General features: G+C 38.6%; 2 protein-coding genes across 4 annotated transcripts; both read right to left on the bottom strand.

Moving 5' to 3' along the window:
- Positions 1-28,667: 28,667 nt before the first annotated feature.
- Positions 28,668-106,994, bottom strand: TMEM245 (transmembrane protein 245). Of its 3 annotated transcripts, XM_027643856.1 has the most exons (19): positions 105,909-106,994; positions 96,213-96,330; positions 94,880-94,981; positions 93,891-93,998; positions 90,426-90,512; positions 88,894-89,106; positions 84,976-85,145; positions 80,020-80,043; positions 73,984-74,088; positions 72,596-72,678; positions 70,388-70,478; positions 69,472-69,570; positions 68,286-68,417; positions 61,158-61,280; positions 57,226-57,371; positions 41,142-41,242; positions 39,667-39,841; positions 36,719-36,913; positions 28,668-35,703 (listed from the first exon to the last, which is right to left on the bottom strand). In XM_027643856.1, exons 1-19 carry the CDS (start codon positions 106,557-106,559, stop codon positions 35,658-35,660), a joined length of 2,769 nt encoding a protein of 922 aa, XP_027499657.1. In that variant the 5' UTR covers positions 106,560-106,994; the 3' UTR covers positions 28,668-35,657. The 3 variants fall into 3 exon arrangements, with proteins under 3 accessions (XP_027499657.1, XP_027499654.1, XP_027499655.1); XM_027643853.1 differs by lacking the exon at positions 90,426-90,512 and having other exon boundaries at positions 105,909-106,992; XM_027643854.1 differs by lacking the exons at positions 80,020-80,043; positions 90,426-90,512 and having other exon boundaries at positions 105,909-106,991.
- Positions 106,995-110,908: 3,914 nt separating this feature from the next.
- Positions 110,909-125,838, bottom strand: FRRS1L (ferric chelate reductase 1 like). The gene is made up of 5 exons (XM_027644034.1): positions 125,607-125,838; positions 123,844-123,928; positions 123,227-123,365; positions 119,781-120,027; positions 110,909-119,306 (listed from the first exon to the last, which is right to left on the bottom strand). Exons 1-5 carry the CDS (start codon positions 125,812-125,814, stop codon positions 119,134-119,136), a joined length of 852 nt encoding a protein of 283 aa, XP_027499835.1. The 5' UTR covers positions 125,815-125,838; the 3' UTR covers positions 110,909-119,133.
- Between the last annotated feature and the right edge of the window lie 18,341 nt (positions 125,839-144,179).

Below are 144,179 nucleotides of genomic sequence, written 5' to 3'. Positions count from 1 at the left end.
GGCTCCTCCCAAACTTTTCATCATCATGCACACAACCTAGCACATTTTGAACTACATTGAAAAATATAATTCTAAAATATATTCTAAATACATTCTAAAATATTTTAAAATATAATTCCCCCAAATTCTAAACATCCAAAGCAAACTCCACACAAACACCTCGTTTGCGTTTGTGAAAAAGACTGAAAAAGCCTGCTGGACACCTGCAGTCTGCATCATTCAAGACCTCCAAAAACATCAGTGCTCAGGGTATACCCTAAAATGCAGACAGGATGAAGAACGGAGCAGTTCTGGAGAGTGCATTTCCAGTAGTTGGGGTAGTTACTCTGTGGTCACAACACTGGTGGGTTAACCAGCTGTTGCTGGGAAGATGGTGAACGTCTGCAGAACAGGTCTGATGGAGAAACCTCCAGGTAACCAGTAAAAGCACTCCTATCAGTTTATATTATTAACAACAAAAGTAGAACCAAGGTTGTTGCAGTTTTAATATTTGCAGTTTCTTAGCTTAAACCAAAAATCTGCAAATGAACTCTGGGTACCCCTTCTTGAGCCCTTACCTTTTTTTTTAAAAACAGCACAATAAAGTCACTGACACATTATTAAAAGCACAAGTGAATCAGAGGAAGATTATTCTCAAAATCATAAAACTACAGGGCTCGTGTGACTAATTCTTTTGTTTATTACACTCTCAGGTCATGTTTTGATATTGAAAGAAAGAAAGTGCCCATAATCTAAAATGAAAACACTGTTTGCCCTTCAGAGTCCTAGTCTTGAGACACTAAAAGGATGCCCTTTCTTCAAATTCAAAGCCATGTTTTGACTTGTGATTATTTTTTTGCTTGGTTTTGTTTATCATGAGAAATCTAATTTGCAAGAAAGAAAAAATTACAGCAAAAATATCAACGAAAGCAACTCTACATGCTGGAAACCCAGGTATTTCTGAGTAATATCACATTTAGATTTTGACAACTACCTTTATACCCAAAAGTAAATTCTTTTTACTATATATGTAAATTAAATCAAGAAAATTTGCATGTCTGCTCTGTACTGTGTATTTTGGGAAAAATTTTAAATATTGTAGAAGTATAATCCACTCATATAGCTCAGTATTTGCTATTTTAAAATAACTGCATGCATACATATGGATGAAGGGACCTGTTATGTGCACAGAACTCTGTTTTAAAATCAGAAATGACTACTAGACCATTTACTTCAATCTGCTATACAAAAAAAGCCTGTCAATCCTGCTTCAATGTGACAATTTATATTTTGCTACAGTACATCTTGCAACAAGGCATCACGTTCTTTTTTGAAATCTTCAAGAGTTTGTCAGTTTATCCCAGCAGTTAACCACTACCCCTGTTAAAAACAAATGCATTGTTCCCCAAAATCACCTGTTTATCTTTTAAGCAGAGTTTGCCTGGCTTTAACTCCCAGCCCTTGCTTCTTGTTATGTTTCTCTCTGGAAGATAAAAGGTCTTTTTAAGAACTCAGCATTTTCTTATAAAAGTACTTGTGAAATTCACTCATCTGGTCTGTGCAATAAAGCTAAACAAATGGAGTTCTGTAAGTCCTTCACTGGAAGATGTATCTTACTAGTTTTCCAGTCATGCTTTACAACCCTATCTCCACTTTTTCAATGTCATTCTTGGAGTATATGCAAGAAAGCCAAGCATGCTGTAACAATTATCTGAGTATGAAGCCCTTATAATCCTCAATATGTCAATAAACTCCGACCTATTTTAAAATTCCAAAACAGAGGCGGCAAAAAGGATTGGTTCAACTCTTGGAAGAGCAAGTATTAGAAACAGGATAGAAGTACAAGAATAATCTGCTCACAGACCCCATTTTTCATGCCTTTACTGCAGAAGCTCCTGGGTAACCTGGTACAGTTTTTCTTTCCTATATGAAGTTTAACAAGGGTAAGTGCTGGATTCTGCACATGGGATGGAGGGACCCTCATTGTGTGTATAGACCGGGGAGCAGGAGGTTGGAGAGCAGCGCTACACAAAGGGACCTGGGGGTCCTGGTCAATGGCAAGTTGAATCTGAGTCAGCAGTGCCCTGGCAGCCAGGAGTGCCAACCATGTCCTGGGGGGGCACCAAGCAAAGTGTCACCAGCCGGTCAAGGGAGGGGATTCTCTCCCTCTGCTCTGCACTGAGATGGTCTCACCTCGAATATTGTGTGCAGTTTTGGGCACCACAGTATGAAAAAGGTAATAAACTATTAGAGGGCATCCAAAGGAGGGCCATGAGGATGGTGAAGGGTCTGGAGGGGAAGCCGTTTGAGGAGTGGCTGAGGTCACGTGCTTTGTTCAGCCTGAAGAAGAGGAGACTGAGGGGAGACTTCGTTGTGATCTGCAACTTCCTCGTGAGGGGAAACAGAGGGGCAAGTACCAATCTCTTTACTCTCATGACCAGTGACAGGACTCGAGGAAATAGAATGAAGCTGAGTCAAGGGAAGTTTAGGTTAGGTTTTCACCCAGAAGGTGGTTGCGTGCTGGAACAGGCTGCCCAGGGAAGTGGTCACAACACCAAGCCTGCCTGAGTTCAAGAAGCATTTGGACAATGCTCTCAGACACACAGTGTGACTCTTGGGGATGTCCTCTACAGGGCCAGGAGTTGGACTCGATGATCCTGATGGGTCCCTTCCATCTCAAGACATTATATGACTTGATGAGCTGTATTATAGACAGTGGTAGAACTATGTTACAGAACTAGAGTGAAGGACTTTCCCTCCTCCTTGCTACGCTGCCCAAGAAGTGGGAGACTAGGTACATTGGGCTGGAGTTCATGAGCAGTTAAGACAGCTGGTTGATAATAGCAGCCCATTCCAGACTCCAGTAGGTGCCAGCCCCCAGCCTTCCTCCTCTTGTGCACTTCTGAGGAGATCCTTAGCACCTTCACCTTCATGCATCACAAAGCAGCATGAGACACACCAATCTGCCTCATTTACCTTCATGCCTAGACCCCACCAGATTCAGTTATCTATATCTAATCAAGATGCAACCTCAAAATGCAAGAACAGTATAATCTTCTGATTTTTGTACTGTTTTACACACAGAGCTGCACATTAGCTGGCAGCCAAATTACTCCAGGAGTATTATTTTGGGGCTTGCAGTTAAATAGAGGTTCCCGAGAGTTCTAGAGGTCTCCCCAAGCAGCTTCAGAGAAGTTTTGATGAAATCTGATCAGCCAGAACCAAAAAAGAGAGGCCATAAGAGGATACAACGCTCAGAAAATACATCACCTAGTAAAGATACATGCTGGTGTTACAGGCTCACCTTACCTGTAAAATTACTGTTTTTAAAAAAAACAACAGAAAACTGCCTCACCCACATCAAGTGCTGTTTCCTCCATAAGATCAACATAAGACAGGTCACAGCATTGCAAATATATTCATCTTTCTTTCCAGAAAGTTAGATGTAATGGAAAAAGAATCCAGAAACAAAAAAAAACCCCAAACCAAAAACACAAACAAAAACAAACCATGAAAACCTGTAGATTGTAAAGAAAATTTCTAAGAACTGCCACATTTTAACCTAATTTATTTTTATGGACCCTAACCATAAATTAGACTATTGGCCATCCCACCAGTGATCTTTATTCAGCCTGAAATACTCCAAAGCCTTCAGAAACACATGGTAGTCCTTTTTTATTTAGTTTTTAATCTATCATTTAAGCTGCAAGGTGGCTGCGAAAACAGAGAAGTTACATTTCTTACAGGTAAAAAATTGCTTAAATATGTCACAACACTTCCAGTACCTTCATAACTGCTCTCAGGTAGATCTCATTTAGAGATGAAGTTCATTCTCTCATTTCCCTTCAACCAAAAGTAAGTATGTGGGACAAATTAATGTCTCTCAGTGGATGATTGGTGAGTGGTTTGCTAAGGATTGTTGTAGTTGAATTGCAAAAGCTTAGACTTAAATTTACACACGATAATTGAGAAAGTAAACAATATTGATTTTAGCTCAAGTATCTTCTTTCCATCAAAGGCCAGAGAGAAGCAACACTTGAAATGTTCTGACCAAATCAATGTAATGCAATTATCCTTGAAACATGACTTCGCCATCATGATTGTGTCATGATAATGGGAAAATAAGACTGTCAACCCAAGGCATATTATAGAAGAAGTTTATCATGCAATACAGATCATCATCACAACTAGTTACAAAGCTTATGGATGCACTTTTTAACGACCACAGTTATCTCATCAACCCCTCAATCCTCACCAGAAGGATGTCACAAATAACTTTAAAAATAGTAAAAGCCGATCTACAGAGAGCATTTCTGGAAGTTGGTGGCTCACCTGTCAAATTTGCCAACCCTCAGAAACAGATACATTTTTTACACCTCTTTAAATATGTATAATAAGACAATAATCTATGTCCCTCATTCTGATCTTGGGAGGAAGCCAATAGTGTCACAGAGCATTATTTTCATGGCAATTAAGCCTTACATAAGTGTAAGTACAAGCAACTTTCTTGTGAAGAAAGTTTTTTCTTTTTCTTTTTTATTTTAAGGGAAAAAAACCAGAGCATTTAAGCCAAACTTGTCAGAGAAAGCCAAAACAAAATCTTCCCTGATCATGCCAAATTTTTTGTCTAAATAAAATACTACCCAAATCTAAATCAAGTGTGAGGAAATGAATAACCATCTTCTGAGTTATCCACCATGTAACAAAATATACAAGAGTGATGTTTCTGAAGGTAACTTTGAGGCAAATTTATCTGGAATTTCCAAAAACTTTTGACAATGATCCTCACAGAAGCTTTATTTGGAAAAGTCAGCCAGTCAAACCTCTTGTCATTAGCTCACAGTATGGGGAAAAAGACAGGAGACTGACAGAAACCAACCAATCAAAATTGAACCTGAGCAAAATCATAGCAAGGCACACCAGGATGGTTGCAGAGACAAGAGGTAGTTCATATGACGACTCACAAAGAACACCAAAATAAATTTTTGGATGACATCAATGTTTTCTAGTCGTTAAACAAAAGTTTTGGAAAAAACCCCCACATTATATTAAAGTGAGCAGCAAAAGGGCAGAAAAACTGCTTTTTTATACATTTATAGTAAATAGAGTTCTGACAAAAAATAGGCATTCTCCTCACACATGTTGACATGCTTGGAATCCTCTGATAATCTTCAAGACATGGCTGCGATAGCAGTGGTCAAGAAGAACATTTCAGTGATAACCATGGACAGCTTTGCAGCAGCAGATGAATACAACTTTAGCCTGAAAGCAACTGGGATCTTTAGGTTGGATAAGTGCACAATCAATGCAGAATCAGAAACAGTGACCAGAGCAATGAAACAGTTGTCACAAAACGTGTTTCAGAGGGCTTGTCACAGTGAGCTAACCCTCACTAGAAGAGTGAGATAAAACATGTGAATAAATTGAAAAGGTGAACAAGTACTGTTCCAACATTTATAGACTTACTGAATTAGAACAGGTTCATACCTAGATGGTACATATAATGGAGGGGCAAAGAATAGTCTGAGGAAGTCTGTCAGGAGAAAATAAAGCCTCTGAGCACCATAAATTCTGAACAGTAAGAATGATGCTTGCATTGGGAGCTGCTGGCACTTTGTTCACCAGGAAATAAGAATGTACTGTGAGAAACACATTAGGGTACTACAAGCATTCAAGACAAAATAAACAAGCAAGAGAAAAGCAAACCACTATAATTTGGAATCCCAAGAGCTGCCACCAAGCCAGGTAAGCAATACTGTGCACAACTTGCAGAGAAAACAGCAGTTATTTAAAAAAAAAAACACCAAAAAAAAAAACCAAAAAAAAAAAACACCAGTCAACTAGAGCACCCTGTGAAGTTATCATCAAAAAGGGTATGTCTGGAGAATCAGGTGACAACCCAAGAAGAAAACTAGACTCTAAAAAGTCTCAAACAAGCAACAGCCTGATCTTGTGAGCTTGTAATCAAAGAGAAGCAAGGAAAAAGCACACAAGCCATGTACAGATTGCAATATGATGATTAATTTAAGGACTGCTCAATAAAATACCTGATTTTATTAATTTCAGTGTTGTTTGTGAATTCTTATTATTATCATTTTCAAACATACTTTCAAAACTTTTTGTTATTTTCTTTTCAGATGATGTTAAAAAACAAAAAGTGACATAGCAATCACAAGAACAGGTAATGATGCCAGCCTTAGGAATGGAAGAAGTGCAATTGGTTGGTTTGCATCTTTCTTTATTGACTTTTTTTTTAACCTCCTATCTGTTACATTCTACTTCCATGACTATCTTTATTTCTGTCTATGACAAGCTCTATTACAGAGCTTTTGTACATAACAGATTTTTTTTATTATAAGGTCACAGAATCAATCTGCTTGTGTGATATCAAAGAACAGTGTCACAAATGCTCACAGGTCTCACCCATCCCAAGCTAGTTCTGCCACCTTTGAAAAGGTGTATAAAATGTTATCTCACAGCATTCCTCAAGGCATCCAAGTCCTGTGCAAAAATGGAAGACTGAGGCACTGATCACTCTCTATTGCAAATAGAATCCTGCAGGCAAGGACTAACCCAAAATCATACCACCTCTCTTTCTCCTTCTCCCATCAGCATCTTTTGTATATTCCAAGTTGGATAGAGTAGTTGCTAATGGATCTACAATACCTTCTCTCTCCTTTTTTTTCCCAGCAATGACAGCTTCATCCAGTCCTCTCTGCTTATTGAAATACACTCAAATATTGTATTTGGTACTATAAGAGGAAAAGGTACCACAATTGATGAGAATTTTTGTCATATAAAACAGAGAATTGCAAAAGGCAAGTTCTTCTTAGCAAGGTGCTTTCTACTAATGGTCAACTTATGCTGTCGACAAAGATATGAGGCAGCTGCTTTCCTAATAAGATTGACATATACCTCTACCCTAGATGCAGCCTGTAAACTATTCATGTTTAACTCCTATTTGAAGGTTGACATTTCTTCTTTCTTTCCCTCTTTAAAACACATTAAATTTAAGTGATTTGAAACGTATGGTCAGTATTGCGCTTTTCTCCACAGTCCTCCTAAAAAATTCAGGAAGCTGGAAGCTGAGACATTCACCATACATATATCTTTAAAAAGTGAAATATTCTATTCCGAAGGATATAAAATATCCCACAGACTTTGCCTCAGTTCTTCAATTCTAAAGGTAACTCAGAAATGGTCTGGAATTACAAAATCCATTCATTTTCCATTTTTCCACTCCTAAATTCTGTATTTGTCTCTCTCTCTGTATCTGTTTCCTCTTTTCCAGTCTCCACACCTGTTCCATTTCTCTCTCATCTGGCTGACATGCTGAAAATAATCACATATTGTCCCCTGCCGTTGCTGCCACATCACTTTATCCCTTAACTCCATTATCATACTACTTTTGCAATATGCCAGGCCTTAACTACTCATTCAAGGCTCTCCGGTTACACCAGTAATGTACCAAAACTCACGTTTCAGAATTTTTCTTACACTCCACTGCATTCCCATTTTACTTACCCCTTTCAGTCACAGTTCCGTGGGGTTTTCCCAGCTGGGCCCTTGGGCAGTGCTCCCACCAAGCTCCAGTTTCCTCACATTCTACATACTCAGACTCTTTTAAGTCACCTTGATCTGAACAGGGGCCCTCACAGCACCTGGCCCATCAGTAGGTTTGGAATGCAAAGCAAAAGGGAGGAGTGTGGAATTAAATAAAAGAGCCCATGTTCAGGTGACAGTAATAGCAAATGAATACTGAAAGAAGGTGAATTAAAGGAATGCTTCCACTCGAGTTTGGCTCTATCTCTGCCTTCAACGACACTGTCCTTACCCTCCTCGGATACATCATCTCCTTATTCCAGCTGCATGAAGCTGACTGCAGAGGCCTCAGGGGTAGTGATCATCTTGCATCTGAAAAATACCAAGCAGATCTGGACTGCAATAAAACGTGAGAGGGGATAGAAAAAAAGATGTTCTTTTATTTAGCTCTAAGTCAAGTATCTTAAGACCAAACTAGCACAGAAGTCCAAATAAACATGCTTGACATCCTGAGAAGTCACTCTTCTTCATAAGAAAGTCTGTCACTGATCACCTGTCTTCCCTTTCACTTGCTAATACCTCTCCTCAGCACACATTTAAAACATGCTTGTTATCCCACCATACAAGCATAAATGCAGCATGCAAAGAACCTGATCCTGATGGTTGATGTGGCACAAGCTGGGGTGCTGAACAAGGCAGCCTAAACTTGAGACAAGCTCTGTCCATAAAGATTCCTAATTTTTACCACACATCTTCAGAACAGTGGCAGGCTGAACCTTTAGACTTGAAGGTCTGGGGGTGCTATAAGAACCTGACACAGAGTTCCTACCATTGGGCATGTTACTCTCTTGCAGAGCTGTTCTCTGACTCCATGCACTCACAGCCCCCATGCACAGAGGCAGAGCCATTATAGCCCTGAGTTTACACACAGACTAACATGCTCTTCTTGCTCTCCCAGATGAGCTCATGAAGCTGAATTTGCGCTCACACGTCAACAGCAGCAGCCTTTCTCCTGACAAGGGGAGAATCACCCTGAGAGCAGCAGTGCTTGCAGACTCCAGGGGCGGAAATCAAACACTTCAGATGCTACAGCACAAAATATTAGAAACACAGCTGAGAACAGAGATTGTTGTTTGGTTAAATATTCTCTTTCTCCTCATTCACTGCAGCACAAAATCACTTCCCCTTGCCTTAAGTTCTTTTATCAAGTGTTTCCCTAAGGAAATATTTCTTATTATCCAAATCAATGTCCACTGAAGTGGATTTAAGAACTTTAAAGGCCTTCATGCTTGCTATTAACATCAACTTGGATAGCTACTCTGTTAAACACATGCTTTCAGTGGTGATTCATTTGCAAGACTCTGTGTGCCATGGGAAGTGAATTTATTTCTTGTCAGAATATTCTCTACTAGCTTCTAAAAGGCATCACTGGATTGCCACTGCTTCTGGCAGAGATTGTTTTATTAGAAACTAAAGTATTTGCCTGAAAACATTAGGCTTCTTCCATCTATCCTGTACCATCGTCCTCAGACTCCTACTTACTTTTGAGATGTTGCCAAGAGCAAATCATTTGCAGTGCTTATTGGATCATCATGAAGCATTCAGAATAGTGAAGAAAGTCACAAATGTTTACATAAGGTAAATACCACATTTCTTCATATTTCAAAGAAATACCTCATAGTTTTATGAAAATGTACAGTTGTTTTCTTTGTAAGCTTTTGTTCACCCAGCAAACTGGATTTGTGCCTGCATTTTCTCAAAGATTAAACAAGGTTTCATATGAAGTTATAGTGCCTCAGCTCCTGCAATTAGAATGTCTGTTAACTATGCACACTTATGTTAATAATGCCCAATATGACACATACCTTAACTCTTAAATAGCTTTGCATTGTATGCATACTGCTTCGTCCCATTTGTGCATCTTTCTTCATCGGTGAGAAGACGCAGCCAGAGAGGGCTTGACCTCCTGAAAGGAGGAAAATGCTCCTGGCTGCTATAGATTGCTCAGAGCTGCAGGTGCTTAACATTTCCCAGAACTGAGATCCTAAATCTAACAGCTTGGATTGATTTCAAGGAAAATATTATTAAAATCGAATCTTATTTTTACCATCATATATACCTCCTCCTTCAGAATGCGTAGGAAATCAAGGCAGTAAGACAGTATAAATGCAATTAACCTCATTTCACCTATTTATTCTGGGAAACTGAAGTGGTCTGTTGAGCTGAACATATTTAAATCGGTGGACTCCTCTCTGGGTTTAATCTTTTAAAATTTGCTAAGTTGTTCTTAAATGGTAGATGAATCATTTACTTTGATCTTTATACAAATTCCTGTCTGACAAGTAGATGTATAGAAGAAACTGAAGTTTTAAAGTTAAGGAATCTGATAATCCATCTCATATGAAACATTCCAGTTGCAGAATGTGTTCACCATGTATCATACATGCGGCCACAACAGAGTTTCTAACTCGGTTAAAATTTGTAGAATTTCACATCCTTATGTTTTATGGTGGGGGTTTTGGTAGCTTTTTGTTTCTTTGGGGGATTTTTTTTTTTTCATTATTACTTACATTACTTGAATCTTGCAAACTCTTATTGAATGTTTCCTTATTTAAATTTTACTGAACGTTTTAAAATCAAATATGAAATAGTAATCACGTTGTATCTAATTAGGGAAAATACATCAAATTCTTTTACACTAAGAGAAAAAATGTCTTTAAATAAAAAAACTAGTGTATTTACTTAGCCTTGACTATACTTCGCACTTGTATAAAAAACCAATTTCTGAATGAAGTTTAACTCTTCATGACAGACATATTGAACAGTAATTTGGTTTTCTTCCACACAACCTTGTAGAAAATCCATTCAGTCTGTTCACAAAAGTGTGGCACAAAATGTTTTGGGATACTCTTTTTTCTTTGTTAGGTTAGTTTGGTTTTGGTTTTTGTACTGGAGTACTGCTTTTGCACGGTTTTTCAGCCTGAAGTACCTTCTAGTTGACATTTCATCAGGCAGTATGTGACTCAGTATTAGTTCCACAATAGCCAATGGCATGCCTATGCTCTAAAAATCTCAGCTCTTCATGACACTGACTCAGAGGGATGATTACGAAAAACCAGTGGGAGGCACTAGCTGCGTTCAACCAAAATGGAAAAATTTGCAGATGTTTGATAAACACACAGATGTAATTTTCACTTAAGATTTTTCAGCTAAAGCTGAATAAATTCTTTACTCTTTCTGCAATGCAGGTACAAATACAGAATGGTTATGATATTCCTTGGACTCTGCTCTCCAGCTACTTGCGCATCCAATATAGAAAATTGCTCTAACTATTATTTTGGATAAACATATGTAATATTTATAAAATATTTTCATATTTATGTCACTGCTAAGAATGCAAAAAACCCCCATCTCATCACTGTTGTCCTTAGATCTCTTGTAGCAGGAGAGGCAAGGGGAAACCAAGACAAATTAACATGTAATTCAGTTGGGCTCCCCTTTCTCCTGGACTTCAGAACATCCCTTTGCTGAAGTACAGGCTGCATTTCATCTTTTCTGAAAACATTACTGAGACCTCAAGACTATCATACACAAAGGATATATGTTAGCAGCTCCAAGTCAGCTCTCACAGGGCATATCACATAGTTTCGAAATAACAGCATTTAGCCTTCACGGGGTATATTGCAAACAGTATTTAGACAAGTCAGACATTTGAAACTTCTACACTTTTAAAACCTAACTATTACAAAGGAAATCCAGTAATTTCTTAACTTTTCACCATTATTCCTGTTAAAATAGAAATTAAAATGTCAAGTTTTAGCATAATACATTTATATTTCTGTGCTTTGCTACACATGTAAGATTTATTTTTTCCCCTATCTTTTCCAGAGGTGACACTTGAACATGCAACCGAGTTACCATGGGTCCTAAAAGCACTAAAAATAGCTGATGGGCATGTTCTCATACCAGGGAAAAGGCAAGGTAAGGCAACTGTAGTGGTTTGAACCTTGTTTTCTCCCCCAGAGGCTAAGAAAAGTGGTAACCCCCAGGGGTGGAAACCCCTGGAAGTTTTGAAGTTCTGTCCAATGGGCACTCCTGCAGAAATGTAAACATATCACAAGCACTGGAAGAGAAGAGTTGTAGTTTGGTTAGTAGAAGAAGTAGCCATGTTGTTGTAGTAGCCACGAGGAAAGGGGCCCGGAGCCCCTCGGGGCCTCTGGGGCCCCCCAGCCCCAGTTGGGGGCTACAGAGACTTGGAACAGTGTTAAGCTGGACTATGTGTCTGTAGCTGTGAGCTGGGAGATGTTTTCTCCAAGCTGGGCAGCGGCCGGAGAAAAGCAGCAGCCGAGCTGGCACTGACCGGAGAAGCGGTGGTAGAGAGCCAGAAGAGATAAGACGGAGCAACAGAGACATGCAGCTGAGAAGCTCGGAGTGTCCTGAGAAGCTGGACCGCGATGGAGAGGAATGCAGAGGGGGTGACCTTGGCTCCCCCCTCGCACTGCTGCCAAGGTGGCAGCCTGAGGCAGGGCACAGAGGCCCTGCAAGGAGCTTGAATCTCCTGGAGATACCAGACCGTCACGAAGACCCCCTGCATCTTCGTGATATGACGTGGTGGAACGGCCTTGTCTGGGGTAACGAAGCCCACAGAAGACCCCTCGGTTGATTGGCGATGGGGCCGAGGGAGCTTGGATACCTCCCTCGTGAGTGCTGGCAGAGATCCAGCAACAGCTGCATGCATGAGAGAGAGAGATAGACCGCTTTCTGCTACTCTGAAGAAGCTTCTGCCCTGAGAGACTGGAAGGGATCTGTCCTTCTTTCCCTCCTGGACTTTTATTTGCAGGGAAGAGGAGATCTGATCCATTGTAAATACTATATATCATGGTAGAGATAGTTGTGATCGTGTGTATAATGTGTTACAGTATTTATTTGTACAGTCATTGTAATATATTCCCTTTTCCCCATTCTGAGTCTGGTTGTGTTTTGTCTGGAAAAACCCATCTCACATTAGGTTGAGATGTGGGAGGGGGAATGGAGCTGGGGCTCCATTGGGAATTGGATTTTGGGGCTATCTCAAACCATGACATAAACTCTGCTGAGACACACTTTATTAAATCAACTTCCCTTGCATTTGCCCTGGGCTAAGACAACACACAGAAGCAGGTAGAACTGTTGTATCTCAGTCCCAAGCCTGAATGCTTGGCCTTGACAGTGTGACTGTGACTATCAGACATCTCCATGTTAACTGGAGTGAGAGACTGAGGGAAAAGGCAAATATCTCTGTCCCTGCACTCTCCACCTAAAACCCTGCCATTAAACAGACTAAGGCCTCTGCAGCTACAGTATTTCTCTGCAGCCTAAATTGATAGAGACAAAAGCAGAAACCTGTAGCCTGTAACTAAAGCAAAGAGCTGCACTACCCACCTGCACAAGAACTTCTCCCCTACTGATGGACTCCAGCATAGGCCAGAGCTCTGCTCAAGGTTAGGAAATGCGGTGGTTGAAGACCACTGTTGTCTCAAGTGGATCTTTCTTCAAGGATACAAATGAACATGCAGTCAATGTTATCTTTGTATTTTCATTTTATAGATCCAACTAAATCACATTTGGACACATACAATCATGCTCTGACTCACTGATAGCCTATGGATTCCTCACTTGTCTTCCTTAGGATGTAGCTAAGCTCTCCAAAGGTAACTAGGTAGTACACTACTCAAAATGAAACTTTCCTATACCATTTCAAAAACACCTACCAAGCAGTTTGAGTGTCTGCTCTCCTTTGTAGCTTTTCCTTTCCTTTGGCCAAAGACAAGACAGACAATATAAAACAGAACAGCAAAATGTTACAGCAACACCTGAAAATCCAATGGAAACTTCAACATCTAAGTATACCCTTTCTTTGGCAGACTTCAGAATGAAACTGGCAGCAGTGTCATATTTTCTATGAAAAAATGTACACTTGAGGTAGAAATGTTCAGCTGTATAAGAATAGACTGAATAGGTGCAGCTACATTATGTACTTGAAAGCCATAGTTTCGATTTTTAAAATATTTTTCTTAAGAAAAGAAATAAAAAATTATTTAAATGCATGCCATCATTATCTGTTTAATGCTAAAGCTTTCAAATTACCTTTGCTTTCAGATGTTAATTATGCATCAGACAACACAGACTTCCAAGCTCCAGCTAAGAGAAAGCCAATCGATAGATACTTTACCCAAGAAATAACAGCCTTACTTTACAACAGTGAAGTCTGTTGACAGCATTGCATACTAAATTCTGAAATAATCCACTGGAAGTAGCAGTTTCTCCAGTACTGTTGGTTTAAGTGTTAGCCAGTATTGCACCTCATAGTAAGCTGTTCCCAGGATGAAACTATTTGCTGACTCTGAAGATCATGAGATTATTATTTATCAAGTGTCAATGAGATAAAACTGTAATATATGCAAATAGAACATCTCTCCCAAGGTACATACAGTACACATTAGAAAGATAATACAATTTATCACACCACAGCGGGTAATTAGATAAATGCACTGCAAATCAGGATCTTTTCCCTGGGAGTCACCGTTTGTTTTAACGATGCAAATAGACCAGTTTTGCAAACCACACTTCTCCTGAACCAAAGGAATTACTTTTATTTTCTAAGGTCACTACTGAGATCCTGTTTTACAAAAGCTTTTGGATTAAAGAAGTATATCAAATATATAGTAGACTTGCAAAATCCTAATTTGGTAAACTACTACTACAAACAGTACATTCTAATTTTGTTTGGGTTTTTTTAAATTATCTATTTCTAAGCTAAGGATAGGATCAGTAACAGTGTCTTTATGCAAATACACTTCCATTCAAAAAGTTCAAGTCCTATTTGTTGCTTGCTGATCTAGTATGTTTTCCCTTACAAGATGATGTTGTTCTCCCCAGAAGCACTGTTCTTTTAAGAAGAAAAATATACCACAGTTGCAAACTAATTTGCTTAACATTATCAGAAAGTGGCAATATTGACTGGCAGTAAGGACTGTGCATGTTAAACAAGCCTTAAGAGAATTCTTATGATATCACTTGTACCTGTTTTTATTTATTGAAGTCTGTGCCTATTTCTCAAATACACATTTCTATAATCAATCATATTACACTCTTTCATATCAACCATGGCACTCATCATCTGCTGTGCTTACAAGTAACTCCATGTAACACACATAACTATTCATATTTAATTTCTATTATTTTTTAGTAGTTAACTTAAATACTTATTTAAGCTGCTGTTCCAGGCTGTTCTGAAAAGGAAGGTATTCTTGAATGAATTTGTGGGTTCATAATAGATAGGTGTTCCTCCCTACTGCTCACCACATTCTTTACCAGCATACTTTAACTCTCTCCTGACCACACAATCTTAGTCCGGGTCAAAATTATCAGGTTGGAGTAAAGAAAGCATAGAGTCTTGAAACTTCATTCTTCAGAGTCTGACTTAGACTGTCCTCTAAGTATGAAGCTGCATACAGAGCATCTCTCCCATGGTCACCACCCACTATAGCAATAAAGATATAAGTAAAGTTGCTTGGGGCTGGTATTGTGTCTACAGGAACTTTCCCCTAATGGAGTCATCATAAGAACATACAAATTACCCTGAAGGTCAATGGACCCAGCACAATCCCTAGGATCTTCCTTATCAGAAAGGACTTTTCAGAGCACAGTCAATGAGAGTTTTCACTTTCTGCTTCATGAAATGTGAAATGAGAAGCCTACTAAGAAAACATTCTTCCACATCTTTTATCTGTTGTTGAAGATAAGATGAAATTTATATTTTAATCCGGTGTGTCCCATAACTTGCCAGCAGTAAATTTTTCTCTGCTGGACTTCTTTGGTTATTCTCACGTACCCTATGAACCTGGGACAACCAAAAATTTTCCATAAGTAATCCTTCTCTCTGAAGTTGTTAATGGATTTTTTTTCCCCTACAGGAACGTGACAATTCCCAGCAAACGTTTCAGATAACTGATGAGGAATATTCAAGGGATAAATATGGATTCAATGCAAATATTGCTCAATATTGGGAAACAATTTTCTTGAAACTTGGTCAGTGACAGGTGAAAGCAACTCTAGTTTTCAGGAAAACTATATTTTTAATTTACCATGTCAGGTGGGGAATGTTTGCATTTTCATTTTATGCTATTTTTCTATGGTTTCACTTCCCATTTTAATTAAAACTTCATTCTGAAACATCAAAACTCTTTGCAAAATGATAATTTTTCTAAAGAACTGCAGCTCTTAGAAATAGCATGATCATCAGCACAGCAGCAAACAGCAACATCAGAACCTGCTAAGCACAAAGACCTTGACAAGTTTCTATAATGTAAGAAGCTGCCAAGTAGATCTTAATTTTTAACTGTGTCCTCTCACCCTGCTGTAAGATGGTTTACTCTTCCATGAAAATGGTGTATATTACACAGCCAATACTATGATGCCTTCGCTTTTTGGAGAAATGGTTATAATTCAAACAGCAGTGCCTGCATTTCATGAAGTTCTAACCTATTCAGGAACCTACTAAGTAGATGTTCTGGAAATGACAAGTTAAGTGGACAAGTCCTACAGAATTCAGAATCATACTCTCAGGGTTTTTTTCCTTCCATTCTCCTCCCACACAGACAACAATACTCTGAGCACTACTTGCTGGGCATTTATGGCAAAGATGTGTTTTACGTTCATATTCATTGGTGCCTATGTTGGCACTGTTGGGGGACCACTGCCTTAGGACTAGAAGCGTGGGAACTTCTCCCAAAAGTGTGTTTCTGACAGACACGAGCAAGGAATAATAATACTCTTTTCTGCCTAAGGGACTAAAACATTACACTTTCCTCCTCATTGCTTTACCCATCTAGAGCTGGAATGGTGATTTCTTTCCTCAGCTGAAGCTGTTCTCTTGCACACTGAATATTCAAAAATCTGAGTGAGCAGCAGCCTCTAGCCTAGGTATAAAAATAAATTCACTTACTTCACATGAAGTCACTACCAGAGCAGCAGCAAGGAATTAGGATCCTCTTCCACACAGGCTGCTTTCAGGAAGAAGAGTCAGCTGATGTTGCATTCCCAATTACTATTTAAGCCACCAGGCTAACTTAAAAGGGGAAAAATATCCCATATAGAATGCTTATATTGGCTGTGCTTTACAATACAGAGGCAGTAAGTTCTCCATTGTGCCAAGAGCCCAAATTCAAACACGCAGAGTAGTTCTACTGAGAGTATGTGCAGTTCACAGAAGCAGAGGAACAACATCTAGTTATGGGTTCAAGACAGCTCAGGTGTGTGTCTGTTACTGAGTTGCTCAGCTCTGCCAAGCTCATAGGCTTCTAGGCTTATCTGAAACCAGATTTTGGGGAACACAATAATAAAAACAGCAATCTACACACTTTAGTTTCCTTGAGGATTAAAACAAACTCCATAGTTAATCATAGAAGTTATGATATTGGGCATATAAATCCCACTTCCCTTGCCAGATCTGACCTTTAACCTGTACTTCTACACTGTGTCTCTGCACAGATGTATAGTAACACACAAAACCCAGCTTCCCTTGCTTGTCAATATTTTATAATAGCTGACACAAAAAAGCAAAGGGTTGGCTGGAAAGAAAAAGAGGAATGAAACCCGAAAGACAATTAACACCCTCAGTGGTCAGAATGAGAGCTCAAAACTTTAAGTGTGAGTCTGAGGAAACCCTGACACAGCAACACTGCCAGAACCATGATTGTTTTTTAGCCTTGCAGCAGGGAAGAGGCAGCTGTAACTCCAATCTGCCACGGGCAACAAAGGAGATACAATAGTTTACAATTGGCGTGAACTTTAAACAAGCCCACGGAAAAGTTACGAGGGTGCCCACTGAGTCAAAAGATGGCTACAGACCAGGTACAGGAGGGGGGTGGCCACTTCCCACAGGCTGCTCCTGCGTCACAGAGTGGAATGCCACCAGGAAACAGGCAGCTAGGAGGCAGCCACATGCCCTCACCCCACATGTAGCCTCACCCCTCCAGTATTTCCCTTCCTGTGGATCCCACCTGAGGCATGGCTTCATCCAGTTACACCTATAGGGCTCCTTCCCTCATGTAAGACATCTACCCACATCACTCAGCTTCATCTTTACATAAACCCAGGTTGTCTGTTGGTGAGGTAACATCCCGAAGTCTATTTCAGATAAAGCAGCTTTGGTGGTGGCAGGTATGCATAGATGTAGCAGATGCATGATGTATTTTGTGTACAGGTAGAGCACATGGGAATACGAAATCCCTGATCTCTTCTACTGCTGCGCCACTGGCTTCCTCCATCTTCAAAGTAAACTATGCAGAGTGGGATTTTTCAAAATCACTTAGTATATGGGTTTGACTCTGATGCCTCTGAAGTATCTGATTAATCTCCCACTGTTTGTAATGAAAGCTGTTACATCAATGTTGTTTATCCCACCAAGAATTTCTCACTTCCTCATTTTATCTGTGAATAATAAACCCTTAACCACAGTCTCCTGCTTCTCAGTAGGCTGAGATCTGCTATTAACAAGATACCCAAGTATGATACTCTGGAAAGAAGCAAAATAAAAAGAACTGTCTAGCATTAGGAATATCCATCTTTTTCTACAAAGGACTCCATGCATCACCAAAAATATTCCACTAGCTTTTTGGTTTGGTTTGGTTTGGTTTGTTTAGGGGTTTTTTATTATGAGGGGGAAAATGGTTTTAAAGATAAAAATTAGTCATGAGAAAACAGTACATGAAAATGGTCTGTCTCTTTATAAAAATAGCACCAATGCCTCAGTGTCACTTAACTGTGATAAAGAGGCTGCAGCCAGCAACAGTTTACTCAGTTCATCTTTTGAACTGGATTTCATAGGTATTAAAAAACAAAGCCAGTAAAAATAAACCAGTCAGTGCCAGTGGGACTTTTCTATACTTTTACCAACTCAGCAAAGCTACAAGGTCATTCCTTGTGTACACTCATCATGGCTGGGCTTCGCGAACGAAGATTTGGAAAGGCTCTATCCACATTTGCTACAGGCAGGCTGGTGGCTTATGAGGCCAATACGAGACAGACATATCCAATTGCAAAAGGCACAACAGAAAGACTCCTTAGATGGTATGTTCTGCAAAACACGGTTCTTTCTGCGTTGCCTTTTCTCCTCAAGAGTGATCTTACGTGTGTTCTCAAAGGAGACAGCTGCGTTATAGATGGCATGTCTCCAGGCCTCCCGATTTGAGGCCAGAGTAGACCAGTTATGATAATCAATGTGGCCAAAGCTGAGATGTTTCAGGGAGTCCTTGTATCTTCTCTTCGGGGCTCCTCTCTTGCGGTAGCCAGTGGCAAGTTCACCATAAAGCAAGATCATTCCTTGTGTACACTAAAACACTATGAATTAGATTGCTCCTTCACTAAAGAGTAATTAATACTTGGAGGATAGATAGTAACCACGTGCCATTCCAGAAAAGGTACTGACTCTGGAAGAAAATGGAGCAGCACCTAAGCAAACCAGAAAACTTGACAGCATCTTCAAGCACCTCAAGCAGCAAATGTTACTGTTATGAGAGATCAAGGCAAGGCATCGTTTTTTTTGAAAACAAGAAAAAAAACCCAGAATGTTTTTTCATTCAACATCACAGGTATTTATTTGGAAAACATAAAAGTCAACAAGATAATATCAAAGTAAAACCATGCAGAGCTGAAAAATTTATCTGGCTTCAGCATGACTCATGAACCCATTTCCATTCCTAAATCCCCAGTAAAAATGCCCTTGTGCAGCCACCATTTTTGTGTTATAATAAAGAGATACATTGAAGGACAGAGATCAGTAGCATGTAACAAATTATCTTGAAATTTCAGCTGCTGATCTTGCAGCTGGTAAGACAGCAGTACTTGCTTATCTTTTCAGACAACTATGGCTGCTTTAGATACAAAAGGGAGCTTAGTTGAATGAAACATTTCTAATTCTAAGTGTTCACAGAATTTTGTGATAAAATTATTCTTCTAGGCCTTATTTTCCAACCTATAAAACAGAGGCCATAGGATTTCTTTCATTCAGAATCTCATTTGTCCTATATTGTGTAACAAGTGATTTTAAATTCTCAATGATGATTAATAGCTTCATCAGTTAGATTTTTTCCATTGATTAATTAGTGTTACAAGACACGCTTTAATTCTGGTCCAAATTTGCTTGGAATAAATTTTCAGCCATCTGATATTGACAATTTTTCCTACTTGAAAGGAGGCCTATTTGATTTTTCAATTTGTTTTTCCTTAGAGTTTGATCAATCCAATGTCAATAACCTCTTTCTTGGCTAAACTCCAAGGATGAAGTTTCTTTAATCTCACATTAGTAGGAAAAATTGCCAGGACTGAATTACTCTTTTCTCATTTCAGAACTTTTTTTACTACTCAACATCCTTTTCAGTGCAAGAGCCTCAGGACTAGCCCGATTATTTTCTCAATTCTATTATTGCCATAGACATATCTGGTGCTATCTTTTTTACAGATCCAAGGATCATAATTCTCAGAATCACAGACTCAATTATATTGCAGAAGATCTCTGAGATCATTGAGTCCAACCTATGACCCAATACCACCACGTCAACTAGACCATGGCACCAAGTACCACATCCAATCATTTCTTAAACACCTCCAGGGATGGTGACTCCATCACCTCCCTGGGCAGTCCATTCCAATATCTAATCAACTTTTCAGCAAAGAAATTCTTTCTAATGTCCAACCTAAACCTCCCATGGTGCTGCTTAAGACTCTGTCCTCTTGTCCTGTCGCTGGTTGCCTGGGAGAAGAGGCCAACCCCCCCCCTTGATACAGCCTCTTTTCAGGTAGTTGTAGAGTGTGATAAGGTCACCCCTGAGCCCCCTCTTCTCCAGGATAAACACCCCCAGCTCCCTCAGCCACTCTTCATAGGAAGTGCTCTCCAGACCCTTCACCAGCTTTGTTGACCTTCTCTGGACCTGCTCCAGCACCTCAATATCCTTCCTGAACTCAGGGGCCCAGAATTGGACACAGTACTCCAGGTGTGGCCTCACCAGTGCCGAGCACAGAGGAAGAATCACTTCCATGATCCTGCTGGCGACACTATTCCAGATACAGGCCAGGTGCCATTGGCCTTCTTGGCCACCTGGGCACACTGCTGGCTCATGTTTAGCCTGCTGTCCATCAGTACCCCAGACCACTTTCTGCCTGGCTGCTCCCCAGCCACTCTGTGCCCAGCCTGTAGCACTGCAGGGGGTTGTTGTGGCCAAAGTGTAGGACCTGGCACCTGGTCCTGTTGGAGCTCACACCTTTGGTCTCAGCCTATGAATCTAGCCTGTCCAAGTCCCACTGCAGAGCATTCCTACCCTCCAGCAGATCACTTGGTATCGTCCATGAATTTGCTAATGGTGGACTCAATTCCCTCATCCAGATCATGAGTAAAGATATTAAACAGGACTGGGCCCAACACTGATCCCTGGGGGACACCACTAGTGACCAGCTGCCAGCTGGATGCAGCACCGTTCACCACCACTCTCTGGGCCCGGCCCTCCAGTCAGTTCCTAACCCAGCACAGAGTGCCCCTGTCCAAGCCGTGGGCTGCCAGCTTTTCCAGGAGAATGCTGTGGGAGACAGTGTCAAGGGCTTTGTTGAAGTCCAGATAGACCACATCCACAGCCTTCCCTCATCCACTAAGCAGGTCCCCTGGTTATAAAAGACCAGGTTGGTCAGGCAAAACCTGCCTTTTCTAAGGTTGGATCTGATCCCTTGGTTGTCCTATAGGTGCTGTGTGATTGTACTCAAGATGATCTACTCCATAACCTTGCTGGGCACCTAGATCAGGCTGCAAGTCTGTAGTTTCCTGGATCTTCCTTCCAGCCCTTCTAGTACCCCTCAGTATCCTTGGATGAATCCCATTCGGTCCTATAGACTTGTGAGCATCTGAGTGGCTCAGTATGTCACTAACTGCTTCCTCCTGGATTATAGGGGGTCCAATCTGCTCCCCATCTCTCTCTACCAGCTCAGGAGGTCAGCCGTCCTGAGGATAACAAATCTTACTGTTGAAGAATGAAGAAAAGAAGGTGTTAAATACCTCAACCTTTTCCTTGTCTTGGGTGACTATATTCCCCCCCATGTCCAATAAAAAATAGAAGTTTTCCTTGGCCCTCCTTTTGCTATTAATGTATTTACAAAAACACCTTTTATTATCCTTTACAGAGGTGACCAGATTAAGTTCTAACTAAACTTTTGCCTCCCTAATTTTCTTTCTGCATGACCTAATGACATCCTTAAACACTTCCTGAGTTGCCAGCCTCTTTTCCTAAGGTGATTCACCCTCTTTTTTAGTATGAGTTCCTGCAAAAGCTCCCTGCTCAGTAAGACCAGTCTTCTTCACTGTCAGCTTGTCTTTAGGCACATAGGGACAGCCCGCTCCTGTACCTTCAAGATTTCTTTCTTAAAGTATGTCCAACCTTCCCAGGGCCCTTTGTTTTTAAGGGCTGCTTCCCAAGGAACTTTCTGAATCAGTGTCCTGAATAAATCAAAGTCCACCTTCTGGAAGTCCAGGGTAGAGGTTTTTTTGATGCCTCTCCTTCACTGAGTATTGAAAACTCTCATTTCATGGTCACTGTACCCCAGACAGCCTCCAATCACCACATCTCCCACTAGCCCTTCTCTGTTTGTAAACTGCAGGTCTAGCAGGGCCTCAGTCCTGGTAAGCTCATTTACCATCTGTGCCAGGAAGTTATCTTATACACACTCCAGGAACCTTCTGGACTGCTTCCTCTCTGCTGTGTTCCCAGCAGACATCCGGTAGTTAAAGTCTCCGGTAAGAACAAGGGCTGGTGATTCTGAATCATCAGCCAGCCACTTATGGAATGATTTGTTTTAAAATAGGATGATTTTTTTAAAAACTTCATCCAACACCACTAGTTTTTGTCCTGTTAGATGTTTAAACTGAACACTAAACGCTTTAAGGGGATTGGCATCCAAAATATAATCCTAATAATTCTGAACGCATCACCTTGCATCTGGCTCTGTTAATACATACATTGTTAGAATGAAACCAGTTTGACAAGTAACCAAGATTTCTCAGAAATTGCAAATGCTAACAATTATTACATTTAACCTTCAAATAGTTACAGTGTTTCTTCCTATCTTGAAATACATCGACAATATTGTGATAGACCAAGAACAGTTTTTCACAGGAACCTACCACAAAGTTTTCTAGAACAAGTGTTCTCATTTATTATTTCTACAATCACTTGACTATTTTATAATCCATTTAGTTTCTACGTGAGCTACCAATTTTTTAATCAATGTTATTTTGACATGGTGTTTGTCCGGGCTTACAGGAGCCTACTAGGTCAACATAATTCTTCACAGTCAACCAAAATGAAAGTATTTCCTTAGGCAAGACTTGCCATGTGAATGACTGCCCAGAAGACAGGAATCCCCTTTATCATTAAAGTTTAGTCATAGTTTTTCGTATTTTAATTGAATTTTATTTTATTATATTTAATACAGAGCACTTCTACTTTGAAAGAGAGGTCACGGAAAACAAGCTGCAGTATCTAGGAAGAAGCAGCTGTGTTTGGTCTACGGCCATGGTGAATTTCTTCCAGCTGGGAGAACTTAAACTCAGAATAATTTTCTTTAAATATTTATTCCTGAGAGAGAAAGAGAATAGTGATATTTGAAAATGCACAGGTATATCTGATGTTCTTGTAGAGATCCTGAGAAATTTCTTTTTTACTACTTACTAACTACTAAGGGAAGGTAGTTCATTCTGACTAGAAAATGACATGTATCGGAAGTTTTTGTCACCACAGGACATTCATTTGTTCTCATAAGAGAGCAGAAGTGCTTTGAAGGCAAGGTTTTTAATGCTTGTAAACCAGTGGTGATGGTAAGCAGAGAGTTCAAATCAGTTGACACTTTCCCAGGCAAATATGGCTAGGAAAACATATAGGACTCATTGGCAATACTCCAAAGAGAAAATCAAATTTATTTCATCTTTGAGGTAAAAAAAGTCTGCAGTTTAAACCTCTATGAAGAGGTGTACAGACAGTTTATGGTTTGTTAGGATGTATTGAAAAATGGGAGCAGAATAACCACCATTGCAATAGTACAGCAATGACAGTCTAATTACACCGACCTACTAATGGTATTTCATAAAGAAAAGAAATAACTTATTACATGTCAGTTACAAACCATTGAGAAGCACAAGAAAATGCTTGACATTCCCAGTGTGTAAGCTGCTGAATTCCTCTGTCACTGACTCAGTTCTTGAATGTCTTCAGCAAAAACAGCATTTGACAAAAGCCAGTAGCCTTTGGTCTTCACAGAAGAGGATTTGTTTGAAAAAGTCTGTAGATGACTAACTTAAAAAAAAAAATATCTAAAGAAAACCTGACATGAAGAGAATATATACTGGTTTTAGGCTTTCCATCAGACATCCGAAGAGGAAGCTGTGACTTTAACCTGGTTGAATTGAGCAGAACTGAACTGTCTTGACCAAGAAAAAGTTCCAGAACGTCTCAGGGGAAGATGATTTTTTAGGACCTTTCTTTGACATAGATCTAAGCAACTATTTGCTTTGATAAAAATCAGATCTATATTCTCTTTCTGAATTGCACAGACTGGTTTTGCGGTTTTCTTGAAATACATCACATTTAAGCAATATCTTATAACAGAAGTCCACATCACATAGTCCTCTTGTAGTTTCATATTGTTCTCACTGCAAGACTGAGGGTCACAAAAAAAACTCACAAAAAACCCCTGCAGCTGACTTCCAACCAGCAAACATAAAATAATCAAGTTATCCTTTAACTCTCAATCAATATTATTCAACTGTTTTGTTCTATTTTTGGACATCCACAGGCTTGTAACCTGTATGTGCACAGTGTTTGGTAACAGCTTGACATGTGTCATCTCAACATATAGTATAAAAGCCTTCAAATCACCAATGCCAAAATCCCTGGGATGGTTCTGGCTGGTGGAACTGCCATTTTCCAAGTTTGCCACCATTAATTTGAGTTCTAAAGCTACTGAGGGTAGGTCTTTTTTTTTTTAAAATCCCTCTAGCTTGATAAACATACCTGGACATACTCTCTTAAATAGTAATTTTATATATATTAAAATCATTACAATTCATTGACTGCAGCATCTTAGAAAAGATAATTATTTAAACTGTGACAGGGTAGTTACCTCTGTTGGTAAAACAGATGTAGAAGAGAATTATGTGGAAATGCTTCTTTGCCACAGTGCTTCTTGTTAATCTGGTGATCATTAAGCTGTTTGTACCATTAGTTATTGATTAATGTCTAAATCTCCATATCAAATGCTCTCAGCCTTTCAATCTGTAATCCCAGACTGGGGGCAGCAAATTTAACTCACCAACACAAGTGTGAATGCCCCAAGAAACTGCTGAACTGGTGAAGGGTCTAGAGGGTTTGTTCACCCTGGAGAAGACTGAGGGGAGACCTCACTGCAGTTTTCCACATCTTCACGAGGCAAAGCAGAGGGGCAGACACTGATCTCTTCACTTTCATGACCAGTGACAGGACTCGAGGAAATGGTATGAAGCTGAGTCAGGGGAGGTTTAGGCTGGATATCAGAAAAGGTTTTTCACACAGAGGATCGTTGGGCACTGGAACAGGCTCCCCAGGGCAGTGGTCACAGCACCAAGCCTGACAGAATTCAAGAAGCATTTGGATGGTACTCTCAGGCACAGGGTGTGATTCTCAGGGATGCTCCTGTGCAGGGCCAGGAGTTGGACTTTGATGACTCTTGTGGGTCCCTTCTAATTTAGGATGTGATTCTATGATAAGTTCAATCAAGCCAAAATTACAAAAGTATACCTTTCTTAAACAAGCCCAATTACATTTGTGGCCCTGAGAATGAAATATTTTTCTTGGGAAAACTGAGAAACATGAGGTGCAAAGCCCGCAACCTGACTTCTCTCCAGTTCTCTGAGCAATCAAAGTGTGTAGTCAGCAACAGTAGTGCTTTAAAAAGTAATGCAAAACTCTTAAATTAAACTTTTTCTCTCCCATTAAAAAAAGAAGGGCTTAAGTCAGGCTAAGCAAGATAATGTACGATTTTCTGTAAAATCTGTCAGATAACTTCAGCTGAAAGATACCCATCAAAAAATTATGAAAGCCTCAAAGGTTCTCAAAGTTTTATCACAATGGTCTTCTCTCTGCTGTTTGTCTTCTAAAGTAAACAAAAGCAGGTGTTTGCCCAAGATAATCTTGGTTTTATTTTTTATTTATAAAAAAGATTAGATTCTGGTAAGAAAGGTAAAATCAAAGCAAAGAGCCTGTTTTAGTTATGTAAGGCACAAGGATTCGATTCCACCTGTGAATTGGGCATGCAAGTGTTTGCATGGCTGTAGGTCTGCAAAGAAAAAAAACAAACAAACCCCACGAATACCACCCTGTAGCATTAAACCTGCATTATATGGGAAAACTGTGGTTTAAACAGGTTTTAGAATGGCTTTTGGTGGTGTCTTTGCAAACACATGCTTCTTCTTCCCAGCACCCCCTTTGTTATCCATGCAGGAATGTCCTGGGAAGGTGTCCTGAGGTGTGTCCCATTGGCCTTTGTTAACCTCTTCCTGTGATTGGGTGTTCCTGTAAGCCCCTTGAGACTTCTAATTGGTTACTCTGTGAATCCCCCTAAACCCTATAAATGTAACATCCCCCACAATAAACTCTCTCTTGCCTCCTCTCCACGCCCGGTGTCCTGTGACCTGTCTCCCTGCCGGCCATGGGGCCACGTGCGGTGGGGGAGGGGGGAGCACCTCTCCCCTCCAGGCTCAGGGCCTGAAAAAGCCCTGGGATAGCCCTGGAGTTTCCCTTTCCCCATCCCTCAAGGCGTCGCAATGGTTCTTCAGATGGAGAAGGAACTAGAACTGGGCCAGCCCCACGCCGAGGATGGGGAAGGAAATCCAGACCACCCCACACAGCTCTTGGTACATACTTGGACCCAAGTTTTCACCTGCATGCATTGCAAGTACCTTCAGTGTTTAAAACCATGTTACACTGAAGGGAGGAGGAATTAGCTGAGGGAATGGATGGAGATTTTTTACAGCTATTACTACAACACAAAGAATGGTGTAGAAAGAGTGGAAGAGTCTGGTGTGCTTATTTTTGGTTAGGCATTGCACAGGGGACTGACACAGTATTCCTGCCAAGCAGAGTATCAGCTCTGTGGCATATGGCCACAAACACAGTTTCAGATGAGGTGACAATGAGGACAATATCTACATGAGCAGCTTTCAGTAACTCTTGCTGCTTCCACGCATAGCTCCCATCCATCTTCTCTGCTCCAGGACAGCAAATACCCATGTAACGTATTACAGGACAGTGCTCTGGAGGATCTAGAACAGTTAGGGCTTTATTTGTTTGAGGCAGACTGTTTCACCCTTATACAAATTACATAGGTTGTAATTTCCAGGAACACCCCCATCTTTAGTTCAGTGGAGCCATGAATTAGCTGTTTCCTACCATTGTACACCTGCTAAATTCTTTTCTTACCTCTTCCTTAAACCATCATGCACCTACCAAATTGACCAAAACGCTCGCAAGCGTGCATGCTCAGAAATTCAGGGAACTGGATCCTCAAAGAAGTTGTCAGGGCCCATCACAGCACAGATAACTGCAGCATTAATACTCTAACATCAAGGATTACCTCATATAAAGAAGAAAAAAAAGGAACTACTTGTAATGATGTGAAATATGAACTTCCTTGTGAAAAGTAGCTAGCACAGAGTAACTTCTGATTTGGGACAGTAGACGAAAACTGTTGTTTGATACAAAGCTATGTCAGCTGGTATAAACATCCTTCAGTCAGAGGTATAGAAGCTGAATTCTTTTTACATTTGATATGATTACATATTACAATTCAGTTGCAGCATGAAATTTTATACACACCATGGGATAGATACCATCTCAGTGCTTTTCTGAATGGTTTTCAACTTTGTTATCCTCCACGGTGTGTTTGGATTTATGTCAAATAGATGTATTTGAATGTCCAGGGTTTATTTTTTCTCAAAATCCCAATTGTTATTTTATAAATGGTAAAGTCAAAAGACTGAAATCTTTTAAATTGTATCTCCGGTCAAGCTTAAAAATACGTTGGTAATCAGCACATTTTTTGCATATGTATCTGCATGATAACTCTTCCATTTTCTTTATTCTCCCACCCAGAAAATATTAACTATATTGGACATATACCTTCTGAACTATTATGAAGAAATAGTTGACTCTGAGCAAAGAGGTTGTGCTACATCATTATAAAACTTTATCTGTGATGGGTATTGAAAAGGACTTCTTATTTTCTCTTTATAAAAGCACTATTATCTGCACATTAAAATCACTAAAGAAATGTAAGAGCTAAAGAGTTCTCACAGAAGGGCATGTGCTTTGGGCTGCCTGATTGCAGATGCATTTGTCTTGGTTCTAACTTAAAAGGAATTCTGAGCATCTGGAAAACTCACCCCAATTAAAAACAATAAAAAATCATAATTACGTTACTAATATCAACTGCTAAAAAAACCCCATCTTGTATGCACTAAACTAAACAAGGTTTGATCCCTTCAGAAAACTAAAGAGATACTAGCTAAAACTGACTCTCCTATATGAATTACTTGAAGGGAATGAGTCTGGTCACAGAACACTGAGAGAGAGGGATGAAAACTGGAACATCAGCCATATCTCGTTTTAAAAGGTGTGAGCAGTCATGCAAGGAGAATTTGACCACTTTTGCTTCATAGTCAATATAATAATCTAAAATTCTGCTTAGACACTAAACAACCATTTCCAGTTCAGAGAGTAAGCCATAACGGAAGTAACTTGAATTACCTAGAGCTGCTGAATGCAAGCTTTTGTAGGGTCTGGACACGTGGTTGTGTTACTTCAGGCAGTGCAGCAAATTGCCAGGTGCCAGCTGACCCATAGTTACTCTTGAGGCACATGTCCTTCCTTATCCCACAGAAAACGTGAAAAAAACCCCAGAAGTACGGCTTCTCTCAGTGACTTAAGTTATATACAAGGACTGCAGATCCAGCTCCAGCAAACTTGTTATTTCATCAGATTAACTGGGGCCTTTGTGGCTGATTCCAAAGAGCCCATCATTCAAATCAAACTCAGTTTTCTTTACGTTAACGGCATTTTATTTCAAAATATATTAACCATTCTGTGCTTACAAAGGACTGTGGTGTGAATACAGTATTAAGTTAAAAGCATCTTAAACCTGCTACAAAAAACATTTTTATTAGGATGAGCACTGGTGCATACAATCAAAATTATTTAAGTTTAAATACCTCTGCAGTCTACACAAGTACTTCTCAATTTTAACTTACACGTTTTATTCTGCCACAGGTGGACACAGGGGTTATATTTTCAATATTATACATGCAAAACCAGGTATGTACCAAACCCAATTTTGATAACATTAGTTCCATTCTGAAGATGTATCACATGTACATTTACAGACAAAATTTGTGTCAACAGACAATAGAACTTATTGCTCCAAATCCCCACAGGGCCTGGGTAGGAATGCATGTTTTAGAACAACCCATGCTCTGTAATGCAAAGGATCTGCTGTTAGGTTTGAGTAGGGTGTAGCCAGTCTTAGGATTTGATGTCAAAAGTTTCTTTGGATTTGTTTTGCTGAAATTTCCCAAAGGAGGAATAAAACCCCCTGCCTTCTGAACCAACCTTCCCTAGTGTTCTGAGTAAAACATCTGAGCTAGCATACATAAGTATAGGTAAGCACCTAACTATTGGTATAAAAAGTTGGTTTCCAACCATCACTGAAGCACAGAAAATCTGTTTTTAAAGGCAACAATCTGAACAAATTGTATGCTTGCAGAATAAACCAGTCATGACGGATGACAGAAACTAAAAACATTGATCTACAGAGCCAATAAGTTATGTACAACACAAAAATAGTTATTATTGACACTTTTTGAAAAAGCTCCTGTTTTAGGTTGAGACTGGCAGAACGTGGGTGAAATATTTGGGTTTTGTTTTTCCATTCTTATGTCATCCTTTCCTGCCTGGATGTCAGTTCTTAAGCCTAATGAACTTATGTTCTGTGGCTACTTTTTAGCTTTGTGATACCTCTTACATTTAATCTATAACAATACCATGAAAAGTTTCTTTGATTTTAGGTCCTCATTGGATCACTGTATATGACAGTCTGGTGGTAAAAAGTGAGGCCAGGAGAAGAAATCAACTTTTTGCTTTAAAATCATTATGAAAATTCTTCACACACACACACACACACATATATATATATATGGATGCTAGAGTACTCACTCTGCTTTATCAGCTTGCAGATGCATCCTGCTGTAAGCAAATATGCCCTGCTGCTCACTCAAACATGGCTTTGGTGTTACCACATAGTACTTATAGTCAAAACATAATCTCTAATTCAGTGCAACACGAATTATATTTTTCCAAGTCCATCCATATGCAGAGCAGATCAAGGATGCAATTACTTCCAATTAGCAATTCCTTCCTGAGTGGGACATATTATTTCAGTATGGACATTCAAAGCATGCCCTTCAGGCCCTGGAACTGATTACCAAAAGGGGATGAAGCAATACTCTCGTGTACTAAACCATATTCAAAATAAGATACCAGATGAGGTGTGGAAGAGATTAAGAGTCTGGGGAACTGAAGACATACTTCATGACCTATTAATTTTGGCAGCTCTTTAGAGGATGTGTGCAAATACTTCCAGAAACAGTAATCTCTCAGCAGTGCATTCCTAGCAGCTTTTCCCTACTTTATATGAACTAACAACAAAACAGATGTAGTTACCCTACCAGTATTTGCTTGGCTCTTCCTCAATCTGTAACAAGTAAACATAAATTCTAGAAAACGTTGCTTGTTTTCACTATCTACAGGCACAAGTTAGTTCTCAGATATCATTAAAAACCAAAAAAAATAGCAAAAAATTTCAATTGAAGTCTGAATAAGACAGAGACTGCTCATATTTATATAATGCTGCATACCAATATATACATTTAAAAAATCCAGTGTAGAATCTCTGAATATGCTCATCACTTCTGGCATTGTTTCGGGTTTCAAAACACCAAATTAAGTTTCCACATTGTTGCTTTTTTATCTTAATTTTTTTTTATCTCCAATCACTTAAAAGCAATTTTTGAAAATTTTACCACAAAGCACTAAGGTACTTTAGGAAAAGTGACAGATAAATGGTACCAGGTTAAAGATCAAGCCTCCTTTAAATTTGTAAGAGTTTTAGACAACCCTAGTTTTGTAGAAATAGAAATAAGGGAATTGCCAAAGTTTGCTTCAGCAAAAAATGTAAGAAATAATAGTAAGAAGAAACCCTTTGAAAAACAAGTTAATATATTGAGTTTAAAAAGTTGATGCATCCATGGATTTAAGAGATACTCAACAAAGATTATTTGGGAAATCAATTTTCTCTTGTAAAATTGCAAACTTCAAGGCAAACAACAGCATCTCTAGAAGAATGCTACCTCTCTTATTAAACCTAATGAACACTAACTCCAATCCAAACACCTTTCAACACCTTCTGAAGGAAACTGTAGCCATTTCCAGAGGTAGTATCCAATAGAGGTAGTGCTATCTGCAGTGACAAATTCAAGTCAATATAATATAAACACAATGTTTGAACAAAGGCAGTTGTGGAAGCATCTTCTGCCAGTGATGCAAAGCTATGGAGTCTCAGTAGAATAAAGGCATTTTCCCATCCTTACTTTATCAGGTCCATAGGAAGGGCTGCACCAGCTGCAGTATTCTGTTGCCAGTACTAGGGATCAGCAGCACAGCAATTCAGCTGCTGCTTTTACTGAGTAACAATTTCGTTCAGTTTCGTATTTTCAGGTTTTCTGAAAAACGAAGTTTAGCATTGCAGCCATATATCTATTTCAAAAGTTGCGCTGATACCCCCAAAGTATAATAGTGGAAAGAGAATCCGATTTTCCCTGAACAATGCTTTTTTCTTATTGTGTTTAATTAAAAAAATTATAGATTTCCCATTCCAATAATTACTGACAAAATACACATCTCCAGTGCATCCTCCCCCCCAAAGTCCTTGAGAGAAGCCACAAAGTCCTTGAAATCAGACAAGTCTAAGTGTACCCTAGATAAACTGCACATACACACCATTGTGCACAGAATTATCTGACTGCTGGTTTCATTATTAGTTAGATATATGCTTAGTAAATTAATTTCTGAAAAACGTGTATTGTATGTATTACTCTGATGTTAATTTTTTTTTAAGCAGTGTTTCAAAATAAGTCATTCCTGCTCCCAACTGGTCACAGTAAATCCATGCTGAAAGCCATTGTATTGTAGTAAGGCTGGCAAAATGAATGTGTGCCAGATCCTTGCACATTGCAGTTTGTTGCTCCGTGCATTCAATTAAGCCATTATTTACAGTGACTTGAAGTTAACATGCTGGGCTATAAACTGGCACACAGTCACTTCTGCTAACTCTGCCACAGCACAATAACGTTCAGCTAAGGTATGGCAAGGGGTGGAAGGGCTAACTCAGACTCAAGTGCCAGAAACAGTCAGCATCAGTGTTTTTGCACTACACTTAATTGCAACAAGCCTGATCTGCTAGAAGAGAATGATAAAAATCCACCACAGTTGAATCTCACAATACCATGAGACCACATTGTCTTGGATTACTACAAGCATTCCCTTCAAAACTCTAAACCTTTTGTTCAACTTTAACACTACACGTACTAAATACATTTAGCAAATACCTACTTCTGTAATGAGTGTTTACAGTACAAGCCATCAACTTTTTCCCAATAAGCATTATGGAGAAGATAGTCTCTCCTAAGAAAATTGTAGAAAACTGCAGAAAAGTAAGATTTTGGTTTGATTTGTTGCCACTTGGTTATGTTTGAGTTTTGTTTTTGTTTTTTTTTTTTACAAACCCCACAAGCCATCTACTGAAAGCTTATCCCATTGAGCTGCAGGTTGCTTTTGCAGATGAGGAAATATAACCATGAATAGACTCTTTACAATGACCAGAAGTCAAAATGACCAGTTTGATTATTTTCACATTAATGTGAGACTGATCTAAACTAAACCACTCTTAAAGAGGCTGAGTCCTCTCAGAAAACAATATAGATTGCTAAATATGCAAGAACTAGGTCTTCTATTTCTACTGTTAATTAGTCACTTACTAAACACAAAACCCAAATAATCAAAGTACGCTCTTTCATAATGTGGTGTTTTGTGTTTTTTTTCTAAACATGGTGACAATCAGTGAATATTTTCTATTCTAAGAAGGTTGAGGTTTTGTCTCTTATTTTGGTTTTTTTTTGGGGTTTTTTTTTGTTTTTTTTGGCAATATACTGTCACTGCACCACTACTGAACCATATAATTGGCTCCTCAATCAGGCACACCCCACAGCATCACCTCCTAAAGCTACACTTACTAAGTCAGTACTATGGATGGTTCTTCATGGCGAGTCTCAGCTGACTGAAGCAGGAAGCATCAATACGAAGCCTCATTTTAAAAGAGGGCAAACTAACAAGACCATAGCAGATATGAATTCTCTATACAAAATAATTTCTTTTGTGTTGGGAAAGGAATATTGCAAAATAGCTATGTCTCGTCTCAGATGATTTTACTCATTTGCCATTATGGAAGATAACTGTGTCTGAAACATGATTTTAATCTTCCTAAGAGACTCCTCTTGGATCTAAGGTGGTCAGGCAAAGGGGGAGAAGGAAGAAAACTTAAAAGCAAACAATATGGCTCTTTAAAATGACTATATTGAGTACCATAGGAATATGAAAGATTGTCTCAGAAAACGGGATAGCAAATGTGGACAATAAAATATCTTGACCAGTGCACAGAGGTGCAATGGAAAACTGGAAATACATTAAAGATGCATTCTTTTTTTTGCTACTAATCTTCTTTAAATGCTGTCTACAAGAAGCTACAACAAGAACATAACAATTCAGTGCAAAACTGTGAACTAAACAAAAAGTGATATAATAAGGAAGTTTCCTAAGTATAATGGTGTTCTCATTCAAGCTGGTTAGAATGTTGCAGGAATACTTAGTGACACCTTCAAGCTTTTCATCATCCTCCACCCTAGCCAGTAAAAATTATAAAAATATGTTTCATTAAAGATTTTTCATGAGCCAAAAAGCCAAGGAAATAAAACCACAGGACACATACTTGATTCAAGCAATACATTCTTCTTATTCAGTTAGTTGGAACTTTCAGAATTTAAAATATTAAATGGGATGTTTCCATATTTCGATGAACTTGAGTCAACCTACTAAATTAAGCCTGAGTCTGTCCTTCATACCTGCAAGTGTGCAAACAGCACACTCAACCACCCTACTAAAATACAAAATTTCATCAGTAAAATTGCAGCAGTAAATTTTGAGAATCTGAGGAGCAAGGTTATTTGTGTCTTAATAGGCAGCCTGTTTATGGCAAACCTATAGCAGGACTTTCTTGCTTACTAAGTATCAGAGTATTTTCCAACCACTTTCCATGGAAATGTATTTTTAGACACAATGTAAAATACATGAAAGTAAGAACCTTCCATATCTATCAGCACTCCTGCAACTGAAGTAAAACAAACATCTTATTACTGACAGCTATTTGTACACACATCTCAGATATCCCTGGATAAGAATGGATTTTTGCTTCATCCATCACATTACTGTCAATAAATACACGGCATGCCTGTATTTTGTACAACTCATTATCAATCAAACTGAAATAAATTCAAGAGAAGTTACTAGAAACTGAAAGGTGGTTCTTTGGTTAAGCAAGTGCATCTGCTACTTAGTACCCAGGGCCTCACTGTATTTGTGGAAAAGCTGTGCAACTATGAAAAATATCTACCAAAAAGCCCACTTCCCTTTTACAAAAAGGATCCATTTATAAAGATCCATTGTGTCAAAATATTTCAACAATCAATACAAAAGGCCTTAAATGTCACCAAAACTGCAATTTAAGCAAAATTATGTATGGAAGAAAAACACTAGAGGATTTCATGCTGTGACCTAGGCAACACTTCATTTCAGAAATTTAAGAACTTTGTTTATTAATAAGATATACCTTAAGATATATCTTATATCTTAGAAAGACATTTAGTCAGAGGCTTACAGGCTTAAAAAACCCAAACTAAACTAAACCAAAATCTATGCTATCTCCCCTTTCTCTCTGGAAATAAAATTTGTTTGAAAAGTTAACTGAACTTAGCCACAGCATTTGAAAACCAACAATCCCCATTCAACTGATTCCTATTACTGGAAGTAGACATGACTATCACACATTACTACTGCCTGAAAACACTTAAGGCCTTGGATTAAATTTAGTTGACAAGATGACTCCACTGAGAGGGTGGGTAAGCAGCAAAATCTTATCAGATTTCACTGCAAATGAGGGCAAGATTTAAACTATTTAAACAAGTCCTCCTATTTCAGTAAGAGGAAAACCCACATTTAACAGTTTGCATTTCTACTCATTTCAGGATGATATTAGAAAGATCAGTCTCCAAAACCACTAAATTTCGATGCATATAAGAGGATAACATATAAGTGTTATTATGAGTTACATATGATGGTTGAAGCCTATGAAGAAACACTTTGAGGAGCAGCAAATACTTATACTTTCATTTCACAATGAGTGGTTTACACTTCTTTCACCACCAGATCAACTAAAAATAAATATTTTGGAATTACAGCTTTCTTTAAAGCTACTACAATTTAATAAGACAAATAATCCAATAAATAAAAGCTAAGTTAGTAATTTCAGCAGATAACATAATGATTCCAGTGGATGTACCTGTCCCTCTTAACCATTCTTTTTATGAAGACAGAAGGTCTTCAAAGTCTTCAACAAGATAGTTGAACTGTGTGTTGGTATGCAAAGCCTCGGGAAGTAGACATTCTCTCTTGAAGAGGCAAAGTGCACAATAATGTAAGGCCAGCAGATGTTTGAGAAATACTTTCTCCTAAAACCCAAGCTATGCTTCCCTGTGAGCTGCCCCCAGGCACAGCTGTGAAAGGACAGAAGGCCATGGCTGTTGTGAACTCAAGATAGAAGACAGCGATTCCCTCACGTTGTATAGGTGCAGGACAGCACCTTCATCACTCTGAAGACGTCTTCATCTCCTCGGGACTCTCTCGAGATGACCTGAGGGCAGGGGAGGGGGGTGGGAAAGAAAAGTGAAAAGTAAGACTCAAATCTGCCCAGTGGTTACAAATAACCAGTTTCTTACAAATTAAAAAGGAAACAAACACATATACAAATTTTTGTGCGTATTTTGGGAAGCTCTGTCTATGGTATATATGGTAAGCCCTGGAATGCAACTTCTGTAAGTCAGAGAGTACAGACAGGTCCAATTAGTGTGTTTTCTCCTAAGATGCCCAGATGAAAGACAACATTATTCATGTGAATAAGGCAAAGGATTATTTCTCACAAGTAGAGAATCCCCTTTAAGATATATGTATAATGAGTTAAACCTGTATAATTTAATAAGACAGTAGAGACATTTAAATGGCTACCGTCATTAACACCATCACTATGCGATTTTCAACTGTAATTAGTTATTCAATTAGGAGTTTATTCATCCCATTCCTTAATGGCACAGTTTAAAGATGCATTTCTACATTCCACATTCAGTAACTTCAGTGATGACATTTACAGGATCATACTTTTAATGGCATAATGGTACAGAATATTATCACATTTTTTAAAATCTAGGTATGTTTATTTGTATTTTGCAGTATTGTAAATTAAGACATAAAAATACAGTATTTTCTGGCAGGCCCTTTATTAAGGACAATGAACTCTATTACATATCCACAAAAATTGTTTTACATGAAAAAAAGGATGTTCAATCATCTCCTAGCACACGAGTAACACATAAATTATAGAACTATCAGTGAATTTTCTAAAAGAGCCTTCTCTAAGAGGCTGAGAGACGTTAAACACTTCAAGTATACAAGTTCCAGTGAGTGTTTTACTTTACCATAATTTTCATTTCTAGAATATAGGATAGTTGAACCGTCTCCAAATACTCCAGTACTCATGCAGATGTGAATGCATGCTCTTACATAAAACTCATGCATTCATTCTCTATACCTATGCAGACATAACTGAATTGTGTAAAAACATAATGCATACAAGTAAGACGTTTATAGCTCACCGATAAATCTGTAATGGCCACGTTGCTTGTGAGGGAGTGGGCACTGAATTTGTTGGACTCACCAACATGGCACTATATATGTTGGAAGCTACCACAAGTATACAAAGTAGAATTGGTCCTATGATGGCTCCTTCCAGTCCCAGGTAGTATGCTCCACCAGCTACCGCAAGACCTGTCAGGTAAGGATGACCACCTCTGGCACAGGAAGAATAAAATTAAATTAAGAACAACACAGTATTATCAATTATGAAATGTGAATTAATAATAAAGCTTCATTAAGCTTAGAAAATGACACAGCTAGCTATAGATATCCATATTTACACTATAAACTGCTGTTTGAATGACTGCACAAATGTTCCAATCTGTATTCTGTGCTGTGTTTGCACAACAGATCAAATACTACTGTAGCATGTAATGCTGGAAATACCCAAAACGGAGTAGTTACTTTATAGACATCTGCTGAAGAATGTCTGAAAGAGTTAATGGCAAAAACATTTCCATTTTGGGAATGGAAAGATGCTTGCTTGCAAAGACTGTTCATGCTTTATGGTCAAGAACTGCTAAATTTCAACACAACTAGCAACATATACTATGAGCACCCCTGAGCAAAGACATTAATTTACACAATAATGGCAACTTGGATTACGTCTTTCAAAGAACAGTTAGTATACAGCCTTTAAATAAATAGCCATGTCCTCTCATTTTGTTATTAAAAAACCTTTCAGATTGAGTACTTGTTATCATCAGCTTCTAATGTTTTAAGATGACAAACAAAACCAGATTTGCATGAACATATCAATATTTATTGGAAAGTTGGGTCTTTTGATAAGCTTTTGATAAGAGCTATTGATAAGTTTTTGATAAAGCTTTTTGATAAGCTTTTGATAAGAGCTATTATGGCAGTAACTAAACCAGGCCATTTTTATTTTCCATTGCTCAATTCGGGTACAAAATGTGAATCCTACCAACAGCATTTACACAAAACCTGTTTACCATCCTTCATTCTTTATAGCTAAAATAATGCTGGCAATATGGAATTGTATAAGAAAAACTACAGTTGACACTTAGCAAGCAATTTTCAGGAAGTTCCTCTAAATTTTGAGTGTAATGCATTGAAAATACCAGCTAGTCAGTTCAGAGCCACAACAGTTTCTGAGGTTTCTACTGTGGAGCTGACTTCTACTCAACTCCCACATTTTAAGTCTTTGCCTTCATCACAACTGCGTGCAAAACAAGACCATGAAACATGACCTATTGAATCAAACACACCTCAATCATGTCTCACCTAGATCAAACTTAACCTACTGGCAGGGTCAGATTGTTTTTCTGGGGGGACAAACTTGACCTTAAAGTTTTATGTTTCTCCAACATGATTCATTTCTAAATCTTTAAAAACTTCAAATATTTTTTCCCCCAGCATTTGCAATGGTTTAAACATTCTTCTGGTTAGTTTGCTAAATTAAGCAACAGATCACCTGATGAAATATGAAGTTAATTCATTTAGAAAACCCTGCATAACCTAATTATAGCTATTTCAAATAGGTTTAATCTAATCTGCAAGGCAGCATGATGCTTACTGTTCTATTTAATGGGAAGAATACAATTTTGCTCCACTGTCAGAAAATCTATTCTTCCCCCATGTATTTTCTGGATGGTAAACAGAATCTGCATCCCCTACAGTCAAAAAAAAGTATTCTAGTAAGTAGAAGAATTATTGGCTGTTTAAATAGCTACTAGCCTTAAATTTATCCATGATTCATTGTTAGGAAAAAATGTAATTTGATTATACCTCACTTGGTAGCTCAAATTAATGCAAAATAATTATAGTAATAATCTTAGAAAATTAGTATTAATATTGGGCATATTATCATTAGGTACTCTCTGTTCAGTGTAATTATATTTGGTGAACAAAAATATTAATTTCTAACAACACAGAACTTAAACATCTTATGTCCTTATTCTACATTAATTCTTCTGTAATAAAGATCAACACAAATGAGGGACTAGCACCAGCACATAACTAAGTCTGGACCACGAAGTCCTGGATTCAGACAGTAACTAGAGAAGTACACCTTTATATCCATATTGTACATGTTTGTGAACATGTCTTGTATGTGGAAAACTTGACAGTTCATATCTTTGCCAGCTCTGTTTAACTATGTTGTTTTATCTTCTAGTCTGAGTTGAATAAAGGGATTCACAGATAATTCAGCTGCAGAAAATGTGAACGTTTCTGTTGCATTCCATACACACAACTGCAAATGTTGACTTTGTCTTCATCATTTGGAGTTTGTTTCTCTGTGTACAAACTCAAACCTGAAACCAGGTGACATTTCAAGTCAAAAGAGGCAGCCAAACATCTGCCGAGTTTTTTCAAGAAATCTGTGCCTACCCCCTACAATAGGAAAACAGCACTGGCTGCTGTCTCAGGAGAAACCTATCTCCAGTTTTGCAGTTTCAGTAGACTTTTGCACTGGACTATGGTAACACAACACAAAGGCTGGCTTCAAAAAAATCCTTAAAATTCTCACAATCCGTTCAGAAAAATTAAAGTGTTTTTTCAGGTCCCTAACTAGCTCATGGTTTTGTTTGTTCTGCAGCATCATCTGGCATTAGGGGATGTAAAGTAAAATGCTAGACACACCTTTAGTCAATGATTAGGTAAACAGAAAAGGTGAACTAATTCTAAGGATCCCAACTGAAACAGTTAATTTTGCTGATGTTGAGTTTAAGAACTCTGAAGTGTCAAAGTTCAGAGAAAAGAGGCCTGGGAAAATAAAAGCACTTAGGCCAGTAAGACTTCTTACTATGAGTTGATATCACTACACTTACTCCTATGTTTGACGATACTGTTTTGCATGCTTCAGAAAAATCAGTTTAATTAAAGGCATCAGTGATTGTCAATAATTTTTACAATGCTAACTTTAAGAAGTCTTCAATGTACTTACCCTGATATGTCTGAATAAATTGCTGTATCTACAAAGTAAGTTGGCAAGAGGTGAAAAACCAAGAGCAAAATGGCTTTGCATCCCTGTCCTTGCACAAGCCACAAATCTAGGACTGCAGGGACCGCTGCCCAGTATGTCCCCAGAAATGGCACTGCTCCAAGGATTGCTGCTAATGCTAGAGCACACAGAAGCAGAAGTGAGAAAAAGACCAGAGAAACATATTTCAAAAATATATTTACAGTTAATTTCTGACACTTTTGCCACACCAGTAAGTCCCACTTCTATCAACTGCTCTAAATAAGACATTGAAAAAATACCACATGAGGCTCTTGGTGTTTTATAGCTGTGGTTTAGGAAAAAAGAAAATGACACTATTTTCCAGACACAAGAGCTTCAGCAACAGACAGTCACAAGGAGTTACTTCCAAAAGAAGCACCAAATCAGACAAATTTGACATTATACCCATCTGCACACTTCAAACTGTTACAAAACTTCAACGAAGTGTGTAAGAAAGTACATGAGCCCAAGTCTCACTCTAACCTAATCTCCTGCAGTCAACCACAATAACCAGGCAAACACAAAATTTATTACTTACATATTTCTGTATGCAAACATGTACACACAGGCATACACCCATCTGAAATACCTGTTGTAATCTAAAGTGATACAGTACTGCTGTCATTCTAATTTAACATATTACAAAACACAAAGTGCATTTTTTTCCCTTTTTTTTTTGTTTCATTAACCAGAAAGCAAAAATTTTTAAGATTTTGCATGCAGTTGAAAGAAAAAGACTGATTACTTTCTAAGTATGTCTAATGACAACCAATGCCTTTAAGGCAGTTGCACTTTATAATACAGTCATTTCCTGTTATATTGGGGTTTCTTGCTTTATGCTCCCCTTATGTTTCCTTGTAGACAAACATTTTAAAATTACTATTATTTTTAGAGGAAGGGAATCAAAAGAGGAAAAGGGAAGAACATTTTTCATTGGCCATTTCCAAAGCAAAGATTAAAAAATAAAAGAAAACCAGAGGTTGGTAATACAGTCAGGCAACAGTACTGAGAATAAGGAGCATGCCTCTACCATGCATTTCCATGATACCACATCTTCCTGCATTTAGGCATCTTGAAAAATCAGCACCTGTCAACTACAAAAGAAACAGAAGCCAAGACAGGCAGAATGAAGCTAAAACCTGAAAAGACTTGGACTCAATACAAGGGAAAAAGAATTACATCCAGGAAAAGAAACAGACAAAAGCAGTAAAATAGCTGGTAGGGAGTGTGTTGTGAAAACAGGAAAAGGCAAGGCTCAGAGATAAGACAGCAATCATGGCCTTCTCTCCATCCTACCCATGGTCACATTCTCTAAGACTAGACTAAGCTTGTCAGCAACATTTAATCCTTCTAATTTTGTACAATAAATAATTATGTAATATTATTTATAAATAGGTTATAATTGTCCAAAATCTTACCAGATGGTATGAAGACTATGTTAATACCAAATATAGTATGAGTCAGCCAAGTGTAGAGTCCATAGAACCCAGCCATTTTGAGGGAAGCATCAAATACACCTCTAAAACAACCAAAGAAACTCCGTTAATTTTTATTGGCAATAGGATTTTGGGAACTCTGAAGATATACACACAAGCTGTTTTGAAAAACTGAAAAGCCATTAGTACCACAAATAACACAACTAAAAACATAACATTGAACTCTTTATGCATTTGTTTCCTCTGAGAAGAATAAACATCTTTTACATCTGTCATTCAAGGCATTTAGACACAAAAAAAACCTCATAAGACTGTTCTTTACTGTACAATAGGTTCCAGGGATAAATTCCTTGAAAGAAACTGCTCAAGTATCAGACCACATCCTCTACCAAAAATAACCTTTTATCTATGAGAAGCAGTACATAAAAACTACTTACTACTTTTTCTTTGCCTTTTTCCACTTCTACAGCTTCATCAATTTTCATCTGCTTACATTTCTGTATCTGCTCATTCTCATCGGATTAAAACCACTGATATGTGAAGTGAAATAGGCTATTTAAACTCTTACTACTTTCCTACATACTTACATGTCTTTCTGGATGAAAATAATTGAGCATCTCATATTCATTACTAGATTTTAGCCTCAGTATCTTGAAATTCCTAACTTTTAGGCTGCTTACTAGGTTACATTACTGAAGATCAAATAGCAAGTCTGGTAATCTAATTCAGTCCTGCTGAATCTACATCCAACATGCTGGACACAAAGCAAAGTTCCCCTCTCTTAAGTGTGACCACAGCTTTATGAGACAGCAAAGTGCTGTAACATTTTGCAGCACTAGGGCACGTACATGTGTATCCCATGTGAACTGAAAACCCATGCCTTGGGCCTACAATTACAAAAATCATAATTTCAAACTGGCATATCTCACCATTGTATTATATTGGTTTTCCACTCGTATTTGAGAAAGGCATGAAGTTTCCCAAGATTACTAGTTTAGCTTGTCCAAGTAACTGAACTACCCCTGAGTTCCTCATTTCAAAGCAATCCTAAGAGTTACATCATTGCAGAAGTGGTAGCATATGCACCCTGTGAAGTTTGCTGATGTTAAGTTATCAATTTATAATTCATGCTTTTCATTACACTGATTGTATCTTTGCAGTTTGGGAACTCTGGTAGGAGGACAAAGAGGATGGGATAACATACAACAGGAATCATAGAGCCAGTAGATTACCACTGTGCCTTGAAGGGCAACACAGTCTGCACAGAAAAACAGCCCTTTCTGGATCTAAAGTCTTTGAGACCACAGTTTCTTTCCTCTGTTGAGTCCATAAAGCCTTCTAGGAAAGAAACCTTCTCTGATATTAAACTACTATAGGTAGTATAAATATATAAGTATATAAATACAATAGAATCTCTTCTGAACTACCATCAAGAATTCCAAGACTCCCAGTTTTTTGCTTCTTTGGCTACTATCCTCATTATTTCTGTGGGCAGCGTGCACATTTTTGCCCTCCTTTCCTACCTAAAGGCTCACATAGATTTCCAAATGACTTCTGAATCAAAATTATCTTATTTAAAATTCACTCGCTGGAAGTTATGAGTGCATGATAAACCTCACACATCAACACTCCTGTGACATTCTCCTAACAGATTAACTTGGAACAACTGTCGTCAGCCGTTTCTTCTCCCAAAAGAGGGAAAGGGAAAATATGGAAAATTGTATCCAAAACTGCCATTCTAATTTACACATTTTGGTTCAGACAAGCACATTTTTTATCCTCAGATTAATTTAATTCAAATTTAAATTCAACTTCTGTCATGTCTTTTGCTTATGTAGTTATGCTTTAAAATAATTTTGCCCTGTTAAATCCAGCATTCATTCCAGATGCACTAGCAGAATAAAAGAAAAGTTAGTCATGGACTAACAGGTATGTCTTGGTCTGATGTCATTCTGCAAGTTGACATGTAATATATTTCAATGGCAAAATAGCACATCCCTCTAAAATTAGACTGCAGAACAGTACAGCATCTCTCTAGCTCCTTGGATCTGGCACTAAAAAGCTGAAAGGAGAAGGTATCAGACAGTGCCAAGAAGTTGTGAAGCACCAGTGGCCAAGTAGGAAGCGAGAGCAAGCTACACCTAATTTCATTATCCTCCTCTCCTTCACCTGTGTTTCTGTCTGCATAAACTAGTCATAAAAAAAAGCACAGGGGATCCTACTCTGTGGCAAGTGTGGCCCAGAAGAACTTCAAAGTCTCTGAAAACTCATGTTTGTTACTTCTGTCACAAAACCTAAAAATCATACCTTAAGGTGTCTAGAAATTCATATCTATTTGGCTTCATGGTTAAGGCAGCAAAAAAATAATTCTGAAAACACTAACCAGAATCGTCATCAGCAGTTTGCTTCAGCTACTCTGCATCTGGGATATCAGATCTTAAATATGATGTGGTCTGCTAGAACAAAAGCTGAATGAATTAATAATCATCTGTAAAAGGCAGATCTTCCTGGTATAATGATGATAGTAAATAGATTTCATCTCTTAATATGTTATTGGCACACATACAGTTTCCTTTTATATACAGGAGTAATTGCATGCTTCAGAAATCAGAAAATCCAATTGCTGCTCATGTCTCACATTGGCACTGTAGCTGGATGAACCACTCTACTTGCAAGAGTTGCCATCTGCAAATGTGTAATTTATGAGCACTTCACGGCAATTTGGTGTAAGGTATACTTAGACATACATATTCCACTTTACTGAGCTTGGAAAAGCATGTAAAAAAAATAAATCAGAGGATGTGGGTCATGTTTCACATTAATCAGATTAAAGATGAAGAAATTTCTGTCAAATGTTTCTGCATAGCTGGCCTAATTCTTTTTGTTGTTATCAAAGTCCTTTTTATTTCAGTGAAAAAAACCTAAGGAATTTGCTTGTAGATTCCATAAGCGAAAGTGTCACCTCTTTGTTTTATGGGGTTTGTCGGGGTTAGTGGATTGGGTTTTTTTCTCTTTTACTAACTGGCCATAAAAAGTCCAGAGCTTCCCCTTTGTTTCTACTGTAGTTTACATTAAATGTATGTCCACTTGAACTCAGGTTCACTTTGCAGAGCCTGCAGGTAAGGTCTATTCATTATTAGCAACACAGTGAAACTTCAAAAATTTCAATCTAATGCTGCAACAACCCCAGCTGAAAGGAGCTCTTCAGCTCTGAGCATTCATTTTTTGACCTTGGAGTTAATTTGATTTTCTAGATCTATCTGTTCCCAGAGCACTGGAGAAAAGAAGAGTATATGGACTGAAATAATGGGAATTGTAGTTACCAGAAGGATTAGAGTAAGCATATTGTAAATTCAGAAGAGAGATTTACTGGTTATTATACTAAATTTATAATAAAGGCATATTAACCTTGGTTTGTGAATGGGCATAAGAGTAAAAACTAGACAGAAGTGGTATTTGTCTCTGAAAAAGTTTGCAAGAATTAGCATTTCCCTAAATTCCTTACAAAACACTTTACAAGCCATACAGCGGTTTACAATTCAATTAAAATGCAAGTTTGTTAACAGGAACACCCTCAAAAATATTGCTAGAAAAAGAAATTTCACTGTTTTGTCATCTTCTTTACACAACTGTTTGATATTTTCCCATATTCTTTAAGTAGACATTAAAAGGATTGTTGCAAAATCCTTCTGTATGAACAGCTGACTAATTCAAAATGATGCTTTGAGAAACTTCAGCTCTTCAGTTTCTTTACAGAATACAACCTTTACATCTTAAAAGTCAAGAGTTCAAGGTATAAATGGAATGTATTCCAAACTTCACAGCACAGTTTCACAATTTATTTCAGATCAAGTTATCTCAGAACTGTCCCAAGAAAAGAGAACCTTCCATTCCCCTGTTCTCAAGCATTCACTTCTCCCCCAGATGACCATTCCTCTACCTACCCGCCAGCACAGTCTCCATTATGCACCATGACAGTTTTTACAATGAAATCAGATAATAATGATTTTTTTGTCTGGCTTACTTTTAACTAACTAGCTCAGGTCTCACCTCTACTCCCCATCCAACTAATAAGTAGTGGCATAAATAGCTGCATTCCCACCAGGAAAGAAACCAGCACACTCATGGCTGGAGAGTAGGAACTCTTCTTTGCAGAACAGTGCTGTCTTATCCCAGCTGAAACTAACAGTCACTGTCTCACTATAACTTCAAAACCAAATAACTAAATTTCTTTAGGATCTGTTGCAAAAGATAAGATGCTGGTGACTACCAAAGGACAGCTAAAAAATGACAATTAAAAAGGACTGAGGTATTATTCTTCTATAGCGATTCCCCAGATTGCGAGTAATCGTCATGAGAACACTGAAGTCCTTTTGCAAAAAAAACTTACACTGTTCTTTGATTCTAAGAGTTCTGTTCTTTTAGGAATACAAAAAGATTCTCATAATTTTTCAGTTTCATATTACCCATGAAAGTATGCAAAGTGCACTGAGATATATTCCAGTTATGAATAAAGCAGAAGTGGCAGTAAGAGAGTCTTGATAGAGTGAGATCATGTTAGGAGCCATATAAATATGCAAGTGATTTTCAGAGATGACTCCATGACAAGATTTCATCCTCGTTCTTTCCAATGATACAACTGAACAAAGAGAGGCAACAGCTCCAACATATGCAGGCTAATAATGACACAAATCAGATAAAGTGACACAGTCTTGAACAAAGCATAGGTCCTTGAGATGGTGTAACATGCAAACACTACATACGTCCTTCAAGGCAGGACAGGGCTCCAATGGCTGTATCAAAACTTCATTAAAGAACGGCAACTAGTCTGAAGGACACAGTAGCACACAGATTTTCTTCTCTAACAGAGAAATGTCTACATTCCATGAAAAATAACAATTAACATGTAGTGCAAATTCTGTAAGAAATTCTACATCTGATTATTTCTTTGAAATAATTTTGCATTTGTAATAACTTTTTAATTACTATTTTGGCCTGTTTTAGTCACATGTACCATGTAAACTTAGAATTATTCTTCTGAGAACCACACTTGGAAGGACTAGTTATTTCTAAATCAACTATTTCTAACATTTCCAGATTTTTATCAGAAGTAGACCATGATGCTTAATAAATGCAACACCTAACTATTCTTAAAATGGATTTTCGAACACAGCTTATAAAAAGTCAAACTTGTTCAGACCAAAAGTCTGTTGAGCCAGCATCCCATCTCCAGTGGAGTTCAGAAGCAGATATCAAGGGAATAAAGAAACAGGAAAAACCAATTTAAATCCCCCCTGAACATTCTTCCAGCCTCTATTTCCACTTCAAGGTGAAACCGGATGCAGGCTGTCTATATAGTAATCTTCAATTAATATCTCTTCTTAGTCCTCGCGTTCATCCTGCAAGTTTCTGCAACTCTGACATTCTTCGGCAAGACCTTCCTCATGTCTACTGCCTGCTGCATGAACCAACCCTTTTTCTGAAATTTATTTTTCAAAACTTTTCAATGACCCCAAGATTTTAGATTGAAGGAGACCATAAGCAGTCCAATCCAGTCATCCTTTTCACACTGGTTCTGATTTTGCAAACCTCAATTTGTGTAACATCCTTTTTTCCAGGCTGAAGAGTCCTGACCAGCTCATTCCTCATACAGAAACAGATGCATGCCTTCATTCCTCTAATTCATCTTGTTCCCCTCCTAGCTTTTTGAGATGCAGGAACCAGAATAGCACACAGTAACTCAGGGTATAAGTAAACCATAGATTCATACAAGGGGAGTAATATTCTGTGTTTCTGTTGTCTAGGTCTGTTGCAACAAATCTTCACATTTGATATGCCTGTCAGATGTTTTTAAGTATTACCAAGCACTGAGCTAGCCAGTCTATCAGAAAATATAGCTCCCAAGTGGCAACAGTCAGCACAGTGGTAATCAGTTTATGTGTGAAGTTAGGACTGGTTTTCACCCCCATGCATCACTTTCATCTCTACACTACATTTCATCAGCCATTTTATTCCCCAGACACTGCCGTCTTCTAACCGAATTTGTCTACTATCCTGCCGCATCCACAACTTCTCTGGGCAACCTGTTTCAGTTTCTCACCATTCTCAGAGTAAAGAATTTTTTTCTAATATCTAATCCAAACCTACCCTCTTTCTGTTTAAAGCCAATACCCCTTGTCCTTGAAAGCCTCTGGAAAGAGATGCTGCAAAAAGCCTTTATGAAATTTCAGTAGAACATAGCAGACAGATCAACTTATTAATGGTCCTGCTTGCCCACACTTCAAAAAACATGAACAGTAAGGCAGGACTTCTCTCTGTGAAAATGTCACTGATTCTTTCCTGTGAAGGAACATGATTCAGGATGGGAACAGTTCCGGGCGTGGAGAGAAGCGTGCAGCAATTGGCGGGACTTTGTCGTGTGGACTTTGCTGTTATTATGTGGTTTCATTGTATTCACACTGCACAGTGCACAGCCTGGACAAACCTAGGCTTGCCATGAGTTTGCCCCCACTCCTCCCCCTTTTGCCGGTGTCCCTATCCTGGTTTGTCCCTCTGTTTGTCTGTCTCATGCTCTGCCCTATGTTCTGGCCCGTTCCGCTCCCAAGCGGACAAAAAGAGAGGGTGCACGCCTGAATAAAGGATTCTGCTTGCATCCTTCCTTGTATCCCGTCCCCCCTTCAGACCGCAGCACTTTCCAACTAAACCACATCCCCGAGGTGCTGGTATGTCCTTAACTTTAGTTCCTACTGAGTTGTACACTACCAACACCAGCTTACATGTCTGTACTTCCTCAGTTTCCTTTCTGAAACTTTTTTTTTTTTAATTTTGCCCTTGAGTTTTCTTTAGTGAGTTTGCATCATCCACTCTTCAGCAATTTGCGATTGTTCATTTGATCTAGTTTTTCTACAAGGTCTTCTCAAGTCACTGTAACTTCTGAGAGATTCTGCTGTAGCTCACCCATAAGAAGGGTTTTACAATGTGACTACCTTCACTTACCTTCACAGCAACAAACAAAACATTATCAATTTACCTCCCCTCTGCAACAGCCTGTAGCTGCCTTGTTGTTGCTGATAACTCCTTGTCATCCCCCAGCCCCCTGACCGCTTGTTGCTCCTGCTGCATACAAAAAATTATATTCTGGTTTAATACCATTTTGTGGACCTCTGAGCTCAAACTCAGCTCAAACTTTGAGCTGAATCAAACTCAGCACCACCACCACCCCCCTCACACTTTAGGCCTATTTCTATCTGTTTAAGTTTACGATACTTTTGTTTATTTAGTGAAAACTTCAGGTTTTTAAAGGATAGCTTCTCATTTTTATGTCCTTTGTTATTTTGCTGTTCAGGTAAGCCGTCTATCTTCCCTTTAGCCTTACTCAAGCCTTTCTTAGCTGTTAGCATGCACTGGCACTGTATGTTGAACATTTATTATTTTCCACTTGTAAGGATGTAATTCTTTTAGATCCCATTTTAACTTGAAAAGTCCATAAATGAGAGCAACAGCTAGCTGGAGTCAATACAGCTGAGATCCATTGTAGTCCTATATTAAGAAACTCCCAGACTGTTCAGCTTATTACTATTATAAAATTGTGAATCACAAGCATAAAGAAGGGTGTACTTTCATTCCTTACATTGCAGAGAGAATAAATAATGGATTGACCTTATAACTCACAAAAAAGCAAAAAGCTAAAGCTGTGATGTTAAATCTTTGAAGTGTCAGGAAATCCTGAAGTTTTACATCAGACTTCATGCTGTCTTCTTACATTACAATAAATTTGAATTTTCAATAGCAGAAATCTAACTAAGGTTATAATAATATATACAGCAATCTTAAATACACACACAGAGAATTATTAGATATGCAAGCATAGAATCCCGCAACATGTTATACTAAAAATAATCCTCATAGTATACTTTAATTCTTAGAAATGCCTTTCAGCAACGTTTGTCTTTCTATCCCTTCCAGTTAGCTATTAGGTCTGCTTTAGAAGCAAAGAGAAAAACTAAGTGGCTGAGCTGAATTCCAGATGCAAGTTAAGTGTCACTCTTTTTACTGATACAGTTTATGTCCCACACCAACTAAATTTTCATTCAATTAAAGACTGTAGGTTCTGACACAGAAGTAGCTTTCAAAAAAATGGTGCTGTAGAAAAAGCAGTGTATATATATATATGTATATATATATATATATATAAAAGCCTACATGCAATACATGATAAAAGGACTAGTATCTAAGATGCAATGTAGTTACATTATTTTTAAAGATTGCATGGAAATCTGCTTATGCTTTTAAATGTGTGTGCGTGCGCATACACACACAGACACACACACACAAACCCATATCCTCTACATACTTACAGATAATTTCAGTCTTAAAAAAAAACTGGACAGCCACAGAATTACAAACTACAAACATGCACTAAGAGAAACTGCTGTTAGAACATACAAAATGCACCATCTGGAATATGAAAGATGCAAATGGCAGAATATTGGCTCTGCCTCATATGAAGCAACGACTCTTCAGTAACCCCTTAATGTGTTTGAAAAGACACAGTACCAGTCTGCACGGCAGAGAGAACAGAACTGTCTGTTTCAGCATCATATTATGCACTTAGATAACCTCATGAATTATGGGTAGTAAGCTATAAAAGTCAGATTAAATTTACAGACTTTGTGATGTGCTTCACTCAAATTATGTGTGTATAATAACGAACATTTTTTCATAGTTTCAGGTAAATTTTGGAGTAAATATTAAGCATGAGCAAATAAATTATTTTCTGAAATTTTCTCTGAAGATCTGTTTTTCTTTGAATTGTTCTTTGAATAACTGTTTAAAATCATGTGTACATAAAGTAATATGTAGCTGTGTTTAATAAGGAGTATTTTCAATATAAAAGAAAGAGGAAATACAAGTAAAGACAAATTCTGGGGGTTTTTTTGCATATAAGAGAATATTAAAGACTAAAAAATTAGTATGAAAAAGTCGTGTTCATTGCTACTACAACAATCATCTTAAAAATACTACTATCTATCCCACTAGGATAATCATGTTACAGTTACTGTCAGTTTGGTTCTGCAAATGTACTGAAACAAGGTGCCATCTCTTTGAGATTTACAGACCACATTTTTTTGTAGACCACCTTTTTTTCAATAACTCAATTGAAACTTTCCTTTCTTCCATATAAAAATAAAATGTAAGTATCTGTTATTCCCAGCTTTAGACTAGGCAATTATTTAATTACAGAATCACAGAATCATATAGGCTGGAAAAGACCTCTACGATCAAGTCCAACCTTTGACCAATCACCACCATGTCAGATAGACCATGGCACTGAGTGCCATGTCCAGTTATTTCTTGAACACCGCCAGGGATGGTGACTCCACTACCTCCCTGGGCAGCCCATTCCCATGTTTTACAACCCTCTTCATGAAGAAATTCTTTTTGATGTCCAACCTGAACCTCCACTGGTGCAGCTTGAGGCCATTTCCTCTTGTCCTATCGCTGGTTGCCTGGAAGAAGAGGCCAATCCCCACCTTGCTACAATGTCCTTTCACGTAGTTGTAGAGCGCAATAAGGTCATCTGAGTTTCATTTTCTCCAGGTTAAACAGCCCCAGCTCCCTCAGCCTCTCCTCATGTAACTTACACCCTAGACCCTTCACCAGCTCCACTGCCCTTCTCTGGACAAGTTCCAGCACCTCAGTGCCTTTCCTGAATTGAGGGCCCCAAAACTAGACACAGTACTTAAGGTGCAGCCTCACGAGTGCAGAGTACAGAGGGGTAATCACTGCCCTGGTCCTGCTGGTCACACTGTTTTTGATACAGGCAAGGATGCCGTTGGCTTGATGATTTTCAATTCTATTCCCATCTCGTAACATAAGTAAAGCTTGAAAAATTTCAGTTATGCTGTTAAATGCATTCCTGTGACAAAAGAGATTTCCACTAGAGATACTCCTGCTACTAAAGAACATACATTGCATGCAAAAATTCAGTCAAAACTGAATCAGTTAACAGTTGTCTTTGAAAATTAATCTGAAAGACATTATTAATGTTGCAGTAAAATAAACAAGATCACACATTTTGCTTTTTCTGAGCACTAGCTCAACATGCTGGAAGATTATTGTTTTCTGTGGGAATTGTATCACTGTCTCATTTTCTCCATCATTACTGCCAGGATGCCACAGCAAACCAATTAGATGTTTAGGGAGCTGAGATATTTTTGTTGTTAATTTGTTTGCATGCTAGCTCATTTCAGAACTCTTTAGATGTTAATAAATAAAAGTTGAAAATTCATTAAGAAGCTATTTCAGCCATAAAGGCACTATAGGTCTTTTTCATATTTCATCTTTCATTTTCATCTTTCTTTTGACTTTCCGGCCAACTTCAGCTAAGGATAACTATTTCCTCTTTAGAAACACATAATATTTTAAGTAATTTTTCTATAACCAATGAAAAATCTGATCAAATTTGAGGTGTACATGGCAAATGAAGAAAATGAAGCAAATAATGATAACCCTTCTCAAATTGAAAACAAACAGTACTCATCTTCCCGGCATTACAAAACAAACTTCCACTAACACATGTTTCAAGGCATCACTCAAAATACTGATCTGGGTTTAAGACCATTTCACAATTTAATTAGGCCCCATCAAAATTGAAAGCTGCAGTAACTTTAAGCCACAGCCATACCCGTGTGCATGCACTCATGTGAAAGTATCGCACACACTAAATTGCACTGAGGCCGTGAGAACATGCAACTTAGTAATGTGCAATATCTCCACCAGAGCAAGCAGAATGGGAGCTTCAGGGAAGAAGGGTATGGTGCATTCAGGAAGAGAACGACATGCTGCTCAGGGAAAGGAAAATGGTTCAGGCAAAGGTGTGCATGCTACTACTTCGGAAACCTGTGAATTGGAGAATTATTGCTTCATCCATTCAGGACCAAAAAAAAAAAAAAAAAAAAAAAATCTAGACAGGAGCACCACCTCCCTATTTCAGCAGAAAAGGACAATTTTTCTACTTATGTAGTGAGGTAGGTGACTCATGAATCAACCTGATTTTACAGAACCTTTCCGAACAAAGCAAATCTCACACTGTTATGGGCAGATAATGATTTGCCTCAACCTACAAAATACTACACTATTAATTATAATTACAATGAAAAATTTCACTAACTACTACTGAGAACTAGAATTATTTAAATACAATAAACTTGTCCAAGTGGTTCTCACATTTCTAAAGCAAGTCATCTTCCTAAACCTGACAGAGTGCTGCCAGAGGAATTCCTGCAGCTCAACCTATGCTGGCATAACCCTTCTGCCACAGTCACCAGTCCCTGCCCTGTTCCCCTTTCTCCACTGGTTCCTATGGTTATCTTTTAGTAGTTTCAGTGAAAGTAAATTGCATTTACTACATTCACTGGCAACTAAACACCACTGTCAGTCAGTGGAGACTCTTGCACATGATGAAGATGCAATATTACCTTCGTAATTCATCACATTTTTGTGCTGATACTCACTCATGTAATATGGAAAACAGGAAGAAAATAAAAATAAATAAATAACCCCCCAAAACCACAAACAAAAAAGACAGAACTGAGGAGGGGGAAATGAAAGGCAAAGGGTAAATGAAGAATTAACCAAGAAGAAGAAAGAATAATGAAGTGTGGCCATGCCAAAAACGAGTTTTTCTCAGAGTGAGAAAAACCCAGGATTGCACACCAAAGAAAAAGAGAAACAGATAAACCAGTTGGGCACCAAAGACCAAAACTCTTAGAGAACAGAAGCTCTTTTGCTACTAATGCATTAGCAGTATTCAGGATTATTATAATGTTCCTAAATTTTTATTTCCCATCTCATTTTACAGGCAATGGCACATGAAATTCCAGCATGGAATTTTGAATTAGTTGGTTGATTTGAAATAGAACCAGTATTTCATACGTCAGTCAGAAATCCCTGTGGTCACATACACTGTTGGTAGTGATCTTCCTCCCAGGTTTTTCACTGTGCTTCAGGGAATCATCACACAACTATTGACCTTTCCTCACCCCTGTAGATTAAATGCTGCCTTCCATAAGAATCAACCAATGAGGAGGAGCAAAGGCAGTATATGACAACAAGCACACACAAGTGTTTACTCTAAAATGATAGTGGCAGTTTCATGATGAAAGTTACTCAAAATTGGGAAAACTGACTCATGACCAGTTTGCAAAACTGCATTCCTTCAGTAGTCCAAACACTCAATTCCTTTCTACGGGACTGCTTGGAGGCAGGCAGGACTTACCTGTGAGAACTGGGAAAACTCAAAGGCAAATGCCCGGCTTACAGTCACATTCACAACACGTGAAAGATCCTCTGGGTTGTAAAACATCTCTTTGTCTCTTTGTCCCAAGAGAGGCCTAGAAAACAGTTCTTTTGCTGACTGTAAAGGGTTGTGTGGGCCCTTCTTTCTCTCCTCCCCACCGTCCCCTGTGAAGGGGTGTCATCTCTTCAGTACTCAGGCCTGAGGGATTGGGGAGGAGAGGGCCTGCTTTATATCAAGCTTTTGCCTTCCCCAAGTGGAAGGGGACAAGCCCACCAGCTTTCCTGCCTTCCCCAGATGGGAAGGGACACCCACAATCTTGAGGAAGGTGACCTGTCCCACCATCACCCAAGCCCTTACTCCAGACCATCATCAGCATCAGCCTCACTACTGCCTGAGCCACACCACCACTAGCAGAATCCCCATAGCTGGAATTTGTCCTGCTGAGCACACAGAAGAGCTCCTCCCCTCATACAGCAGTCCCCTTCTCCTGCCCATGCTCAACCACTCTCTGGTTACTGTGGGAAGCTGTCAGGGCCTTGCTGAAGTCAGAGTAAATGGCAGTCACTGCTCTCCCCTTGTCCCACTAGGACAGTCACCTCCTCAAAGCAAGGCTCATGTTGTTCCCAGCACAACTAAGTCCTTGGTGAAGCTGTGCTGGCTGGTGCCTCCAAGCCATCTTTTGTCTTTTGCTGCTCTGCCCTTGGTACCACTAGGCCTTTCAAATAAGCTCTTGGCTCAGGCATGGTGTGATGCTCTTGTCAAATCCCTGCTCAATCCTGCCACTTGATATATTTTGCCTCTTTGCTGTCCTGGATGAATGAATTTCCCACCAAAGGCCAGGAGGACATTTTATCCCATGGTTTGCAGCAGGTAACTCTTGGATTACATTCTGCTTCTTAAAAACTCCTGTAGTGTCACAACAGCTGCATCTATTTTCTCCCACTACTCAAGTGCACATTTATAATCTGAGCTATTGTGACAGAAACAGATTCAACACTTGGTTCAAAGTAGGCTGAAAAGCTGCTCTTGCCCCCATACAGCAAATAAATCTATTTGTGTTAACAGAGAACTGACGCTATCTTTGCAAACTCATCATCAAGAGAGTTAGAAAAATATTTATAAAATTTATAGCTATTTATAGTCCATAAAATAAAAAACACGACACAGCTCTGATGAGAGAAACTGCAATGAGAAAAGGTCTTGGTTTGATTAAGTGTTTGCTGGGTAACATCTTCAAGTTATGGGATTTTTCGAGCTACAGAAACCACTTGCTGATTGCCCTCCTCCTCTTTACTCCTTGCTCTTTTCCTCTGAAATAAACAGTAAGAGACACAAAGGAACAGACTTCCTTGATTATATCCAAGTTCCCCAGTGCCTTGCACAAACACATTTTAAGTAAAAGAGCAACAGAAGTAACTGACAACATGGAAGGTGATCATTTTTATGTTGTCTATGAGCAACAGAAAGACTAACTGCATCTCTTGCTAGGAGGATCTGTTCACTCCAGACAAGGACTAGTTAGATGCAGTCTTAGCTTTTTACACGTGCTATGTCCTGCTGAAGAGTGGTGGAAGCTGGAACATAGCTGGTGACTTTTAAGATTTATTAACTTAATCTTTCTCTGCTTTTGGTCAACTTGAAAGCATAAGTATTTTGAGGGTAAATTCATGTTGTATAATGCTGTCATAGTCTAATAAAGAAAGCAACTAGAGAAGTTTCATTATTTGATAATTCATAACACAAATAGAGCATCTTCTTCCCATCCTACCACCAAGTATTAATATCCATTTTGCATGCCTCTTATAGACAAGGTGAACAAGCCATTTTTACTTTCCTACCCCTGTAGCAACAACTCATGTTCAAAAGAAAGGATAGCTGCTACTTTGTGACAGAAGAAATGGCTTACAGTGGCAATTATTTTTCAAATGGCAAATTGGGCAAGGATAAACTCATGCAAAATTGTTAGCATACTCTCCTTATTTCCATACTGAAAATCACAATACGGTTTGAGTGGAATGCAAGCTAACCTAGAAGCATTGTGATAAATCCTTAGGTACAACTGAGTAAGAGAGAGGAATTTCTGAAAACCTCAGAATTATCATTCCAAAGAATTCAAATAAGGCACCAAGTATAGGCTTCTTCAAACAAATATGAATGACTGATACAGACTACCTTAGTGAACACACAGACCGAATTCCCTTGCACATGACAAGCAGTTTCACATTCCACATTCTCCAGACACTGGCTTTTTCTCATCATATTTGCAGTTACCAATGCATGCTGGTTCTTTTCTACTCATTTTCCTGTAGCTTCTCTAATATTATTTTCATTCTTTCCTCCATTCTAAACTCAGAAATATCTTGGGTCACCTGTGTCACATACTTAAAAACTTGCAATTGCATTTAACACAATCCTCCTTGCAGAGTACCCATTCCCAGACAAACTATATCCTACTTTTTGACACTGTTCCCCTCTACCATGGGCTAAAGAGAACAATTTGCGAGACAAATTTTAGTTTCTAAATCTGTTCACTTTCTTCAGTAAAGACAGAACCATGTGATCAATGAAACCTCAATAGCAGTCACGCAAGAGAAGGGCTATTAACTTTTTCACAGAATTCCAAATTTGTTGCTTTCTACCTGAATTGCCCCTTCATTTTAAAGACTACAGCAGTTAGCACTGTTGTTCAAGATCTTACACAGCATAATATAACCTTCCTATTGTTAAAACAGCAAACATTTGGCAAAGAGATTGGGAAGTAACTTTAATACATTGACCATTTAAAGTCTATTTGTGTTTTGTAGGTATGCACAAGATGACACAAAGCAGTGGTGTAAGAGGCAATGGTTGTACAAAGTTCACCATGGAGTCTGCTCATTTTGCCCAAAGTATTAACTTTTTTTAAAAAGTAAGCTGTGATTTAAACACTTTATTTAAAATCCATTTTATTACTTTACCAACATGTTAGTGTTCCAAGTTGCTAACAGGTGAAAGCTGATGGTTTCATTCATCTGTGATGAATGAACGTTACTGTAGCACCCCAAAAATTGCTTTATCATGAAATCTCAGTGAATCATATTTAAAAACACAAAAAATTCTCCTTCAATTGCTGTAGTAGTTTAGAGGTGAAACCTAAGAATGGTAACTAAGCATGAAACACTGTGCATGTACTGTGGAGATGCAGTACAGTAGCGTTTTAAGTGTGATAAGGAGAGCACTCCACTGTTGTTCCTTTTGATGTAATTTGTTTTATGGAGATCATGAACTAGATTTTTTCAGATGAAACTAATCTGGAAAATACACTCCAGGAGCATACCTAGTACATTCCAGGTGCAAATGGGCACTTATTCTTCAAGACTGGACTAAAAATAGTCCAAACTAATTAATTCTGAAATGTGTACAGCACAGATGTCAGGTCCTCCATTTCAACTGTTTTGCTGCGTGAATCTACTCCTACTGAGCCACACTAGCTGTAACTGCAAATACACTGCTTCCTGATGAGTTAGGGATGTCATGGGTGTATCAGTTTTATAAAACACTAGTACTCATGACAGCACAGACCTCTGAAAAATTTTTAAGGCAAGTCCAATCAAATTGTTCTATTAACAATCATGGTGGGAAAATCATTAATACTGGGTTCTTGAAAATCTTTGAGATTTGCAACTCATCTCTGAAACACAAGCTATTGCAATTGTTAATTGTTCACAGTTGAACGTGAATTTTAAAACAGAATTTTCAAGAAAGTGCAAGAAATCAGCAATATACCTTATTGCTTCTTCCACGGATTGGCCGACTATATTTGAGGAGGGACCCGGCTGAGATAAAGGTGTCAGGCTTATCACCCATTTTACTGGTTTGTAGTACTCATCACTGGAGCTCAATAGGTAGAATAGTGTGGTCAGAAAAATCACCTGCAAAACAAATTAGAGTTTTAATTTAAAAGTCAGTAAATACTTTCAAGAATTACAATGTGCAACTATGTTTCGGATATTGAAATTTACTGGAAAGGCACGAGATACTCTTCTACAAATCTGGATTTAGAGAAATACACCAAGCTAAAAGAATAATTTTCTCCCTTGCCCCACAAAAGATTTAACACGTATAGCTAAACACTGTAAAACTTCCGTTTCTGTTTAGCCTCTTCCCAAAGTCACACCAAGATCAAACAACTAGAATGTTGATCTAGATCTGGAATGTTGTTCAACATTCTAGTTGAGGGTTTTTTTGGTTCTTTTTCAGCATGTATAACAGATAAAAAATTGCTGAATAGTAACATCTATTATCAAAACAAACAAACAAAACTGCCAAATAAATTTGAGCTGTCTCAAGAGTCATTATGCAGATGGGTATCAGACAGAAATTACACAAAAACTCACAAACATAAATTTTATGTTAAGCTGGCAAATCCTAAATGAATACTCCTTCTGTGAGTTTGATGATGGGTCTCAGCAGAATTGATGGCAGTTCCATGGTTTCAGTTTAAAGACATAAAAATTACAATCAGATGGGATTAGTTTTCTGTATGTTGCAGTTGACTGTGTTTCCTTTATTTTTCTGTTAGTGGGTTTAGTAACTTTTAGGGATAAGCACAAATCACAGAACTGTGTCAGTCTTGAAACAGAATACCTCAAACAAGAAAAATCCATTCTGTATGCTCCAAATGTGTCTTATATTTGCTTTATCTACAAGACTTAGATATTTTTTCTTTCTTCTCAAGATTAGAAAGGATTCTTTCACTTTCCTTATTTCCAACCTAGTTGTATGCTAGAATAAGCCACATCTTTATCTTTTCATGAACCAAACAGCTCGGCCTCCCTAAGTCTATTACTTTCAAGTATTTTATCCAGTCTGCAGATACCTCGTGTCCTTTTCCTTCGTTCTTGCTGAAGATGCTCAGAAAACAAAAAGCACACAGCACAACATGCAGTATTTCATTATCAATCTCAAGAATGCCATCCATCTGCCTCTGATCCTAATTCCTTTATACTCAGTGAAATGTTACTACTGCTTCCCCCTACTTGAAAGTCACATTTAACTGTTCATCTATTATGACCCCTTTACAAAATGTTATATATTGGTTTAGGCTGTATTCCATCCTCCCAGGTGTGTAACTCCTGACTTGGGTGATAAACTAATCAATCTAATAAAACAATTACATTAGCACATTTCAAAGCATGCTGTTAACACTCATTTTGAGATTAAAAAATAAATAAATTGCTTTAATGGGAAATAGTCTAGTGCCAGTAGCAGCATCAGCTATATTTTTTTCACAGTTTCAAATAAGTAATTCTTAAAACTTGCCTTAGATTTTACCATCCTCTGCAAAGTTGCGATTATGGTTATCTTCTCCCTTGATGGGCTCTGCCATTTCTCCTAAGCTACTGTCATATTTCCTGAATTTACTAGAAAACTCTACACTAAAGCAGGCACTCAGATGGTGTTGTGTCTTCCTTCCACTGAGCTCTGCCTACAGATCCTTCTTGTAAGTGCAGTTTTCAACACAGAAAGCAGTATACTGCTCTAAGTACAATATCAGCTCATCCTGACTGTTCTTCCCCAGTGTTTACAGAAGAAACTTGCTTTCTTAAGTAGTAAGGACACAACACACACCTGAATTGTAAAAGTCAAAGTGATGGCTGGGAATGAACAGGAGTGGAGTAAAATGGTGTTGGAACTGAACTACAAGCTAGGAAAAAATACAAACCTAATTTCTGCTAAGACAAGATGGATGTAACCACAGCACCATACAAAATTAACTGAATTTTAGAATATCTGCATTTTGAGAAATTTGCAAATTTCCTTTAGCACAATAGGTACAGAAACGCAAAAAAAAAAATAAAATCTGTCACTGATTCTTCAAACAAGTAGAATAGCCTCAGCAAATTCAGCAGCAAAATTATATGCACTATCTTGTATCAACTGGAGTATGAAAGTTTTCAGACCTCTTTTACAGGATATCTGAGATACCTAAATTGTTTCCTAAGCAACAATTCAAGATCCTGCTGATGACTATGAGGAGGAATTTACCAAAGATAAACAGCAGGAACTTTCCATAGTTAAGCAATTGGTGGATTACGATATCTTGTTGTAGAATTTGTACTGTAGTCAAAAGCATTAAACACTCCAATTTGAGCAGGGACAGACTGAATTCAAGGAGAAAGCTGTGGGTAAACACTCTATACCAAAATGATAATTCAGCATTTCCACAGATATCAAGAAACATATGACCTAATTGCTTGTGCTTCAGGTCCACTGACTCACTAAATATTATCCTATCTGCCTTTCATACTCAATTTTCTGCTGAAAAGCTTTTGGGTTTTGTTTGTTGGAGTTTTTTTGCTTGTTTTGTTTTTATTTATTTTTTTGGTTTGTTGTGTGTTTTACAGCATCAAAAATCTGCATATTCCCTTCAGGACTTAGATGCCCATCAATCGAATTTCTCTTCCTATCTTTGTAACAGACCATGAGTAGAATGTGTGTGTGTGTGCGTGTGCATGTGTGAATACACATCTGCATATATATATATATATATAAACACCCACACAAGGCCATTTACATACCTCCCTGTGCACGCGTGTGCAGACTGGAATTTGTATTCAGAAGTGAAAAAGAAGTGGCACTTCTGTAACTAATGATGAGTTTTCAAATGTCTGTTGAGGATCTGACTACAGCCTTACTAGATCGTGGATGGATATACTACATGGACTGACATTCCTAATGTACATTTTGATGGAAGATATATTTTTCAAAATGGAGGTTCTGAACAAAGTGTCTATTACTTCTGTGTTTTAAAGAATAAATTTTTGAACCATTTATCAAAATAAAATTCACCACTTTGAGCATAATCTTGATGGAAAATTTAAGTTAGTTTGTGCCAGTTCAAAATAGTAAAATTTTTTCTCTAGCAACTAAGAATCCTGCAAAATGAAAAAATAAGAGTACAGTTGAAGTATCTAATTTTTAAAAGAATTCCAACACAGCAAGACCTCAACTAGCTCTGCTAAACCAGGTGACTGCAGTGACCCGCACGAGGTAGGACCTTGCTGACAGATAAAAAGTCAGGATTCATGCATCACAACAACAGCATGCAATGAACTAAGTCATTAGGCATTTAAAGCTAAATTTTGTGTCTGAACACGAATACCTGGAAATCATCTGCAATTAGCACCCAAACTTGTAATTTTTAAGTATGCTAACATGTCAGTCACTGTTTTCAATGCCCCATCACAGGTGAAGTTGTAGACTAAGGAAGAAATTAAATGTTCTCATGTAATCTTTACTTAACCGAATGACAAATAGAGAACAATTTGCTGATTTCCCTGCAACCATTTTTTCCATCTTCTGAAAGCAATGGCCTATATAGGGATATGCTTATGAGGACAAGTCATAAGACTTCCCTAGTTGAATAGGTTATCACAAGTTACAGCTTAGTATCTTCAAGGTCTGAAACAAGAGTTCTCCATTAAAAGAATGACTGGAAGACTACCAGCTCCCTCATGTGGGAATTACACAAATCTTGCCCTCTTGTCTAGAATGCCCCCAAACAGATACAGAATTTGTAAAATCTTAAAGAATTTTGGTATTAGCTAAATGTAGATGTTTTCAATACTTTAAGTTTGATTTTTCACTGTCACAACATGTGTAATTAGGTTCCTTCAGTAAAGCAGACCATGTAAAACCAATGACATAGTACTTACCACAGAAAGCACAAAATTGAGAAGAGCTGTCCCACTGTGGAAGAGGATTGTCACTAATGCTGTAACTGTAGTAAACAAGAGGCTCACATTGCGACTCATCACTATCCAGAGAGACTCCAGAATCTGGAAAAGGAGGAAGAAGCGAAAGTAAAGTCAGGCATTGGATGGTATCAGCAAGGACAGCGAATTGCTTACAGAGTGATTCATCTCCATCAAGTCATAAAAAGATGAAATTTTTTTAAAAAATCATCTTCCCTCACTCCTACATTACAGCAGGTAGTATTAAGTGAAAATGTCTACTTTCCCAAAGACAAGTTTCTATGCAGCTGGTTGCAAGGTCTTAGAATTTTTCTCCCAATATTCAAAATTATTTTATTATGCAAAATTGCAAAAAATCCAGATGTAGTGACATCTGTTTATGGTCATTAACATTGCTGTCAAGCAGATCTTTTCTTGTGAGAAAAAAATTTATCTTTTCAAAAGTGGAAATGCTAAAACATAAAGAACAAGGAGTAACATCACAAGATAGAAATAAATCTGAAGCTTCAAATCAAACAATAAAATTACTACTTCAATAAATTTGTTTTTAAAAATTTTCATGACAATGAAACGCATTATTTTTATAATAACTGCAGCTGAATGCACAAGTTGTGATTTTGAGTAGGGATGCAACAGTTAGTCAAGTAATTATGGAAAAAATTAAACACTATTAGACAATCTACTAAATTTTGTACTGGTTTGGGAAACTGATTGCTTATTTGTTACAGATAGTAAAGACTAGTTTTGAGGCAAAAAAGGAGGCACATGGAGGCATCCTAAATGCAATGCAGAGTAGTTTCATAACAAATATTTAATCCAGAAGTAAGAATGTATTAACCAAAGTAACTCAAGCATATAAAAGAAGCAAGGTCACAAACAAAAAGCCATAGCTTCTTTCAGACTAACTAATATAACTGGAAAAACTGTAAAAGCTCTGATACAAAAGCCCTTCTCCAGGTTCAAAGCTGCAAGTGAAGACTTAAAAACTACCAACGGTTATTCCTCATTTAAGGAATAGCAATTAGACTGAATTAAAATCAAAAAACCCAAATCAAATAAAAATAAAACCAAATTAAAAAACCTAAGTAGCTAGCATTTGTAGAGCAGACAAAGGAGTGTGTGTTGTGATCACCTCTCCTTTAGAACTGAGTGAAACATATCAAAAATAATTTATTAAGCATGAACTTGACAGGGAGTAAGTGCTGGGGGAAATGACAGGGAATTACAACACAGAAAAATCTATTTAGTTCATGCTTATTACTATTTAATGGGAATTATGAATGTTAAAACTCATCATTTGTGAAGATTTTATTACTCTCTCTTGAGAATTCAAGTGAGGTTAGAAGTGAAGAAGATGCTCTGCTGAAAAATGTTCTTCCACTGGTGCCTGTCCCTTTCCTTCTTCTAAGAATTTTTTTTAAGAATTCATTCTGGGGGTGCAGCAGTGGTATAAGTTCATGCAGCCTCCAGGTAATGTTACTAAACGTACATTATACTATGAGGACTGTAAACACAGAGGACAATGATTTTTGAGGGAATGGTTTGCAGCTAAAGCAGTTGGTATTCAGTATTCAGTAAAAATAGTACTGTTATTGCTAATAGCAGGCCTTGAGTTGTATACTAACTGTGCAAGGCTCCAGTCAGAGATGATTAAGTCTGTTACTAGAACTTGGTGTGCGAACAGGAGCTTGGTGCCATAGGTCTTCTGTTATGATGTGGAGTTTAACGACAGAACAGCAGCAAAGGCCTTGAAAATACAGACACAGGTAGAAAACAAAGGCCCCTCAAACACAGCTAGTTGAGGAAGAAGGCATTGAAGATGCACAACCTTAAGAGCTCAGAAGACTGCTTTTGCTTTAAGAAAACGAGGTAGCAACTAAGAAAGAGGAAAAAAACCAGATAGGCAAGCAACAGGACACAGCACTTGCTCTGACCTGGAAGAGTAATGCTTCTCCCAAGTATCACAGTATATAGTCTAGGGCAGAAGTCAAGGGCTGGGAGTTGTCCAAAACAAAAGTACCTTAAGAAAGGACAAGTTTCTTAATTTGAGGGAAGATTATGTCCACTACAGTTCCAGCTTTCTGTATCTAAGAGCTCTTTGAGCCATTTTGACTTCTGTGACTCAGATCATTAAGGACAGTGGTTATTGGTGCCAACTACACAGCATCTTCACGATGGTATTCTATACCCACAGATCATGTAGGGCATGACCATTAAGGACTGACCACTTTGAATACATAACAATAACACTTATGAGACTGTAAAACAAACCATTAGCATGAAGTGTGTTGTTAATGAAAATTGGTCTAGTGAAGTTTTGTTTTAAAGAGAAAAACTAGCCTGATTTAACAGTCTTCCTAATACTAATCACAGCAATTGTTAATACTTGGAAGACATAAGTCAAGGTGATACTGGTGAGGGTTCACAAGGAGAGGGGCTTGTTCCATCTGCTAGAATGGTGGGGACTGGGAATGTTTCCTTCAAAATAGGATGTCCCTCCAGTGTAGGTTGCATTTGTTTAACATTTTAGAAGCTGTAGCATGAGGAGCTGATAACTAAGAGTATACAACAGCAGGCAGTTTGAATGCAGTTATCAGATGGTTCAATCACCATGGGGAATCCTTGTTTGGTGGAGTCATTGATAAGAACTGTTGAATTAGTTATCACCAGCACGTGCTTTAGAGTAAGTGCAGATAGTGCCTTTCATACAGCTTTGGTATGTCTTATGAAAGCAAGTGTATCTTTTAGGACTTGTCTCCAACTACAGAGTAATTCCTCTTTAAGTATATGTATCATTAAAATTTCAAGATACATGCTTCTCATAGCTGGGATGAGAAGACAGACATAGCAGACATTAATCATTACAGAATGCAGTATCAGAACATGCTCAAATACTTCAATAAAACTCACAAAATCATAATACATGTACCTGCACCTAGGAGTTTATTATGCTGTTTGATTCCCAGAGCATACTTCAGCTGAGTTGATGAGACCACTTACTATGCATAAACAATTTTTAACACCTTGTCAGCTGAGACAAGTTCTCCAAAACACAACTAAGTGTGAATATTTATGCAACAATGACACTTTAATATTGCCATTACTAAATAACTGAAAAACACATCTCTTTCCTCAACTTTTTCCTGAAAACACTGCTTTGTAAGTAGCCTTAAGGGGTCAGTGTTTAAAGAGCTACGAAAGTGGGTATCTTTGCTTGACCTTTATGTCAAACAGACAAAACACCAACAGAAAAAAGACTACCCTTCAGCATAATTTCTCTGACTTTCCGATGGTAAAGAAATTAACTCCTTCTCTAAAAACAGACACCAGGCTGAATTTTACCTACCCTGAAAAGAAGCAACACTCCATTACGAGGAAGAAAGACTAAATCTCTAAACACTTACCTTACTAGAAAAAAAACCCAAAAAGCAACAAACATGTTATTTGATATATTATTGAAAAATGGACTCAATTAGCTATAAACTTAGGACAATATTGCAGAAATTATCAGGGCCAGAGAAAATACTAGGATATGTGGTAACTCGGTGAAATATTTGAGAAACTGACTTGACTTAAAAGACACAGATCAGTCACGCTAAAGGCACAGAAAGAGAAACCTAACTAAGCTGAAGTCCACCGTGTACATCGTAATGGAAGGTCTTCTGTCTTCCTGTCTGAGAAATCTCTGAGTGAGATACCACCTGCTGGTGGAATGATGAATATTCCTGTGCAAGAAGCCAAAGGATCAATTCAAGGAGACATTAGCAATGTCTCATATACCATCAAGGGAGCTCTAAGTCATCATTCACAGATTTAGCCAGCAGCGATTTACTTTTTCAATGCTACAAGCATTCAAGAAATGGAGGAAAAGAGTATAAATGGAAAAGCAGGTGAGTGGGGAAAGAATGATGTTTTTTTATTTTTCAGAAATTAAATCTTAATAGTCCAGCTATATACTGTATATTTCATTCATGTGATAAACTACCTCAGAGTAGAGCATGGAGTGCAAAATACAAGGAATAAGTGAGGATCCACTTTTGCCCCCTCTCCAAAGAATAAGATGAAATAAACCCCACTTCAGTAATACATCACTGAATATACTGTTTTTTAACACTATTGCTTAGAATACTGGAAAAAGGTAGCAGTGCTGCTTACACCAAAGCTTTTAGGGAAAAAAGCAAACTGACGACTTGGAAAAGTTTATCTTCAGATTAAATGAAGAATTCAGGCAATTTATATGTTTATATAGTAAATTATTTTAAAATAATTAAGGTCTGTCTACATCCAACTAGCACTAAGCATAACTGCTATAATGAACAGTGCATTTTAAGGGGGGGTACATAAGTCTTTCAAGCTTTACCTGATATTCATAGTTTAAATTCTGAATCCATGCATGTTGTCACAAATTAAATGAACATAAGTAATTACCCAGCACAGCTACTTCACTTTAATTACATGCTTTTAACTCTAAAATGAAAGTTTCTGCCACAAGAAAAATGAAACACTTGCATCTGTCTTCCTTTAACGTTTTTCTTACAGCAAATGCTCCTTCTCTTGTTAAAGAGGAAGAACACTTCCATGATTTCTACCAATGGAAAAGAGCTTATTTGCTTGTGGTTGTAACCTGACACTGTCAAACAGCTATATTTTCAGAGAATGCTGTCATCTGTACTATTCTGAAATATTTCAGTAAGCCAAGGGGCTAGCAAGACAGTTACTTTTTGGTAAACTCAATCTATGAATAAGTTTTTATTACATGGAAGAAGTGTAATCATACTCGTTTATTCTTTTCCAAAGATGGAGGAAGTCTCACGATAGCTGCATATCCACTTCTTTACAGCTATCTCATTGTCTTTAAATTATCTGTATGTTAAAAAACTGTCAAAGCAGTTTTGGGAATGTACTGTGTCTTTCTATATTTTTAAGAATGCAGGTTAGCATTGATTTGAAGTGTCTAAATGCAGAAACATCCTACAGTTTGAATTACAGTTAACCTGTTTAAACACTAGTCTTCACCACACTTCCCTCATAAACAACACACTCAAGGAAAAAAAAAAAAAATAGAACAGTTTGAGTTGGAAGGGACCTTAAAGATCATCTAGTTCCACTCTCACTGCCATGGGCAGGGACACCTTCTATCAGACCAGGCTGCTCAATGCCCCATCCAACCTGGTCTAAATCCCACACCAAGTCCCACAAAACATGAAAAAAAGTAAGCAAACGAACAAAAAACACAAACCAAACATAAAAAATCTACCCTCAAGAAAAAACAAATCCCTCAAAACAACCCCCCTCAAAAGTACTCACATAATTTAAAGTATTGGCCCTTCCTAATTCAGTATGTCATTCTAATAACCCATTGTTCCTTTTCAAAATACCAAGAGAAAGATTTTCATGCTCCGATAGAAAATATAAATCCTGAATGCAGTAAGGTTCCATTGTATCCTAGGGTAGGTAAGAAATTTGTTTAGAAACACTTGACTTAAATCAAAACTATTCTTATTTTCATCATCTCTAAGTTTTAAAGACCTGAACAACCACAGAAATCAGATTTTCACTGATTTTAACTTGAAATATTTATGCAATGCACTGCAGATGAGCAAGCCAGGAAAGAAAATGCTGCCCAGTAAGGATGTGAAATCAGGATTTAGAGGTATATACTGTGCTGACTTGTTTACAGTCTGTCCTTAAGGACAGGAGCATATGGAGAAAAAAGACAGGTGTTTCCCCACAGCTGATGAGTAATGAGTTCATGGAAATAAACAGGAAAGCAAGTCAATTGCTGACACTTTTTTTTTGGTGAACTTTGAAACCAGATTTTAGAAGTAAACCAAGTATGTCAGCTAGATGAATATTTTATTAATGATGTGTTTCATTCTTAAATATTTATTCTCTTTACTCCTCTTCACACATTTCTCGGGCCATTTAGATTACTGAAGCACACTTTTCATCATGGATTTTGGGCACTGCACAGCAATCCTGCAAATGACACAGGTAGCACTTATGTAGTTTCTCCTGTCTCTCTTTCTGGTTTGCCTAGAAGGAAATTCCATATTGATTTTAAATCATGATGTGCTGTGCATTTTCATAACTCTGCCTCAAGCATGCATGGGCAACTTTGAAAAAGTATTAAGCAAATTTCACTACTAACTGAAAAAAGGTTTACTGCAATAAAAAATTCCTCTCCATTTTTTCTTGTCTCATAGCTTCTATGATAGAAACTGTAGCAAATTAAGCAGCAGTTGAGAGAGGATAGAAAAAGCACACATCCCCCCCAGTCTAAATCAACAACTGTCTCAAGGCAAATACTCACTTTAATTGTATCCGCAGAACTGTTGTGTTGCCACTTAGGTATAAATAATAGTCCTCCAAAATTAAAGATATTTCTAGTTTATGATAACAGCTTAAGTCAAAGAGATTGGGGATTGACTCTGTATATCAAGCATTTTGGACTCAACATAATTTTTTAGTGAAACACTTCAGTTTGGATTGCTTTCAATACTTTTTCTTTTTCTCCTTATAAGGTGAAAGGTCCAGTGCATTAATTTAGGAATTCACACTGTGTAAAATATTAATTTCATTCTCTACAGAACTTTCATAAAAGAAGAGAGAAATAAGATGCTTTCAACCCCATGAATAATTTGAAGCAAAAAAAGTAAGACCAAAAATAATATACTTTCTTTGCTTTATTTTATTTTCACAAGCTCTTAGTCAATAGTTTCTTCAATTATAACCTAGACCACTCGGATTCTTTTTAAAAAAGACTACATAATATAAAGTATTGAAAACTAGCTTGGAGGTGACACAGGTAATGCTACAGTAACAATCTGTCTCTGGAAGATGTCTGGGAAGCTGGTATCAATGAAGATGCTAAAATCACGAGAGTTTCTTCATCATAAACAGTTCTGTTTATTTTATGGTTATATCTAAAACAGGTTTACAATAATTTCTTAGGTTATTGTAAGTAACACTAACAGTGTTTCCCTAATTTTCCACGTTCTTGATTCCATAACCTTAGTGGTACTCCAAGGAGAAACTGCCATCAGCTAAAGTTAGACCAATTTCATAATAAGTGCAAAGAATACATACTGAGAGAAATGTTTCAATGTTATCATGAACAAATGATGCAACATCTTGCCAGTCCAGAATATCTCCAAGCCAGCTGTTTTGACGGTTTATGTGCCACTTGTGTCCTTTGTGCCTTCCAGAATGCGTCACATTCTGAAAAAGAGAGACAAAGACGTGACGACAACAGACATTCAAATAACTTGCAGATATGATAAAGTCAAAGGGTAATGTTTTAGACTGATTCTTTCCTAATGAGGAACAGTTCCAACATGCATCTAAATACCTAGTGCTGCTTTAACCGTCATCCCCAAAAATGCCTGGAAGTACTCTGTACACTGAAAAAACTAATATCTGTCAGAAAAGTGTAGTTAATTATGCCACATAATTACATTTCTGTATATTGTACTCGTTCACCTCTGTTACAAATTAACTTTACTGCAAGATAGATACAATGGTATCTATCTTGCTCTTAATGAAAGCACACAAGAAAGTGGTATTGATTTCGGGTACTACCTACATAATTTACTGTTTGCAACATACAACCCATAAAGAAAAATGCAAGCAGAAGTCAAAACAAGTAGTTTTTCTCACTGTTAGTATCTGCTTCTCCACAGGCAATGTTCAGTCACACAAAACGTAAAAGCTAAATTGGATGCATGAATATTTCTTCTGACTACACACCTTTGTAACTGCAACGCAACAAGACAATAGGACATGGCCATAACCACAACAGCTAATTCCTTAAATGGCTCCACTCTAATTATAAAGTTGCCTATTGTCCAATGAATCACACCTGATTACTATCTAGAATAAGACTATTTGTCTCAGTCTGGGACCGTAATAAGTGTTTCAGAGAAGATGTCAAAATTCTATGTAAGTAAGTTTAAGCAAACCCACTGATACCAACAGATCCAAGATCCTAATCTTTAATAGCAAGAGACTTCTCAGGTTCTTAACTCTGATTTTTATAGTAAGCATCCCACTACTTCTGTTAAAATTTTCCAAACCTTTAGTCTTACCAGCCTGCATTCAAAACGACAGTACCTTTTTTGCCATACATAGCAAAGGAACATTCCAAGCGAGGTTCCTGCACTGATTTATCTAAGAGCATTACATTTTCCACTTATTACCAATTCTTTCTAGATGCACACAGTTACACTTCGTGATGCACAGTTACCAATGAATACCACTTAAATAAGTTACCCACCTTCACAAACCAAGAGTGATAAAGTCTGTCCCAGAGCTCTAGCACTTGTTTTTCAATCACAGCGGTGTTATTCACTTTTTCTCCTAAAATCTTATGGAGCTAAAACATACAAAAACCTTTTATTATACAGGACAGAATAAAGCAGGCATCTACCGATGAACTCCAAGCTCTATGAATCAATCACATAAAAGTGTTGGTGAAGGCATGGATCAAACCCAAATTATTAGAAAATATGAGTATCATTATGAAATACTTCAGACAACATGGTTGACAATATGAAGACTTTGTCTGTTAAAAAAACATTCTGCTACATCAAGCTGAGGACTTCTTTCTGCACTGAAAAACCAATGCTGTCTCTAAAATACTTAATCCAAAATTCTTGTTCACATCTTTGGGGTAAACATTTCAAACAATTTGAGATGTGTGCTCGATATCAAAACATACATATAATCTTGACAAATTCTCCTGAAGAAAGTTATCTTAACTAAGTAAATTATGATTGAAAAAAACCATCCAATCCACCACACCCAGCCCACACAGAAATTAGAACACACGGGGAGGGGGAGGAGTAGTGGTGGCAATAACAAAAGCCTACATCGCCTAAAATAGGACAGGCTAAAGCCAGGTAAAAAAATATTACTCAGTTTTATTTGATGAATTTTCACTAGAAATCATTAAAATGATGACAGATTCTTCAGCTCTTAAAAAAAAAATAATCCTCTGAGTGGAAAAGACTACTGAAATCACTCCCACTCTTCCTTCAAGACAAAAACCAGAGAGCAGAAAGATTTGTCAACCAGATGGTTAACCACAGAAAAGAACTACTGACACATACACTTTTATTTCTTTCCACTTTTATGAAATACAAGAAATAAAAAAAAAAAAATTAAAAGGTGTTTTAAGAGCTCACTCTTACCTTATGTGTAATCCATTCTCGGCCATATTGGTACACATTATTCGCTGCAGAATTGAGGGCCTTCTGAATTACCTGGGCTTCTGGGAGCCAGCTGGGGTTTTTTAAAGAAGAAAAACAAAGTTAACTGCTATGTATTGTACTGACTTCATTACATCTAAAACACATTGCAAAACAATATTTTGAAACAACAACATATCATGGTTAAATACATATAAACTTATGGCAACTAGAATATTTCCTTCTACATACCAAGAAACAGATTTTCTCATAAGCAAAGCACAACTAAATCTAGGGCAAGTTCTTGCATTTGAAATTCTCCAAGGTTCCTGAAACCTTAACTAAATTGGTATCTCAACTTTTTCAAGAGAGATCTGCTCTTCAATCTGTATGTGTGCTATTCACACTACATTCTTAGCAATTTTCCTGGTGTTCTAGTTGTCTGAAAATACTATATGAAGCAGTCTCATCTAGCTGTAAAGACTACCTTCTGAATTACAAGCTGAACATAAATTGTTAACATAGTTTCCCTGAAAAAGCAACCCGTTGAAAACAGGTTTGGCACCAGTTATTTCGGAGTCCTCACCAAACTACCCACTTGTGAATTTCTTCAGGGATTCACATCACTTTGAATGACTAAGCAATGGACCCTACTGAGTTGCCAGCATTCCAACACTTGTGAATACAGGGCACACAATATCTGCTTTGACTTTCTTTTTATATCTTGATTCAATGACGCTTTTTGGAGCCCTTCCAAAACAAAACAATTCAGGACATTTGTTCACCTGACTGAAGATCAACATGGAAGCTCTTCTGTCTGTATAATCCTTCGGAAATGTTCTGCATTGGAATTTCAAGACATTTCAGTCACTCAGCTCTAAATGTAATGTGAGAATCAAGCTCTGAAAGCTGGTGAAGCTTGATGGATTTGGCAAGAGGTATAGTTACTCTTAATGAATTAAAATACAGTGGTTTGGGTGCTTCAAATTTAGATGCAAACACCAGAAGTAAAAATTTAAGCTAAAATTCTGCTAATTACTCAACTAATACTCCAGTATTTTCATTATGTGAATAAGCTTTTGACAGTCAAATTTCCTTTTTCATTAGTCCCATTTACTTCCATCTTATGGCAAAACAGAAAGGCCAAACAAAGAAATGCCAGGAAGGAATAAAACACATTTTAAGTGCTTTCCATTCTCTTGATTGTGATTACTTAAGTAGTGCTAAAACACATATTACTACAGTGGTTATTAACTATATCCTTTTAGGTTTGTTTTTGAAAAATCATTTTGTTCTTATACTACAGCATGCACTTTCTTTACATACTGTTAAACCACCATCATTTTTGTTTAAAATGTGCCCTTGAAAAAAGTCAACCATTCTTGTTTGGGAGACAATTTTTTCTCCTGGTATCTCACCTTTAACCAATGTCTGTTTAGCTGCAGCAGAATGAAAACCATCTGGAACATGCCCCCCTTAAAATCCCACCCTTCAATCTCACCTATTCCCCCTCTGGTGTTCATGCAATCACTTCTTTGCTCACCAGTGTGCTCTTGTTTTTCTCTAGATGCATTTCTCTCAAAATCTTTTCCCTCCCTTAGTATTTGCCTTGGCGTTTACTGTAATCATTACATACACTAGACCTTACTGCGTACTTCCCACTGCATACACTACACACATCTACTCTTAATAGGAACATCCCAACTGATTCATACCAAACTCTCCCCATCCACTGTTCTTTCCACCCTTGAACTCTCTTTCAATTCACTCCAAAAACATTGTCTTCAACTCCTATTCCCTCAAAGGCATTCTGCAGCAAGCTCTCCACATTAAAAAATAATTCAGCTCTCATCTTGCAGCCTTCCAGAGAGCATTCTTTGCCAGTACTTTTCTTCCACAGGTGAAAGGGAAAAAATATTGACCTCTTTAGCCTCTGCACCACAAAAGTTTCCTCTCTGCAACTGTAGTTAGAGAAGTTCACATAGCTGTCCTTCTCCACCAAAACCCTCAAATGAGATACCACACTGACAGTCCTCCAGAGTAATGTATAAACATTCCTGCTGCCTGAGAGTTCAGCTTTTACATCTGCCTGCAAGAGTCACCCCCATTTCTGTTCCCCTAGGGAATTTTTTAAATTAAAAACTATGCATAAGAGCACCTGGAAGTTTGTTCATCCACCCTATACTATTCGCTTAACTTCAGCATTCTTACTTTGCCCATTCTGGGTGACTGGCTACTGTCTCATTGATCAAGCTGCTTGTGACTTGAATCATGTGTACACTCTCTTGATGTACCTAAATTAAATATAGAGAGGAGAAATGTTATGTAATGCAAACTAGAACTTTTCCCACATTCAGAAAGACTTCGTTTTTTTCCCTTTTTGGGGGGGGTGGGGAAGAGGATGGCAGGTGAAGGGGCAGTGACCAGTTTGTACATTTAAAGGATAATTCTTCCAATGCAAACAACCCACTAAGGAGAATGATGTGCCATTAACCCAAAAAAATTCAGACAATACAATAATCATTATGTTCTGACAATTTTTGTCACTAGTAATAGCAAATGGAAATTTAAACCTTATCACACCAGTAGAAGAAAATTTAACAATACAGCAGTGCTGTCAAGGGAAGTACTAAAATACACAGCATAGTTTTAGATAAGCCTTTTTAAGGCATGAATCAAAGAAGTGTAAAAATTAATGAATGCTTAGCTCTAACATAACCAGCCATGCTATGAAGTGCCTCACTAAATTAATTCTTCAATAAGAACGATAAAAGACACCTTTTATAAATATCTTAATGGTCCTTTTATGAATATAAGGAAGCTTTAGGCAGGAATGTCTGCACAACTTTTAAAGCTTTCCATTTTAAGAACTCAACATTATACAAGTCTACATTTTGGAAAAAAGATATTGACATCAGAACCCATTGATTTTTGTTCCGTAACTGTATTCAAGTCAAACATTCAACCTCCATTGACTGTTTCAAGTATAAACACAGCTCTGTTAAGGAAAAATTAAGGAAAAAAAAAGTACATGAGTGACCTCTTCTGGTAAGCAAAAAAAAAAAACCCAACCACAAACAAAAAATCAGTCTCAAAGAACATCTGATCATGAATCTCAGCACACTTAGGTCAAAACAGGATACCATGAGGTTATTACAAGCAATCACATAAAAAGATCGACAAATACACCTTAAGCATTTGGCAAATATGTTTCTGATGCAAGGTAATTAAAAAGAACAAATTCTAAGTGGCTCTGCTGTTGACAAGGAGAGTGTAACAGGATGCAAAACAAATCCGTTCCTGTAATATATAAGCTAGTAATTCTTTTCCCAGAATAAATTTTGTATTTCCAAATGTCTATATATTAGGCTTGTCATATAGGTAAATAAACACAGAAATCTAAAGAAATATAAATAATAAGATTTTGCTGTATTTCTGTATGTTTTATAGTTTTGGAATGGTGACAAGTTCAACTACAGAGCAATTAGTTACTAAATATTTAGATAAATTCTTTGAACTATCCAATTTAATATAAATATCAGCAACCTCCATTAGCATTGAAAATAAGTTCTGTGATTACATTTGTTAGCACACTGTACCTTTGCAGTGAGGAGCAGGGCTAGCAGGAGGGTTCCTATGACTAGTAAAAATATTATGAAAATGCTGATTATTTTATCTAGCATTTTCTCCAACCACACGATCATCTGTGTAGAAAAAAAATAAACAAATTATGGTATATAAATCAATACTTAATGAAAGCAATGCTATGTGACTATACAACAATATTGTTATTTTTATTTACAATCACAGTAAAAAATCAGGCTCTAATCAAACAGCATTTATGCCCAAGCTTAGAGATGAACAATTAACAAGCGATGTTAGCATGATTAAGGTCATGGTATGGCATGTGATTTTGCAAAAAAACATTTACACGTTACCACATGACACAGCAAGCTCTCTGCAAAGCAAGCAATAATTCAACAGTTACTTACTAGACCTAAGGGAGCTAGCACTCATGTCAGCTAGAACCCAGAAATTTATTTTTGTTTCTTGTTCTTCAGCAACTTGGAAACTTACAGATACTGTCTGCACAGGACTTCAAAGTTATCAAGGCATACTGTAAAGTACAATCATAACTTCCAGATTTGGATAGCTAAGAGCCATTTAAATGACAAATGAGGTATTTTTGCAAGTAATAAAATTTTTGGAGCTGCTCATCACCTTGTGAACTGAAACAGGACAGTGGGGTTTCTACATTATTGAATATCAGGCCAGTTATTCAGCACCCACTATTTCTATCCACTTCCAATCTCAAAAGGATCCTCAGCATTAAGCATGCGTTAGCTAAACCTACTGATACAGGAAACAGGTGTGTATCTTGTTCTGAAAAGGCCCATTTTATACATGCCCACAAACAAATAGTGATACCACTTAAGATCAGAGACATTCTGACAGTGTTATTCAAAACAATAAAACTGCTCAGTCACGCAACTTTGCAGCGTGCTCTACAACAGTGGAAGCTGAGCTTCATCTCATACACAAACTGACTGTTTACTTAAAAGGTGTGAAAGCCCATGCAAGTCTGATCAAATACATTTTTCTAGCTTCTATTGTTCACATACCAACGCTATTCCATCTGGCATTATTACAGGAAAAAGCAGCAGCAGCACAACTGTAAAATTTGCGCTTTAAGAGAACTGAGGTCAAAGTTAACGTGTAGTAGGCGAAAGTACTTTTGAGTACAAGTTATTCAACGATTAAGTTGGTAACTTTTTAGTTAGAGATCTTAAAAAACTACTAATATGCATGCTGATGGTTTACATTAATTCTTTCTTCATTGTTTACCCTATCCCTACATGTGAAATTGGTCCTGGAACAACTAACCTCTACAGACTGCTGTGTGATGATTGAATTGGTTAATACTGAAGTTAGATCTACTATTTGAAAAAAGTAAGAATTTTTATTTTTTTTGTGTTCATCCTGTAGTAGTTGAGCAGTTAATGTACATCAAGCAATTATTTTTAAACTTCAAGTTTTTACAACCAGCTCCTTGTTTGAACAAATTAACAAAAGGATCATATTCAGCATTTGAGAACCGTTATTCAAAATGATGACAAAAACTAAAAGAATGCAAAATCATTTTAAAAGTAACAAGGTGTTGAACCAGCAAGTTTTTGTAACAAAATCTGCACTACATTAAGAAAGGATCAGAGAACATGAAGGAATGTGCAAGATCTTTTGTCTTGGATATTTTTAACACTCTTCAGCATTGCTGAAATATTTCAGCCATCAGAAATGTCTTGCCAGTGCTACCGCAGCTCTCTGAAAAACTTTGAGTAACCTCTACATGGGGCTATTACCTCCTTGGAAACAAGACTGAAACAGGATTTGCTGTGCCCTTCCAAGCCTCACACACATCTATGGTTGTGCAAGATTATACAAGGGAAGCAAGAAATAAAAGTCCCTGTTTTAAAGGACAGAAATCAAAAATACCACTGAAAAAAAATATTAGATGGTCAGGGATGGAAATTTTATAGCATAGGCTTCAAAACAAAGCTGTTAAAAATTAAAGTTGCTCTTGTTACTTTAGACAGAGTTCAAAAAATAATTTCTATTTACTTTCTAAGATAGAGATAAAAGAAATCCAGTAGTCTTACATATAGCAGCTTAATCAGATTCACTGAACCCATGTAATTGGAAATATTTCCAAAGAGCCTCCAAAAAATGCTAGCCTCAATGATTGTGAGGGGTCATCTCAACAGAGCTGAGATCAGGCTGAGGACTCTCTCTGAAATAGCATATGATGAACAAGGTATCTTTTCTTGACACTCTGTATTGTGGGTTCAAATATTCCTAGACTTCCATTAAGGTGCAGCTGAAGCACATGTAAAGCCTGAATTACCTTTAATTTAGTTAGTAAAACTATGGCAGCACTGATGATGTACTACAACAGGTAGCAGCCTCAGTCATGCAAGACCACCTTGTCTTTATTCACTTGGACAGGTAGCCCAAGCAAGACAGATGAAAGCCAGCTTTGTTAAGGTACTGCAGTAACATCTCTCAACACAGTCTTAAGGAGATCCAAGTTGTATAACTGGTACAGACGTATCATTGGAGAAGACTGAACTGGACTGAGTATTGCAGAAGTAAAAGCAGATGCACAACATTCACTTAGGGCTGTATTTACTCCTCTCTCTTTTTTTGTTTGTTTGGTTTGGTTTTTTGTTTTGTTTGCTTTTGAAACTCCCTTCCTTCCTCTATGTTAATCCACAGTGCTTCCTTAGTAAACACTCACCTTTGCACACTCATGCTAAAGAATGCATAAGTACTATGTTACTGCAGGTAGGCTGCTCTGTTAAATCCTTTTGTGCTTGTACTTACCACTGAATCAGGTCTAGACTTCACTCTCACCCAAACCCTACCAGACCTCCCTTTACATCCTTCCTGTAAACCATGGGCATGCACACAAAGACAAACATGTACTGACTAAATACTAGTCATTAGCCAGAGATCATGAAGTTTTTTATTCAGTTTCAAGCTTCTAAAGGTTAGTCAACAGCAGAAAGCTGATGCTGCTGCAACATCCAAAATTATGCAAAGGTAAAGGAAAGCCAGGCTGCTAAGCTACAGAAGGTCACACTTGTAAAACCAAACTGAAATGTTACTGATTTGTGATAGACCGTCCACAAAAAACTATCCTAAAACTATTGTGACAGTTTTGAAGGGAAAGGTCATCAACTTTTTTTTTTTAAATTTAGTTCACTGTAAAAATGTTTAAGATGAGTTGCATTCTATTAGAAAGCTTCCCAATAATTTGCAAGTTCTCCCTCTTTCAACTTTTGGGTGATGATACAAACTATATTGCACTAAGCTGTAACAGAACTACAGTTCATGCTTATCAGAAATCCTACTATCTAGACTGGTTCTCCATGTTATGCAGTATCATACATCATCTATGAATTAATATTTTCATGTTTCACACTGCATAGACATCAGAGCAATAGTTTTTCTAGTATGTTTGATTTACTATATTACTCACACAGTGAAGAAGACCTGGGCATCTACTTAATTTTCAATTAAATCTACATAAAATTACCAACAAGGATTTTTATTTTTTTTTCTGTAAATGGTTCCACTATTTATGAGGATTGTTTTTACAAGGCATTTCTTAGATTTGTTATTTCTCTTTTGTTCAGTTAATATTTGAGGATATCATCTCATTAATATCATCTGATGAGAACGAGGGGAAGCCTGTAACCAGAACATGTCCAAGGGTTATGCTGAAATGAGTCTGTTGAGTAGTTAACCTAGAAAAGGTAGGGAACAGTTTACGTGGGGTCTCAAGTCTATTTATACCAGCGTCCCTCCAACAACAATGGCAGAATTTAGCAATTCCTTCTAAAGAGTCCTGACATAGAAAATGTTATAAAGAAAAAATCATGCTAGCCCAACTGAACCTATTCTATATTTTGGGTTACACAGACCATGAACAGGAATTAACAAAGTTTGTCACCAGCAGTCACAACGAACCATTATTTCAAACTCTACCATAACCAGGTGATGTATTTTTAATTTCCTGCTGGATTATCAGAAATCTATCTAGGTGTTCTCTGAAGCACTTCCCTTCAAAGACAGGTAAAACGGAGAAAGGTGTAAAAGAAATCAACCTTGTAACCGCATCCCGTGCTCTGTATTACAAATCCCCTCTTTTCTTTGCCTCTGGTAGTATACGACTTTTTTTTTTAATTATTTAAAACCAAACAAACAAAACACCAAAACCCACCTATGACAAAATGAACCCACAAGATCCTGACACTGTTTGCACATTTTTTCATCTTGATCATAATATTGTTCATGCACAAGAGTCAACACTGCATGCAACACTATAGGACTTTCAGGATTTCTACCTATGAAACTTTAAAGTAAACCAATAGTTTTCAAAAATAACTCCTAGGAACTAACAAATCCCAATCTGTTAAGAAACTATATCCACAGGGTTTTGCTAAATAATGCAAATCTTTAAAATTAAAATCCAGACATTTTAGAGTTTAAAGCAATTACACTGCAACCTATCAATATTTTCAAACAAGGAAGTGACAAATTCAGAGCCAGAAAAAAAGTAGTTGAGACTAAACTTTCATCTGTGGCTCACTGAACTCAGCTTTTCACTGAATCGTGCTAACAAACCAATATATAACAAAAAGAAAATTATGAAGGGTTATGGTTGCACATATTTACTAACCACAGGGCACTAACATAAGACAAACATTTCAAAGTTGGGAAATAAAAATGTAATTTTAAACCAGGAAAACTGTAGTCAAGGACAAAAGAACATTTAAAAATTCCCCTCTTAGTGGACAATTATAACTAAATCATGAAGCAAGCAACTGTACCCTCTTATTCAGAAACACAGAAAGCCCCCCAACATACAACCTCACTCATTAAATACTGACGATCAAATTTCCTAAATTCATTATAGCTGCATAGCCTAAACACTAAATGCAGCATTATTCCTAATCTGCCACCCACTGCAGATACCAGCTGTGCAGTCCCATTTCATTGTTTACAAAGACCTTTTTTGTGGCTATTTTATCACATACTAGATTTTGACCTATAAAACTCTGAGGTCCTTCAGCCATGCACACGCTGTAGGCATCTCTTCCCAGATCTATGCTTGTCTGAAGCAATGCCACTGCCCAAGTCCCCAGAGAGATATTACTGCATTGAGTACCTGTCTAGATTTCAGTCACACATAGCACCAAATCAGTTTTAACTTCTCTTGGAATGACAGTTCCCCAAAGAACAACAGTTAAACTTAGCTGGCTAAGATGAGCCATGGGAACTGGGAATGACAATTCTTAAAAAACATGTCACACATGTTTGAAAGTCACACAAAAAGAAAAAATATTTCAACTATACCAACTACTTTAATTTTTTTTATAATTTTTTTTATTTTTATTTTTACTATCCCTCACTTCCCTTCAGACTGTTGTTAGATTCAGCAGTTCTAAGGCCATGCAAAGTCTCATTTCACTCCCAGTACACTCCATATCAGTATGTATGTATTTATTCCTAGTACACTATGTACTATGCCTGTGTACACAGGCAAGTTTGACACTTCAAAAGTAAAAGATTTACAGCACTGACTGAAACCAGTCAATGCACTATTTGCAAGAGCTTACACTCATAGCTTTACAACTGCTCTTCACACCCTCGCCACTCCCATGTTAGTTCACTGATGCTTTTTCTGAGGGAGAACAGCTCTACAGAGCAGGAGAGAACTGGTTTCATTATGTGTACAAGTGGGGACTAGGTGGAGATCAACTGTTCTTAAATAAAAGTGCCACTACATCAAACTGCTACTTGAAACGCTAATGCAATATTCTGCTGTACAAAACATTTAACTATGTGCATTCAGTGAAGCAGAAGACAAGAGATCAGGTAGATTTATATGACCTTCAGTAGCTTATATCAAGAGCTGGAAAAGAGGCATTTGAGAGAGAAATCTACAAGCAAGGCATGTTAAGGAGTGTTCATGCTGCAAAATAAAAATAATTAAAAAAAAAAGAAAAAGATCAAACTCTCCAAAACCACAGAATCCATTAGTTGGAATCACAATTTTTCTCTTTATTTACCTTCTTATTAAGCCAGTGCCACAGCTTGTCAGTGGCAGGGGGAGATGGAAGAAAAGGGAAAAAAAGACAACACAGTGGAAAATTACTGAAAAATGCAGTAATAGGGAAAAAAAGCAATGACAGGCAGGCAAAGTCATCCACAGAATGAAAATGAAATTGTTTTAGACACAAAGGCAAACTGTAATAGGAAGAAAAGATAGTAACTTCTAATGCAAGAATCTAGGTATTACTATTAACATGCACTTTTGAAACGAGTAGGGATATAACAAATAGGAACAACTTTAATGATTTTAACAGAGCTATCAGAATAACCTGGGCAATTCCAGTTCAATTATAACGAGCTACCGTTTCAGATTTCAGAGCAGGACTTGTAAAAGTACTTTGAGAAGGGTACTTTTAACAAAACACCAAAACTTATTTATTGTATAAATACTCCCATTCAGGCAGTTTCCTATATATTTCAAAACACTCCTATTACATCAATTACTGTTAAACAAATTTTATATGTTTTTTTGGTACCACATTTATATTAAAACATTCACATTCAGTGGTACAACATCAAATACATAATTAATTCTGATATACATACAACAGCAAACTATAGATGAAATAAACGTACGGATTTCACATTATTCTCCCTGCACTTCTCAACAGTGAACAGTTAATTTCTCCTTTTGCACTACCATTACTTTTTCCTTACTGATACTCATCCATATGCTCAAGTACACTCATTTTAGGACCTAGTTTATGTAGCACTATACTCTTAATTCTAACCATTAGTAATCAATTATCAGTATAATCACAACAGCAAAAAGCTTTAACGTTGTTATTCATCCGTGCTAGAGGTTAAGATCAAGTATGCGAAGTTTGTTTCTTCCTGAAAACAAGACCATTGAATGCTCAGTAAATCCAGCGTGTTCACCAGTTGACATTAATTATATTATCTCCCAATGAAAACAAAAGGTCAAAATATTTCAAATTTTAAAAAATCTCATGTCAATTTAGTTAGAACAGAAGCAAGAAAAAGATTTACAAAAAAACATGAACATCAGGAAACATGAAAACAAAATATGCCATAAAGCATCCACTTTTGCTAGCTTTTACTATTCATGGAAAGAATCACAGTAATAGAAAGCAATGACAAAGCTTCAAAACCCTCAAATTGACACTGTTGAATTTGTTTCTGTTTTACTTCTTCACCTGTGGAATAATTTATCAGTGAAAACAGGTAAAGCTGTTTACTGATTCAACAACATACTTTTACCTTTAACTTTACTTCTACATATTAAATATTATCTATACATCTATACCACTATTATATATGGGGTTTATTTTGGAAAAAACATAGCTCTCATGGTACTTCTCCACTGTGCAACTCCATACGAATACAACAAAAGCTAGAGCTCTATCATCAGCTTAAGATTTTAGCAGAATGTGAAAGGAAGTCTTTGGTATTTTTCTATAATTTCAGCCTTCTGGAATTGGATGAAATATACAATAACTAGGAAGTAATACTATATGTTATAGTAAAATAACTAGGAAATAACACTATATGCTATAGTAAAAAATAACTATTTTCTTATTAATATTTAAGAGAATACCTGAGAGGTCCTACCTGCCCACTAGTTTACCAATACTGATGTTTAAGTAGTTCTACAGATGTAATCAATCTACATTTGAAAATAGGCTACACCTTAATTCTAATCTTGAAGTCATCCAAAAGTATTCAGACCATAGCCACTCTTCCAGTATTTTATTGGAAAACTATTTATCTACAATCTCATATGCCTATGAAAGCATTTCCTATAATAATATATGCACTGATAAAGATTCTGCTCATTTTCTGTGGTTGGCTTTACCGACATAGTAAACTTGGTACCAGAAGAAATAAACATTGACTTTACCCGAAGTCCAAACATCCTGAACAATCCATATATAAAATTCTAGTGAGCCACACCTAGAAAAAGCATATAACAACTACATGATTCATTTAAGTCCACCAGAAAGCCCATTCCAACTAGTAAAAGTGTAGTGCATGCAGCTGAGCTACTGCCTATGCTGCTGTACTCCCTCACATACTCTATAATCAAACTACAGTCATCATATTGGAAGACAGTCTTCTTTAAAATAAAAAATTATCAGTAAACCAAATTATTAATTCTCAATTGTTGAGAAGAATATGCATGATACCGTATCTATTAAATTTTAAGATGACTCAGTGGATGACAACAGAAAACCCCCTACTCTTTCCTCCAGGAAGTCTCTCACAGCTGAACTGCCGCATCTGTTGACTTCATGCGGCGAATGCACAACCAGGGACTAAAGAATACAGTAAGGACATCCTATTTTCATAGTCCACATTTAAAGGAGGTGTGCACATACAGGCACAGACTGACCTACTGTTTATAAGGAAAATGAAAAGCAATGCTCTACTTCCTTTTATCTTGACCAAAATTTCTCTTCATTTCAAATTTGTCTGCATTTCCAAGACAACCAGGGGTAGATGAGGAGTTGGAAAGAAGAGAAGCAGTTCTTTTCCTGTTGCTTTTATTAAAAAAACAGACATAATTAGTAAATCTCAGATTTGTATGCATGTGCAGTACTCTCCCATTATTCACAATGCGTTATTTTCCAGACTATCTACACTAGCCTCCTAAACTTTGTTTGGGAGAAAAAGACATGCCACTCTGTCTTCCTCATCCTCCCTACATTTTATTCAAATATGGAACTATTTCCTAATTGGGCATACTATGTTTGCCAGACCAGGTAGTACCACTAAATATTTGTGCGAAACAAACCTTGTCAATGGCTTGTCGTACTTTGGTAAGGGCCTCAATATGTTCTGATGCTGAGATTCAGTTTCCAACTAAATAGTATACAAATAAAAAACAAACAAACCAAACAAAAACCCTAAGCAGCTTCACCTCCCATGAAAACAAAGTATAAATAAAATATTAAAAAGTTAAATATCTAATCGCAAAGGGAACAATCCATCAGTCTTGGTTTCTCACACAGATGCAGAAAAGGTAAGCTGTAACAATTTACTCCCCAGATTTCTATTTTGTTTGCATATTTTTTATTTCCTCTTCAACAGCCCCTATTGAAGCCAAAATATTTGATAATCCAAATTAAATACAGTTCATCCACCCTTTCAAAAAAATCTTGCAAGGATGTAATTTTCATTCCTCTTCTTTCCCTGTCCCCACAAAAAAGACAACTGCCAATATTCTGTGGCATTGCTTCCCAAATTCTCAAGAGATATAATGCATCCATTATTCTAGAATACACAGAATAAGCATAGCCAGTAGAACTTAAAGATATAGAAGCATTAGTGTGATAAGCACAATAAGTGATTGGAAGAACACATAATTCCAGCTACCCATGATAAAAGCCAGCTGAAACAGAATTAGAATAGGCACAAATGATGACAACAGAATCATGCAGAGTAACAAATGTATTTCTTGTAACAGCTAGGAGATTTTAAATTGCTTTAATACACACAGCAAAGACTCAGAAGGAATAAATATGACTATAATTTAAAAATGGGAGTGAGAAGGGAGATGGAGAAATGAGTTGTGGCAACACTGTTCTTTTGCTTAGACAAGAACAACATGAATATAAACTGACCTTAAATAAATTTAAGCTGAAGAGCGGGGAGTTCTGCTGCACATTAAAGCCCTACCTTCTTTAAGGAGAAAAGACTTAGTGGAATTAGGAAGGATACTATATCATACAGTTATACAATACAAGGATACTAAACTTGACAACTCATGAAATACAATACGTTCAATATTGTGTCTAGAGAGTCTTCTTACTTACAAAACAAAACCATTTAATGAAAAGCTTTGTATAATGCAAGCTTTTATCCCAACATGTTAATACTTTTCACTACCTTTGGAAAACTGCTTTATTGTGTTCATAGTTGCATTTTGAATGGCTTTTCCTTTTCCAAACTCTTCCTTAATGAACCCTGTGAAATTGTTACTTTTTTCCTAGAGCCCTTTCAGTGCTTCTGTTGACCTCTTGACATCCATTTACCCATTAGATCCAGGCTTAAGCTCTTCCCTCTGCTGTAGGAATTCAGAGCTATAAACTGCAGACCAATCTGCCAAGGTACAGATGCTCTGACAAATGTACTTACAGAGTTCAGCTCTTCAGTTATAGAAACTGTGAGATAATGGTTTTTTCTAAAGCAGAGAACATTTCAACAGTATTTACAGAAAGCACATTCTTACACACCGGCAGAGTTACTACAAACAAAATAATCTACCAGTTTATGTGAAAACTTAAATTCTGAATCAAGGACATTTCATAAATTTTACAGAATTTTCCAACTCTGCAATTTGCTATGCAAATGTGAGAATGTTTTGAGTGGGGGAGAATGGAGGGTAACACAGATGACTTATTCTACAGCACTTCCTAAATACTTTACCCCACATACTTCTTTTCTTACAGAGGGAAGACTCGCTTCTGTGTGACCATATTACTTTGCTCAACAATTATACTTCCACACAGCATAAACAAATGTGTCCAAACTATCTCGGGCCCTACTTACAGAACACAATGGTTCGCTTTTTAAATTAAGTTTTCACAACAGAAGTAGGAATTTCTTATCCCTCACACTAAAGCTCATTAAGTTTAACTTCAAAATCTTTGTGACTAAACCATGAGAAATCTGCCTTACTCAGACAAGGAAGCTTATAAAGCTAACTCAGCATTTGAGAAGTGACTTCTGTCAAGCTTTGCATGTAATCATTTAACAAATTTAAATGTATACTTAAGTGTATGAATAGTGATAGAAGAGACATCGTTTGAAATACACCATAAAACAGAGTTTCACATGAAAGACATACCCATTAGTGACAGACATTTATTTTAAAATCAAAGCATCTCAGCATATGGTGAACAGAGAATAAAACAAACTTTCAAGTTGCTTAAGGAAGTAAGTAGAAATACCTTACTGTCAAGCTTTAGCATGACACTTCCAAGTCCTCTGATGGGCCGTGGAGCAAGAGCTTCCTGACGTTCCTTCACAAAATTCTCAACAAATTGCCACCAACTTTTGCAATGGTTTGCCAAGAAGTTCAAAACTCCAAAATGAACCACAAGTTTTTTAAGTGCCCAAACTGTAACCACAAGAAGGAAATTAAGTATCAGAGATTTCAGATGAGCATTACAAGACTACATATCCAGTCCATCCTGAAAGACCTATGAAAAAGAAAGGAAAAGACTTTCGACTTTTATTTCCCATTAGAAACCACTCAGAATTTTCAAGTGGTTTCAGTAGTAATCTCCTCACTCGCTTCACAGCTATGCTTATTTAGATGACAGCAGAAGAAAGGTGCCTGCACACTATTCAATAATGCAGCTAACAGACTTGAACAAGAGCTGGGACAAGAAGGTGTCATTCCATGATTCCAGTACAGCGGACTTCTCACATGTTCATACATACACCATGCCAGGTGACTCCATGCAAAATACCACATTCAGAACATTAACATCAGAACATTAACAGCATAACATAACTTTTATGTTACACATAAAAGAAAATTTTCAGTCTAAATTCTTAAGTTTTAGGTCTTTACACTGTTAAACTATACCTTTCCTTTAAGAATTGACAGCAGATTTATTTCACAGTAAAGAAGCATTCATTTTAATCTTCTGCAGAAGTACTACTGAGAGATTTTGCTTCTAAATATCAAAAAGCCAATTTTGAGATCAGCCTTTTGTCTTGGCTACATTTGATACTGAACTCCCTCTCATTACATTAAAATGTATTTCTAATAACACTTTTCCTTTACTATGAAAGACTTCTCCAAACTAGATTCATTACTTACTGCCATATGTTAACTCCACAGTAGGCAGCAGTACACTACCTCATCCTGAAAAATTCACACTGTGCTTCTACCTGGAGATGCATAAAATAACATACATAGCCTAGAAGGTTAACTTTCACTATCCACAGGGCATTTATCAAAGTTTCACAAAAGCCTATTTTCTCAAGCCACACCTGTGATAGTTTATGTTCTTTTTCCAGGAGAGCCAGTGCATCAATTCGCTGACATTTGGTTCACTTACCCTCTGGCACCACCATGTGGCAAATATGGGATTTATTCTCTGAAGAAAGAATAACCCAAAAATTTTTCTACTAAAATCATGTGTCAAACATACAAAAAAGGAGAAAATACAGTGCGAGTGCCAGCACCAAACTTACAGGCTGAAGTTCTGTATGATGAAATGCAACTCATGGTCAATACACAAACTGCTGCTCAGCAAAACTGGGCAAGCTTGCACTTTACAAGGTGAACAACACACCTGAAATGGCATTCTAACTTTCCACTAGTATTTGAACAATATCATCTAAAATAACTGAATGCACATTCATTGCAAAGGTGATGTCAGGAGATGCTACAGTCAAGGAAATGTCTATAGCTATATTAGGTTAAAAAGAGATAAGAGAGAAAAAGCTAAAGAAGGACTGTTATTAGAATGTTGTGAGCAAAATTAAAAAAAGGCTGCTTAATAAGAAATTCCAAACATCCCAGGAAGCAGAAAATTACCTGAAGACAAAAGAAAAAAAGGATACGACAGAACAAGCAAGGAAGCAAATGAAAGATCTTAAAAAAAAGCAATACCAGGATTCCCAGGGTCATATCACTGAAAAAAATGTTACAAGTGTTCCATAACCTGGTTTACTGCTTAGCTTTTAAATCCATACCAGTCTTTTCAATTTTTAATTTTACAGTTTAATTACAGTATAATTTTTCCGCCCTCTTCACTAAGCAATCTAAAAAGATTACCTCATTCCACCAAAGTACAAATGGATTCAAGGAAAAATGCCAGTGGTACTAAGATGTTTCTAATAATCTAAAGACTACTTCATGTGAGTCCTCTCTACCAATATAGGGAACTCTGGTGAAATTAACACCTTTTTATTTAAGGTTTTGGGGAGGGGTTTTTCCGTGGGTTTTTTTGGTTTGTTTTTTTTTTTTTTACATACTAGAAGCATTCTTCTTAAGGTCTCAGAAGTGCCTAAAGTTATTAGCCTCACTAAACTTGAACAGTTGTAAGGGAGCTTGCTTTATAAGCTTTCCTATTTTCCAAATATTTTCACTATTAACTCTCTTATGACGATTCCAGATTATCATAATTCACCATCTGACATTTAATGCAATCCACTGTTCCAAATTTGGCTTTGTGCATTATTATATTGCTTATTTGTAATATTTTTACGATGATCCAGTTATATTCAGCTATATGCCACGAAAAAAGCACTTAATGGTCTAGTGTCACTGCTAAGGCAATAAGTCACAAATATTCCCAAAAGTAATTTCTCTTTTGGCGAAAGTTTATTGGTTAGGTGGTTACTTTAGACCTAATGACTGGCAGCAGCAGTATTCATTCATTTCATTTATAGATATGCACTTTAATCTAGATTTGTCTGGCTCAAGCTTAAAACCATCCATTGCCATCTGTCTAATTGCAGAACTGTTCCATTCATTTTTCCCCCCACCCAAGTAGGCATTTCTGAACAGTGGTTAAGTTATTCCCTGACTTTTCAATAAACTAAGCCACATAAGCTCAGCTTCTAATAAGTCTAAAATTAATTTTCTAATCCCTTTATCATTTCTGATAGCCATTTCTCACAATACCTAGACACCAAAACTGGGAAGTTTCTTCTGTAGTAACTACGCTGAAATGAAACAAAGGTCAAACCTCTCTCTCCTCTTATCTGGCACTCAGCTATTTATATGCCTAGCCATCACATTACCCTTGAGCTGCTGCTACAGTGCCACAGCCAAAGGTGCAGTTGTTCCTTTTACTGTGCCTCCAGGAGTACACAGCCCCTTGAGCCCAAAGGGCTCCATGGTCACGATTTCCAGATGCACAACTAGATGGTTTACACTAGCCTTGTGTATTGTGTGCAAATCTCAAGGTTTTAGTAGCAGAGAGGCCTCTGGGGTGGCCTTCATGAGGAGAGACCATGAGGTATCTTGTGCGAGACACAGTTCCAGGTGGCTCCACAACAGATCCATCACAGGCCAAAGCTGAGCCCTGTGGTCACAGGTGTGCGCTGCTTTGGTGAAAAAGTACTTAAGAAAGGGCACAAAACACCAGACAAGGAGAAGAGGAAGGAACATAGAAAGAACAAGTGACTAGAGAGGAAGAAGGAACAGAGGGATGAACAGAGGCAATAAAAAGGCCAGGGAAGCAGACGTTCCACAGTAAAACAGGTACACCACTCAGAGGGACCAGAGCCTGTGGAGGACCCATACTGGAGCAGGTATACATCTTGAAGGGACTGTGGTCTAGGGATAGGAGGCCTGAGTTGGTACCTCCGTAAGAAAGAGACTGCAGCTCATGGATAAGCCCACATTAAAAGACAGGAAGAGTGATTGGTTTTGTGAGTACTTCGCCACTCGGCTTGGCCAACCCAACTTGCCCACAGAGCCTAGTAACCTATTTTTGATAGAAATTAAAAGTTAACATGAGCAAAACTTCACTATCGAATAACAGCTGAAATATTCTTTATTATAGGTGCAAAAATATGAAAAAGAAGATAACAAGAGGAAGAAAAACTAACTTCTCTAAACTAGAAGTATTTTTACTACATAAGATATGGCACTCCATTATTTCAAGTAACTACAACAGTCAACAGACAAAGCAATTTTACAGAGTTGTCCACTACATTGTAACAGACAGTGCACATCAGTCTTCCTATCTGAAGCTAAAATTCATCTTAACAAGTCTTGAAAAAGTTTTAAATTAAAACTCATACAAGCCTACAAGCCTTTCCTTCTATTTTATTTAACACAGCGTCTAAGGTTACTAAAGTCATCATTTAACAAATATTTCTAATAATTGGATTATTACCTGCAAAAGGCACTGGTAATAGCTGCACAATCCAAAAATTTAGCCAGATCTGAACAATGACGATGGCCCACACAAGTGTAACAAAGTAAATATCACTCGTTTTCTTTTTTCTAAGAAAAGATCCAATCTCAGGTCTTTGTCTGTTCCCAGAAGAAGATGAAGAGGAGGAGATAGATGGTGCAGCACGTGGAGGCTGATCACCTTCTGTTGCTCCTAAAACAAACACATGCAAACAAAGACATGGAAATTCTCACATTAATATTCACCACAAAATAGAATATGCTCCCTATTCCTAAATTAACTTTTTTTTTCTGGGGTGAAGGGGGAGGGCAGAGAGTTGTGTTTTGCTGTTTGTTTTGGGGTTGGGTGGTTTTGGTAATTTCTGTAAAAGACAGCCTTGGCACTGATCGGCATTTTGAAAAGTCAGAATAGGGCTGTGTAAGCTCTCCCACATCCCGTAACACCATGCCAAGTAGTGCTGGGAGGAGGAAAGAAGAAAAGTTGCTAAGAGGCCTCCTGTCACTGCAGACAAATTACAAGCCAAATATATTTTATCAAAGAACCGTAAAACCATGAAAAACACAAAGTATAATTCACTTCTAAAAGAAATCTGAAGTCTTAAAATTAATCTTCGATTTCCCTTTACTTCAAGTACTCAAAAAGGAATCTTAGATTCGCTCAAAGTTCATTTAAACAAAATAAAAATTATAGAGCATACACTGAAGAGAAAGTTTGTACCTTACCAATTTCTTACTATACTACTACTTTTCCTGAACACTTACAACGCAAACATAGCACTCACACTGTGATCATAAATTCCTTGCTTGTGTAACACACATTAGTAACACCAAGCACAAATTAGTGGGTAACAAATGTTGTCATCCTCTCACTCCAAAGTTAGCACACATGAAATTCAATTAGAAAATGTGAACCAATGTGTTAAAGACCCTTATACATGAACAGTAAATAGTAATTTCATGCAAAAATATTATGGACAAATTAAAATTCTTGTATACAGAACATGGCAATTCATTATTTATTTAACTTTCTTGTTGGCAAGTCTGCCTAGTATGAGTGACACCAAATCCATCTTCAGTCACTCTACGTAGAATCTCTCCCTGAGAACACTAGTGTTAACTTTTGCTGAGTCTTCGTGCTGGTGTCAAAACACACACATTTCCAACACGCCACTACTTGAGAAAAATTTGCAGCCATAGTGGAGGAACACACACAGAGGAAAACCTGAAAAGTCACTCTGTGCTGAAGAATAAAAGGCAATTTATTATGCTGATACATACCACAGTTGATAAACAATGAACATAACTCTTTCACTGGACTTGTGTCACATCGACACATCTTCTCCCATGAAGAAAAACGGCTGTAAAAACTGTACTACAACACACTGCATGCACATCAGTCAAACAATTTGTGTTCCACACACGCGTTTTTAGCTGCAATGTGTCACTAAAACCATTTCTAGACTAAAGCATGACAGCCTGAATGTGCAAAAAGACAAGACTGATTTGTCATACGTGTACAGTGGTGGTAAGTGACAAACTCCGCATCCTCACACACTGGATGAACACTCCTCTTTTGCTGCAGAAGTCTGCACTGGTGTTCTACAAGTAAGTGGAACTATTTTTAGAGCTTATAAACACATTCCCCACCACACTAATACAATAATGCAGATCTATTGATTCACCCAACTGATTGACACTGGAATGATGACAAACATCAGCTGGTTGCTGTTTATGTATTTGGTGGAACTTCAGAATGCTGGAATTACAGCATGCAACGTGAAAGAAGGAACTCTCCAAGCAGCTGAACACAGCAGAAGCTTCAGATGGGGTGGTTCTTGGCAAATTAGGACATGCCTCAAAGGGATGATGGCCAGCCCTACCACACAAACTATACTTTCGAGAAAAAGACACAAGTTCATTTTTCATAAGAGGAGAGAAAAAGTTACCTGCAAACAGAAATTTTCCTAAAAAGACAAACTGTTTTTGTCATATGGAAGAGGGTCTATGATTCCCTGTACTTCTCAGCCTGTTTTTAATGAAGTAGAAGAGTACTAACAGAAACAAATGGATGCATTAAAGGAACACAAATTTGGAAGCAGTATATCCATAACTATATCTCCTCTATCAATTCAACTTATTGAACACTTCTTACTTTTTTTCTCCAAAATTAATACAGTCAACATAAAAAGTAACATTCCAGCAAGCAGAAACTCAAATATTTATCAAAGAAAAGGAAGTGCTAAAAGCTAAAACAGAACAATAAGCTGAAGTCTATGCCTAAGATTAAAGTTATTCACATTTTTTTCCCAAAAAAGTCCTTAGTAGAGTCATCTTCATGAAATAAATAAAATTCCTTCTTTTGGTAATGAAAAATTTGACACACTTTTTCTTGCAATGAAGAAAACCTTAACTAAATAACAACAGTAATGTTAAGAGCAATACCAATCAAACAGCCTTATTCTCTTACAGTTTCCCTATTAAGCAAACTGTACACAGAATGCAAAACAAATGGGAAAGAGCTTGCGGGGGGGGGAGAACTAAAAAATCTTAGGGGACCTGAAGACATGAACACTTCTTCAGAATGCAGTTCCACAGCACTTTAAGCAGAACTAAACTGGCACTGCCAATGACCCAGTATTCTCCCCATGACAAACACACACCTGCATTAGAACTGCCATTCAGATGACTGTATCCTAAGTCAGTTCACAAAGGTGATCCACCCAGAAAGCCATCAAAATTTTTGCTAATTAAAGAAGTCACATTCTGTGGGCAACATATGCTCTACAAACCAAGGCATGAGTGCCTTTTCCAACACAAATGGGGAAACAAGACCTATCAGTATAGTGATTCAGAGTAACTTTGGATTCTGTAAAATCTCATTTAGTGTGCTTCATGATATTTTGAGATGAAACCTGAAAAACACCTTTCTGTATTCCAACCAATGAAAGTATGACAGTCTAAACAGTTAATAGACACTCAGTAAAGAATTATAGCAAAATCTGAATGCATGCTAGTTCTTTGAATATAATAACAACAAAAAAAGCAAATAGGTTGTCCTATTAAGACACGTTCTTTTAATTTAGACAATACGTTCTTTGTCATGTCAACTTCTTGTTGACATAGAATTTTGAATTATTCTCATCCCCAAGAAGAAAAAACCCCAGCAGCATTAACAGAGAGTTGTCGACATCTTTTCACAATTTCAAGAGAAAAATATTTTTGTGGTTTTTCTTTTAAGAAATCAAAGAAGCAGAGGGTGAAAGGGAGAGTAGGAGTCATGAATACATTTAAGGATTTCAGTATCTATCATAGCCAAAGCCAACAAGACAACAGAATCTTTCCTAAAAAGTACTGCAGTGGTATCTGCTTCATAAGCTGCAGACTCCTCCTTTGCTGTATATTCTGGAAACTCCTGGAATACCAGGAAGGACCACTTAGACCACCTGCACTGGTATCAATAAACTCCTTGCCCCCAGTACAACATATCAGTATTCAACAACAAAATATGGAAAAACATGAGTGTTCAGAAAAAACTATAAAATCAACACAGTTTATTTCCCCGCACAGTCTTTCAATGAACAAATTTAAGCCACATAGAGAACAGTAAAACCCAAGAAGTATTGATTGTTCTACAATTGATTTAGCATAGTATAAGGAAAACCAAAAAGTTGTAGGTTCTTAAGCCTGTAGGCAAAACCTTTTGCTGTACAAGAATAATGTTTCATCACCATTTACAAAAGATCCAAACCAAAGATGGCCAAACTTATGCTTAATATATTACAGAATAGAATGTTAATTTCCAACAGACTGTTGCAAAAGTATTTTAACTACTGCTAGGAGTTAACAGGAAACTCCACATTTGTTCTTTTCCTGCTGTGTAGGAAAACAATAACAGAATTTCCAAGACATAAAGACCCATCTGGTTAACTGTTTCAAGAAGATAAGTCGAAAAAACATTCACTATAAAAGACACTTTTTTAAAACTGCTGTAGTTTTCTTAAAAACAGAACAAAAACTGTCTTAAAGAAGTGAAAAAATTAAAATTGGTAAGTTAAAAAAAAAGGCAAAAAAGAACACAACCACTTACATAGCCTGTTTTTTTCTTGTTGCCTGTTGCTTGACCAGATTTCAAAATTCAACTCAAAAAAACCCCAAAACAACTCACTTCCAAAATTAAAGATGATATTTTGATTATAGTCATGTAAAATGTAGAAACAAAGGCAAGAAAAGAGTAAGTTGTCTAAAGCTGCCCTTCTCACATTTAAAAAATCAGTTTTGAAATTTCACTTTCTCTCAAGTTGAATGATCTGTTTGGTCTACTTGCAGGAAATGGACGAAACTTTTTCCAGAGATCTCAATAACAGCTTAATTTTCTAGTATAGCATTCCATCTGAGATGAACCCAAAAATGATGATAAGGTTCAAAAGCAGCGATGGACATCTAAACACCTTCTTTGCAACTCTTTCAAGCCAGTTGTGTTATTGCAAGTGAAAGTATAATGTGACTCAAGCTACAACGTCAAGTAAACTCGCTATAGGAGGGACTTTGATCACATCATGGTTAAAGTGGGTTTTTTTCTCACTATGATGTATACAAAAATTATTCCAGTCTGTCTGTACCTGGTGGAAAAACCCAGTTATATCATGTAACTGCCAACAAATCAAAAGGTTAGGGAAAAAAAAAAAAAAAGAACAAGAAAAAGTCACTGTAAAAAAACCCAAAACCATAATAAATCCTTCTAGTCAGGCCTTCAAAACATACAGACAGCCACACAAACTATCCTTTGCAAGACAGCTTTTATTTTAGCATCTTCTTAACATTTTTAAAAACAGATAAACCTGATTCATAAGGGAAGTTTAAATGTACTGTTTTGGACAGAATTAAGCGATAGGGAATATTTTGAAATTTGTTCTTAATTCCCTCCAATTTCATGTCTTTAGAGCAAATTCAAATGTTTCTTACAGAGTATTCAGTCACCTGAGGGTTGGGAGGAATGTTCATTATTAGACTCATCTTCTGTCATTGAAATTGCCATGGCAATTGTTGAAGCAGCAATGGAAATCATCTGACCAGGAAGCTCTGCCCCTGTAAAATATATATGTGTATGTAAATAAAGAAAAGCTTAAGTCTTAAAATGTTTTATTTTTAGTTTGATACCCACTGAAGCTGTCAAGCAACAGAAATTATATGGATAGACACTGTTATTTTTTAGTATGCATTATATGTACTCAGTATGACCAAACAGGAATGAGTGCCATTAATTTTAGTATTAAACACAATTTTTAGTGTCAAAACTCAAAACCAGTTATTTGCTTAGTGTTTTTCTTGCTAATGGACTGCTACCAACCAAAAAATTTGTGGTTGTTGGCAGTCTGATCATTCAAAAACTTTTTATACCAGTTAATCAATTTTACTAACCAACTAAAACAGCAAGACAGGAAAAAGGTTTTCTTCACAAGGAACAACTGATGTTTATTTTTTGCAAAACTGACTCACAACAGGCAAAACCTATTCTTCCAAAGTCTTAACACAAACCATTACTTTAAGAAATTGGTATTTTAAAAATGAATGAATGGATATAAGAAACTTCCTGAATAGAGTTGTCTCAGTTTCTCTCATAGTCAGTATTATAGGAGCTACTAAAGCCATACTGCTCATTTCTTTCAAAATTATCCTCTGATTTCAAAAATCATGGGCTACGTTTATGCTTGAAACTCGGGCTTAATAATGAGTCACTACTTTACCATAGTAAAGAAATATCAGTCCATCATAATAATTTTCTGTAAAGAATTAAAGATTCACTTCATCTCTAGTAAACCACTTTGAAACAAACATACTAAAAATCTCATAGTAAATTCTTGAAATCCATGTGCTATTGAATTTACAGGGATACAGTCCAGATTCTTTCACATGACTTTACAGAACTTTTGCCTCCAGCAATAAAAGAAACAGTGACTTGTCCTTACCAGAAGACTCCTTTCCATTCTGCTGTTCATGCAACATGCCTACAGTCATCAGAACAACTATAACCAGAAATACAGGAATTCTCCAGGAACCTGCCACAGAAGCTGAAAGATACAGTGTTGGGATTTTTTTTTTTCCAAGAAAAATGACACCATTAATAAACTCTACATTCATCAACCAAAAACAACCTAGGCAAATACTAAGAAGTGTCTTAAAACAAACAAGTTTTCCATATGCAAGAAAAGGAAGAACAGAAAACACAGGCGAACAAGTTTCTCAATGAATAAATCAAGCTGTTACTGTTCCTAATTTAAGTGAATTTAAACTATGTTGATACAGAAAACAACTTTAAAAACAACTCGCAAAATCACATGAAAATACACACAAAATGAAAATATTTTAGATATGAGGCAGATCAAGTCCCCCCCAAAAATGTGTACTCATGTTAGATCTCCACAGAGTGGGATAGAGCAAGGCCTTCTTAGGCTTTGGCTATTCAGCCCATACTTCCAACAAACACAAGACTGTCAAAATTTAAGCAAATGCAAAGATACTGTGTGTAGCTTAAAACCTCAGGAAAGCATCCCCACACGGCCAGAACAACCCATGAAACCTGCTGCTAAACCAAAGCAAATCATAGTACACTGTGAAACCTTTTATCATGATAGTCTTCTATTATTTGCATGATACTTCCACCATAAACTCTGCTATGAGAATATAAGCTGACAATCTCTTATATTTAATGCGCAACGTAAATCTAAAATATTACTATAACCTTATATTTGCATTAACAAATTATATAGTTACTGGTAAATGTATTTTATATTGCTGATATCATCTTGACAAGCCTGTTGACTACTGATAGAATTTTTTTTTTTTTTTTTTTTGCTTCCACTACTACTATTAAATGCATTTTACAGCTTTAGCCTTGGTTAATGGTAGGCTGTCAACACAATAATAATAATACTACCACAAATGAAAGTCTAAAGCCACCCACACGTGACCCTAGCCTTTCCTCAAGGTCAAGGAGTAAGTATCTGGTCCATCTACCAAAAAAGGGAAAATCGTGAGAAGTACAAGAAGTTTTTCTCATGGAAAACCATGAGAAGTACAAACTAGGTAGGAGGAGCAGAAGACATATTTTGCTCAGCATCTTGATACCTTCCCTACTTCAATGTTCCCTTCTGGATACATGCAGCCAGAATTACTGAGCAGAGAAAACAGTGTGCACTTCAGCCAAGACCCCATTATACAGATTCACCAGGAAAGCAGAGGAGGAGCTTTGTTGACAGAACCCCCACGAATGCATCAAAATAATGACTTCTAGTTACTCACCTAAGTGAAAGAGCAGCATAATCCAAACAGGAACAGAGACTGCTTTTAAGTAACGTTCAGTGCTTATATTCCACTTGAATGAAACCATTAGAAGGTAACCAACTACCAATGTCCATATCTGTAAGAAAAAGACACACATAGGTATGTATACACAGCTGAAAATAGAGCTCTATCGTACTCACGTATGTGTGTACACATATGCACACCCCCATAACTGCCATACAGAGAGGACTGAACTCAGCTTCTCAGTCTTTAAGAAACCCACATTCCAATTAATTACAAGAGTTTTTTTCTCCATGCAGGAGAACTATAAACTCAGTGTGAAGTGTAAGGGCAGGCTAGTACGGTTCTAACATGGGGGGGTATAGATGCTTTGCTGGGCACAAACCCCAAAGGAAGGCGATCAAGCAACTACTCTGGAACTATTATCAAAAGGTGAGAATCTAAATGAAACAGGGTCATCAGTGGCACCCATAGGGCCACGAGAAGATGGAGCACAGCACCACTCGTTTCAGCACAGAGCAGTTTGCCAGCTCCTGTGTTCCCATCCAAAGAGACAAAAGGGGCTTTAAGCCAAAGAAGCCATTAGGAAGCACAAGAAAAACTGCTGTTCCTCAGCAGTGCTGGTGCACAAACAGAGATGCCTTTAAATGACTTATAACATGTAAATTTATCATATATTTAACTAAAAAAACCAAAGAGACAAGAAGGCATCAGAGGCAGCATATCAAGAAACAGAGGCGGTCATTTTGGGTTTGCTGCTTCTAACTGCCTTCTATAACTTTGTTTATCAGAATTCTAATTGCAATACAGAATTCTAATTATGAATCCTGAGATGAAGAATTTGAGTTTGAAAATGCTGAAAAAAAGGAAGCAGTGGTAACAGGAAGTGAAAAGCTGCTACTCAGGAGAAGGTATGAAATAAAAGAAGTACAAAAACCTGTAAAAATAAAAACTCAGTGTTGCATTCTTAAAATTAATCAAGATATTTCTGGCTCAAATTCAACAAACATTCCCTATCCATAACCAGTTAAGCTAGCCTTCAAATTTACACTTATAAGTCCATAAATCCCAATGCATTTTTAAGAGAATTTCTATTAACAGCATTTGCTGAATCAGACATCACTGTAAAAAGTAAGAATGCACAGGCAGAGATACAGAACAAGTAACCAGGCAGAACACAAAAAGAGTTTTCACCTCTTTACCTTGCACTATCTGCCTCATGCTGAAGATGCAAGAGTCCCTGTGAAAAGCAGGTTTGTACAACTACTTCCATTTATTTAACTGGTGTAGAGGAAATCTTAATTGTACTGAATCAAACAGACAAGCAGTCCTGGTCTCTGGTAACTTCAGAGGGAATGATCACACATGTAAGGTAACTTAAAATCGCTTAAGATATGTGAACAAAGGAATACCCTTTCCATACCAATCTTTCTAAGCAAAGCAGATTGCTAACTTTTTTCACTGCTATCTAGCTCTAGCTTTTCATCAACACAGCTCCAAATAGCTTATGGCCAAGTGTGAACTCAAGACAAATGTCTAAAACTAACATAACCCATGGACATTAAGACTAAAGTCATAAACAAACAAAAATTTTTATTGGAAATGCACAGCAGCACTCCTTCAACAGCATAGGTTTGTAACAAATTCACTCACAAGGCATTTGCGGCACACCTGTAATTGCAAGAGACAACTCATCACGAAAATGCTATCCTACTTGCTAAAATCAGCTACATAGCACCTTTGTATGATAAATCTTCCAGCATCAAGCAGATTTTTCTCTTTAGTTTTTAAATTTAATGACAAATTACAAATGGGAGACTCAGTATGTTCAGTAATTTAAACTGTCTGAATAAAACCAAGCCAAAAGTAGGAGGCTAAGAGGGAGTAAGACTGTTTAATAGCCAACAAAGCCAAACACATTGCACTTTTATCCATGCATGTAGCTGAACATCACAGGGTTTAGGTATTCAATAATCTTTTCAGTTGTAAGTTAAAATAATTGACCAGTTCTCATTTCTAAAAGCTTAGCAAATGACCCAAGTAAAAGCATTAATTTCTACTGAATAGAGAGTAATAGCTTACTTCAAAATAAACAAGTTGCCTTGTTCCAGAGATCAAACAATAACAATCCTGAAGCAGTGTAAAAAAGCCTATGTAGTCAACCGACTGGTGAAAGAAGTTTAATTTCAGTGACACTCTTTATTGGTTGATGTGATGGCCAAGCACTTTCCTACACTTCAAGAACCACTGCACAGGAACTAGGGTGGCCTACTTCCAACAATTCATAGTTGAAAGCAACTGATAAAGCAAATTAACCTAAATTGACACGGACTAGGATTTCATCCCATACTGACTTGGCAACAGCATTTTTTTTTTTCTTAACTCTTTAAAGGCATATTACATAACCTTTCCCACTTTTTCAGGATGGTCTTCAAAGGTTTTGGCTTCAAGAGCATGAGAATATAAATAGCCTCTTTACTATTATATATCCTTCTCAAGAACTGACATAATTGAAACAAAAAATAAAAGATATTGACTACTTTCATTAAAATTAAGCTACTTCTATTATTGTAATGAAACTGGAATTGATAAAATTCTATGCTAGACCAAAATGTCTATAAATTTGATTTAAAAGAGTATAGAGCTAACCAGGTAACTAATTCATACATTTCAGACTTCATAGAATGCATTAGCTACCATAAACTACTGATTTATCAAGCTGTAGTCAGTTTGCAGATGCCTGTTTCACCGTGTACGCTGAGATTTTAAATCACTACTCAATCGCAATTGTTATTTACAAATGTTATCTTAATTGTGTGAACAGACAGTAAAGACCTCATTTTTCACATCTCCTTTGTATTTTGTAGCATCCCTCACAAATTGAACAAAATGTTGTTTTGCCTTTGAAGTAAAACCACCTGCTTCCCTGAACAAATAGACATAAGACTGCAGTTCTTGGATTTTGGCATCTATTTCTGGGTTAAAGTGGTAAATTTAAGAGGCCAGATTTAAAGATGCCTTAGACAAGTCTGAAGGGCTTCAGTTCTCTTTAAATTGCCAAATTACACCTTAGAAAGATTAAGCTTTTATGTTAAACACAATCATCTGTTTCAGTGATTTTTCTTTTAAATTTCAGTGTTGGAAAGTCTCAGATTCATCAGAATGACCATATCACCAACGTTACTGAAAGTCTGTTTCCCATTACTGTTCAAGTTGAAAGATTTGAAAATCTGAGCCACTCGTTTGGCCTTGGCATCAGTTTTCAAGAACAAACTCAAACTCAGCTTTTGACAACATTTATACTGATTTATACTGGAGAGTAAAATCCTTTATCTACACGGTTCCCTCCCTTTCTTTCCTATCAACAAGTCAATCTCAAAGAGGGAGGTTTAACAGATGAGCTCATTTAATAGCTCACTGCTACTGAAAGCGGCAGTTCATTCTCTCTTACTGCCAGCTGGGCGGTCCCACCTCTTCTGCACAACAGGTTTAACATTCATCCAGCCAGCTCAAGCTCCCTAAGCTCATAAAAAAAACTATCTGTAATTCAGTTATAGCAAAACAGGCTCACAGAAATATGACAGGGCAACTGAAGCATATGTCAGAAGTGGGATAAGCAAGAACAGCTCTTCACTCGTAGCAAAGCTGTTGGAATGATTTAGTCTTTCTTGGAATGTTGCCCCAACAATGTAACATATGGCAGTAAACACATTTCCTACCTGTTTCATGTGCTTTCTCAGGCAAATGGTGTGATTCTTGGGGTGGTCCTATGCAGGGCCTGGAGTTGTACTTCAATGATCCTTGTGGGCCCCCTCCAACTCAGGATATTCTATGATTCTATGAACCACCCCAAAGTAAACACCACAGTGAAGACTGAGAAGATTAACTAACAGCTACTTCTTTTGATATATGCCCTGCCAACTTTCCAAAATTTTTCAGTTTTTAACAAGTCAGGACCTATTAAATGAGGTGTTTCAACTCTTGTTTTCTAGTTGTCTACAGTCTCCCTTGGCCATTTTGAAGTGGTATTTTTTTCCAGGCTGCTCCTTTCAACTTGAAAATCATACAGCAAGGTTTTTAGGGTTTGGTTTATGTTTTGGTTTGTTGTTTGTTTTTTAATTGAGATTTAAATTTAAAACTGCTTGATGAAACTACAGATCTAATTAAATTACTTTCTATTTTCCAGTTTGTTTCAGCATTTTGAACCAAGAAAAAGGCCCTAACTACCTCATCACTTCCCTTTAGCATTTTAAAATAAAATTTTCATTGGTTTTTCTTAAAATAGAAAATCCTTATAAACATATTGACTAAACATTAACACAGCACTTTCTCAAACTTTTAGAACTGTGTTGTAGCGCAAAGCTGGTTCAAAGAAGTGATTTTATGACAGAAGTTCATCATTTCTATATCTTCCTCCTCAGCAGTGATGAAGGCTGGCAAAGGAAAACAAACCTACCACAGAAGTTGAGAAGAATATTGTTGGACTTGAAAAATGCAGCAACATACAGCATTAAACCAAACTCTGTTTGCCTTCAGAAAAATCAGTGTTTTCTTCAGCTTTCTGTTCATTTGAAAATGGTTTTATAAACAATATAAAAGATAATAAGGAGGCGGGTGATGAATTATGAAAATGTCATTTTGACTCCAATTTTCAGAACAAAAATTAATTTTAGATGGCTATACTGCATATTCCTTAGTACACAAGAGGAAATATCCCACAGTGTGTAGAGTCTGGCAGAGTAAGAATGTGTAACTGTCCTTCATTCAGCATAGAGAAAGCCTTTGTCAAACAGATCAAACATGTGAGATGTTTGATCATCATCATTTTTGTTCAACTCAGACCAAAGTTTACCACCTCTTCCCTTCACTAAGGAAGCCATCATTTACCTAAAGCAGGTTCTAAGTGAACACAAGTAAGTTATTCCCTGCCCCAGGTCCAAAGGACTAGAATAGTGCACCCATTCTGTTTGTTCTAGAACCCCCAACTTTGACATATACCCATGTCAATATGTTTGGCATTAAAACACACAGACTACTAAACCACATGAAACAGAAACATAGTGTTGACTGAGATCACCCTTTTTTGAAGGGACAAAAGTATGAACCCATAACTGAAACCTGGGTGGGGGGAGTATGGGCAAACTGACCATCAAAATCTACACTGGTACACATGGGTTAAAAGTATTTTCAATGTGTCCTGCAACGTTTCCTATACTGTGAGTTTAAGAAAGAAAATATTAAATATAAGATATCCAGAAGATTGCAGCTATGGATGTTGAAAATATTTCTCCCTTAGTTCACTTCTCCTGTCTTAATACAAAATTACTTATGAGAAACAATAAAAACACTATTTAGAAATCAAGCTTACCAAGATTCACTTGTAAAAAGAAGTTTTACGAAGTACATCAAATTCTTTCCCTGCTGACAACCTTTATGGTGACACTTTTGCAAGAGATGGCTCCTCAACATACACAACTTCTTCACTTTCTTGTTTTATTATATAGAGTACAGTCAAAATTTTGCTGGACAGTTCCAAAACGATCATTTCTTTCAGAGGTGGTAGAAAAAGAAACATCCTTGTGTTCAAATACATATAAATACCAATACATAACTAATATTATGTAGTATATATCATTAGGCTTTAGGCTACTGTCAGCTTAGAGTTTGGGGCTACAGCTCATGCATATAAATCAAAACAAGCTCCTAAGCCTCCTCAAGAAAGGTACTGCACTGCATGCTCTTCCAAAACTGAGGGAGGGTGTGGAAGGGAAAAACAACAGTAGAAAATGAAACATTATCAATATCTCAGACTTTCCCTGCCGCTCCTCATCACGTTTTTAAGTAGGTCACATGTGGTCTCTACACAGTTTATCTCTACCAGGTTGTGAAAATGAGCCAAAACCTGTGGTTTTGGTAAGATGTGTTTACAGTCAGTACCTGTCTGTATGATTTATAAGCCAAGATACCATAACAATAAAGGATTATAAACAGTGGAAAGAATACTTAAGAACTTTTTCAGGTGTTGTTTGGGGGTTTTTTATGCTGGGCAAGTTTTAGAAACCTGCAAGCCTGCTTTAAGAAGAAAGAGAAGGGAAAAAAAAGCTACCCAAAACATTCAAAAAATAGAAATTGTATGCACATCAAAAATCAGAACTGTGATTTTCCCATTTGTAGCTATTCCCACATTATGGTCAAACTATGGTCAAACCCTCTCTTTTGCTAGAAGAAAAACTGCCCCATCAGGCGAACTTGACAAAACATAGATGCCTTTCTGCCTCCACAGTAAAACTGTGGAAGCCAAACATCTCAGAGCATGTGACTCAAAGCATTTGCCAGGAAGTACGCTTGAAAATTTCAGTGTGGAAGGGCTACTTAGGGACTGCTGACATCTAGTGCCAACACAAATGGAGGTTTCCCCGGTGGATGCCTTTGATAGATTCCTTCATGAGGAACAGACAGTCCATTGGCCAAAACAGACAACACATACTTTGACAATATTCCAGTGTGGAAATACCATGGAAAATGGTGTTACAAGATTTGCCCAGCACTGTAGTAAGGATAAGATTGTTTAAGTCCTCTAACTGCATGCAAACCCTAGAACAACACGAGCTGTAGCTAGTACAATTAGAGATATAAAAATACACTGACACACACATAGGAGTACACAGTTCTGACTCTGACCAATAACTTGTGACAAACCAAGGAAGAGAGGCTGGCCAGCAGAAAAAGATTTTGACAATCCTGTAATCAAGTTCACTACAGAGAATTCTGCCCATTATGATTATATCAAATTTAATTTACTAAGATGAACTTCAGAGGTAACACAGAGCAGCTGTATAATTCTCTACATCTGCTTGGATCTACTAACTATCCATTTTCCAAACAAATATGAGCATGTGAGCTCTTCTAAAAACAAAACAAAAAAATACAACTAATAGCTGGCATTTACTAAGTGTAAAATGTAAGCCTGAAGGATTTTAAAGTCTTGACACAAAGCAGAAGAATCTCTCATACCTTAGATACAGTGCTGGATATAGGCATACTTCCTACAAAACTAGGGCAACAAGGCCATCCCAGGTTAGTCCTCAGAAGGTATGCTACCTGTAAGGGTAACCATACTGAAACTGCTGCAGCATAAAAGCATTTAGGGGTATATTCAGTCCAATATAGGAAAAACTCCTCTCCTTTCCAAGAAAGAAAAGAAAGAGTAAAACATTCCCATACCCTTTTATATGTAACTGAAGTTCATGTAGGGCCCTCTATATAAGACTCCTGCAAACAACCCATAGAGAAGGTTAGAGTCAGAGCAAGGAAATCATCTGGAATTTTTAACCAGCCTCTAAATTTAAGGCCCAGCAGACTACTACATTTCTTGAGCAAGTTTCTTCAAAGATGATGGAGGAACTGTAAAGCACGAAGGGAAAGAAAAGGAGACCATGAGAGTGAGATGCTTGTAAACTAGCTTAAGATCTTGTTCTTCAAATGCAGTGTTTTGCAATCACCTATCAAACAATCTAATCATGGAGGTACCTAAGATTGCAAATTCCTAAACTGCAGGTGAGACTTAAGAATCACAGACAGGAAAGTAGCCACTTCCAAATCTTTCATGTCAACACTATGAATGGCTTTTCCAGATTTGAGGACAACAGGACAAGAAAGCTCTTTAACACACTGGTGCCAAGATACAGTTTACCATGTCATTATCACATGCAATTGCTGCATTTGAAGAAGAGGGGTTTTTTTCCTGGAACTTCAGAGGAAAATTTCTGTCTCTGTATCATGGCCTAGTAGATAACATAAAAATACCTTTCATTAGAGAACATCAGAGCAGTATTCCAAAAATGCATAATTCTCATGATAGGCATCCACTCGCTTCTCTAGTACAACAGAGGGAACCAGAAAGGAACAAGACAATCATGCATACAGAAGGAACCGTGGAGGATTCAGATCCCGGAGAACAGTGCAATGGAGCAACCAACTCATAATATTCAAAATTCCTATGCAGCTAACAAGTAGAACATATGCATGTAAATAGCATCCTGCAATATAACGCGGCAATTAAATGGCTTTAAAATGCTTAACTGAAGTTAAAGCTGATAGTATTAACTGATCCAGCTCAGGGCTCCTCAGCAGAATGGATAAAATTAAGTTATCCTGCTACAGATCTGAGATAATGCAAATCAGGTAACGACAAAATTAAAAAATGTATAGACTGCAAAATGTATAGATGATGCCAGGCTGAGCTGAGGTTTTTTACAAAGAAAAGCCCACAGTTTCTTTCTCATAAAGAGAAAGAAACATAGGCAGCTTGCTTAGAAAGCTACTGCAACTGGTTTGCTTAGGGAAGTCTATGGCCAGTTACCTGGACACAAACACAAAATTTTCTGAAGGAACTCAATCCTGAAGAGTTCTGGGAGCTTACTATCTTTGGCCCAGTTAAAATCTTACAGCAGTTCAATGAACACAAGCATTAAATCAGAAACACCAGTGCAAAACCAAAGCATCAGAGACCGCGAAACAAAGTTGCACTGAGCATGCACAGTGCATTACAATCATAGTTATGAGGTTAAATCAGTGCAGCTTCCTTTAGTGCCCTGATACTTACTCAGTGAAAACATGGCTTAATTAACAAAGTTTTAATAAAAGCCTGGACTTAGTCAGGTCAGTTAATGTAGCAATATCACCGATTTGTTAAAAATGAAGCGGGTGGGTTAATGCAAAGAAAAATCTTAAACTTATCAAGTAAATTGTGTGGCAACAAATCAAAGCTTCCCATCAGTACCAAGCCACGCTTAGATTCTGCCACTACTCAACTGAAGATAAACACGGTTGTATCTTGCCTCTATAAAGAAAGAATGTGTCTCTACCTACTCAGTCTCAATTATACCTCTGAGGACAAAACAGACCATAAACAGACATCCCCTGATATCTTCCAGCATATGACAACACTTCAAAACAGAAAGCCAAGAAGATCTCTTCCTCCAGTGTCTACCTTCAAGAGACAAAGCACATTCTTCAGCCTATTCTATTCACACTAGAAATAGCTCAAAATATCCTCTGTCAGTACATTCAGAAAAACTATTAACCAAGGGGGTGGGGGTATTTTGTTGCTTTAAAAAATAGAGCAGCTTTTAAAGTCTTTGATACCAAGCAATTTGAGCATGCAATTGGACATCAGTATTTAACAAGAGTTCAACTTACTGATCTTCAGTGCTTTCACATATCCATCCATTTGCTTCTGATACATAGTGGTTTTTTGCATTTTCAATTATAACTAGCAAAGTGCAAATGAGTTCTGCCAGAAGTTTTAACTAGTCTACTTACTGAACAGAACAGGGAAAAGTAGTCTCCCAGACTTTGTTACCGTAAGTAACATTTGACAGTTAAACAGCTTCACTTTTTAACGTTCAAATTGAGCTTGCACCGTTTGGTATTTTAAGAAAAAACAAAAAAAAAAACAAAAAACCAAACAACCCAGTACACTGAGAGACAAGCCTTAAGGTGCCTTCCCCGCCGCCAGGTCACTTGTGGAGCTGAGCTGAGCTGCCATTTCACAAAACTTTAATATACACCCTAGAGCTCAACAAGCCTCGATGTTTGCCCAAGAACCGGGCTGAGTCACTTTTGACTTAACAGCATCTCCAAACTGGGGCACGACTAAACCACGGGTGCGGAACGCCGACACTCACTCACCCACTGGCTGCTGAAGTAGTCGAGCCCCTGGCAGATGAGGCGGGCGGCCTGTGCCAGCAGCACCTGCACACCCAGCGAGCTGCCCAGGCAGTACAGCCCGTAGAGCAGCGGCCCGCCGGCGCCCAGGAGCAGCAGGAGCCGCCGCCGCCGCAGCACCTGCTCGCCCAGCGCCTCCACGCCGTAGTTGGCGAAGCAGATGGGCAGGAGGAGGGCGGCCAGCAGCACGGGGGTGCGGGAGCGGTGCAGGCGGCCGAGCCAGCGCCGCCCCAGCGCGGTCAGCGAGGTCTTGAAAGGGTGCAAGAAGGTGCCGCAGAGCACGGCCCAGAGCAGCGGCCGCAGGAACGCCTCCAGGATGAAGTACACCAGGACGGCGGCGCCGCAGCACAGCCCCGCGAACAGCAGCGCCCCAGTGTTGTAGAAGGCCTGTTTGATCGGCTTCTCCAGCCGCGGCAGCGACATCCCCGCCGCCCCGCCCGGGCCGCCCAGCGACAGCCGCGGCATGGCCGCACCCGCGCCCTCCGTGCCGGGGGACTCGTCCGACCGCCGCTCCTGCATCGGCGAGGCTGGAGGGGCCGCGCCGGGACCCGCGTCGGGACTCGCGGCCGGAGCCGCGGCCGGAGCCGGCGGGGGCTGTGCTGTGCTGTCAGCCATGGCACAGCGCGGGTACGGGCACCGCCGCCGCTCCGGCCCCGCTGCCAGCGGGCGACGCGCAGCTGCCGCGGCGGCGGGCGAGGGCTTGGAGTGGGGCCGGGGCTGCCGGGGCTGAGGTGGCGGAGAGACGGCCGCGGCTGAGGTGCCGCCGCCGAGCGGCTCCGGGCACGGCGCGGGCGTGCACCCAGCCCGGCGGGAAAGGGGCGGTGCCGGCCCGGAAGGGTGCTGGGAAACGTAGTTCCCCTGCGGGAGAGCTGCCGGCCGCGCTCACTTCCCCCGGCGGCAGGACATGAGGGGCTGTCCCGGGGGCCCTTATCCCGCCGAGCGCGGGCCGGGGCTTCCCAGCGCTTTCCTGACGTTTGCTGAAGAAGGCTAAGGGCGGGAGCGTGGAATTGCCCAGCAGCTTGCTGCATATCCTCATCCCCATCTCAGAAGTTCAGCCCTGTCGCTGCTGCTTCTTTAAACGCTCTCCTATCCCTACTGCTGCTCTGGTCTTGGGGAGCAGAAAATTCGGAGCTTTGGAGTATCAGTTGGAGGGCAAGACCGGTTAGACTCTCTGGAGAATTTTGTCTTATCTGAACATGTTCTGGCACCAAATCATTTAACAAGGAAGCATCTGTGCTTTCACTGGGAATCAGGCCCACTGAAAAGGTAGTTGTTCTGTCTGTTTTTTTTTAGAATCTGACATTTGTGATATTTGGCTCCATCAAGTGCTATTTGCAAATAATCTAGTGAGGAACTAATTTCCTGCAGCTGGCATACACCAGATCTCTGAGTCCAGGCATAATAGCGACAGCTAACATTTTACAGGTGGTCTAAATGCCTCTCTAATAAACACATTTGGTCTGAGCAACTTTTGCATGGGTTGAAATCCGTGATATTTGAACTAGCTCAGTGCTGGCACTGTGCTACTCAAACAGTTTTCCCTTTACAGCTTAACACAACCCTTAACAGGTACTAAAGCTGTTGTTAATGCTGCCATAAAACCCTCAGAGGGATCTTCCTCTTTCTTTTAAATGAGAGGCAGTGTCTACAACATAGTACTGAGGTCATATACCTCTGAACATGTAAAAAGTCAACACAGGAATTTGTGGTTTTTTTCATTTTTATACTTTTGGGGATTTACATGTGTGTTTAACCTTATGTAACTTAATGCTAGATCAGAGTCCGCCAGGACTTTGATGAAGCATTTCTTGCATAATGGATATGTTCAAAAGCTAACATTACCCTGAACACAACTGTCTTTAACTTAGAAAGTGGGAATACATCTATTCATAGCCAAGCTTTTTAATGCAGAGCAATACAAAGACAACAGCAAAGGTAGAGGTTTTTCCATGCACTTCTTGTAACTCTGTTGAATCCAGAAGCCCTAGGTGGAACTGGGTCCAGCTGGTTTCCTAGAGCTTTCACACTGCAGTCCTGGCTTGTCCGTGCTGCAAATCCTTTCCTGCCAGTTACACAGAAGTTCATGCTTGTAAAGGTTCCTCTTAGCTCCTGCAGCTACTTGTTTTCCTTTGCTGAACAAATCACAAGTAGATTCAACAAAGTGCTTTAATTTTATGTATTTATAAACCTACAGGCACTTCGTTTGATCCTGATGGTGATGAGGCATTACAAGCAGTTGTCCATATGAGAAGCTTTTATTGAACCTTAAACTGATACCGTCACTCCCTGCTCTTTGATCAGATAGATCTGCCTCCTGGCAGGGTGCTGAAATAGATATCAAGCACGCATCACTACCTGAACATTTTCTCTTTAGTTCAGAAGCATGCCAAACTCTAATGGCTCATTACAATACATTTTATTGCATTAAAGTTCAATTAGCAAGTGTCAATTAAGATTTACACAGGGAACAGCAGAGAGTCGAAATCCTTCTGTTAGCTAAACAGAGATGCCATCAAACCAAATCTTCATAGGCACATCCTTATTCCTTTGATTTTTCTTAACAGATTTGGGTAGCCATGTTCTTCAGGAAGAAAAATTAATGTCACCTCTTTGACTTGAGTGAAGCTATAAATATTGATTTACATAAGCCGCGGATTTGGTCCCTACTATATAAAACCATTCTCTTCCAATTATAGTGTTTCACTATCCTTTATAAAGAACTAAACCTATCATAAAGGAAAAAAAAAAAAAACAAAACCCAAAATCCCAAACAACAATGCAATAAAATAAAGATTTCTAATTCATGTATTACCACCACATGAATACTTAAGAACAGGGACATGACCATAAACATCTGAAAAAAATCTCTGAAGTGACAGCTGAGGGAGGATGCGTGATCTTCAATCTTCACAAGACACACCCCAGCCTCTAAAACTTAATTTCACAACAGATTTCAAACAGCAACTGCAGCCTTAACAGCTGGGTTTTGTCTAAGATTTGAAACAGTAAGAGATTTTAGATTAGATGCCCATTTAGGTATAAATTGCACTGATACATTTTGGTTTAGGTATTTTTATGGTTGTAGGTAAGTAGCACACCTCAGGCTCCTATATACCAGAAATTCTCCAACAGTCTCTTCAGTTGTATTTTTGCTATTAGCGATTCTTCAGAGGTGAAGAAGGGAGCAAAGGGATACTTTTGCGCCAGTGCAGAAAAGATGTATGCACCTTAAAGTACACATGCGGTAAGTATTGACAGTCTTTGGCACTCTCCTATGTGGAGGGAAGTATAAAATGAGGTATTAGTAAGAGATAAACTCATAACTTCTGTCTGCTTCTGCACTAGCACCCGATGATTTTGTGCAGTGAAGCCTTTTGAGTCCCCTTCAAGAGGCTACAGACACCCCTAGCTCTTTATTCACTTGATGTTCTGTCAACGCAGACCACAAGCTGTCTTACACGATACCAAAATACTGGGTGCTGAGGTGGCCACGAAGCAGAGGAGATAGACAGTGGTGGCAACAGCAAGTTAATCACTATTTACAACCAAAACGATCACATGAAGCTACGAAATAACTCAGAAATGAAGCCACAAGGTGTCAGCACTGGCCTGCATGTTTAGAAAACAACTTTATCCTGCTTGAGAGATTTTGTTTTAATCTGTGTTACTGAACATTTGTGAAATGTTAACCTCAGTTGAGGTTAATCTCACTTCATTAATTCACCTCAGTTTAATGACGTTATACCATCTTCAGATCAATGAAAAATACTCAGTATAAACTACTACAGTTTCGATAGTAGCAGAACAAAAGAAAAAATCTTAAAGTTAATGATTAAGATAACTTTGTATCTTTATGTCTGCAAATCTTGGTCAGTATAAGAGGGGAATGAAATGCAAGGTTGTAAGGCATAGCAGTCAACTGCACATACACAAAAATGTTTAATCAGTAGAAAAAGCATGCAAAGAGCACGAGTAAGACCTGTGGACCCAGACCACTATCTTTCAGGTTAGCCCATGTGCTAGCTGTGTGCACGGAACAAGAGCTGGAGAGATCTGAACGAAAGAAGAATGTTTTGGATTCATTGGGTTTGTGACAAAATGCCTTACTGATCCATCAATGGTTACATGCCACAAGATAAACAGAACATAATTTAAGAGCCTCTATTGGGTATATTTAAGGCCTCTATTGATCATGATTGCTTGGACAGTGCACAAGTAGGTGACACTCACGAGATCTGTCCTTTCTTGCACCCTGCAACTACAGGATAGCAATACTACAAACACAACAAACAGACCACACAGTGTAAAAGCAATACATTTCTTGTTGCCCTGAGCCAACTTGTTTTCTCAGCCCACCAGAAAGGAGCTAAAATACCTGTTCAAACCTGAGAGATCTCAGAAATCGAAGCAGCTCTGTTTGAGAGATTTCTACAGCTGCTTTTGCTTGCTGAGTATGATGGGACTTCCTCCTCTCTGTTGCCAATCTCTAATAGAATTTAATTTTCTTCTTGGTCTGCAAAAGCCTGTTCTGACTGCTTCAGGACCTGCTCTGTCTGGCTGAGGAATAGGGCAGTGATGACAGCAGATAAAGAACACCCAAATTTGTAATATTGCAACTTGATCATATTTGTATCAAAAAGGTTACAAAAACACAGCATAGAGGTCACCACAGGAAACTCTACATTCTATATACTTACAGTAAGTTAATACTTTGTTAAAGTACAGATGACTACATTTATTTACAGCTTCACTGTGATTCTCATGGTGGAAAAAAAAAAGTGGTCTTCTCATATCTGTTATTTGCTACTGTGACAAGCCTCACTGACTTAAATGGAATTACTCAGGCTAATAAATTCAAGCCCATGGCACAGGAAGGAATTGTTAACACAGGGCAGCAGCAGAGACTTCTTTAACCTCAGAGACTTTCCCCCCCTCCTTTTATAAATGCCATACCACACATTTTCTTAGACTAAAAAGGCATTTATTATAACAGTTTTATAAATATTTTCGTCTGTCACTGTCAAACAGCTAACAAGGCTCACTTGAACACCAACATTTAGTATAAAACAGATGTTACAAAGCAATACTTTAGGGCATGCACTGATTGTAAAGTAGTCCCGTAGATCACAGTAATTTCATTACGTATTCATCCAGTGTTATTTTTTCTGAAAAGACTAGAGCATAAATACAAAGAAGTTTGGCAATTTCTTCTGGACTACAAAACCTCCATTCTGCGCTCCTACCCAACCAAATGCTCACCGACTTCACACGGATGGTGGTTATTGGCACACAGAATGGTGCCTAGCACAGAGTGCAGAACACCACTTAAGACTACAATTACAAGTTGCTTATTTGTACGTTTTATCTTTATACTGGTCTTGAGAATGCTGAACAAAGTCAAAAGGTAGAAACAGCATTTCAGGTTCAATCATTACACTTCATGTAATACAAAACAAGTGGCAAGAGTTCACACAGTTACGACAGCCTGCTTACTTGCAGAGAGGTTAAAGCAAATCAGACCTCAGGATATATAAATCAGAAATACCAAGGCATACCAGGCATCTGTTTTAACCTAAACAGAACTCATGATACTTCAAATATGCTAATAAAATATCTCTGCCTAAATAAAGGCTGGGAACATCACACACAAATGTCAGGGTCCCACCATTTCATTTTTCTAAAGAGTTAATAGTTTTCTATTAACTATTTTATAAATAGTTAATAATTTCATCTTTGACTCTGTGTCAAGACATGAATGATACTTCTAGCTTTAAAAAAAAATCTATCGTGGTAGTTTTTTCCATTTCAATGTTTATCCCTTGTTTCATGTCACCAACTGTGAAAAATTGAAAAAGAAATCATTGCTTTATATGTACGCAGTCAAGTATTTCAGAAGCAGATATCATATTCTGTAGTTAAATAACAAGAATTTTTCCTCAGGTTTAATTATGGCATATGTACTTCCTTTCCTATTACACTAATATTCCGTATGACAATATTCTCATGACTTACTGAACTTATCCTTGTTTCATCTTGTTTGGGAAAAAAAAGTGAAAATAATACTGTAATAAGACCAATGTAAGGCTAATTTTTGTACTGAAGAAAGTGAAGGAAGTTTAGTATATAAGAACTGCAAACATAATACCCACACAAGTAACATATCAGGTTTATAAATATTTTTCTGGATCATTCTGCCTCCCCAAAATCAGCTAGGAGTCAGGGAACATGTAGGATTCTGTATTTTGTCTTGTCTCCAGAGCAGAATCTAGCCTTTCGTTTTTAGACTTTCTTGTATAATTTTCAGACTTTACAGACACACACACACACATACACACACAAATACCTTCAGCAAAATCACATTGCCTAAATATTAATTCTGTGAAAAATATTTTTCATTATTCTAAACCTTGCACATCACTGTTATGAAAAATCAGCAGGAATATTTTTATTCCTTGGCACACAACCTAAGTGAATTATTTAGTCTCCTACCATCTTATGAAACTGAACTGAATTATGTAAAAACTAAGAGAGCGATGTGAAACTAAATTAGGCAACACATTGCAATCACTAGTTACCATAAAATGTTCACTGCCCTGAGTAAGCATTGGAGCCATAAAAGATTTGCAGCTGCTCAGCACTTTTGAAAAATCCAATTACTTCTTTAAAAATGTAAATATGAATTTGAGTAAGCATAATTTAGAAACAGCTCAGAAAACTACTGGTAATTCTGTATGTCCTAGTCTATAAAGAGCACAACACCTTTACAGAAAATTTCTTAAGAATGACACATAAAAGTTCACCTTGTAAGGACATTCCTAAATAGCCTCTAATTGCAGATCAGGATGAGCCTATATGGAGCAGCAACTGTTCTAAGATAGGGGCTGTGAAGTCCTGCACGTATTCCAATCTCACACTGGTTTGAAAGAACATTTCTACTGATAAGAAACACAGAAAGAGGGTGAAAGCAACAGTTGTGGATGACTACGAAACTGTTGTCAGACGAAGTTCAGATGGGACATTAGGAAAAATTTCTTCTTTGAGAGGATGTCTGGTGACTGAATGGGCATCAAGCCTGTCAGAGTTCAAGAAGCATCTAGATGATGCTCTTAAACATATGATTTAGTTTTAGGCAACCCTGTGAAGAGCAAGGAGTTGGACTCTAAGATCCTTATGGGTCCCTTCCAACTTGAGATAAAGAATGAGTCTATGAGTGCAATTCAAATTACTTAGCTATCCAAGGAAAAAAATAAATCTGCCCCTTTTCTTACAGCAGATTCATTGCTATTGCTAAGTCATAACACAGATTTTCAAAGCAAGTCATATCTTTTAAGTCTGCATTTTCACACCTATCAACTCCACAAGCTGTACACATCCTCCTCGACATTTCAAAGTTACACTGCTTTTGCCTCACTATCTGAGCCCAAATTAGACAAGTTAAATAACCAGGTTCAAGCATACATAATTTTACCAAACCCACTGTGAAAACAAAAAAAAAAAAGGGAAGGTACCAAAGTGATTATTTAATACTAATAAGAGAGCTTTAGAAAAGCAAGCCTTACCTATATCTTACTCTGTACCTTGACATAAAAATTGCATAGAAATAACTAGATATGAACAAAAATGTTCATAGGAAATTGAGATTTTTTTTAAAAAACCTTCCAGTTAGATCCATATCTGTCCTGGGCAGGTTGATGAAGAGCTGTCCTAACACACTGCTACAGAAATACTAATAATGAAATTTTAATTAGAGGAACTAGATAATGTACAGTGAAAGCTGTTAAGAAAATATTTAGAGCCCCAATCTTTTGATATTTACACTGCGGCAAGCAGGGAGTACCTGCTCACCGGCCATTTTACAAACTGAGCAGGTACCCCCCACTGCAGCCAACTGCCACAACTGCCTATGGGGTCTTGACAGGTTTTCATATCTCTGAAGGCAGAATCAAGCCTCTAGCTCCTACCTTGTAGGTTGGTGGGAGTAGACATCTTGTGATATAGTCTGACCTGATGCCCACATCAGCCCTTACACAGCTTGGACCCGCATAGAAGCTAAATACTCACTGAAGTCAGACTCTGTTCCTTCTCATCACATAAAGTAATATTTGCTTGTGATAAAGAGTTCCAGACAGATTCTGCCACATGTAAACTCATACAAAAATAGAAAGTATGCCAAAACCATTAGCCCTTCCTTGTCATTCGCCCTTGCTTCCAGTCTCTCCACTCTTCTGTTCCAAACTATTTGATGTCACCACTGCCTGTGCAGCATTCAAGCAAACTGCTTTGGCAGTTTCATTACAAGCTGTGGAGTCAGGGTTGAAACCTATCATGTCAATTCATGTAAGTTATGCACATCCACAGCTCCATGAAGCACTGAAACACAGTAATATTTAAATGTGTTTCTAATTCTATATAAATCTAAGTCATACTTTGTATAAAATACTAACACTCACAATAGTTACCTCTGAAAAAAAGTGATATTAGACCTTTTTTAATTCTCTGAAATACACATTTCCTTCTTCTGAAGCTTTTACCAAATACTTTTCTTGGGGAAACTATTTGGAGTTGTTAAAAACAGTGTGGGGAGCAAGTACATCTGCTGCACAGCAGTGTTGCAAACCAATGAAACCACAGAATCACAAAATGCAATTTAAATGCTAATAAAAGTTTTGCAATTTGCATATAAACTTGAATTTTGCCTCTAGAGTATCGCAGAGTGCAAACTTCCATTGGACCCAAAAAAAAGCCCTGAAAGAGCAGAGGATCTGTTCTCTAAAACAAGAATAATTTTCTTCTTTGTAAATATCTGATGCATTGGAGGCATGAGAAAGTAGGAGAAGACCAAATAAAACAGGGACACCTGCATCTTCCCTTAAACTTATAGCAATCATTTACTTACAAATAACTGAATATCATCAATGACACAGATGTCTAATTGTGACCTGAAAAATCATGAAGACAGATGTGTGCCAGTCCTCCTTTATCTACTAACTCCTCTTTACAGCCTGGAAGTCTGCTCTAAGGTGTCCCCAGAGTCTTCTCGTCTCCAGGCTGAACAACCCCAACTCTCTCAGCCCATCTTCATAGGAGAGGTGTTCCAGTCCTCTCATCACCTTAGTAGCCCTCCTCTAGACTCATTCCAACACGTCCACATCCTTCTTGTGTTGGGGGCTCCAGAGCTGGACGCAGTACTTCAGGTGGAGTATCATGAGAGCAGAGTAGAGGGGCAAAATCCTTTGACCTGCTGCTCACATTTCTTCTGATGCAGCCCAGGATACAGTCGGCTTTCTGGATTGCCAGATCACGTTCTGCTTCTTGTCAACAAGAAGATATGCATATTTAAGAGATTTGGTGCAGGATGGGTCATGCTGTTTGTTATTTTCATTTTGTAGTAGATATTTAGTACATGAAGGCTCTTCTTTTTGGTTCAGACCCAGGATATGGTGCCCTAAGCAAGTTTCAAAACTGCTGATGTACACCATGCTTTAATCCCTGTGCTGAAGACTGGGAAAGCCAGTGCCCAACACAGCTTTGAAAATATTTAACCCAATCTGGGTATTTCCTCAGGTTAGGGAGGCCACAAGTCTTTATTTTCCTGCTATCCAAGTATTGCAAAACCAATCAAAAAGGACAAGAATGCCGCAGAGGGATTTCAAACATTTGTCATCAGTGTTGCTATCTTTCAAAACCAGAGTATTTCCCTTAAATTAACAGAATTTTGAAGATAGCATCACCCTGTATCCAATACCATCATCAAATCAGGTAGGCTTTTTCTTTTTTTTTTGAGGGGAGAAAAATCAACTACCAATTCACCTATGCCAAAAAATATACATACTTATTTAACTCCAGCAAAGAAAAAAATTACTTTCTGAAAGTCTGTCCACTCCACTCATTTTTCTCTCTTCTATCCTACTTATTACTAAAGTAATTTCAGGCCTAGCTTATAACTTATAACAGGGGACCAGTCAGATACTACAGTCAAAAAACAAGGTCCTTTTGCAATAGGCACTGTCATTGATTTCTCTTCCAATTAATCTAGAAACTGAGTGTAAAATATTCTATATAAGATGGACAGAGAGAGAAGAGGGTGATAATATGGTTAACGTAACATGCAATGGTCATGACTGTCATGACTGAATTTTGTTCTGCATGGAAAGAACATATTCAAGGACATTAATTAATGCCATATGGTCTTTACCAGTCCTATCTTTCTAATTATTAATCATAGTTAAATTTCCAAAGGACATTATACTCTAAACATGCCATCTCTAAACTCCATGCCTCTGTATTAGGTCACTGTGCAAGTAATTCTCAAAGCACTTTAGAAATGTATTCTTTAACAGTTGTTTACTAGTAGTCACACTAAAGAAAGTAAAAATTATTTGGAGAAGGAAACGTTTGCCTCCTTTTCCAAAGCAGGCCTTTTCTTCCCATTTTGTGTTGGTACTCATTAATTAGAAAAAAAAATTAAAAAAACCTACTTGAAATGCCATGATCACTTAAAAATTTCTTTGAAGACCATCACTTTGGTTAACAGGAATCAATCCAGCTTTTCAAAATTAAAAAGAAAAAAGACAAAGCAAAAAATACAAAAACCCCTCAAAAAACCAAAATACCTTCCATGACAAGTTACTATGCCCACTCAAATGTCATTAACCTAAAGACTTTTCATTTCTCTTATGCCCTTTTTCTTCTCAGATTTCATCCCAACTAGTAAGTTCTAAACACTCATGCCTTCTTTGTTTGTCAACCTGAATTTCATATTCCTGATTCTTCTGCTCTGAAGGGCAACTCTCGGACAAACTCAGGGCCAAACTGAACCATCAGCTGAAATGACAAATAACAGATTGTTTTCCTGCTTGCTGTGGCCTTTTATTTCCTCCCTTTTGATTAGAAATACTTTATTCGGCTAATTAAGTACTTTTAAGCTTGGGTGAAAGTTTTTATAGAAGAGCACATTTCTGCTAATACTTCAAAAAGAGATAAATACAATGACAGAAAATAGAAGCCAAAATAGGTTTCTATCGTACTTCAGTACCTGTAAATTAATAAATTAGCCCTTTAGTGGGTAATCAGGTAAATAGCTGAAACTAAAGTAGTAAATACAAGGCCATAGACTAAAGCAACCCTCAGGCTCTGAGAAAGAACTGCAGTATCTCACCTGCCTACAAATCAGCACCATGGAGAAAGAACTTTCCCTAATGATTTCTTCACTTCACCTGCTTGCTGAATGTAAAGCTCATTCTCCAGGCTTTGGTTTATCTGCTCCACCCAATCTTAAGGCTAAATTATACAGCTGTTGTGGACCAAAGCACTCCTTCCTCATTAGCTGGTCTCCACTGTATACTTCATCAGATGATGAGCAAGTTAACCAACTTGAGAGAAGTAATTTACACTAAATAAAGTATATGCACTTATAAAGTTCGCTCCATTCTGAATTTTTCTCCCCTCTCCTGAGATCTAGTCCAGTAATTTTAAGTGAACAAATCCGTAAAGACATTAATGAAAATATAAAATACTAACCGATCTTTCTTTTGAAATAGGGATAAAGTGTTTGTTATGAAGATAAATTAGTTTTCAGTCTAATTCACGTACCTTAAGCATAGGTTTGAAGAATTCTGAGCCTAAAAAATAAGTTTACAAACATCAGCCTGTGAATAATGTTGCAAACCCAGCAAAGCTAATTAATCATTTTATACTCTATGCAGTAATGAGAATAGAAAGGAGTTCCACCACATACATTACCAGATGCTGTGTTACAGAGTCCTTAAGTGTACCTCATTAGATAAAACTTTGGCACTATTTAGATTTTAATTCTATTTAAATAGAATTTTAATGTGAGTTGGAAAGTGAATGCTTAACCTTTCCTAGGCACATTTGACTGCTGCATGTAGACATGTGTCCTACACTTTCTATTATGTGAAGAACAGAAATTCTCCACTCAAAGTTCTGTGGATTATAAATGCATTTTGACACTTTCCATTTGTGTAATATTTAACATTCATCTTGGAATATTTATTGGTGATAAAAAAATCTAATGTATTTTCTCTTTAGCTCATCTTTTTCCACTATATTTTAACTATATTTTAGCCATGGTTTGATGAACTGAAGATATTGCTCTACTTATTAACCCCTGTCTTTCCTTAGAAATAATCTCAATTACATTTCAATTCCTTTATAAGTTAACACCAGTTGACCATAGTCACCTTTAACATGAACAGGATATAGAGGCATACAACACAAAAAACCAGATTACTTCATATTACTGCACAACTACTTAAAAATGTATTTACATGTCAGCAAAATTACTGTTTTTTCATAAAAAGAGAAAATTTGATCTAGTCTACTGGGAGGACAACCTATGGCTTGTTGGGAACTTCTATATTCTGCATGTTTGACACCTGGTTTTCCTATGCATGGAGAATTTATATTGCTGTATTCTCCCTTCCCCTTGTTTAAATTACTTTATATCTCACTCTTAAAAGAAGTAGCCATTTCTTTCAAAAAGGCTGTTGAAACACAATAAAGATGTTCATCACCCCTTTCTCATTGAAAAAAAAATCGTGCTAATGCTTGAACATTTAAGTTTAGTTTTAGAAAGTACCACAGCAAGTGATCTTTGATAAATATAAAACAAAAATATAAATAAAAAATTGGGAGAACTGTCCACTACTGAGGGCAGCTTTTATATTTCTGTGTTGCTACCCAGCTCATAAAATTCAAAACTGCACTTGGAGTTGTGCTCTCTGCTCCAGAAGTACCAAACAGCATTACAATGTTTTCCTAAATTTGCTTTTTCAAAGCAATTTGGAAGGCAATTTTGTTATTTGATAAGATGTTCATCACTAAATTCACCTAAACACACATACAGGCACCCCTCCCAAACACACATACACACACACGCACGCACACACACACTGGTTTTACAAAAGTGTCATTTTCTTTAAGCAAGTAATCACAACACTGAAAATATTCTCCTATGTGTTTGCTGATTATTCTTAAATGATTTGTCACCACTCTGCCACTCAAAAGAGATGGTTATTTCATTCCTCTGAGAAGCTAACTATGTTCAAAAGCAGCTAGATGAGGATGGTGGTGTGATATAAATTCCAATAGAAAAATGCATCATCCATCCATATAGCCGTCCATCCTGAGAAACTTCCACCAACAAATTCTTGCTATTTTCCATTGGTCATGGGGTTCCCATCAATAAATAGAAGGTCAGTGCAACAATGAGGAGCAAGCAGAATGGAGAAGAGAAGGTCTGATAGGCAGCTGATGGCATGAAAATATCTTCATATTTGTAAATACTGACAACACGTTCTGATACAGGTGGTGAGTCTATATCATGACGAGTTATAGAACCTTTAAGAGGTAAGGGCAGAAAGAAATAATGTCAGATGCATTTTTTTCTTTAACTCTACTAAAGATACAGGTAGACAGCCAGGTAATTTTCAAAACTACAGGAGCATGCAATATTACACTGTCAGGGAGTAGTACCATTTTTCTGCTTTCTGAAATTAAAATTCTAAATAAAACAAATGAAATGCAAGTAAACAACAAACATCCTTCAAAGGAATTGAGAACTTCTAGTTATGAAGTTCTTTTATATTTAGCTTTAGTGAGGGAGGATAATAACTATAGAGCCAAGAAAGCACAACATGTGTTGGACTCTTGTCTTCCTTTTTTATCTATTTTTAAGCTTTATGCTGCCAGAATTTTAGTTCACTTAAAAAAAAAAAAAAGAAAAAAGAAGGAGAGGGTCTAGTAAGAATAATGTAATTGAAAGACATCAGTTTTGGCACATCAGTTCTGTTTGTAACATAGAAATCGACTTACCTTGGATTGCTGGACCCCAAGCAAACAGATAGTACCAACTCAAGTGCAGATCTACAATGGTTTCCTCTCGGGGAACATATACAGGACGCTTGAATCGACATGTTACACGATTGTTTTCAAAAACCCCTTCCTCATCTCTAGCAGGATTTCTCTGGATTTCTTTAGCCCACTGACCAACATTATAGAAGTGCTGTATTCGGACTCTTCCATTATCATCATGAACACAAGCCATGACATCATCTCCTCCCTACAAGGTACAAACAAATGGGGAGATGGAAACCAGAAGTGTCATAAAGTATTTCCTCGTTTATGTATCCAAAACTAATCAAGGCCTAAGACTTTCCTTTCTTCTTTCTAAATTATATATACACAAATATTTATTTCCCTAACAAGGTGTCTTGAATCCAATTGAAAAGCACATAAATGGATAGTAATATTTACTTACCCTTACTATCTCTTTTGGATCTTTCTAAGAGTTATTTTACCTTACATATATAACGTATTTGTAAGACATGATATCACCCTGACATCACATAATTAATTGATCTGTGGAAGGCTGTTTTCTTTGGTTATTTGTGAAGTTCTGGGATTCTGCTTCATAAAAACCAGCAGTCTTGAATCCCTGCTGTGTACAAAATCCACTGCATCAAATCATGGATAGGAAACCAATATGATTTAGTGGGATAGAGGAGATGAATCTACTAATTATGGGAAAATAATAGCATAAATTACAGTAAGTCTTTTCTAATCTCTTCTCACGTTCACTCAAGGGAACATCACTTCTCGTATCTCTTTTATCTCTTAAAAGAAAATTAAAAACGTTCGGCATGTAATAACAGAATACAGTATACCATAAGACACAAGAAAAAAAGTAATCAATATGTGCTTCTTCACTTAGCTTAAACAGCCACCAGAGCTGGTTCTTCTCAAGCAAAGAACCAACAGACAGAAGGAAGTGTGAGACAATTATTTGTAGAGGTTATTTGTAGTCATACTAAAGCAGTTGCTAGAAGCATTACTCAAGGTCACTTACAAAGTAGTAGAGCACCATATCGCTCAGGGATGAGCATTAACTTCAGGAGTACTGTCTCATAGAAGCCTTAGCATCAAGAACCATCAAAAACACTGTCCAAGTTGCATGAGTGGCATTTTACTGAACACCCCTCTATAGTCATCAATGCCATACTAAATACAAGCCCTACTCCTCCCGTACTCATCTTTGTGATATGTCATACCGATGATAGACACGGTGCTTGCTACTGTGATCATCCCTCAGCTCTTTGTCATAAGAGAAGGAGAGAAAAAGAGTGCATTTCAGCACTCTGGGAATATTGCTATGTTCATTGTAAAAGATATGCCAAAATTGAAGGGAAAAAGGGAACAACTAGGTAAAACACACGCTTGAACATTTTCCACACCTTGCTGCTCCTGCAGGCAGCCTTTTTGGCCTCTGTCTTGAGACTATCATTGCTTTCCATAACTTATTTTCCAAGTTTAATTTTCATACATCTGAGAAAAAATTCCTCATTCTTAAGTACAAAGAAGAAAAATAAATCTGTTTTCACACAGAAGAAAAAAACTAAAAAGGAAAGAAAAAAGCACTCTGAATCTCAGTTAACAGAATGACATTACAGAGTCCTTCCAAGGCACAAAAGCCTGCAAGTGGAAAAGCATAATGTTATTTGAGACAAAGAAATAGGTCACAGGACTTTAAAAAAATCTATTGAGGACACAAAATAGGGGTTTTTTTCCACTAAACTTCTGTAGCTATCCAGGCCACACAATTTTGATTAGGGCTTCCAAAGCACAGCCCATTTCTCACAGCAAAGCTGTTTTGACTCAGAGCCATTTTACCATCAAAGCCTGTGCATCCCAGGACACCAAAATATCCTGGAAGTTATGAAAAAGGATGAAGTCAGCAGGGGAACAAGAGAGAAAGAGAGATGCTAGCTGGTTTAGTCCAGCTGACTGATGGGCATTAGATGATGTATGCAGCAAATTTGGAAGCAAAAATTTTTCTTTTATATTTACTTAATTCTTCTTACCAGAAGCTGACTTTACATGCTGCTTGGTATGCCTGGGTCAAAAGGTAACACGTGTTTTCCAAGTGTCTGATGACATGAAGGCAGCGGGACCCTGGGATCTACTGCAGGTACATCAGTTACAAACTGGTAACACAATCTCTGATAGCTTGGGGACAAATATTTAAAGGTGCTGAGCTGTTTTGGAAACCCTGTTGAGAGCCTGCATTGCCATCCACCTGAACTCTTCTCAAAATTTGGCTGTAAAACTTTTCTTTACAACATCAAACCCACAAACTCTTCCTTGTGATGTGAACTGTTCCTTATGACAGAAAAAGCTTCTATCTTCATTGTGTTTATTTACAGCATCGTATTAAAACATGTATAGTAATGAGTGAAAAGCCCCTGCCCTCACACTTTCTTTGTATTTCTCATGTCGAGTCTGATAAAAATGCTGTTAAGTCAGTGCAAGTCTTCCCATTCATATTTGTGGGTGCTAGCCCAGGACATCTAAATCCTGTATTTTTTCAGACTACTATTTTCAACATTACAAGAAAAAGTCCTTTCCTTTAACTTGTGGTTTAGGACATGGGGTCAGTATTGTTCTATATACCCATAAATGTTTCTGTACATGAACACCTGCATTATGAACTGCATTTTAATCCTAAACATTTTACCAAGGATCACAGACAAAACATCTCTGCAGAAGTTGCCCATTGCTCAGGTTTTTTAAAGTTCATACAGCACATGTTTCTATTTTGCTCATTGAAACTCAACGAAAAGTGAAGCTTTAGAATGAAAAAGTAAGTACAGAAGTAATCATAAAATCAAACCTAATAAAATCCAGAAGAGAAAGAATAAATTTTAACAAGATTGTTTTCTGGAGTATATACGTTTAAATTAGCAGGAGTCATCTTGTCACACATTTGTATCTTCCCTGAAACAACACATAGGTACGAAAGAAACAAAAAAATTTCCAAAGTTAAACAGTGAAAGATATATTTACATCGCTCAAAGTCAGCTGATTTACAGAAGAATAAAATTATTTCCTATTTAGTTTCTGATGTGTCTTTTGTCCAAGTTACACTGACATAAAGCTTGGCAGGACATTTCCATTTGAATTGGCTTATGCCTGAGGGCTTTTCTAACAAAAAGACAAAAAGCTAATAACATTCAGCCATTCAGAGCTGAACTGAAATACTGTTGTAGTTCTCAGAAAAGAAGGGAAAGGAGATGTTAACAAAGATGAAGCAGTTTTCTGTGAGGCAGTAGGCCTGGCTTCTGCTCCCAGGAGGCTTGTTTTCAGCAAGTCAGTTTTTCCTTATATGCTCTGTTTCTGACCGACTAAACATATAAATACATATAAATACCCTTCTAGCATGTAAAAGTGTGCACATTGTCAACATGAAGAACTGCACGTCTTACCATTTTCTTGTCTGAGGAAAATCCCACTGCCACCCAGCCATCAGTATCAGCACTCAACTCAAATTCAACATCAGCTCCTATTCTACGGTAACTTAGAAAGTAGTCACAAGTCTCTGCATTGCATCCAGGTTTACCATACCTAAATGGAATTGAAAATATACATCATTTTTCCTTGAAATTTGCTGCTACGGAACTTAATTACATTTCTGCAAGGAAAAACTAAAAGAACGCATTCTGGTATAATGACGGTAAAACACATTATATAATCTGCTATGCATAGGGTACCATTAATTAAGAGTTTGCAATTACTGCTCTTTTAGTATAAGAATGTATAGTATTTAAACAGTATGGCAAACAGTTACACACATTATTACTCTGTTGACCTTATCTGCTCTGGTTTTGTAAGTGCTCCATGAAAATATGAATTGTGAAAGAACTGTAGGTCCACAACTAAGACATATATCCTAGTGTCCTCAAATAATATAGTTCATACTACGAAATATGTTCTTAAATAATAAACATTTATTAAAATGACTACGGAACACTAACCAAAGTCTCCAATATCACAGTCAGCATTTTTAAACATCAAGTTATCTGCACTCTTATCTCAGACTGACCTGAAGCATCCCTTGGTTTTTCCACAGTCGTCCACTCTGATTTTTGCAAATGGATCCACAGGAGGAGCAGTAGGGAAAGGGTAACCTGCATAATCAGAATAAATCATTACTTAATAAAATACAAGGAATAAAAAGCAGTAATACTAAAGAGAAAGTGTTCCAATAGCATTTACTTTGCTGATAACTGTGCTGTTCAGATGACGGACTACTTTGTCACATACACAATCCATTGCTCAGATGTCCTGGATCCAGGTACCAAAGCAACACAAATAACTGAAAACAAAACTTTCCTACCTTCATCAAGTAGGGAGAAGAATGCCAGAGGCTAAAAGTTAATGTAAGGCAGCAGGACCATGGACAAGTGCAATCAACTAACAACCTGAGATCTCCGCTCAGCTATCTCTTTGTGCACTCTTTGTCCCCTCAGGAAATTCGTTAGGGAACTAAATGTGATTCCTTAGCCACAAATGACAGCATGAAGTATAAATGCAGGCAGGGCACCAGACGCAGTGCTGTAGGAATGGATACCTTATAATAAGGAAAGGACCTTATAATATGTCTTCCACTAAGAAGTAAAATAAAACACACACTGCAGTAAAAGGCGAGAGAGTATCAAGACAGGGAATTGCCTGCAGTTATGGCCTGTAATCACTTGGGAAGGCAGACCCAAGAGCTGGACAATGAGAGTTATGATTCCAAGCAATTCCCTTTCTGCTGCACAATAATATACCAAAGAGGAAGTGAGAACGTTTGTGAACAGACCTATTCTGTCTTTGCGTGTAGACGTTGGTGTCTGTTGCATAAGCACCGATATTTTTAATAGGATGCTCTTTTACTTAGCCAGATGAAAAATGAAGTGCTAACTGTGAAACTAGAAAATCCTCTGAAAGTGCTTCACTGCATAGGAAAAGTTTTTCATTGAGTAGGGAATGAACACTGCAGTTAGTTACAGCATCAGTACACAAACGTTTGACCTACACAACTTTGGGCATTTGGGAGCCCTGATTTGCTTCCCTAGATTTCTGATAATGCCAATAGAGAAAGAAAGTGTGCTGTAAGCCGCAAATCACAGCTCCATTAACTGTATCAGGGCCCTGGGTAAATTACCCAGCATAAATGCATTAAGTTTGCAGAATTTCACAGCAACCTGTAGCAGAGTATCACTGACAGACAGGTCACAGGACATGCAATTTTCTCAGTCCTTCGTTATTTTCAAATCCATTGAACACACGGGTTTCAATGCATCCTAGACACAAAACTGGAGTTTTAACACTCCGCCATTTGTAAATTCAAAAAGACATCCCGGAACCCACGACCACTCCGGTGGTCCTTTCGAAGCCCACAAACCCCGGGATTCCTCTTCACGCTACCAGCCCGCAAAGCTTTGCACGAGGGGAAGGCGAGACACCGCCGGCCGGCCCCGCTCTGCAGGAAGGGGACGGACCCCGGGGGCTGCTGCTGCGGGGAGCGAGGCGTGGGCCCTGCGGAGAGCGCGGCCATCCAGCGGGACACCCGGGGCTGCCCCGGGTGTCCCGGCCGCGGGCGACAGCGCTGGCTGGAGGCCGCCCGGGCGGCGAAAGATGGCGGCGGGCGCTGGCCTTCGTGCTGAACAACGCCGCCGCTGCCCATCCTCTCTCTCGCCCGCCCGCCCGCCGCCACCGCCGCCCGGCCGGCGCGGTGCTCCCTCCCTGCCCCGACCGCGCTGCCCCCTTCGCCCGCCGCGCCCTGCCCGGCCCCGCCGCCCGCCCCGGCCGCCGCCGCACCCTCCTCGGAGAGGTAGCGCAGGTCGTAGAACTCGCTGGCGAAGGTGCCGTACGAGGAGTCGTGGTGCCGCTGCGCGTCCTCGCCGTGCTCCCCGCCGCCCGCCTCCCGCCGCCCGCCTCCCTCCTCGGCCGGGCTGGCGGCGGAGCCGGCCAGGAGCAGCAGCAGCAGCAGCAGCCGCCGCCGAGCGCCGCGGCTCCGCTCCGCCATGGCGGCGGCGGCGGGGCGGGGAAGCGGTGGCGCCCGAGCGCGGCTCCGCGGGGGAGCGGGGGCGGCCGCCGGAGGGATCCAGCCCCGGGGACGGGCGGTGCCGGAGGGACTGCGGGGGTGGGCGAGGGGACGGTGTGGGGAGGAAAAGGTGTCGGGGCAGCGTATGCGCGGGAATGCGCGTGGGAGCGGCGTGCGCGGGAGCGGGATGCGCCGGGAGCGGTACGCGCGGGCGGTCACAGGCACAGCCGTGGCAGCACCGAGGCCTCCCGCAGGGACCGCCGCCGAAGGGCTAGGCGGTGGCCTTCCGTGGATCACCAGGTTCCCGCACCCCACAGCCCGCCCCACCCGGCAGAGACCCCGCCGCGGGGACGCCTTCTCCCACCGCCCAGGCACAGCACTCGGGGGCAGCACCAAGCCATCCCCGGCCGTCCCCTTGGCCTCGATTCACCAAAGCCTCTCAGCCTGTGCTTCAAGAGGACGTGCAAAATCCTGCTCAGTAACTGCTGAGCTCTTTTCATGTTTGTTTTGTTTTGGTTTTTTTTTTTTGGTTGGTTGGTTGTTTTTTTTAAATTATTTTTAATGACTTCTGAGATGAGACTGGAGGCACAGCACGACTTAACATTGATTTCAGGTAAAACCCCATGGTAGTGAGCACTCACTGTCTGATTGCATGTTCTTGCTTTGTATTTTATCCAATGGAACTGCAGCAGTACGAATATGCTTCAGACCTGGCAGGACTGAAGGAAAGCCCAAGTTGTGCCCCCAAAGTTGGCTTGGGCTCTTGTATCTGATGCTGGACTTGCAGCTAAGCATTAAAGATACGACTGCGTTCTCACTGTTCCATGGTGTCTACGGGTTGATGGAGGAACCATGACCTTTCGAACTCCATGTTTGCCAAAGTGGCTTTTTTCTTGGGTTTGGATTGGTGTCTTCTGATTATAACTATAATTTCGTTTTTATACTGTTTTGCGTGGTTACACTTCCTCCTCTGAGAGTCCAGAATAAAACTGAGCAAAACATCAGGGAGGAGGGAGGGAGAAAGACGAAGACACAACGGTCGGTAATAGTCTGAAAATTAAAAATAACCCTCAATTCAAATGTTTTCTTTTTTAGTATTGATGACTGTACTGAGTTACTTTTTGATGCGACACTGAGACTACCCAAGACCTAAGCTGCCTTAGGGATAAGTCCATTCCCTTGGGTTGAGTGAGTGATTGTCATATGACAGCGTGCTCAACCCTATCAAGTGGAGGATGTTAATTCACATATCCATGGTTTAGTCTGGAGGAGTAGCATGCTATCTCTCGCTGTCGATAGAGGAATAGCTATACAGAGGTAAAAAATAAGTTGGAAAAGAAATTCCAATTGCATGCAAATGAAAAACATGTTCCATAGTAGCATATGGAAAAAGCTATGGAAGAGCAACAGCAAACTCAAGTGCAAAACAGTGAATCCCTTCCTCCTGCCTCACTGAGCTTGGCAAACTTTAGCAGGCCAGTGGAAAACAAGCAAACAAATGACAGTAGAAAAAAAACCCTTATAAATCAGGCTAACAGGAAAATAAGGCTGCAGCTTATTCTTTCTGGGAATAAGCAACTCTGATGAAGGCCCCCTGTCTCCTTTTTGAAATAACTCGCTGAGGGTTGTGATGCCTACGAAGAAGCATTTGCTCAGCGAGGGAGCAGCTGTCAGCTGCATGCTGGTTTTTCCTCCCTGGGAACAGGCTTTAGCACACTGCGATATGGGCAATGCTTCACAGTTACTGTAAACACTTAGGATATTTATCATGTATTGTTTGTGCCTACATGACATCTATTGTTTTAAATCTGACAGCTGAGATAACTGTCTGTGATTACAGTGAAGCTGCACTGATTTTCTAAGGTGGAGATACAGCTAAGAGATTGACTATATTGCATGTGCCTTCCTCCTTGTAAATCCTTAAAAATTAAAACTAAAATATTCCAGCATGTTGCCTGAAGGTTGTCCCTATTACAAGAAAGAGTTGCTCATGGGAAGCAATGTCACATTGAGACAGGTGGAGCTCTAATGAGTACCTTCAGTTTTCAGCAGACAGAAAGGTCTGCACTGCAACTAACAGCACTGCCAGCAGTTCTGCAGGGAAGATCCTTATCTGATCAAATAATTGAGGCTGCCATCAAGGAAAGCAGTAGCAGAAGGAGTCCAAACTGCAATTGCATGTGCACCCTTAACCCTCAAATGCCTAAACTTTCTGAATGCCATATTTCTCAACTTGCACATGCTGGTAACACCTTTATTATATGGGACATACACAAGCCATATGTGAATCACAAGTGGAAGGCGTTGCCAGCCTCTGACAGCAGAAGAGCTCTTGCTTTTGGTGAATTAGAGATGTGGGCATTTCCAGCACTTCTTGCACCATTGCCTCCTGCCTCAAGGGAATCCAGCAGTCAAATTCCTTGCATGATTAATTGCTGTAGCTTGGGCAATTCTCTGGTGTTAGCACTCAGTCTATCAGTGTCTTCCCAGGACTAGAGACCAGGATTATCCCCAGACATCCCTTAAGGCCCAGCCTGCCTTCTTTCTCAGCTTTGTCTGTTGCTCAAAGTACACCTTTTCCCTGGAGGCTCATGGTTTTTAGGGCTTTTGGACTAGAAATTAAAACTTCAGCAATAAGTTATAGTTTATAAAACAGACATCCAGAAAAAAATGTTGTCTCAGAGTCTCTGCATTATTCAGGAGTGGCTGGGGGGGAAGAGGGTAAAAACCTACTTATCATATAAGACCATGGCCTGACTAATGAACAGAGAAGTGGGGAAAGGCCAGTGATGCTGGCAGACCATTAGGCTACGGATAATATATCCTGATAAAATATCCTTTGTGCCCACTCTTCCTTTGTGATCACCCATCTCTCTCTACTGCTTGGGCAGTTAGGCTGGATCTTGCCTGTTCCTGGTCCTATGTGGTTCTGTGCATGATCTAACAGGTTTTGTCCATTTGATCATCCTCGACTGTTATTACTGTTATTACTGTTCCCAGATCACCCCCAAAAAAGGAAACTGGTTAAGTTTATACTGCCCTGCCTCTTCCCAGCTACATCCTCAGTATATCCGTGCCTCAAGAACAACATGTTCAAGTTTAGTGCTGCTGGTTAATTCCATCAAATCAACATGTACTGAAAAATCTACCAGTGCTGCTGATGGAGAAAGCGACTCCCAAGACAGCAGCTTTCTTACACTAAACTTCAGTAACCTGAACTAGAATTTGTAATTTAATGCAGTTTTCTCAAACCCTTACCACAACCTTGTTCAATATGGTTGATGTATCTACCAGTAATTTATGTTGGGCTTTTCTTTATTAAACAATAATAAATTGAGAAATCACACTGATTTCATTAGTAGTCATTTATCCTGTGCTCTGCTTATCTACCTGTGACTCTTGAGAAACATGCTTGCTGTGTTAGTTACTTAGACTAAGGCATGGGAGAAAATATGCTTGGAATTTCTTGCTAGCAGACTTTTTTCACAATATACAAAATGGATTGATGAACTTAGAAATGTCAAATGCCAATATATGAAGCATATTTCCTATGAGAAAAGTAAAAAGTAAGTGATCACCTTAGAAAAACCAAAGCAGTGTGGAGAAAAATATTTGTATAATTTCTGAAAGCTGCTCACCAAAGAGGTGAGTGAACTTTTTGTAGGCATGGTATTGCTTCAGGTCTTCTGGAGAAAGGCAAGAAAATATAAACTCTAAATATGCTATCATCCAAATACAAACTGCATTAGATCATCTTTTGCTCAGCATTGGTAAATTTGTTTTTTTCTGCTGCCACTGAGTTATGTATCTGGTGTTGCTCCAAGAGTGCCTTTGCAGCCAATACTGCTCACAACAGCAGTCTTTCTATAAAATTAATCTAATGCAGGAAAAAAGCAATGCCTCCAAGCTCTTTTCCGCAAGCATAACATATACCAATCTAAAGACTAAGTCCAGCAGTTTTAGACACTAAATCAGCATCAGTTTTGCTTCAGTAAGCACTATAGACCCTTCCCAAAATATATTAAAACTGTACAGGTTTTTGTTTGTTTGTTTGTTTGTGGGGTTTGTGCGTTGGTTTACATCAGGTAGTTTATGTTTTTTCTCCCAAGCTTGTATTTTTTTACCTGCCTGGCACTCTTTGATACCCCAGTGTGAATGCAGCTATGGGAGGTCTATCTACCCTGAAAAGCCAGATCCACCAGATGATGGCACAATGTGCACCAGGTGGTTTTGGACCAAAATGTTTCACATTTTTTAAAAAGTCCTCATTACAAAGAAGTTATTTATAGTGTTATTCTCATAAGGAGCCAAAACAGAGCAGCCTTTTATTAGAACTTGCAATAAAGGGCATTACGTTGGGGCCTCTCTGTGCATAAATACCACTTACTTACCAAAAATTGGCCTGGAGAGCAGAAAAATTCAGCTTACATTAGCAAAGAGCTCATTTAGGTAGGAATGTTTTAGAGAGTTTAAGCAGCATGGGCAGAATTCAATTAATTCCACGTGAGACAATGTAATTTCATCCTAATTAGTTAAGAATCGAGAAATGAGGAAAAAAAAAGAGGCAAAACCCTGTTCTGTCATGAAACTTCATCTGAAGAGTTATGATGAAAAATCTGTAAGTTTGCCTGTTGGAAAACAATGAGTTAAAACAATCTTTCTCTAGCCCAAACTCAGACATCTCTGTGTCTAAGTAATAATAATAATAATAATAATAATAATAATAATAATAATGCCCTTATCTTCTAGGTGAATGTAAGTTGGTGAGAAAAAGCAGCAGAGAAGCTCCTTCTACCTCACTCCTCTTCAGGGAAGGTTCTTTCTGTGTATACTAACAGAGGCATCTTCTACCTCGAAGAACATAGGCCTTGGCCCTTCCTGGATAAAAGCTACAGGAGGGGATGCTTAGCTTCCAACAACCCAGGGAAAAATTCCTGTAGTAGGGGAGTTTTCTCTTTCTCTCGAGGACATTGGAGCCCAGGGAAGGGCAGACCCCAGACCCCAGGATCCATGAACATGCTCCAAATCTGGCTTTGGGCTGGAGCACCCCAACCACTCACAGTCAGATCAGGCTGCTCCTCGTGCTGCTGGCCCCCTGCTCAAATATACCCAGCGCCCCATCCGCTAATTTTTGAGCTTGGAATGTAGGACAGGTGTCCTCTCTCATCTGCAAATGCACTAACGCGTTGCTTTACAGCAACAAGTGCAGCTTTGGGGCGTTTTGAGAAAGGGTAAGGAGGGGCTGAGGGGAGAGAAAAAATGGAGGAAGCAGAGGTGAGTGTCCCCAGGAGACAGCCCGTTCCCAGCCTACGCTGGGGACGGTGCACCCGGGCCGGCCACCTGCGCCCTCTGCCAGGGCATCTCTCCCGGAGACGGGATCCCCCCGAGCTCCGCCCGCTGGGTGGCTCCGTCGGCGGCTACCGGAGAGCACCGGGCTTGGCAATGGCACCCTCCCGCCGCCGAGGGGCACCAAGGCACCGAAGGACGGAGCGGTCCCCGAAAAACATTCGCCCACCCAGGCAGCAAGACTGGAAGGGGGGCTTTTCCGTCTCTGCCAGCAGGAGGGGAGTTGGGGGGGGTGCTGCCCGGGGAGCCCCGGGGAGCCCAGAGCCCTAGAGATGAACCCTTAGAGTCAGTCTATGGAGCTTGAGGCAGCCGAGGTCATCCTGGCGCATACCTGCCTCTTACTGTCACTGGATGCACGCAAACTGATCTGTGAGAGCCATCAGAGCAATGGACTGAGCAAGGCGCTCGTGCAAATGACTGAAAACTTGGGGGACTGCAAGATTCAGACTGCTCTGTACTGAAGCAGTAGCGAGGTAAAGGCTTCTGGGGCGGTAGAGTGAGTTACACAGCTCAGAAGGAAAATTCCAGCCCAAATTCCAGCTTTTGTCACAAGCTTCCCTCTTTGCATGTCATTAGCTACAGGCACGTCCATATTCATTACCTGCGCTCACTTGGACGGCAAAGCCAGTCTGGTGCACAAGTGGCTTCGCTGAGTTTAAAATAATCAGTTCTTTTTTCACATTAAAACAAGGGAGACTCAGTTATACCGAAGGCTTTGGGTACCAAAGAGGCACACTAATGGCGAAGAGTTAAGCCTCTCAAAAACCTTGCTGCAGGCTTTGTTAACATCCCCAGGGTGCATAGGAGTCTTTGAACTTTGGATGCAGGGATAAATCAAGCATAAAATGTAGAAAAATATCCCATATATCTGGTAGTAGTATAACAACAAACAACTTTAGAAAGTCTGGATATATTATTTTGGAATGCTTGTAAACTAAGTTAAAAAGAGAGATTTTTAATATTGTAGTTTATGTAACCTGCTACTAATATTTAAATTAACAAAGTCAGGTTTACTCTTCACAAAGCTAATGAGGTCCAAGTTCAGTGTGGTTTATTTATCCAAAGATTCTAGAAAACAGGCATCTTCAATGAAACACAGTGTTATTGAACAGAACAAAACTTTGTGTGACAAACTAGATTTAGAGACATTTATACCAGTTAGTATGGGGATAAAACCATCATATTTGAGGGTTGTTTGAGAAGGAGTTGGGGATCTCTAACCACAGTTACATCTCTTTTTCTTTTTACTAACCAAAAAGATTGTAGCATTGATAAATGGCTGGGATTTTCTCATTAAAATCTTCATGTGATCCCAGCCATAAATAATACTTGGTTTCTTGTTTCTACTGTACAGGTTTGTAGTACATCCTAAGGTTTCTTCAATGTTTTTCAAAGACATGTTTACAATTATAAACCTAATTTAAAAATAAGCATTTAATTGGCTTATCTTCATTTGGCAGTCAATATGTGCATGGAGGAAAGGTTTCCAACAGCCCAAGGTGTGTGCTGAGCAATTACCCCTTCCCTCACGCTTAGAAAAAAAGAGGCCGTATTAGATATTCTGAAGCCATTTCAGTATGTCGTTAAGCTGATGCCTTTGAGTTTTGTTCTGATGGTGTTGCTATGCCAATTTGAGACAGGAAAACAGTCTCTAAGCATTTACTGAAAACATTGCTCATCAACAACTGGGGAAAAAGAAAACGGGGCGGGGGGGGGGGGGGGGAAACAGACAACAATCTGGTAACTGGAGAGAAACACAAGCTCCCCTGTTCTGGCAGCTGGTTTTCCCACATGTACTCTCCCTGCCATTGTAAAATATTCACATATGTCAAACAACCAAAAATGTAGTAGTGGAGAGCGAAAGAGCACTAAACTGAGGCTTTCTTACCACTCCACAGGCAGTCACAGTATTGCTGTGCTGGCACCCAACAGCTTTACCAAGCTCAGGCCACGCTGAGGCAATGACCTCTTCCTCCGTATCAGTATATGATCACCAGACATGAACCTGGACATAGAAAGAGCAGTTAAACAGCTCTTTACAGCATGATGTGGACACTTTAAATCTGCCCTCTGAGTTTTCTTCTGGACATCCCCATGAGAAATTTGTTTGTCCACTCCCTTAGGCCTTTTGTGCCCTGGCCACATACTGAAGGGAGACATTGCAGGTGGATACTGTGTGCGACTCACTAAGGAGGTGATGTGATTTAATTGTGGAGGCTCCAGGAAAAATGGTAACTGTGAGACAGAGACCGATGCTGATAGAGTCTCAGCTCTAGGTCACCCCTCAAGGATGGAGTTAATGATGTGTGGCACTAGTGATTGCAAAACAGCAGAGCTTTTTCCATCCACAGTAAACAATGCTTCTTCTCATGAAATGTCTCAGCATTTAGTTGGATTATTTTTAGAAGCATTCACATTTACTAAAACAACACAGAGAAAAAAACCTCAAACTCATCAGAACTCTCATTTGTAGTGAAGTATTAATATTAAGAGTATTTTCAAAGTGAAAGTCAAGAATAAGATTTTGGTTTTCTTATTTTCTTTAGGGAATCAGAGTTCTTCTTTGATTCTACTATTTTGCTAAAACTCATGACATCACACTGTTCTTATTATATTCATATTTATTTTGTTTGTCATTATCCAAAGAGTTTAACAGCATTCTCTTACCCCAGAAAACAGAGTTTGGATACTTTGCTTAGTTTTTATCCTTGGGAAATTTATACTTTTCATTCTCAGTTTGAAGAGAGTTCTCAAAACACAAGAAGCTCCCGCCTCTGACCAGCTCTTCTCTAAAGATAGTCCATGCTAGAGTAAAGGTTGCCGCAGTCACCCCAGCCCCTCCACCTGTCTTCCTGCCCTTGCATGATGACTCAATCTCTAATGACAGAGTCATACATGAGTTTTTCCACAGCACCTGTCCCATCTGACAGCCTGTAATGAATGAAAGGGTTGAGCAATGTTTATTTTTATCTTCTCCTTTCTATTTGAGCTCTGCTTTGGGGACAACTGTCAAAAGCATATTTAACCACTTACTTTTAAAAACTTACATGCATTCTTCCTGTTGCATCCCCATGCTTAGGAAATTGACCTTCAGAACTACGACTAAGCAAAGTCACAATTTCTTAAGAGAAGACTATTTTGCTTTTCTCATAAGGGAACTTTTCAGCTTTGGGGGGAGAGTGGAGCTATTCTAGCTCTTCCACAGCACTATAGTTTTAATAGAGAAAGTCATTCTGCCCCATTCCACAAAGGAATGTTTTTACAGGTATTGCACGTAAAACATTTAGCAGGACAGCTGGCCATGGGCCTGAGGGATGCTCACAAAAGCAATGCAGGCTGTGTTGACAAGCACTAGCTTAATAAGCATGTAGGCAGAACTGAAAAAGTAAATATTTCTCATGCTTCCTTGATCCCTGTTTGATCAATTCATTCTCACATCACTTCCCCTTTTCTTCACTAGTTGTCCTTCTCCTTGTATTGCTTTCCTTCTATCTAGGAAGGGTTTGACAGGCACCTGACCAAAGAGGGGGCTGGCAGAGGGCCTGAACAGATGCTGGGTGCTCTCTCTAAACCCTCAGCACCTTCTCTTACCCTGAAATTTCCTCTTCAGTCCTGGCTGCTCTTCCCCTGGAAGTCCACCCTCCTTCTCCCACTGCTAGACATCTGCAGGCAGAAAAACTGTCTGTGCACGACCATGAGAGGCAGCAGCACACCCAGCTACTCATTGGGTGCACTGCTTGGTCAACAGAAATAGCAGAAGTGTGTACCCTTCTAGTATAAGAAATGTACGGTGAAACCTTTGCTAAGGAATGCTTGCATGGATGAGAGCACAAGTATTTCGATCCATTCATCAAGTGCTTTCACCTCTCCACTTACCAGGAGGAGCAAATAGGATGACCATTCAGGGGCTGTGCAGGGGACAAAACCTTTGGCTTTGCATGCTCTGGAATAATGACTTCCATTTGCTTACATCAGTCCCTGTTTACGGATTAGTTCCTCAAACCTCCGTGACTGGGCAGTAGAGGAGCAGTTGGTCACAGAGGACTGTATCATTCATTATCCCTGACCAGGTTCACTGCTTTCACTGGTGTAATGGGTGAACAGACTGGATAGTTTCCTAACACACACAAGGCAAGCACCTGCCATCCCATCCATATTTGTACGCTTGTGTATCCTTCAAGTAAGCTGCTCATCTAACCTGACATTGTCAGGTGCCTGAACTGTATTGCAGGTGAACGAAAAGGAAAGTGTTTCTGGATGCAGCTGAAAAAAATGTGAGGCTCTATAAAAAAAAACCTTTTCCAGCTATTATTCACATTCACATCTAACAATAGTTTTTGAGGGACCTGCCCATCTTGCCTCCCTTTCCCCTCCCACAAACTTCTGCACAGTGGGTACCACAGGGGTAAAGAGGTCTTTAACGGAGATCACTATTCATTAGCTATCAATGGTTATTGTCATAGGAGGCCCACAAGTGAGATCAAGGCTTCATTGTTCCAGGTGATGGATCCACACAGATACCACAGGTTCCTGCTGTAGGGCTGGCACTGAAATGAGGTAGCAGGTCAGAGTGAGCTTTTAAATACCACTCCCTGAGCTGGTAGCTCAAGGTTCAAATAAGCCAGTGGAGTTCCCCAGAGAGTGACATTACCAAAATCTCTTGGTGAGCTGACTCCATAGGCTGGAAGGGAAGAATAATATTTCAAATAAGTGGACTGGCGGAGTTCAAAGGGATAATAAGCATTTAAATTTAACATGAAAGACATCTTCCTCTGCAGAGCTTTAGGATGGAATGTAGCCAGGGAGATAAGCTATTTAAAAGCCCCTTTAATCAAGATCATTAACATGGAGATTTTTGTCATAATTAAAAACATCCCCCTTTTCAATCACATTAAAGAGAAAGTGATACAAAATGTAATTTATTTTTCTATTTGAATTGCTTTTAAAAGAACAGTAAAAACATTTTTCTTGCAGAGAATCACACCATCATTAAAAGTTATCTTTTAGAGAAGATTCATTTAATCTATTCCATTGCTCATATTTTAGCTTGGAGTGAACCGTTGCACTTTTATTTCAACAAAAAAGGTAAAAGCCCTACATTTTGACTTCCCAAGTATTTGGTTTTCTGACCATAAGCAATAGTGAGACAACTTAAAAGTTTTATTCTCACGTATTTCCTGATATCTCAAAACATGCTGTAGAAAACAATGCCTGCTCACACAGAAAGCACACATTAATTTTTTTTTTTTTTGGGTGCATTTGGAAGTAAACCACATTAAAGGAGCCTACGCACTTTGCAGAAAGAAAAGCACACAGAATATTACCATGCACTTGTATTCAGCAAAGCCTGTGAGCACCAGAAAGGGAAGATGACACTACAGGAGCCAAAGAGTGCTACCAGTGCACCTCCCTTCAATTATGAGCTCAAAGTCCTACTGGCCTCAGGGCTCCCCTCTTGCCTCCAAAATAGCTGTTGTATATTTAGGTCACAGTGATGAACAGAATTAAAATTAATAAGACCAGAGAAACAAAGCAGCTGCAGCAGGGATGCTTCACACAGAAGCGTGGCATCTGAATGGAAATAGACAGTCCTTAGCAGGACAAGGGTTGCTGTTCACTTTGTTTTCAGGCAGATTTGCAGACCTGTGTGGTTACAGAGGAAGAGCAGCATATGGGACATGCGTGAAGCCTCACTAAACCTCCCACGCAGTGCTAAGGCAGCCAGCTAAGAAACTTAATCCTATGCAGGGAAAATACCGCCATCTGACAGAGCTTTGCCAGTGTGAAACAGCATTTTTCACAAACTGAGAAGCGGTTCAGTGGGACAGCTGTGGTGAAGCTGAGGAGGTATCCTGTTGGTCTTACTAGACTTGAAGATGTTGCAGGGTCATTTGCTTGTCAAACTCTTAATGCTTTGCACTCCTCAGACTTTTAGGTAATGCCTTTGCTGTGAATCCTTCTTCCTTTCAAGCTAATACTGACTAAACTGGCAGATCCAGAAGGAGCATATATGACAATATATCAGATACATCAGCGCAGTGCTGCATCTGTTTTATAGCACATCCGTGTGCTAACTCAGCTATATTGCTTTGCCCCCTGGAACTTGGTTGGTCAGTTTCTGCAAAAAGAAGCAGAAGAAAGACTGAAGAAAACTTAAAAATAGCTTTGAAAATGCCTCCCCTTCTTCATGATGACTTGAGCTGTGCAATTTCAAAGTGTCCGAAGTAATCAAACATCTCCTTATCTGAACTGAGAAGTGCTGAAGCAGCTGCATGATCAAGCATCTGCTTGATAAGGTGGATCATCCCCATGCAAGCACCCATCTGTACAGTCTGGTTTTTCCTCCCCCTCCTCAGCCCTGGTGTAGCTTCCCTGTTTGGGCAGGAGAATGTATGTTGGACTGCAACTAGATTTTGAGGTTGCTGCCTGACAGGGCTCTTCAAAGAGCAAGATTACTCGCCCGAGTTCACTAAAAATATTATATGTGTGTATCTTGTCCTACAGATTTGTATGGGTACAGAGCAGCACCTACCTTTTTACAACTAAGGAAATCTGCATCACCATAGCTATTTATAAACTTAATATCGGCTTTTCCAAGCAGGTCTAAATCACAGACATCATCTTCCTTTCCTTGGCAGCTTAGTCCTCTACCTTAGCCCCTCAGAAACTTGATAAAAATACACTAATTTCCACCAGGCTTTGTTTGTTCCTGTTTCTTAGAAGGTATCTGTGCAGGCCACAAGCTGAACAGAGCTATGCCAGCTTATAGCAGCAGGCATCTGTTCTGTACCGTCTTGTGATCCATAGTAAGACTTGCTTACTAAGCCTTGAACATTGCTGTGTTCTGCCTTATGCATTACAGACAACCTTTCCTTGAGCATATGTGTCTGGAGGAACAGAAAAGGCAGGGTCTGCCTGAGGTGGTTCCTAGACATTAAATCTATTTAGTCACTGCTTGAAACTAAATCTATTTGAGGGTGGTTTGAGGACTTTAGTTGATTAACCAGGCTTTTATTTAATGCTAGTTATGCTTACATTCAATGAAAAAAAAATTATTTGCAGTATTGTCTCTTTGGAAAAAAAGAATTAGCTGTTTTTTCCAATATAATCTCCTCTTAATTAGTAACCAAGAAAGATTCATTATTGTCTCTTGAAGCTAAAGAAATGTCAAAGGCATTAAAACATTGACATTTTGTTGCAGTGAGATCTGTGAGATAAGCCAGTCAGCTGCCTGAAGGAAAGATCTGAGATTACTCATCCGATTCTGTTGCTGTGATCTGGTATTGTGGCATACAGTGCTGTGAGTCACCCCCTCTCCTGTCAAGGTTCACACAAATGGTTTTGCCCCATTTATTGTGTTTTTAACAGACTCAAAACAGGTTAGAAACCCTGAGTTGTTTGTGGTGTTGATTTTAATAACAAAATAAAAGCTTGTTAGAATCTGTGTTTCTTTTAGCAGTGCCAAATGAAATGCTGCACATTACCTGATCAGAAGATGCTGAGAAAAACAGTATGAAATTATTTGGGTGCAGTCAGTTTGGATAACTCAAAATTGTCTACATACCTTAAGAAAAGATTATTTCTTCTAAATTATTCTCTTTCACTCTTTCCTTCCTTCCACCTTTCCTGTTCCCATGTTTATTTTATTACAGCCCTTTCCAAGCACATTGAGAAGACAAGATGAAAAAATCCTCCCTTGGTGAAAAGACCTCTCCTGTCTGTGTGTCCAAGATGCCCATTCTTCTTGTTCACCTCCTGTGGACTCTGGCTACTGTCCAGCTGTAGCTCTGTCCTTCAGCCTTGTGCTGCTTTTAAGCTTACCATGGCCCATATATTTGAACTTGCTTGAATGAAACTATACAAAGGTAGACAATTGTCATCCAGTATGTAGAATCAGCCTAGGTTTCTCTGTTTGCTGGTAAGGACAGCCTGCGGGATACTCTCAGCTTATTTGACCTGTTCCCCAGGCTGCCTAAAACTGTCACAGATCACAGTAGGACAGCCATTCCACTAGCACATTTCTTTCCTTTTCTCTGAGTATATGCTTTAGAGACAATAAATACTTCTGGGCATTACTTTTTCACAAAAAAAACCCAGGAAAAATAGCTTTTCTGACACTTTAAAAGAAAGCAAATTTTGTTTTCTGCATTTCTTTGTTATAGAAGGAGGCAAGACATGAGCTGTAACACTACAGCAGTGACAATCAGCTGGCAGACATTCCTTCTCCACTAACCTATGACCTGGCTGGGCACATAAACCAGTGCTTTAAAGCAGAAAGGCTTTGGTATCATTAGAAAACACATTTCCTCAAACACCACTTTTGAATTAGAATGGATTTTAAGATCAAAAATCCCACCACCATCATCACTTAAGCTTTCACAGAGTAAGGAAATTCTACTCAAGCTACACCAAGACTTTACTAATTTCTCACTGATCTGTCCTTGGTCTTGTTGTTTAGCCTGGAGAAGAGACATCTGAGAGGGGACTGCATCAATGTCTGTAAACATCTGAAGGGAGGGTGTCAAGAGGACAGATCCAGGCTCTTGTTGGTGATGCCAAGCAATAGGAGGAGAGGCAATGGGCAGAAACTGATGCACAGGAAGTTCTACTTGAATATGAGGAAGAACTTCTTTACTGTGCGAGTAACCGTGCACTGGAACAGATTGTCCAGAGAGGCTGAAGAGTCTCTTTCACTATTCAAGGTGTACCAACCCTCAGGTTTTCTTTTTCAGGAGAAGTGAGAACTCTTTCAGTTTTGAATGGTGAGGTTTCTTCAGAGTGGAGGCAATGCTGTATTCCTCTTAGCTCCTGAACAACCTTGATGACTGTAGGCTGCATCTTGTGCCCACAGGAAAGGGATTTACATCAGTTTCCACACCCCTGAAGCCTTTCAGCTGAGCAAGTTTGGCTCCTCATAGATGGTAGGTTCCTACGCAGTTATCCATGCTACCAAGTTTGTGTTCATTTGAGAGTTTTTTCAGCGGTGAACCCTCTCCCTGCCTCTCAAGAGCCCAGAGTCAAGGAAAGCCCATTCAGTATGGCTGGGTTTTTGCTCAACCATTGCTGAGGGTTTCACTTGGTGTTTGTGCTCTTACAACCACTCAGAAATGCTCAGTTTTAGTGGCTCAACTCTCCATAAGACATTTTGAGAGAGTTTTCAGCCACTTACCACTAATCATTCCCCACTGTTCCCTTGCTGGAAAGCGGACATAGCTGCTACAGCAGCAGGTGTAGCTCCTGCCCTGAGGAGGAAAGGAAATGAAAACAGTCAGATCACCTCAGTTTCTGCAAGCCAGAAGTCACAGATACGTTTTCACGTGGCTCACATTTGCATGGGAAGCTCCCACAGACTCAGTGTGTGAAACACATCTCATATCCAGACTTCTCTCCATGTCTCCTCTTCCTCATCCAAGCTTCATACTCAAACCTCGACCTTGGTTATCTATTTAATGTTCAAAAAAGATATCCTGGAACGTCCCTAAAAGCTTCTTGCCATGTATCCAGGTCTAGATGCAACCTGCAGGCAGCCTCAAACCTGTAAGGGAGCCAGGGCTCACAGTGAACCCAGGCTGGCACTGACACATGCGACAGGGATGTAACCAGGAGAGTGATATTACCAAATAAAAAGCAGCAGCTCACATCACAGCTTCCAGTCCTCTTCTTCCTCTGTTCAGCCTTGTCTGCCATCAGATTGCAGAGAACAGGGTGCACACCCCATAGCACACCCTAGCAAAAGGTCAAAGTGAAAACAATCCCTTCTGAGCTTTAGCTGCTTTTGCCTCTTCCTTCTTCTGAAACCTGGTCTCTGGAGACACCCAACTCTTGCAGCCAGACTTCCATTCCTAGGCCTATCCACAGCACTGGGCTCCTCTCCTTTTGTCTTCTAGCTGAGCTGTCCTTCCACATGGTGCTTAACAAACCCTCCTCTCCAGGGTTTCTGTCCCACATCCCTATGGCCTCCACCCCAGAACAGTGGATGAGGCCTGTGCACTTCCTGAGTCACTGCAAGCAGAACAGGCAAAGCTGAGCCCCAAGGATTTATCCAGTCCTGACCATGCCAGGTACAGAGAAGAAAATAACTCCACTATCTTTCTCATAGCAGGCTGCAGCTTCTTGTCTTCATTATGTATTGTTCTTGTCATCAGCCTAAAAACATTCAGGAAAGCAGCTGAGCCTAGCTTATCAAACATGCCTGTTAAGAATATCTTGTGATTTAAAACCTTGGCACAGCACACAGAACAGGCGAGTGCTTCTGCTGTTTGAATTTTCCCAGCTATTTTAGAGAGAGGCTGGGGGGACCAGTCTCACCCTGAAGTTGGGCATGTTTGAGTGTCTTGCTGAACGCAGGCCAAAACTGCCCTAGAAGAAAAAGGCAGAGCTTGTATAAGCATGAAAACCAAAAAACCAAATCTTTATTCTCTTTTCCATAAAGCATGGAAATGAGGAACAAATCAACAGTAAATTAGCTAGAGATGAACATTTGGATTCAGATTTCATTAGCTTGCACATCTGGTTAAAATGAGGCATGATTGATTGCAAGCCCTAAGGAGATGTATGGGTTTATATTAAGTGATTAGGGAGAGGAGTCTCCCTCCTTCCCCAGTCACTTTGTTTCCTGTTTTAATTTCATAATGGCCAGTTTGAAATTTCTACAAACACTAATGGGATCTGTTTTCTCTCGTGGGAGTTCATTCCGCCTCATTTGATAAACGAAGATATGAAAAGGTAGCAGCCTTTAACAGAAGATTGATGGTACAGTCCTGGGCGCAGTCTGCCGGAATGGACTTGGCAGCACCACAAAGGGCAACTGTCTGCCTTCATGGGGAAGATTTTCTGTACCCAGAAAGACACCACAGCATTCATAAAAAGTCACCCTTCTATATTAATGAAATGGCTTGCAGTAAGTGAGCGGATAGCAGAGCTGAGCACCAGGCATCTGATGGTGACATTAAGCACCTGGGAGTGGGAGTGGCAATGCCAGCCATGGGATGCTCTGGGGAGCTGAACATGCTGGCATCTTTCCACCACCAAACCTTGTCCTCCTGTCCCATCCTTGCCAGGCCACTGCAGTTCTCAGTCAGCCCATGGACCCAACATAAATCTTTATGCCCAAAGCTGCAGGATACTACTGCCTGAATAGCCCCTGGGGGACATGTGTGGGTAGTCTTATCTGTAACTTTCCTTCACAGCAATTCTCTGCCCCTAAATAACATGATTTTTAAGTGTGATGTTTTAAAAGTTACCTAAAAGGCAGTCTCCATCCTCCTGGGGGGACACTGGTGGGATAAGATTTGCATCCCTTGTCAGGTGCCCAAGGGTGCAGAAAAGCAAAGGTAACTCCAAATAACCAGGGGGGTTCTTGTTTATTCCTGGCAAAAGTTCAGCTGGTGGTGTTAAGTGTATGATTGAGAAATTAAGCAGCCATGGGTTTCATGTGGTAGCTAGAACTGAATGTATTCAGTTACTGCTCAAGCCCACACAGTTACAGGCTGTGGTAGAGACACATGCATAATTCATATACTTTTAATTAAATGGTAGCATCTTTCAATATATTGCATTTATTGTAATTACATTTATCTCTCCACACCCTTTGACCTACTGAAGCATCAAATTTTCTTTCTTTCAGTTACAACTGAAAGCATAAACAACACTAATTGGATTTTAGCACTAGACCTGCCAAAGGAGACCTAGAGCTGTGCCAGGCTGTCCCCACCGGAGAGAGCAGCACCGGAATAGGATACCCAAGGACCACTCAGGGAGGTATAGGCTGCCCTGAGCTGACCCATAGCTGCAGGACACAAGTCTTGCATGTCCTAAAACTCCTCCCTGTGGCTTGGATGCAATGTTCTCAGAAGGGTTTTCAAGCAAGCAAAGCTGCCCTGCAAGAGCTTTATTCAAGCAGAGACCACTGTGCAGCCAGGACTCTGCAAGCAGCGGTGAACAGGTTGGTGAGGACAGTGGCTTTGGGTTGAAAGAGGTGGCCCTTGGAGGTCAGCTGAGCCATCTTAGTGCTGCATGAAGATTTCTTTCAGAAGAAGGGCATCCCTAGAAAGTGGAGCCTGGAGCTTTTGCCATTGAATAGGTAATGCACACAGCTAGGAGATGTGTCACCTCTGAGAAGCAGGCTGCTGAGACCCACCATGGCACTCTCTTCTCTGCCAAACTCATTTCTCAGCTTCCCATGGTCTTATCATGGGACCTGTTGGGTGCAGTGAAGAGTCAGCCTACCTGCACCTCTCAGTGTTTGAGTCTGCTGGGCCCGGCAAGCCACAGCGCAGCAGTTGTGAAGACCACTTCTGTGTGGGAAGATGTTTCAAGGCACCATGAATGGTACACAGGACTGGTAGTGTAGTGTTTTGTCATTGCGCTAATGCAGCTTTTTCAGAGAGGGAACCAATACCATGCTGCTGGGGGAGGATGGGATATCCCACAAGGGGAGAAAAAGGGCAAATTGCTTGAAAACAATTGTCAGAGAAAGGACTTTTCCCCCTCCAGGAAGGTATTTAATAATTCTGGCTTGTTAGATGCTGTGCTACAGGCCTGGTTTTTGTTTTGCTTTGTTTTTCTCAGTACGTAGACACAAAGGAGGAAAAAGCAATTAAAAGTGTTTCAGTGAAATTTAATGTTATGTTTCTCAGTTGAGACCCAGAAGTTTGTTGTTGATTTCATTGCTAGAGCAGTAGTTTGGGTTTGGCAGATGAGAAGTTGTGCATTAAAAAAAAACCCAAAAAACTAAAAGAATGATGGAAAGATGAAAAGCACCCAACTTGGGCTGCCCTCATGATTTATTACCACATAATATGTAGCAAGACTGATTCCAGATCTGTTGCTTTGGGAAGAGAGGACTCAACTGAGAGCATCTGGAGAGGATTAACAAGTTTGCAGTTTGGCTTTATGAAGATATGAGACCTCTTCCTCTTCCACCATGTTCCCCATTTCTTTCCAGTGCTTCAAAGTTTAGCACAGCAATATGGAGCAACATAGCCAAAGACCTCAGAGAT

This window comes from Corapipo altera, unplaced genomic scaffold, assembly GCF_003945725.1.
Source record: "Corapipo altera isolate COAL_440 unplaced genomic scaffold, ASM394572v1 24b, whole genome shotgun sequence".
In the NCBI taxonomy this organism is placed as follows: domain Eukaryota; kingdom Metazoa; phylum Chordata; class Aves; order Passeriformes; family Pipridae; genus Corapipo; species Corapipo altera.
Note: the sequence above shows the minus strand (reverse complement) of the source record. Positions and strands in the feature narration are given on the sequence as shown.

Coding starts and splice junctions, on each gene's coding strand:
- FRRS1L (XM_027644034.1), bottom strand. CDS start 125,814: ATGGCGGAGCGGAGCCGCGGCGCTCGGCGGCGGCTGCTGCTGCTGCTG. Junction 123,929..125,606: donor GCGCTACCTCTCCGAGGAGG/GTGCGGCGGCGG, acceptor CTGATTATGCAG/GTTACCCTTTCCCTACTGCT. Junction 123,366..123,843: donor AAAACCAAGGGATGCTTCAG/GTCAGTCTGAGA, acceptor AATTCCATTTAG/GTATGGTAAACCTGGATGCA.
- TMEM245 (XM_027643856.1), bottom strand. CDS start 106,559: ATGGCTGACAGCACAGCACAGCCCCCGCCGGCTCCGGCCGCGGCTCCG. Junction 72,679..73,983: donor CCCTGCTCCTCACTGCAAAG/GTACAGTGTGCT, acceptor TATTTAATTTAG/GTACATCAAGAGAGTGTACA. Junction 35,704..36,718: donor TGGCCATTACAGATTTATCG/GTGAGCTATAAA, acceptor CCCTGCCCTCAG/GTCATCTCGAGAGAGTCCCG.